The 110,525-nt window shown below is 33.3% G+C and overlaps 5 protein-coding genes across 11 annotated transcripts; all 5 read right to left on the reverse strand.

Moving 5' to 3' along the window:
- Window positions 1-15,848: 15,848 nt before the first annotated feature.
- Window positions 15,849-20,175, reverse strand: LOC6643475 (protein shuttle craft). 3 transcript variants are annotated; one of them, XM_002066462.4, is made up of 5 exons: window positions 20,115-20,175; window positions 19,475-20,014; window positions 16,882-19,403; window positions 16,466-16,820; window positions 15,849-16,410 (listed from the first exon to the last, which is right to left on the reverse strand). In XM_002066462.4, exons 2-5 carry the CDS (start codon window positions 19,808-19,810, stop codon window positions 16,309-16,311), a joined length of 3,315 nt encoding a protein of 1,104 aa, XP_002066498.2. In that variant the 5' UTR covers window positions 19,811-20,014; window positions 20,115-20,175; the 3' UTR covers window positions 15,849-16,308. The 3 variants fall into 3 exon arrangements, with proteins under 3 accessions (XP_002066498.2, XP_023032155.1, XP_023032154.1); XM_023176387.2 differs by having other exon boundaries at window positions 16,882-19,391; window positions 19,475-20,166; XM_023176386.2 differs by having other exon boundaries at window positions 19,475-20,166.
- A 150-nt stretch (window positions 20,176-20,325) lies between these two features.
- On the reverse strand, window positions 20,326-21,040 carry LOC6643574 (V-type proton ATPase 16 kDa proteolipid subunit). Its single transcript, XM_002066461.4, has one exon. It carries the CDS (start codon window positions 20,927-20,929, stop codon window positions 20,375-20,377), a length of 555 nt encoding a protein of 184 aa, XP_002066497.1. The 5' UTR covers window positions 20,930-21,040; the 3' UTR covers window positions 20,326-20,374.
- Window positions 21,041-21,321: 281 nt separating this feature from the next.
- LOC6643573 (zinc finger protein 250) lies at window positions 21,322-25,228 on the reverse strand. The gene is made up of 2 exons (XM_002066460.1): window positions 24,248-25,228; window positions 21,322-22,122 (listed from the first exon to the last, which is right to left on the reverse strand). The coding sequence occupies exons 1-2, from the start codon at window positions 25,226-25,228 to the stop codon at window positions 21,322-21,324; spliced, it is 1,782 nt and encodes a 593-aa protein (XP_002066496.1).
- A 16,576-nt stretch (window positions 25,229-41,804) lies between these two features.
- LOC111518793 (tenascin-like) lies at window positions 41,805-45,719 on the reverse strand. The gene is made up of 2 exons (XM_023176518.2): window positions 45,528-45,719; window positions 41,805-42,968 (listed from the first exon to the last, which is right to left on the reverse strand). Exons 1-2 carry the CDS (start codon window positions 45,702-45,704, stop codon window positions 41,820-41,822), a joined length of 1,326 nt encoding a protein of 441 aa, XP_023032286.2. The 5' UTR covers window positions 45,705-45,719; the 3' UTR covers window positions 41,805-41,819.
- A 9,343-nt stretch (window positions 45,720-55,062) lies between these two features.
- Window positions 55,063-106,258, reverse strand: LOC6643572 (anoctamin-8). 5 transcript variants are annotated; one of them, XM_002066459.4, is made up of 18 exons: window positions 105,939-106,258; window positions 71,787-72,039; window positions 70,092-70,462; window positions 69,730-70,022; window positions 69,508-69,663; window positions 62,352-62,487; window positions 62,147-62,277; window positions 61,807-62,079; window positions 60,396-60,725; window positions 59,953-60,312; window positions 59,790-59,884; window positions 59,387-59,518; window positions 57,910-58,201; window positions 56,856-56,954; window positions 55,974-56,415; window positions 55,765-55,910; window positions 55,548-55,704; window positions 55,063-55,463 (listed from the first exon to the last, which is right to left on the reverse strand). In XM_002066459.4, the coding sequence occupies exons 1-18, from the start codon at window positions 106,219-106,221 to the stop codon at window positions 55,399-55,401; spliced, it is 4,014 nt and encodes a 1,337-aa protein (XP_002066495.2). In that variant the 5' UTR covers window positions 106,222-106,258; the 3' UTR covers window positions 55,063-55,398. The 5 variants fall into 5 exon arrangements, with proteins under 5 accessions (XP_002066495.2, XP_023032184.1, XP_023032183.1 ...); XM_023176416.2 differs by lacking the exon at window positions 59,387-59,518; XM_023176415.2 differs by lacking the exon at window positions 56,856-56,954.
- Between the last annotated feature and the right edge of the window lie 4,267 nt (window positions 106,259-110,525).

The raw sequence follows: 110,525 nt of genomic DNA on the forward strand, positions 1-110,525 counted from the left end.
TCGCCAAGGGCGTGGGTGTATTTGGGACCTCTACCTTACACGCCATATAATTTGCTTTAAGTTATGCTCATTATGCGCCAATTATTTATGTCAAAATGCAGAAGAAAGAAGATGAAAAAAAAAATGAAAGCATCGGGCTCGGAAATTTCAACCAAATCTTGAATTGGGGCAAGCAAGGAATTAGGGGAATAAAACAACTTAATATTGAGGCAGGTCCTGCCTCAACGATGCTAAAAAGGTTGGCCCACATATCGGTTGAGTGAATTTCAACAATCTTTTGCTTGTGAATTTTGTATTAAGCCTTTAAAGCGTTAAAGAAACAAAAACCTTGAAAGGGCGTGTCAAAATATCTAGTAAGTTTTGTATTTTGATTGGTAAACTATTTTAACCAAACACTGAATAAACATTCAATTTAATTAAAATAAAATTCAAGCCGACTTGTGGAATTATCGTCTTTGCCAGTCTTGTTTTGCTTCATTTAGTTACAATTCCCAACTTGTTTTAGAGTTAAAATTCTTAAAAAAGCTATATAAACAACTTATGAATATTGACATAGAGCCGCCTTAAAATATTTCAAGGCATTCAGATAAAACTACATTGACTATAAAACTGAGTTTTTTTAGATGCACACCTCGTGCATATTTTGTAATAATTTGTGATTGAAACTTTCGAGATGAATAACTTAATACTGATAAGTCTTTTCAAGCATCCCACGATGTTTCCCTGTAGGGTTTATATAGTAAGCAAAAATGGATTTCAAATTACTAAGCAACCAAGTCATGTACTATCCAACCAATATACTTACATATATATATATATATATATATATATACATATATATACGCAACTTTGCATAAGTTTACTCCGAAATTATAATTAAACGCGACTTGAGCCGCCTCTAAAGTCAAGAGCTCAAAAGTTGAAATAGTTTTCTAATTAACTAGGGGCAACTATGCTCCATGGCGGCTGAGAAAAGACAACCCCCTGTTGGGTGAATGAGACCCAAAGGAAGTACGGAAGGAAATAAAGGATAGAGATAGATATAGATACAGAGGCAAAGAGAGAAAGAGATAGTGAGTGAGATGAAATAAAGAAGGTGGCAAGCGAGATAAACCGTAAAATCTCATGAATTAACTGCAGCAACTTTTGGCTCAACATACACACACACACACAACACTGGCACACTCACACACCGAAAACTATTTGAAAAGAAAAGACAATTGCAACAGTGTCTACAAATGATTTAGCTATGGCGGAAAGCGAAATGTCGCCGGCAAACAAACGTCTAGGGGGCGGCAAGTACGAGTGCGAGATGTGGAGACCGGAAATGCCGCACAAATGAGAAGTGGAAGGAAGTTGACAGGCAACTAAGTGGAGGAGGGCTGGGAGTGCAACCAGTTGACTGCAGGGCAACGTGCAACAACATATCCAGTACATGACAGGTCGGCTAGACGACGACGTCGACGACCAACACACAGCGGACGGATGCGAATGCGGATGCGGATGTGAATTCGGATGCGGGCTGTGAGTGTTGCAAGGAGGTTAAGAACGGGACCAACCACCCATCACTCGGCTGGCCTCCTCTAATTAGCTCCAGTAATGGCGTGTCAACTGTTAGCTGATGTCTGAGGGTTGCCCCCACTGTGAGGTGTTGCAGCATCAACTTGCAGGTTTCCCCTAGCCACCTAAGACAACAACTGGCACAACATCCAAGTGTATGTTGAGAATCCATGTTGAAACTAAACATTCTCCTTTAACTGCAATCGGAGTCAGTGCCTAGTCACATGGGACAAACTAGCTCGCCACGCTGCCTGAAACGAAAGACTCTTAACCCAATTTGGAGACATGACATCAGTTCAGGCAGACACAAGAGAGTGTTAAAGAAAAATGAACAATTTTTTTCCATACATTTTAGTATCATGAGAGACAAGTACTGTCAAATTTGTGATCAAGATAGGTAAACATCAGTGAGACATTTTTGGTTTATGTCACTGTAAATAAGTTCTTAATTTTCTTTAAATAATCTTCCTGGCATACTCAATTTCAAGACTTCAATGCTTTCATATATTAAAATATCACAAAATATAAAACAGCACTAGATGAAGTTGGAGAAAATGTCCAAAGTAGCCTGCCCTTCCTTTTTGTAGTTATCGCCGCGAGGCATGTTTTATGTTATCTTTTACTCTAGGGCTTGGAGTTTTAAAAAAGACTCGGACTGCAAATATTCTCTCTTCAATTTGTGTAATTATTAATTATTTCACATACGAAAAAGTGCCTGGCTCCCAGTCGTTCGAGCATCTTATCTTTTCCTGAGCCCAATATATAATTCGTCAAAATTGTTTTAGCCAACATTAATGTACTTAAAACTAACCCAGAACAAGTTACAGGAAGCAACACAAGTGGAAAGTAAAATTTAATTAAATTTCTGAATTATTTTAATAATTGTAAATTCATAAATAAAAAAATTTTAGTTGACTATTGAGTCAGAGAAATTTTAATCAAAAAATATACTTTCTCTTCAAATTTACTGATTTAAAAGTTACGTCCGTCTCGGATTTGTTTTTTTTTTTTTTGTCGAATCAAACAAATTAACAAACATCTGGAGTTGGCTTTTTGGGCTAACTCCAATCATTGGACATATACCACAGACTTTGTGTGTATTTATGTGACTTCTCCTTTTCAGAGGACACTTTGAATGAAAGGAGGACAAACTTACTAACACACACACACACATAAAATTTGTAAACAGAATGAAAGAAAACAAAAAAAAAAAGAACCAGTGTTTCCATCAATTCAGATGCTGAATTGTTGTTGTTGTTGTTGTTGTTGTTTGAGATGCTGCCAACCAACCGCAAAGTGTTTTCATTTTTGTTTTTTCTTGGCTTCTTTTTCTTCAGTTAGAAAATTTATTGGATGCAGCAAACTGATTTGATTAGAAACGCCCCTTCCAAGTCTTTAGTTAGTTGTAACGCCTACAACTGCCTCCTGCTGCTCTATCACCTCCATCTCCTCATCATTTTGCCTCACAACCCTCCCTGCTTCATCCTACTGTGTTTCTCCCCTTGATTCATCTTTCTACTTGGCTTTTGGGCATTTGTTCAGCCTTCGAGCTGAACGCTTTTGACGGCCGCCTGCCCAAAAGCAATCTCTTAATTTGTTTACAAGCTTTACTTTTGGCTTTCTTTTGCGCCGTTCATATCTTTCTCTATTCCCCTCACACTCTCTGTCACTCTCTGTGTTTTTCTTTTGCTTTCTCTCTGTACTGTACTAGTTTTTGCCGCACTTTTCGAAACCTCAAAAAATATGTAAAAAGCCAAAAAGAGTCGACGTCGACTCGTTTGCAACATTTGTAACCAGCAGAAACCAAAAGTGGCCGGGATGGTCGGAATGGTTGGGATGGTGGCGGCTGCTCTGATAGAGATCTTGCTTTTATTTGTTACTTAGCATATTTTCACCTTGAGGGCAAACAATCTCCCACTAGACACACCAATGCATACACACACACACACACACACACAGAAGAGTAATAAATATTTTTTTGTTGCTCTGGTTGTTGGTTGTCTCAGTATTAAAAAAACATTCTTTTTTTTCCTCTTTTCGAATAGATTTAGTTACTGGCTTTGCCTTGCTTATAGATACTCTACCCTGGAAATTTTATATAATCCAAAACAGACTTTGTGATTGTGATATGTTTTCAGTTTATGCGAATATTTATAACCATAAATGTATTAACCAATACATACAACTTAACACTATAACTTTATGCCAAAATCTGTAATTTATATCAAGCACAAGAGTATTACATTGAACGAAATCAATAGGAATGGAAATAAGCAAATTGCAATTCCTATTCCAAATTAAAATATAATAAACACTTAATCTTAAATCCATTGAGTTCTGAAGAATTAATGCATTAATAATTGCTAGAAATCGAAGTTACTTTATGGATATTACTAGAATGTAATCTCAATTCAAGAAATACCAATTTCAGCTCCCAGTCTTTGTTTATGCTGTTGGAGCGATTGTTTATTGATTTTCATTATTAAAGTTGGTAAAAGAACTAATTAAATAGAAAAATTTAAAGTAAAAGATGTGATGTTGTCTCACATTTCATCCACAAACGAGGCCCAAGGACAATTATTAAATTTTATGAACTATAGTCATATTCTTAGAATACATAGAGGAAATTCCGCCACATCTAACAATGTTACCAAAATCTGAGGAAATTACAGATAAAAGAACTTGGAATTTTAGAATTTTCGATCAACTTTTTTGTCTTTTTTTGGATGGTTTTTTTGGTATTTGGATTTGGTGCATTTCATAATATACAATATTAAAAATTCTATTCTTCCTTTATCAATTTTTCTTTTATCTTACCATTTCTTTTAAAAGTTTTACTAAACTGCACGGTTAGGTGCAATTGATTTTCTTTATTATTTTCCTCTCCAACTAGAGTATCATTCATTTCATCAGCATCGTGGAAAAGCTTTTTAATGCCTTTTCTTTGTCTGGCTCAAGTGGCGGTCGTTGGCTTATGCCCAGCATAATTTTTTTTCCTGTCTCGAATATATATATATATTTAAATATATATGTATATGTATATATATTTATGTGTATTTTTGAATTTAAATGATTGAATTGGCCGTGTGCCGAACACACAGAAGGAAGAGACAGTCAAATACAGAAAGACGGCAAAATATGAAAATTACCTTGAATATGGGAGAAAATGTCGGCCGGTATGCACAGTATCCGGCAATTCAGGAGGCTTTTTTTTATTTTGTTCAACGAGCATCTAGATAGAGGCAGCTGTCTCATGCCTACCATTTTCGCCATTCTTTCTCATTCAGTTATTCTCTTTCTCTCTGTGCTTTTGCTGTCTCTATTTTATTCTGTTTTGTGTTTACATAAAAGTGAAGTGAGGCAGATTGCGCTCGAGTGCGTTAATCAGCGACTCGTCGTCCTGGGAAGGGAGGGAAGAGTGTCGAGGGGTCAACGCGTTGGCTGAGGTGACTTATTTTTTTCCATCTCTCTCTAGCTCGGGCTCTTTCTTTTGGTCGTCCTTTTTTTTCAACTCCATGGATGGTCAGTGTAGCGGCAGCTGGAAGGGGAGTCCTGACAAAACAGATTATACTGATTTTATGCTGGAAAATCAAAAAATGAACGTGCGGCAATTTACATACTTAAGTTGCCCCAACACACCATACCAAAAACCCAAACCCACCAAGCCACGTGTTTCCATTGCTCCCCCTTGTCTATCTATCTTTGGGCGAGGATTTTCTTTTTCCTGGCTTTGTAGTGTTGTTGTTGCTTCTTGAAAATTTATTGGCCACATGTTTTGGTGCTACCTTCGTGAGTTGTACAATTTGCCTTTTGACAATATGTATTATGTGCTTTTTTTTCCACCGAGCTTTGGGATTACAAGGAATTTCCTAGAGATTCCATTTTAATTGAATTTTTTTGTTGTTTTTTTTTTTGTTTTTTTCTGTTGCGTTAGCTATTTTGCATATTTTGTGTGGTTGTAGTTGCTGTTGTTGTTGTTGATGTTGCTGCTGTCCCTCTTATGTCAGATAATTAAAATGGCCGTAGGAATTGAGCAGGAAAACAAAATTCCATTGCATACATTTTCGGGCAAATGCAAATTGTGTTTTTTGACTAATTGTTTTTCTCCCCTCGCCCTCTTCGTATTCATCTCCCACTCTATTTCTATATTTTTTTTAACATCAAGTTGATAATTTTCATAATAAGCAGCGCCAGACAGCAACAATAATTATATTAAAATCACGCTTTTGTGGCACGGGGATAGAATGGGAGGTAAGCGAGCAGTAGACATCGGGATTCGGTTAGAAAAATTGCAAACTTAAGAGTAGACCGAGAGAGAGAGAGAGAGAGAAAGGGAGACAGCGATTGAGAAAGTGGAGGAGACGGAGTAACATTAGAACACTTAAGCACTTAGCGGGGCTCAGAATTGCTCCCCCGTTACCTACAGTTTCCTTTTCTTACACTTTTTTGTCCCTCTCGCCTTCAATCCTGATGCTCATCGCAATTGCCACTGTAGTTAGTTTTATTCTCTTTTTCTGTTTTTTTGTAGAATTTTCTTGTTCATCTTTTAGTTAAATTCCAAGCACGTTCCAGAAGTGTAATTCGTGGAAATTTCCCCCACCAGTCCCAAGGAAGCAACCAAAAAACGCTTAAGTATAAATTCCATCAGTATTTTTTTTCTGGTCTATTCTTTTTGGTGTTTTTTTTTTTTCGTTTTTGTTTTTTGTAGAAATCGGTATTAATTTCTTTTGCAAAAGTTTTGAAATTGGATTTTAATTACTGATTATGTGGAGTACATTAATTGCTTAAAGCGAATTGCAAATATAATTGAAATATAGATAAAACAATGCTTACAAATCTGACATCCTACTTAGGTCTTTCAAACGAAAAGACTTTATTTTGGTTTTAGACTCTTAAATTTTAAATGAAAGTTTGTTTTTTTACGTCGTGCCGTATTTAAACCGATATGTGTATATATAGTTAAAAAGTGTCTCGTTCCGTTTTTAGTGTGAGCAACAGGAAATGTCACTAAGAAAGCGTGCTCTCATTTTTTTATTTTTGGAGATAATTATATATTTCTTTTATTTTATACAAAATCTTAATAGACATTAAGCCTGCCTTTTTGAAAGATTTTACAAAACATTGATATTGGGGAGATAAAAATGTTTCATTTCAATTTTATTGGCAAATTCAGAAATATGAGTTATGAAATGGTTAGGAAATTTCACCAAATATTCGACTTATTATGTGGATAAAGTATATTTCTATAGGTCTCAAATATAATACCTTCTTGATTCTCAATTATAATTCCGCTAATCATATGTGTAGAACTTTTAAAAGGATATTTTTGGAATGTAATATTTGATAACAAAGCACTTTTGAGCCAATGAAATCTCCATGATAATCAAATCTTAACCAGTTTGCTTAAGAATTTTCATATAATTTTATTTTTCTGGAACACCTTCTACAATGAGCTGATGCATATGACAGTGTGTATTCTGTATTGTGGAGTGTGTATGGAGTATGGAGTGGATGGGTGTGTCTATGTGGGTGCGGTGCGGTGTGGTGCTTTTGCAGTTTATTCTTGTTATTTTTATTGTAGCTCTGATTCGCGCTTTATTGCATTATAATTGAATCTTGAAGCGCACAACTAACGCAGGAAACGCTGGCTGACTGGCTCCTCTAGCTCCTGGCTTCTGAATACCCTGCCCACAGCTGTTGCACTTAATGCCAAGTGTTTAAAAAAAAAAAAAATATGAAGGGAAAAAACAAATAGAAAGCGACGAGTTATATTTACTTACTTCCACTGTTCGTTCAGCAGACCATCTCCACCACTCCCGATGCTCCCTCATTTTGCTCATTGCCAGGCAAAATGCAATAAAAATTGTTTTCCCATAGACGACGAAAACGGCAATGATGATGAAGATGATGATGACGATGGGGACAGCAGCAAAGCGGGCTAAGCAAATGTTGTTGGAAATGAGCTATAAAAACGGGAAATTGTATTTTACAGTAAATTTTTGCTACACACAAACTAGCTAGACAGGACTAAACCACCCGAATTTCACCCACCTATGTGTATGTAGTCAGAACCACCTCGAACCACCGCTTAAAACTCCTTCTACTTTCAGCACGTCAACGCTTTCCATGCTGCTGTCGCAGATAATCCATTGCTGAGTTGGCTTGTCTTGACTTGGCTTGACATTGGCTTTGGGTCGTCGTACCATACCCATAACCCATAGCCTCTATAGCCCATAGCCCATAGCCAGGCTGCGGCTCATTCCACCCACCAGCCTCAGACTCAGTCAGGGTTTTCCATCTACCGTGGCTTTATAAGCTGCCAATATTAAAATGATGACAAGTTTATGGCAAAAAGGCAACTGGGCGGGTGAGCAATGTAAAAACGGGAGAAAGCAGCGAAAATGCAATTCATGGCAAGCTGATGTCTCGTGGCTTTATTTGTAGTTATCCCTTCCCTCCACCATCCCAACTCACTCTTCCTCAAAAACTTCTTCTCATATATTTTTTCTCTCTCTTTCTCGCTCTGTCTTTGTCTATCTCTTTCCCTCTTAACCAAATTGATGCAATGAGAATTCTAAAAATTGTTGTCTCGTCAAAATGAAATGAAAATAACTTCATACATACATACATACACAAAATCCATCATATGGCGCTTTGTGTAGGAGTTTCAGTGAGTTATTAAATACAAATCATAATAGAATAAAATTAATTGAATATTGTGAAACATATTAATATAGAACAGTTTTCTAGAGTAGTGAAAAAACGTTACTTTAATCAAACAAAAAAAAAATGATTTTTAAATGATATCAGTTATATTTTATTCGGGACTGCAGTTTGAAATTCAAATAGTCAAATAATTTTTAAAATGAAAATTTATTATTTTCAAGCTTAAGTTCTTTCTCGAGTTTAATAATGACCCCTTTTCATTACATCAATTACTTTGAAAGCATTTTGAAACCTACTTTTAGAGGTATAGTTCCCTTCATTTCAGAATCTTAAATCCGTTTAATACTTACATAATAGTTAAAAAACTTATCATAAAAAAGTGCTTATTTTTGAGTTGTCTTTCTTAGAGGCTCGTATATTATAGCCAAATCTTAAGATTCAAAATGAATATAGAAAATTTGATTTTTAAATTATACTAATTAGAAGCTAATACTTATTTGGTAATCTTCTATTAGTTTTAACTGCGTCACAACTTTTAAAGGTTCAATAAAATGTTCAATAAATTGTTGTCAATCCCAAAATTTAAACATCGCATTTAAGTGGCCCTCAAAAATAAAAATATACCCTTTTAAAAATGATCTAAACTGATCTGTAAAAATCAAAGTTCATGTAATTTTTATGTCAATTTCGTAAATATAAAAGTTTGATAATTTTCTAAAAATTGGTTCACAAATGCTGTCGGTTGATACCCTTACAATAAGCTTACAAATAGAATCGAAACAATCATTTCACACCAAAAGCAATTTCTGTAAGCCAAAGGACACTTCTAAGTCGGCAAGTCAATTATATAGGAAAAATGTGGGGCACATAAAGTTTTTGACAATTTGTTAAGTTACCTTTTATTTTTAGAGTTTCTTGTTTTTTGGTTCATTGCCAACATCCATTAATGCAGCCCTGGTTGTTATTTTGTACGAAAAATAAAAAGAGCGAGAGAAAAAAAATAACATAAATAACTGCGCAGTGTTTGTGCCATTTTGGTTGCCACATTTGAATAAAATATGAATAAAACCGAAATGCATTTAGTTGGAGGTTCTGGGCGAGAAGGAACCCAGGTCCTAGAGACATAGACATAGACATAGATAGAAAAGGAAGCGTTGTACTCTTTCGTTCTCTTGGCACCTCTGCGCCTGCTCATCCTCCTCCTCATCCTGTCCATATTACAACCGCCGCTGAGTGGTGGTGGCTCAACCAGTTTGTCACCTTTTCGCTTTTCAAAAGGTCTTACCAAAAGGCCCGGGAACGTCGTCCTTTACGTCGTACTTCCCATGCCACTTCGTCCTCCTCTCTTTGTCCTAGCTTTGGTTCTCTTTTCGCATACAGATACGATAATATTTGCATTCAGTTGGGCCTGCTAGCCCATTCCTGTTGCAGTCTATTTCTTTTTTCGAGTCCCTCCCCTCTGCCTTCCCCCTGCCACCCTTTTCTTTTTTTATTTTGCTGTCAAAACGTCAGCAATGTCGTCTTCGTCTTTTCCCCTGACGTCTGGAGTTCGTTCCGGAGCTCAGTGTTCGCTTGGCTTAATTTTGGCTAGGGAAAAAGTGCATAAAAAATCTGCGGCGAATTTGCAATTTGAATTCGTCTATGGCGACCCTGTCTCCTGTGTCCCTTTTCCTGTTTAACTGTGTTTGTGTGTGTGTGTGTGTGTTGGTTTGTGTCGCCTTTATTGAGCCCAGGACATGGTTGTGCCGGCATCTTGGCAGCCAGTCAGGCGGCTATTTAGGAAGTAATTTTCGCGCTTTCATCGCAACGGTTTTCTTTACTCCTGTTTTTCTTTCCCTTCGCTTTTCTCTTCCCTTTTTCTTTTTTTTTGCTGTCTGTCTGCAGATCTTTTTGGGCACGTTATTTGTGTTTCTGCCGTTGCTGCTGCTGCTGCTCCTTTAATGCATTTTTAAAAAAGCCAAAAGCGCAAATTGAAAGCGCCTCGCCTGACATTTTTGCGGTTACTGGACCCCCCACCCTCTCTTTCGCTCACTGCCTGGTCACGTGCCCCAGCCAGGACACGCAGGCATAATTTGCACTCAGGCTTAATGAATATTTTAAGCAGTGAACTTATATATACATACATATGGGCATTACCTGCCACAACATATGTAATACATCTGCTCCCAGTACAAATGTCAAAAGTGTGCAACTAATGTTCTTTCCTCTTTCTTTTTTTCCCATACGCGCTACACGCTGGGTACATTTAGTTTTGGGCCAAAAGTTTAAGAACATTTTGGTTGAAGATTGACATAAGTTGAGTTGAAGTGAATTTTTTCATAAATTTGTAACCTAAAATCACAGCTCAGCCTTAAAGAAAAACTCTTTTACCAAACATTAAAAACCAAATGTTAAATATTTTCATTTTTGATATGAATCTAATAATATATTATTTATATTCAGCAATTCATTCATTGATTTCATCATAAAGGTTTTTATCCTTCATCATATTTAGCTCTTTTAAATACAAAACATTTTTAGGGTATCGAAAATTCAGCGTTTTCTTTTCCAAGGTTTGTCTTGGTTTTTCTCTTTCGCGTTGCTCCCAAAGTTCATAGGTGATATTGACCATTAGATACTGAAGTGATTCGCATGTTATGTGGCTTTCCTCTTGAGATAAAGCAAGATATATGAAAAATTAACATAAACCATGTACCTGAATGTTTCTTTAACCCATGTGAATTACTTAAAGAAACTAATCCTTAAAATTAATTTAGCATTCCTAAACTGTATCGAATATGTTGGTTGAATTTTAGGAAATTTTAGTATATAGTATACTGGTAGTTGTCAGATTTCCTTGAACATTTTTCCATCCATATTATTTGATTTTACCCTTTTAAATGTAAGTCATTAATCAAGAAATCTAATAAGACTAATTAGATTAAGACTTAAATTAAGCTATTGATCGTGATTTCTTAAAACGATGACGACGAGTTTTGCTAAAACTTCAAAAGGTCTTTAAAGTCAAATAAATAAAAACTCGGAATGTAAACCGAAAAAACTTCTAACTCTGACGCATTGGTTCTTCGAATGTACATCAAATATTTATATTTTATTTATAAAAAAATATTAGCCAGAAGGTCGGATATATGATATCGCCAACCTATCTTTATTAAATTTGACACAATCATTAATATTTTTATTTAACAGACAAACTCTAACGTTTATGAAAATCCCTTAGAAAATATTGAAAATAATCACTGTTTTGGTTCCCAAGGGAGCTTAATTTTAACAAAGACGTACAACGCTCAGTACCATAAGACACCAGACTCAGGACTGTTACGAATAACCCTAAGTAAAGATAGTGTTTCCAACCTATAACTACTCCGACCTAAGATCAAATGCGTATAAACAAGGAGTAAACTAAAGAAAGAGAACATATTAAAAGTAATAAAATATTATAAAAATATAATATTATTAATATTAAAACTAGGATAAGTAATAAATTATTATAAAAATATAATATTATTAATATTAAAACTAGGATAGGATAGCCAAAAGATATAGTGGTTCGATCCGGTGGAATCCAATATATACAATGCCATCAGCGGTCTTTTAGGGGTTAGCGTTGATACAAACAGACTTTATAAAGTCGTCTCGTCGTGCTGATCAAGAATATATATGTAAGCTTTGTATTATCGAAAGTGCTTCTGTATTCCTATGACTAACATAAGCTAAGGCCTTGGACTTCGTAACATAATGAAAGTTAAACTTATATAAACACTTTACATGTCTGCGATAGTTTGATATATTTTTTGGAGACGGCATTTAAGGAAGTAAATTATTTGAGAGGTGTGTTCTAGGGTAAGGTTTATTGAGAGACGGTAGCAATTTTGGAAAGATTTGGATTTTAATGTGAAAAAATTCAGGATTTTATTTTTAGAATTGTATATCAATTAGTATTTCTTGCTTTCACATCATGATTCTCTTAATATATCTAGTATTTTTATTTTCTACTAGTTTTAAAGTCCCAAAAAAAGAACAATTTGAGTGAAGTAAAATTCTTTCTAATTAAAAGTTAAACACCATAGCTAATAAGGTGCGCGAAATAAGTAAGTGGGACACTATATTACTATCTATACCAACTAGACCGATAAAGATATTAAAATAAAATAAATTTATCTTTAAACTTCTTAAATTTATAAATATATTTCAGCCCATTACAATGAAAAAAAGCTTCGGGCAAAACTAGAAAATAGCATATACATATAACTATATTTAGTCTGAGTACTATTAAGGATGTCGCCTCCTCTTAACACTGTATACATAAAAGCATGGAAAAAGATACGGTTCAGGCACATTCTATCTTTAATAATCTGTATTAAATTCTTGAAATCTACTTAATAATAAAAGTAGCTCTTAAGTCACCCCACATCCATGGATCCCTTTCCATAACCCATCACCATTTAAACATAATTAGAATTTGTGTAGATAAGAACTTTCCACTTTTGCAAATCGTTTTCATTTCAATTTAAATTACACATGCCAGTTGATATGCCGCCTCAGCCCCCTTGCCACATACTTAATATGCCGCCCCCTGCCCCTTTGCAGTTGCCACCAACTGACCCAAAATGAACTCCTTCCTATTTTGTTTTTTGTTTTTTTTTCGTGTTCATTTCATTTTGTTCTGTTTTTAGTCCAAGCCGCGACATAAGCGACGTTTTCCTGTGTAGCCCCTTCATGTGGAATAAAGAGTGGGAACCACAATTTAATCTCTGTGGAATTATGGTATACTCTGCCACCCCCCCTTCTAACCGACCTCGACGCGACTTCATTTGCGCCCCGTTCCCCATTCCGTGGCTAAGGGGGGGGCTCAGAACCAGCAGCTTCCTTACCCATTCCCTGTGTGTTTGTTTCTTAGAGCGTGCTCATTGCTCCCGCCTACATCTTGTTGTTTCTTTATTTCAGTTCTTCTCATTTTTTTCTGCTTGTTTTTTTTTTTTTTTGCTTCTTTGTATTTGTTAATAAACTCCCAAGCAGACTAAATTCAAATTACGCACACATCTTAAGAAGAAGCTGAAGATGCCATGATGAGGAGGCGGCGAGGTGGGGAATGGGAATGGCAGCCATTTCGCTTATAGGCGGCTCATTATGTCAGGTCTATATTCATATACATATACGACTCTTGGCTGTTCTGTTTCTCGACGGTTTTCTGTTCATTCTTGGCCATGATGCAGAGTATATGGCATAAGGGATGGCCGTATGCGTGAGTGCGTTCGAGATGGTTCATCTCCTCTCTCTCTCTCGCACTCTGCGTCCTAATCCAGTGCTGCTCCTTTTTGACTTTGGCTTGTCGTAACATTTCATCTTTATTTTGGCATTATTCCCTTGATGCCGCTTATTGTTTTTCGTGAAAATGGCAACGGCAATGGCAACAAATTAGAAGCGTGCCCATAGCCCAGAACGAAGGCTAGAAAGCATTACTAGAGACGGGGAGAGAGAGAGACGGTGCTCCTCAGCTTCCTGAGGCCCAATGTGACTCTACTTTAGAGTGCCGTCTTTGCCTATACTTTAATTAATCAAATGGACATGTGGAACCCTTAAGTTTTATATTCTGTTAAGAGTTTTAATTAACTTCGGTTTGTTAGGTTTCCGGTTAAACTCTAGGTTAAAAGGTATCTGCTTTTTGGCCTTTTTAAATACATACTTGATTCAAATAAGACGACAAAAACTACTACAAAGAACACACAACTGAAACTTGGAAACAGAGATCCGTCTTCTTATTTCGCAAATCGTTAATGAACCCAAATTAAAATCAATACATCAATACATAGTTTCTTGTTTTGTATGAATGGCCTCAACATATTTGATCACAATATTTTAAGCAATAAATTATATGAAATAAATTATTGTTCCATTACCTTTTCATTCACCTTTTTTGTTTCAATCCGTGAAAGGCCTTTTGGCTTAAGATTAGTATTCACATCTATTAGGAACATCCAGAAGGTATGCGCTTAAGAAGAAACACTTTTATATAAAGTCAATGTTTATTTTTCCAAAAATTATAGTCGAAATCTACGGAGAGAACCCAATTCTTAATGAATCCGGAAAGAAAGTCTCTCGGCTGTGGTTGTAGAAGACTTTATTTTATAATCTTTTATATCCATTTCAAACCATAATTATATGATGATAAAATTAAAAAAAAAAACCCTTTTCAAATTTCTTAATTTACTTATTTCAAAATGATGTACTATACCTCAACAAATAATCAACACATTTAATATAACCGTCTATATTTAAAAAAAAAGCTGTAAAAGCTTTTCAATCCATACAAAAAGCTGATTGCTCTGAAAGCTAAGTGGGTTTGCTTCTGGTCTAAAAATTCATAATAATTAACAATTCTATGCATGTTAATATCTAACAATTTATAATAAGAATATAAATAATAATTTATATAATTAATTTATATGTCGCACATCATGAATAATTTAATTTCCTCGTGGAAAAGTTAACAAAGCATGTTAAAAAAGGTAAAACTTAGGAAAGATTATTTCTTAGTTAATTTTTTTTTTGATTAAAAAATAAACTTTCTTAGTTTAATTTTTATTTATCAAAGACGTACATAAATCGTTTCAAAATATATTATCTTTATTAATAATAATAATTTTCAGAAATATATTCATTCCTAATACTTACGTCGAAAAATTGCTGGTGTTGCAAAACAAATTTCTTAGACTAATGTAAAACTTATCATTTTTCAATAGAAGAGTTAGTCTTAATAAATAAAGAAGAATTCAACCCGTAATTCCGTCAATAAATTTATGATAACCTTTATGGCATCTCTTAAATAACCATTTGGATTTTTTAAAGCATATTATACCCCGAATTTTTTATAATACATTTATTGTTAGTTCTACTATTAGGCCGCAAAATTTAAGTTAGCTCCCTATAGTGCCTAGATCCTGGGATCTTCACATAATAAAACTATTATTAAGTTAGTTTAAGAAGCTAAAAAGCTTTCTTCCATTATTCTTCTATGAAAACATGTCACCTTCACATAATAATCACTATACTAGTCACTAGTCCCAGATAAAAAGTACATGTCTAAAAACTGTCCCTTTACTTAAAACTTAGTAGTTGAAGCTAGTGCTTTAAACAAAATATGTATGTTATTGGAAAAAAAACATAGATTAAATTTAAATGATATATATAATACATAATTTTTGTGATTTGGGTTTAATTTTTTTGAAAGTCAAAATTGATGATTAATTTGTAATCAAATAAACAAAAGTCTTTAAATTTGTAAATCATAGTACAAATGAAAATTGTATGCATAGACAATTATGTTGGTCTATCTTTCCCAAAGTTATAGAAAGGAATGATTTAACCAAATTATTCCAAATCCCTACTATGTGAGCTCTGAAAGATGTAGACGAATTTAGATAGTTATTGGAAAACTATATTAAGTTGCTAGACTAGTTTCTCGACGTTTTGTAATATCAAAAAATTAAGCTCCACTTTTATAGCTCAATTAGTTAATGTTGTTTATGTCAACAAATTACCTCTTTTACACTGTATGGAAAATCTTAACAAACCTTTTAAATCAGGAACAACAAATATGATTTCTGCTTTACTTACTGCCCTTTTTTTTTGTTGGTTTTTCTTTATTTATATGCAAGGTAGTCAAAAAATGTCTCAACTTTACATAAATTCATCATACAACAAGATTGATTTTTAACAGCATTTCACATTTTCATAGGCTTTTCTTCAATTACACTCCCATTTGTGGAGTTGTTTTTCTTTCACTTCTTTTTTTTACTACATTTTTTCATTTGGTTTTCTCATTCAAGTTTCATTCATTGTTTAACATTCATTCATATCATCGTTATCATTAGCATCATCATCATCATCATCTATGGGTAGTGGGAAAATAATTGGGAATTAAGGATGGGGGAGCTCTGTGGAAAGGGATTTCAACTAGCCTTTACAATATACAAATGGAAAAGATAAAATAAAAGTAAGGTATAATAATTGGGGGTGAAATGAATTTATGTGCCTTTTTTGTTTCTGCTTGTTTGTTGATTTTGTGTCGTGTTCGGGATGCTACTTTTTCAGACTCCATGCATTGTTGCTAGGCACAGGAACACGACGTTGTCCAGACTCACGGTTCAGCACCTCCATAATGCTTGTGGCTGGAAGCCAGCACTAGAAAAACACTTGTTAGTTGAGAAAATATATTTGTGATTTGTTTGCAACTTACTCTGTCTTTGTGGGCAGTGGCCACAACATTGCGATTCGGCTCCTTGTCATAGGATACCGATTCAATGCCAAATATTTCGCATAGCTCGTGCACTAGCTGACGCTTCTCACGATTCATGGTGGGGAAGGAGTGACTTCTTGATCTCTGTTTGCTCTCCTTGGCCAATTTAACCAAATCGGTCAACGTTTCGTACACACTTTTTGTAAGCGCTGGATTACGTTTGGCAAAACCTCGCACAAATTCCGAGTATTTTGTAAGCGATTTCGGTTGAGTTTCCGGATTACGTCCAGACTGAAAAGCAATGGCCAAGCGGCGATTACGTTCAAGCAGACGACATTCATCATTGCAATCCAAACTAAAAAAGGTTGACAGAGAATATAGATTTAAATAGTTCAATTTTGATTATTTAAACTCACGTTTTATTGGTCTTGCTGGTCTTGGCTGGTGCAAGTATTTCGCTGAGTTCCATGTAATTGCCACGCGACATTTCGGCCATGGATGAGGCCAACTGAGCAGTGGCAATACGACTGTGCTCCCTGGCCAGCTCTTGGCAACTGCGATTTTGTTTGCGATTACCGCATTCACATTGCACTTCGACAAGCTCTTTGCATGGCGTCTCAGGGCAGGCATCTTCATGGCAAATGGCTGCACATTTATGGCCACATCCCGGACGGGGTTTGGGGCAACTCTGACGGCATTGCTCGCCAGCTGCTTGGCAAGGACCTTCGTGACACGGCTTGATGCATTTGTGACGACCGCACGGCAATGGCTTGCCACAGGCCAAGCCACAGCTGAAGCTAGCCTGGGAGCAGGGAATGGTTTTGCGTTGCTCATGCTGGCCATGACACCATTTTGTGGTGAACATCATGCAAGGCGGACAAGTGGCCGAATGGCAATTATGCTGCGGCGGATGCTCACAGGGATGAGTGCGCGAGCAAGGACGCTTGCACACGGGACGCTTAGTGCCACACGGCACTGGAGGATAGATAACCTCGGCACCGCATTCGCAATAGAGCTCCTCAAAACTGCTGCGATAGCACGGAGGACAATTGCCACGATGACAGGGCTGATCGCATTTATGCCGACCGCAGCTGAGAGTGCGGTTGCAGGGCAACGGACAGGCATGATCGATGTCTATGCAACATTCCGAGTTGCATTTATGTTTGCCACAGCTGCGTTTCTTGATGCAGCGTCGCTTGCAACGGGCATCATCGGCCCGGGTGGATAGCTGGCGGCATTTGATCATCTGATCCATGTGACCACAACGACATTTCACAGCCGTTTGCTTGGGGCAGGGCGGACATTGGCCCAAATGACACTTGGTGCCACATTGATGCGGATGTTGCGGTTTGCCGCAACGCAACGTTTTCGAGCAGATGCCTTCACAGGTGGGTACAGTGTCCAGGCAACTGGTGCGTTGACCCTTGGGTACAGGCATTTTGCCGCAAGGACAACTAGTGATTTGTTCGGGACTCAGCTTACAGGGACGGCATTGGCCCGCATGACACGAATCCCTGCATTTGTGATTCCCACAGAGCAGCGGTTTGCCACAACTCTCTTTGCATGAGTAGCTTAGCTTATCGCGATTCTCCTTGGTGCATTGAACGGTTCGCTCTTGTTTCCCGCAATGGCAATGCTGTTCCACTTGCTCCGCGCATGCCTCACATTTGCCTTCATGGCATTCCTTTTGACAACGATGTTCGCCACAATTCATCAGCTTGTCGCATATTTCATTGCATTTGATTTCAGTTTTCATCGAACACTGCATAATTTTGCTGGAACGGCCACAGCCACAGCTTCGTTCCACATTGGCCTGACACGGGGGACAGGGGCCGGGATGACACAACAAAGTGCAGGCATGTGGACAACCTTCAATGCGACAGCAAACCTCACCACAACTATGGGGCAGCTCATTACGGCTGATGGGAGGATTCTTTAGTTTGCCGCAAAAGCATAAATATTCCTGGGGCACCTCTTGCAGCACATTCTGACAGGCTGGACAACGCCAGCCATTATCTGCTTTGGAACTACTGGCCCAGGTGATGGTACACTTTAAATGTAACACATGATAGCAATTCTGACATGACCAGGTGGCATGATGCGATTTGATGGCCTCCACACAGACCAAACATTCTAAGCGACGTTGCTCAATGTCACGGATCAGTTTCTCTCGCTGTGACAGTTTTTCATTATCAGCTGCCCTTCGAGGGGAACTTTGTTGTTGCTGTTGCTGCTGGTGTTTCTCTGGTGATGGTTGATTACTCTCATTACTGGTATCCAACTCTTCGACTGCCCGTTGAAAACCATTTATACGATCACGATTACGATTCCAATCGTCGCGTCTTTTATTACTACGATGATTGTCATAACGTTGTTGCTTCTGTGGCTTTTTGCTACTACGATCATAGCGATCCTCACGCTCATCGCGATAATCTACACGACGCTGCTGACGTGAATTAATAGGACGCTCTCTATCCCGATCTCGATCTCCACGTTCCCTATCCCTCTCCCTATCCCTATCACGATCTCTATCGTTTGTAAGCGCCGGCGGCGGCTGCTGCGGCGGTAAGGCTGAACGTGATTTCTGGTTCAATGGTGAAGACGTTCCTTCTGTATTCTGTATGGCAGTTTCTGGCTGGCTGGCAGTGCTATTACCATTCATTGTTGCTCTTGATGTTGTAGTTGTTGCTGGAGCTGTCTCTTCCAGATTTAATTTGGCCATTTGTGGCACAAATTCGGGTGCTGATGCCTGCAGTTTGGAAGCACTAAAATCGAAGGGATTGTTGCCAAATGGAGTATAAAGCTCGGCAAATGTTTGATTAACATTGTTACTATAATTGTTGCCAAACGCGGCGGCATTGGATGCGGATGTTGACGATGATGAAGAGGCAATGCCATCGCCATTCTGATATGATGGATAAAATGGCTGTGGATGAAACTATTTCAAAATCAAAGACGCAAAAGATGAACAATCAGAAAAAAAGGCATCGTTTAGTTAATGTTACTCACTTGTCCAAAATTATTGGAAACAGCTATAGGAGGTGTCAGTCCAAAGGCTCCGCCACCGCCACCAATTGCATACGGAGGATATTGTATAGTGGCGGGAACAGTATTTGGAGTTCCGCCTCCACCTCCCAAATTATGTTGCATTATGAATTGATTAAAATTCACATAGTTGTTGTTGTTATTGTGATTGTGATGGGTACTGCCGCTTGACATTGAAGCTCCCTCATGGCCATAGCTATCAGTTAATAATGGTGATTCATTCGAACCACTACCAACTCCAGACGCTGCGGCGGCTCCTCCCCGAGCACCATTGGTGATTTGTTGCCAGTATTCAGCCATTGTTGGACCACCGCTGCTACTGGCCAGCAGCTGCTCTTGATGTGGTCGGCTCAGTCTTTACTTTCGTCTTTTTTTCTACCTTCTTTTTTCCTTGCGTTTCGCTCTTCTCTCTGCTTGTGCTTCTTCTTCCTCACCACCGATGCCCACGCTGGCGAAAAAAAGTGTTGGTGTTTGTTCCTCCCCCTGTTGTTGTGTGTGCTGTAGCTGCAAGCAGAATGTTTAAACAAATTGTTAGCTGGTTCAATTTCTAACCGCAGGTGAGTTTAAAATGTTTAAATTTCACAACTATTTGCAACAAAATTACATGAGATTTCTCAATTTGTTAAATTAATCGATAGCAATCCCGACCGATAGGCGGTGTTTTATCGGCTATCTGAGCAAATGTCGACTTATCATCGTTATCAGCGCTAACGGAGCAAAATTATCGGTTATCAATGGACATTTCCGATAGTTTTAGCTGTATAAACTCTGGCAACACTAAACATTTTGCCAGCCCTTGGCGCCAAACTTAAAGGTAATTTTAATATATATTTTATTCATGGTCTCTTATTGTGAAAATCTTTTTTAATCAATTTCCACGGTGTACATATAGATTCCCACAATGAGACCGTACAGACCCAGGACTTCACAGAAAATCAATATTAAAATCATGCCAATAAATAATCTTGGCTGCTGAGCCGTATTGCGTACTCCAATATCACCGACAACTCCAATTGCATATCCTGCTGCCAGTCCAGAAAAGCCCACCGAGAGACCAGCAGCCAAGTGTATATACCCTTTTGCCAACGAATATGTTTCGGCAGTGTCCAAACTTCCAGAGATCAGTATGGATACAACTAAGCCGTAAATGGCTATTATACCAGCCATCACAACGGGTATAATGGATTTCAGGATCAATTCCGGACGCATTACAGCAGTGGCTGCAATTCCAGTGCCAGCAACCGCAGTGCCATAAGCCGCTCCAAAGGCAGAAAAGACGATGGCCGCAGCAACACCCATGACGCCATAGAAAGGTCCGTATAAGGGAAAATATTCCAAATTTCGTATCTCCATTGTAGTATCCCATTTATTAAGAGGAGTAAGCAGATTTTCCAATTCCTCCGGATTCCAGTCCAACATGATGGATGTTTTTTTTTTGGGGGGTTTTTTGATTTTTGTTTTACTTTGTTAGCGTTTTAGTCAATCGAATTCAATTACTTGTTTATTTAATTTTTTATCACATACAGACGTCAAACTTATGACAAATAAAAACTAGTCAACTAGATTTGAGATAATACTTAAAACTTATATACTATTCATTCGAATCGAAAGATCATTTTGTGATTTCTTGTTTTCTTTTATGGTCTATATAAAAGTATAATAAATTTTAAATAAACTTGAGAAAAAGAAGACTATAAGTAGTTACTTTAAGATAGCAAAATGCAGTGGAAATAAAGTCATAAAATTGAGTTTTCAATTGAAAAATTTAAACTAAAATATGTATTTACAAATTGGATAGGATTTTGGTTGGCTCAAAATGTTCTCAAATTACTGAGCAGAGATTGCTGTGCCGGCGGAAAGGTCGCTGAAGGTGGTGGTCCAGGTATGGCGAATGTGGCCAGTGATAGGCTGGCAGGCACTTGACTTTGTCCTTGACTCGGACTCTTCCCAAGCATAGGATATGTGCCGCCTGGAGCACTATCCATTGGTCGATATTGACACTTTTTGGCATGGGTACGCATATTACTCGATTGTGTGAAGGCCTGATTGCAATTGGGATGCGGACAGACGTAGGGCTTGCAGCCGGTGTGATAGTTGAGATGCGTTTTCAGATGATGCTTTTTTGTAAAGGCTTTCGGGCAGAGTGGACAACTGAATGGCTTTATGCCCGAATGGAGACGATGATGCAGGGTCATGTTGCTGCGATCGGCAAAGGATTTGCCACAAACGGAACACTGATATGGTTTCTCGCCACTGTGGGTGCGCATGTGTTGCTTGAGGAGCATCTTCCGCGAGAATCTCTTGCCACATTCGGTGCATTTGTGTGGCTTGACTCCCGTGTGGATGCGCACATGCATATTGAAGGCGACACGTTGATTAAATGACTTGGGGCAATAAGGACATTCATATTCTTTGCGGTTTCTATGTATTTTCATATGACTACTCAGATAACCTTTGTCATTAAACGTTTTCCCACACTCAGGACACTCGGCTGCGAATTCCTTGGTCCCACGATGAACCGACAAATGATATTTATAATTTCGTAACTGGGAGAATCCTTTGCCGCAATCCGAACATTCATAGCGCGGTGATTTGTGAGTCTTTTCGTGGTTCTGCAAATCAAAAGAAAAAGAAACAGATATTAGCTTGAGTTTACTTTGCGTGTTGTAGGCCATTTTGTTGTTAGCCAACTTCAAGGTGTCTGTGTGTGTGTCTATCTGCACCCATGCGTAAAACCAGTTCTCGCTTCTGTTACGGTGGCCCACCATTTTTTCTTTTTTGTTATACTCTGATCATCTGGTTGAGATTTGCATGTGGAATCGTTGGCACGACAACGACCTAAGTCAAGTAAGACTCTCTCCCGCTCTCTTTCTCGCTCTCTTTCTCACTCTCGCTCTCGCACTTGGACTATACCTGGCTCGCTTTTTACCTGTCATTCTTTTTCTCTTTCCCTCAACGGTTTAACTGGTTAACTCCGCCTTTTAAATTGAAGTTAACACGCCCCCTTATCGCTCATTTCTGGATCAATCAGGTTGCTCGAAAAAAACAAGTTACAGGCAAGTTACAGAATATTGGATTTAAAATAGAATAAACACCTCAAATAATAAAATTCAAATTTTAAAAAAATATAAACACCTAAAAAATTAAAGAGGTTTTTCAAAGAACATATGTATATATAATATAAATAAAGAAATTTTTTTCTAAACCTTGGAAATTATCTTTGATTAAATATTGATAAAACTATTGAGGAAGTTTACTTTAAATTTAAGTAGAATTTGTCATGTTAAAACTTTGGATTTTTAATTTCCATTAGACATTATTAGAAGTAAAACTTCTTCTACTTCAACTCAAGTGATACAAATGAAATTTGTGATATTGAAAAATAATTTAATAACCCAATAATAATATAAAAATTTCAATAATTCGTTTCTATTAATCACTCTAAAACTTTTGTATTAAAATGTTTAAACTAAATTTTATTTCTTTTGTTTCAATTCGATTTAGCTAAAGAAATATTTAATTTTAAGAATTTTTAACATAAATTTTACAGTTTTTAAAATGTATTTAATACGAATTTAATTTAAATATACTGAACAAAATTCTTTTAAGTTTTGGAACGCCAAAAATAATTTTAAATAATGTATTAACAAAAACGTTTAAGTTTAATACATTGGAGACAATTTTAAAACTGCATCAGAAAAATTTGTCTTAAATGGATGTGGTTCATAAAATCAGGAATTAAGCTTCAAGATGTGACTTTTTTCGATTTAGAATAATCAAATAGATAACTACAAAAATTAAAGCCAAAAATGAATGATAAAAATTTAATTTTAAAGTCAATATTAACTGTTTTAATTTATCAACAAGCTATAGCTATACTTCATTTCAAGACTTCTCGATTTCAATTACAATCAAAAATATTAGAAATATTATTAGAATTTATTAAAATCTCAATTCTCACAATATTCAGCCTATTTTCTGTAGGAAACGTTTTTGAGACATTTGTAAAATATTAAATTTTCAAACATCAAAAGACCAAAGATTTGAAAACAAATGAATCCCAAAACAAAAACAGATATCGAAGACTTTTTTAATATTTCTTAAGAGAAGAGATCAGTCCTATTTTTTAACTTTATTTCATTGATCCCGAAATATTTATTATTATTCAATGATTACTATTTAGAAGGTTAAAATTTGACAATGCTTTAATTGCCAGGGCTTTTATCATTTCAGTTTTTAATTTTTGCGAAGATATTACAATACTCTAGTTGAGATCTTTCGAATAAAAATACTTCAAATCGTATTTTATTTGTATAAGAAATCAAATAGTTTACTATTCAACTATGGTGCCATTTTTTGTAAATTACTCGTATAATATATTTATATTATTATATGAGTTTAAAGTATTTAAACCTTGGATCTAATAAAAATATGTTCTGGAAGGTTCCTATATAAATACAAATTAATATTTGTGGCTAACTTATTTCAGTAATTATGCGATGAATGCATTTTGTTAGTATGAGGACTCGAAGTTTCAATAGATGTAGAGACCCCAAGGACTCCCCGCACTGAAACGGTCCATAATTCAAATACCTACTTTATATTTTTATAATTATGGTTCCTAATATTTGGTAATTCATATGATTCCTAATATTATTTTCCCCTTTTCCATTCTGTAGTATTTATTACTTAAATTTTTAAAGCATGCCCATGGAATTTTTCTATTCCTTGACTCACCTGTAGTGTCTCTGAGCAACCGAAAACTTTGTCACATATGCGACACTTGTAGCTGATCTCTTCTGAGGAGGCTGTGTTATTAGTTCCCATGCCGACGGCACTGACAACGGCTTGAGGCTTGGGTATGAGGGCAACAGATGCCGCATTTTGGCTAGTACTCAGACTTAGATTGGTCACTGTGGTCAGTGAGATATTTGTGCTGCTGGTGGTAAGATGATTGAGATGGAGATTGAGATTATCCTGCCGACCAGGACGTGTACTGTGTGTGCTGCTTGCCGATGAGGCTGCTGGCGATATCAATGGGGTCGAGTGTTTATAGGCAACGGATTGAAGTTGTTTGTAGTAATCCAAGCACTCCAGACAATCCGGCCTTGTGCAGGCTGTAGAAGATTTCGTACGAGGTGCATAAGATTGTGTCTGGGAACTGCCATTGATCACATAGGGAGCAAAATAACGTTTCTGTTGGTGTTGCTGCTGCTGCTGTTGCTGGTGTTGGGTTTGGGTCTGCTGATAGGGCGAAGTGGGTGGCGTATTTAGACCAGCTGCTGCTGCTGCCGCCGCATATGCCGGCAATAGATGCGGAAAGAATTGTGCATAGAATTTGGTAGCATTTGCCATGGCCAAAAAATCTGGTGAATAGGCATTTAAATATGGATTACTGGCCGGAGTTGAGACGGCAATTGGTGATGTTGTCGTTGGTTGTGCTGTAATTGGCTTTTGAGTTGCTGGTTGACTGCCCTTCGAGAGATCCAATATATCCGATGTGGTCTTTTTTTTAATCTCCTTCTCTTTGCCCAATATGCGACTTATGCTAAAGTCTGTAACTTGGCCAGGAGCTGCTGCAGCGGCAACAGCCACCGATGCTCCATTTGGCTGAATTGCCAGAGCCGTTGTTGTTGCAGTTGCTGTTGTCGTTGGTGTTGGTGGTGACAATGGTGACAAGTCATAAGTACGCTGCATTATGGCATGCTTGAAACCCATGTTTTTTGGTTTTGTTACGGATTCGTTCATAGACCACGTTAAAAATAATCTTAGCGATTTGCAACTGTCGCGCTACGCGTCGAAACTCGAAATGTTGTGACTTCCACAATGTTTGGGGACCACAACATCTTTTCGTTCAAGTCTCTCGTTGAATTTAATTGGTCAAGAAACTGGTTTCCCTTCTTCTCTCTCACTTTGTTTGCTGGATCAGTTTGGAGAAAATCTCTCTCTGTCTCTCTCCCTATCTTTCTCTTCTCTTCTGACTCTCTGCCAATTAAGCAGAGACAAACTGTAGCACCTCCAATTACGAGAGTTGCTATCTCTAGAACCATTTGGTAGTAGCATTTTACTAGTCACATCTATCATAAAGTTTATCTTTAGCAAAAGATCACTGGAGGAGTCTCTCTTTCTTGCTCTCTCTCTGGATCTCTGTGTGGATTCCTGGCCTAAACTGACTGGGATTTTTGTTGATCTCTGGCGTTGTGTGTGTGTTTTTTTTTGTAATTAATTGCGGTAATAAAATGTGCGCATCGTTAAATTTTTTGAAAATGTATTTCTTCTCTCGTTGTTGGTCTTATTGTTGGCATGTGTGAATCTTACGGTTATGTCCATACACCTGGAATGGATGTGGATAACTTTCATAAGCAAGTGTGGGAAGGACCAGCAACTTATATAATATTTATCAGATGGAATGCATGAAATGCCCCAAGGAGTTAGAACTGAAGAAGGAGCTACTGGTTTATGATTATAAGCAAAATAGGAATTTAAGATAAACAGGACAGGAATATAAAATTAAGAGTTTATTAAAAATTATCTATAAAATTTATGAAGGAGTTGAGTCGTCATTATCCAACTCAGAGAGATATTCTATTTAAGAATATAGATCCTTGGCGGAAGTCAAAGGGATGGGTGGATGGGTTAAAAAAAAAACTATTTTTTATCTCCTAAACTGTTACATTTGCAATGTCCCCTCAAGTGCCCGATTTTACTCCACAAAACAAAACATAGAGCATAAACATAAAATTACATAAATCACTAAATAAGAATATTTAATACTTTTTTTCATTGCAAAATCGCGTGGTTCTTTAAGCCGAAGCATTCAGAGTATATCCTTAGAAATATATATGTATATCTAAATTTAACAGATAAAATTTTAAATTTCCAGTCCAATAAAAAATTCTTTAGAAAGAACTTAACCCATTTTCTATTTTTCCAACAGCAGATCTTTCTTAAATTTTTTTTATAGAAAATAGAATATATAAAGATGAAGTTAGATTTATTAACTTTTTGTAAGAAAGTTACTAGTAAGTTGTATTAGTTTAAGTCCGAAATCTAACTTTGCGTAAACCTTTTAAAGGGTTTAAACTTAGTTCCTGCGACGAAACATATAATAGACCAACGTATAGCTCGACCATTTCCAGTCCCATTAACACCAAAACCGCTTGAGATTTTTGAAAAAAAGTGATTCTGAAACTAACTTCATCTGGGTAGATTTTATAAACCAAATTTGGTTGATATGGCCCCCGAAGTTGCTGACATTTTGGTGTTCATTATGTTGGATCTCAATTTCCAATTCAGGCAACTTCCTTCGAGATTCTTAACCTATTAATAAAAGTTACATTCCTCCTTCGACACTCCAAGTTCCAGTTGAATTGCCCTTGGGACCCCTATAACTTTCAATATATGTAGCATCAGTAGCGACCATAAAAATGTGCAAAACAAAATGCTCAACTTGATTTGTGATTGGTTGAAAATCTCATAAATTACAAACCGAAGAAGTTGCCGAGGATACCGGATCCACTTTGCCAAAATGGTGACACACAAAACTTCAGTAAAACTGGGGAAAAGGGAGACAAATGAAGTGGTGTAGCTTTACAGCTATAATACATGGATATGTCAGAGGATGAGTCAACCTTGAACAGAAGTCTCTGAAACTCTTTGAATGCCAATTACCGGCAGGTTCTTCTAATGTTTCTTATCCGCTTACAAAACGATCTTATCTCTAGGTTAAAACAGTGGCTAACTATCGGTTCAACCACTTTGCCTCTTGATTGATAAATAGTTTTGGGCTTGTCAACACGCGCACGATGCCTGGGTCCATGATCTGCATAAACGGGGTAAATTCATTATGATTAAATGAGGAGAGGAAAAACTTGTTCAACCTTAGTTCAGTTTCTTATTTTTCGTGGAATTCTGCGAGATCATTAACATATGCGAGAGCCAAAGACTTTCGACAAATAAACCAAAAGAAAAGCAAAACAAAAAAGATTATAATTATACCCACTAAATCATCGAGAAGCAGAGCGAGAGAGAGAGTAGACCCGACTCCTGCCTGCCCAAGTTGAACTCCGACTACAACTCCTTCATGACTAATGTTTATTAGCTGCTAATGGTTTGTTTTACAAAAGCTACGTGGTCAAGTCCGAGACGCGTATCCAAATAAAATCTTCCTCAAGCATACATACTAAAAAAAAAAAAAGAAAGAAAAAAAAAACTGTTTCACCCGTTGACATTTTGACAAATTTCCAGCTCCTCGTTTGGGGGCAGACGCAGCTTCAATGTAAGCTGATACCTATCTCTACAATGCGATGATGATGATGCTGCTGCTCCACCAAAAGATTCTCTCCCATTCCCTTCCTTCTTGGTTCACACTATTAATTTTCCGCTCGTTTTTCGCTCTTAGTTTTTGTAGTACCCTTCTTGGGGTGGTCGGTATTTATCTTATTTTGTCGGCATTTAAAATAAATACAAAACCAAAACCAAAGCCAAAGAAACAAACAAACAAACCTGTTCGTTCTTAGTCAACTTTGTTTCACTGTATATTGTGAACCTTTAATGTCATGTGTTATCGGTTAATGATCAGCCGTTGTCAAGTGATTTTCTGTCAGCGGGTGTTCATCTCTGCTCCTCCAACTCCACCATCTCATGTTTAAGGTTTAATTGCCTCAGGTTTTGGTCCAGCTTGTGGTCATTTGTTTTGGTTTTTTTTTGGGTGCGTGATTTGCTTAACTCTTTGTTATGTGTAGCTTGACAAATGTGTTGATGTGCCAAAAGGTTGAATTCTGTTTAAATTTTTGCATTAAAGATTAAGCGATCCTTATGCCTTGATCTGTATGCAAAAGCACGATGAAATGGCCTCTGAGATTAAGATTTCTTAATGAGCTTAGTCACAGCGTATTACAAAGTTGAAGCTTCTCTAAGTTTTACAAGTTAAGATGGTAGATTTACCTAACTTTAGAGAGCTATGAAATTTTTTACAGAAGTTAGTATCCATAAATTTGAGTTTGAATAAGTAATCTGACCGGATCTTAGAAAATTTTATTACATACACAATATTACATCGAATATAATAAGTATTATAAATAGTATCCATGGACGGATCTGTTTTGGGCATATCAAAACATCAATATGTCACTTTAAAGACTCAATAGAGAGAGAGAGAGAGAGACTCTGGGGAGGGTCTGGGACGGTCTGGTGAGGGTCTAGGGAAAGTCTGGTGAGATCCTTCAATAATATAAATAACAAAAACCTAGAGAAAATTTATGATACTCGTTATAGAAAGAAAATAATATTTACCTAAAATATTATTTGACCTTCAGCTATTAATTGTTCGTTTATTTACAAGTTTTCCTATTGCTTACAGAATATACATACATAAATATAAAAATTTAAAAAATATTATATTCATAAAATATATTCTATGAAGGATTTGTTAATCCTCGACAGTATTCCCTGATTCCGAAGCTTAAACTTTTAATATTATTATTTTACTAACTAAAAAAAATCACAATATAATATAAATAGTTTAAGGCCCAGAAGCTAAAGCTAATACTAGTGTTAGATTCAATGTATATAAGTAAAATTAAAGTATTTTAAAATTAAAGTAAAGAAATTATTAAAATTTAAACTTTTAAACTTAACAAAACACTGTAATTTCGTCAATTTCAAAAGTTATAAGAATAATAATTTTTAAAGACTTAAAGAAAAAAGGCGAACTCAAATTTTTTGAAAACCATTTCCATGTATTTACCATATGCCAATGGAAAACCCATCGATTCCATACGATGCAAAATTTTGAGTTTTAACAAAAAATATATACCAAATATATAAGTATTCAAATTACCAAAAAAGAAAAAAAACACCAAGGAAGACAACTAAAATTATAATGTAATGATAAAGAGTAAAATATAAAATAATTATAATAATTATATAATTCTTAGTCATTTTAAAATGATAACAGCTAACTATTTTATTCATTTTTTTGAAGAAGGCTTGTTAAAAAAAAATTGGTAGTTATGTATAATTTTTACAATTTTTGTGTTAGTTCCCACATATGTCAATATTTGTTTAATTTAAAACCAAATTATTAAAATGCTCCACAAGAACGACTCTTTTATTTGGCCAAAAAGTAGTTTTAACTAAGATCAATATGCTCTCTTTGAGAAAAACTAGTGTAATTAAACTTAGCGATGTATTTAGTTACATATTTTTCCAAGCCTTCTATTTTGTAATAATTTCAGGTGAATAAAAATACCAATGCAAATCATGATGAAGTCCACTAGCTAAACCATCAACTAAACTATCTCAGGTAAATCACTTTCGAAGCAATATCTTATCAGAAGAGATCTATGTGACTAGCTTTAAGAGATATTTAAATTGTTAGAGTGAAAACGTTTCACACCATAAAACATAATACTTACATTTTTACAAGAAAAAACGTATTTTCCTAACAATGAGCATGCAAATGCCTATCAAATCGCCCACACATCGCTGGAACAATTCAATCAGAGACAAAAAAAAACCCTATAAAAGAGACATTCAAAGTTTTGCCCGTTAAATAGGAGACTTTTGGAAAATGTCTATTTGGGAGGTGTTATACGAGAGTATGTTAGGTAAATGTATATATCTTCTATTGTCTATTGTATTGGATAATTTATGCGGCCCCTGTAAATAAGTTCGCCGAAAATGAGACAAAGACAAAGAGGCCAAAGACTTGAGCAAAAGGCGATATTCATAAATTATATATGTATATGCATTAATGTCGTCTATAGTTAAGTATATAAGCAACAATATAGTATATATACTATGGGCAAGGCGATGTTGTAGATCACAATCATTTCAATTAATTCGTATATAAAAATACAGAAATACATTTTAAAATGAGGCAAGACGGCACGGCGCGAGCTTTGCAAAATAAAACGCGTCCCGCTTGCTCACAAATATATCAAATTTCAATATAAATGAACCAGAGGCATAAATCAAGAGGCAGACCCCCCTCCTAGTCAGTTGTTGTTGATCATGATGATGATGATGATGCCCACGAAAGTGTAGAAATAAACACGACATTAACTGGCCCGATTCAACTTGGTTAGGGTCTTCTTGTTTTTGGTTGTATTTTTTTTTCTGTTTTAATGGATGCTAAAAACCAAATTTAATGGACTGACGAATTGCTGTCACACCAAATACAAAAAAAAAAACAAAAATTTGGTTTGCTTCGAACGTTTAGATCGGTCAACTTTCTTTGCTGTTACAAGATAGTGAGAGAGAGAGAGGGTGAAAGAGTGAGAGAGGGAGAGGGAGAGACAGATCGATGTGGGGTACTATATTTAATTTGCTGTTAATTATGTTAATGAAAACACATTTCAAATGCTAGAATTAAAATCAAATTTTTCAATTTAAATTCGATCGCATCGCATGGACCATTTTTATACGAAAAACACATTTCATTGGAATTGAAGTCCGTTAACGTGTGTGTGTGCAAGCGAGATGGATGCATTGATCTTTGATCTGGTATTTGGCTTATTGAGAAATTGTGTCTCAGGGTGATCGGCTGCGTGTGTTCGTTTGTTTTACGCAGAGGGGACTAATAAATCTACGAAAAATTTGGTTTTGTTGTCGCCAACGCCAACAAGATTTCAAAGTTAACATCATTTGTTGTTGTTGTTTTTGTGTGGTTGTTGGTGTTGTTTTTATCGTTGCTGTTGTTAATGTTAGTGTTTTTGTTGTTGTTCCTTTTGCTGTTCGCACCGTCTTAACTATTACTGTTGCTGCTGCTGCTGCTGTTGCTCCTGTTGCTTAGATTAGTTGCAGTTGCTTGTTGCAGTTTGTTAACAGTCGCTGCTGTTCTTTTTGCTCGTATGTTGGTAATTGCAATTGTTGAAGTCTCCATTGCTGTTATTGAAGCTGTTGCTGCTATTGCGCATACAGCATTTTTATTGCTGCTATGATTGCAATTCTTGTTGCAGTTTTTTAGAGCTGTTGCTCCTGATCCAACTGCTGTTGTTGTTGTTAGTTGAGATGCTGTTGCAGTTGTTGCTGTTACTGTTAAAAATGCCTTTTTGGTGTTCTTGTTGCTGCTGTTCCTTTGACGTTTTCGTTGCAGTATTTATAAAGTGGTTACACCTGCTGTGGTTGTTACTTTTGTTGCTGATGTTTGCCTTTATAGTTTGGTGTTGTCGTTGCTCCTGTTTTTAAGGTTTTGTCTCCAGTTTTTTACGGTTTTTTCCTCATGATGTTGCATTTGTGCTTTTTTATAAAGTTAATTGATAATGTGGTTGCTTTTGCTGCTGTTATCAAAGTTGACGTTTTGTTTTTAGTTTTAGGTTATTGGTTTTGCATTCATTACTTCATAATGCTTCTTAAGTTGTTATAAGCTTATATTTTCCATATTGCAGCAGCTTTTGTTATTACCAATGTTGCTGATTTTGCTCTCCCCTTGTAAATGTTGCTATTGGCTTTTTTCACCTTTTGCTACTGTACTTATTATTAGGTTTTGTTGCAGTAACCATTTTTTTTTATTATTATTACTGATGTTCTCCTTCTGCAATCTGTCCTTACCCGGCCAGTTACCATGAATGCATGATTTTTGGACAAAATGTAAATTGGAAGATTATGTTTCAATGTGAAAGTTAAGACTTAAATAAAAGATTCGCAAAGAAAATGGTGATTTTTAACAATTCGTTATATAAATTATTGGCTAAATTGTTATTTTTCAAACTTTCTTTTCGCCAATTTCTAGCCGATTTTAGTTAGTAATATATACATTAAATTGAAAGTTATTATATTTTAAAATAAGTTTTGATCCGATTTTTAAAAAAAATCTTAATCTCATAATTTTTACGCCATAACATTATTCTAACTTGAAAATAAATACAAAAATTAACGAGAAATTAAGGTCAGGTTATTGGAATTTTAAAACATTAATATAATTTTTGAAAATCCGTTAAAATTTGGCAAAGTTACAGATTCGCAAACTTAAAGGTTTTAAAGAATTTTTCGAATTTTATAAATTAAGTTTTGCTCAATACTGTATTAAATCCGTTTTTCGGTGATCAAAAATTATTTAAAAACGCTCTGAGTGTGCCTGCTATATTTTCTAATCCTGCTATGTGGAAAATCCGAAACTGGTTACCATGAAATTGCTGTTATAGTCATTTCTCTTACTCGTTTCACCTGTATTTGGTGCTTCACTTCCATGTCCTTGCTAATGTTTTCACAGTTTTTTTTAATGTTTCTGATCCTGTAACTGTTCTGCTGCTCCTTTTGATATGATTATTTTTGTTCCTGTAACTGTTGTTGCTTCTGTGATGGCAACAGCATCTCATAAATATGACTTTCCCTCATATTGTTTTAAGCAAAGTCAATTTCTTACAGTGTAAACGCATTAACTAAAGCTAATTTGAGACTGTGAGCCACACACAAAGCAAAGTGCTACCCAAAAAAGTAGAGAAGAGGAAAAAAAAACGAAATCTCAACCACTTTTGCGCTTTAATGGGCTTGCCACATTTAAATGCGGCACATTATTCTCATTAAGATCATGTAGTCACTGTCCGTCCGACTGGTCACCCCAACAGCTGTTTCAGTGCTGAATTTTAGCTTCCTGAGCAAAATCAATCAAAATTTTTAACGATGTGACAGGTTAACACGTTTCTCTCAGTTGGCATGGCCTGTTGTGTTTTATTGTCTTTTCTGGAGTGTCATTTGGTTTATTTTTTTTTTTTTGCTGTTAAGCTTTGATCACGTTTGATGCCGCCGCCACCGCCGATGAAGAGTGCGAAATTAGCATAATTTAATTATGAGTTCTTTTTGTTTTTTGTGGCAAACTATTTGGGTGGTTCAATCACGATAAAATGGATGGGCATTTCACGGCGATTTATGGATTTCGAAATGCCATACATCAGGAAGTCGTCAGCGTTGATTCCACGTAATGTGTGTGTCTGATTGTGAGTAAGAGATCTTACGTGATGTCAGCCTTTTAATTTTCACACAATTAACTAACATTATCCCCAAACCCAAGAATTATTTCATTCACAAAAATCTCTTTTACGATCATCACTAACCTCGGTGGTAGGTCTTCAACACTTTTATGGCCTTTTCCGTAAAGGATTTTCACTTTTTCTCAGCCTAAACATGCCTAACAGACTGCTAATCAACTACATAAATCTTTAAGAGTTTTTTGTCATAACTTTTCATTTAATAAACTCTTAACTCTCAACGATCGTCAACTTTAACAAAAGGCGACCAGTTAACTAATTATCTTAATGACAATTATTATATATATAAAAGAAAAAAAACTTAAACTACGCATTTATACTCCTGTAAGACATGACACAATGGCCAACACAATTATCACAAATGACCATAATTATTATCAACAAATAATAAAAGACAACTAAAAGGATCATAAAAACCTTTATCATTTTCTGGGGTAACATTGAAGATACATTTCAGTAGCCAGTTGCTGTCGGTTAAATGGAAAACTGAAGAAAATTTTAAATGCTAGCACAAACCAAAATTAACTAGAATTATCTTGGCAGGAGATGAAAAAAGATCATTTAGAAGGATGGTTGGAAAATCTTTACTAACTTACAAATATTTTAGAATGGAACAACCTTGGAATTTATGATAGATAAATGATTTCCGGCCTTAGAAGGCAATAAAATCAAATACTTTCTATTCCTACAAGTATATTAAAAAAGCAAATAAGTAGAATACCTATTAAATTAAGATTAGAAAGGTCCCTAAAAACTTCGATAAGTACCAAGGTATGAAAAAGTCTATCTCAGATTTCAAAGATTTTGTAGAATTTGACTTGAATCGTTTTGAGTCAAATAAGTAAAATTATAAACAATTTTAGAAATGGTATCGAAATATTTTGAATATAAAATTTTAAAAATATCAAAAACCTAGTAGAATAAGTGAGCAAGAGTTTTTGAAAAAGCAATTAGAGAAATCAAGAAAGTCGACTATATTCGAGACTTGGACTATTTCTCGAATATAAATTTCGCGTTCTTCTATTTAGACAAATATATTGCAAAAGTATTCAATATGACTGTTATTTAAATTAATTTCAGGTTATTGATTATCCCTGATAATCTTTGATAATCTTATATAGATGAATGCATATACAATCGGTGCATATACAGTCGGTGTCTTAACAAGTGGTCTATTTAACTATACATATAGCTAGAATTGTATCTGTCATACCAATTCTTTAACTAGTTGGGAATTACAGCTTAATGAAGAAGAAATGAACTGAAAAACTAAACACTTATTGATAGTTCATAATTTCATTTAAAGTAGTTCTAGTTAAAAACAAAGCTAATATTTTACCTATAATGAACACTTACAAAAATACACATTTTAAAGAAATATTAAAGAGTTCTGAACTCTTAATTAAATTAAGATTTGAAATTGATCAGTCTACCATTCCAAATTATATATTTATTAGAAATTGTGTTCACTGCTCATAACATATCTTAAACTTTTATGTAACGATGATTTTATTTTCATGGCACATTGATTTAAAATAGCGTCCTGTACTTACTTTCTAGCCTTTTGCTTTCAGTTGCAGTAGCCGCAAAAATTCCCTTGAACTAAAATGATTGACATGAGAATGCTGAAAGTTTACCTTAAAGCAATGACAGAAATGTTGTCAGTCTCCTCCAACTCCATGGCTCCTCAGGGGTCCATAACCCAACATAGCACCTGCTGTTGTCTACTATTCGGTTTTGTTTTTTCTCTCTTTTGTGGTTCATTACGACAAGAAAAAACAAAATCTCGACTTCTGTGTAAGACATTTTTTAATAAATATAATATAAAATGGGTGGCTGCAGCAACAACAGAAAAAAACAAAAAAAAAATCGTTTACAAGAAAAACAATTAAATAAAACAAAATAAAATAAAAGAAAAAAACAAAGCTACGCAGTTAAAGACCCTAAAAAATGTCAACTGTTTGCCGCTCGCCGCTTGGAAGTTGCTGTTGATGCTGCCCCACAGACAAATCTGTCTGCCACTAGGCTAAAACAGTGTGAGATGGTTAGGTAGTAGAGCAGAGGAACTGGTTGGGGAGATTGCGGACGGGGGACGATACAGACTCCAACTTAGCCTCACATTTTCTACTGTCAACTTGGCGGTCTGCTCAGTTGTCGGCTGTCATAAAACAATTAAGTTTAATTTTGTCACCGTGCCCAGGCCCCTAAGTAGGCACCCATCGACTCTATGGACTCTATGGCAATTAACGCATGTTTCATACACAAAGCTCTGCTCTTTCCCCACCCATCTCTTTCGCTGTTTTTTGTTTTAGGTAATTGTTCACCTGTTGCCGCCTCTTTTGCGGTAGCCGAGATTACCAACAGCACAAAAACTACGCCAACAAATTACATGCCATAGATGCTGCAACATTTACTTTTTATCAACAGTCCAACGAACTATTAAACGCTTTTAAAACCCACTTAAATCCATACTTAACGAGTCCTAGTAACTGCTTAAAGAGTCTCAGGCTTGCTTAAAATTATTTTTGGTAATTTTCTGAAATGATTGGCAACATTATATTTTTTTAGAGAATAATTTTCAAATGTTTCAAAACAAAACTGTATAATAAAATTGAACTAAAATGCAAGTTGAAATTTCCTTTACATGAGGGATTTACATGCCTGGAGGGATTTCCAAAGATTAAATTATTACATTTTTTATAAACTTCATATGAAGTCAGTATATACTGACTGGGTTTGGTTGTTTGGATTGGCGATGCTTTGTGAAAAAAGCTCTCAGTTTTTCTAAGACTTCTGGGGTTTTATCATTCTGGAAATTTTACTATTACGATTCTTCATGAAGAAACTTATTCTTAAACTTTACAAATTCACCCAATTAAATTTCTTCTCATATAGCTTTGAAGGCCACAATTATAAAAATTATTATTCTAATTATAGAAAAGACAAAAATTATCCTCCATTTATAAACCCAATGGATAACCGATGACAAAGAATAGTCCGTTAAGAGCTCTAAAACACCTGACACACCTCCGTTCGTCTATTCTTATATGATCCGAGTTTGGATATTTTGTGCTTAAAACTGTGGTTCGCTTTAATGACTTTAAAAAACTCTGTAAAACAATGATCTAGGCTAACCTGACAAATATCTGTCGAGCACATCTAAGAAATTTCTATCTACCTCTATGACTATTTTAATTTTTGGTATGAATAAATGATTTAGTTGTAATCAAAAACTTCTGGTAACCACCAGCAACCATATGAAGTTGATGTGAATGAAATTCGTTTCCTTTCCCCGAAACAGATTACATTTTTCCAAACTTTAAAAAGCATAGATTTGTTCATTAATAAAATCAACAAGTAATTGAGATAGATAAAAAATGCAAATAAGAGTTTAAAGAAAAGCTTGGCCTTATAGCTAAAAGTTTTATCTCTGCTTAGGTTTAGTACGAATGCTGTAATTAACGTAATTAGTAAATAAAGAATGAAAAAAGAGCCAGTGTCATCTTATTGTCTCCTGCTGTACATTTTGTTTTCGTTTTTGTTATTTACACAGGAAACCCGATATCCTGGTTTTTGATTTACTCCAACACATATTGTTGGTTGATAAAGGAATTATGATAATTGTCATAGAGTTTTGTATAATATTTATTATATACCTAGTGAAATTCAAAACTTTAAACAGACTTTTTTGAAATACTCAACTCAAGAAGCAGAGTCGATAGGTCGATACCTTAGCCTACATAGAAGCCACTTATAAACTTTTAGAAATGTCTCAATAAGTAAGTTTTAGTAAGTAAGTAGTAAGTCAGAAGAGTTTTAAAAACGATTACAAGTACTACAAAATACGAAAATATTAAAACAAAAAAAAATAGTACGGCAAACACTAAACACTAAAAGAAAATGTAACATGCCTCTTTTGATTGATCCAAGAATGAGCGTATCACCTTTCACCAGAGCTAATGAATAGAGATTCCAAAACAAAGGCGTTTTATAATTAACAGAATGAGAGTGTTTAATAAAACGACATTCTTGATGCATTCTTGCACTCTCTAAATGAAGACTTTCACATTAGTCTATTCATTAAATACCGAAAATGTTTAACACCACAAAGAAAGTCGCCACACACACTCAAAATTCACTTTTCCTTAGACAACTGTTTGAGTATCGGCTGTCATTTTGAGCACTTTAGTTCCGGCTACTCAAGCAGCAAAAAATGTATTAAATAACTAAATCAAATAACAGAATCGTAAAAGAAAAATAATAAAAGAACAACAATGGTGAAATCGAAATGGAGTGTTAATTAAGAAAATACGTCACAAATTTTTTGGGATGCCACAATGGCCCAGCTTTGTGTACAAACAGACCATGGCTATGTTTCTGTATTTCGAGCTGGATATACCCCCAACCTCAACTCCAATCCACAAACCACAAACGGTAGCCTCTGCTCGATCAAATGAAATATTGCTACACAATATCTACAGGTAAATTTAATACCCTTATAGGGTGAGCATCTTTTCTTTAGTTAATAAGTTATGCAAAAAATTTGCACGAAATAAAATAACAGAAATTTTAGGTACATATTATAGTATATGAATAGCTTTTTGACATCCTCATATTTTGTATATCTTCTTTAGCATGTTTTTTACTTTTATTATACTCTGAGAAAAAAGTATCAATAGCAATCAATTCCTTTGAATGTGAGCACTTCATATACGATTTTTTAATCTTTTAAAACAAAAAAATGTCCTTATTATCTGTGGACTGTATCCCTCATAAGCAAACTGGGCTAACTCATTTATCATTGAGAAGCTATTTTCCTACTTTCTAGACAAATCATAAATCATTATGAGAATTTCAACTAAATTAATATGTTTTTCTTAATATTGCTCAAATTTTGACAATTGACAAGCACTTACAATTAACGACAAAAACTACATAAATTTGAATGATATACCTATTCAAAATCATATTCAAATAATATCACAGCGATTTATCATAATCGTTTAGCTACCATTATAAATGGGAACTCTAGACACTTTGAGATAGTATAGGTAAAGAGAAAAAAGTCTACGATTAAGAAGGGTTTGATTTAAGCTTTTAATCTTTTATAAATTGTTTGTGGATTTGAAAGACAGAAACCAATACAATTTTGGAACCAAAAACTAATTTGTTCATTGATTTTGTACTTTTCACTTTACCTGAAAGGATCAACGAATTATAGACTATTTGCATCTGCTTTACTGACTTTGACTATCTTCCACACCTATTTGGAAAAAATGTAATAATTCTGTTATATCGTTCTAATACATATTCGAATTAAATGTAAAGTAAATTTCACTTCCAATAAGATTTTAAGGGTTTTTTTGTTAGCTAAACGAAAAATTTTTGGTAAGAGTATCAAAAAATTACAACAATAACAAAATATACCTAGTGAGCATCATCTGTGGGTCTTTTGTTTTATTGGGTCGCTAATGAAAATGGAATACAAAACGGTAAGTTCAGTGAAGTGGCTGGCTGTAAAACATAAATAAATAAATTTCAGACTCGTGACATTTGTAAAATGTTTTAGCAATGCAATAAACCCAATTTCACAGCTATAATTGAAAGCTAATTGTCCAACTCTTCAAGTTCCGCTGTGAAGTGTGGTGACATCCCCAGGACAGAAAGAAGCAAACTTGTTTGGTTCCACACCATTTTTTCTTGGTTTTGTTTGGTTTTTTCTTTTTTTTTTTTGTCTGTTCCGCATTTTTGCGCAGGCGCCCGCTGCGGTAACTGATTGATGGCGAAAATGTAACCGTCACTAGTTACAGACAACAACCAGATCCAGCTGAGTTCTCTAGAAGGGGGCGATGGAGTGCAGTGCAGTGGAGTGGAGTGGTGGCAGTCGGTTTAGACTCTCCGGATGTGAAGCCGTAAGGATGTTGACGTTTAACTGTGTCGCTAATTGGGCAACGTTTTACTCTTTTTTGTTTTTGTTTTTGTTTTGTTGACAAATGACAATCGGACACTGAGATATTGTCGTGTGGTTTAGCTGGCACTTTGATATCTCGCAAATCTAAGGAACTGACAGCCCGAGGTATTCGTGACAGAAGTCAACTTCCTATTGTTTAGTGCTAGCAAAGTTTTAATGGTATTTGGGTCACATTAAACAGCACAAATCAATGTCTAACGTTATTAAATTCATTGCAAATCTAATACCTTTTCATTAAAATTCTTATGGACTTCTCATTTCATTGTAAATGATGAAAAAGAAAGGAAACTTACCACTTCCGATTTTCATAAAAGAATGCACTCAAAGAAGTTTTATAAATTGTTCAAAATTTTTTTACATGAAATTAATTAGAGTTTTTATTCACTAGTATAATAAGGGATTAAAAGAACCTTTCGCTTCTCATATTCTCTTATTAATTTGAACATTAAATTAAGTATTAGTTTTTGTTAAAGTTTGCCTGAAACTCCTTTTTTAAAAGCCAAATTGAATGAGCCAAAGAGGGGAAGACATCGGTCTTGTTTATCTAAAGTTAAATAGTTAAATAGATAACAATATGCGTTTTTATTTCGTACTTTTAATATAAGCATTTTTGTGTTATACTATATAAGGAATATTGGTAGATGACATCAGCATCAGCTGATCTTAGTCGATAAGTCTGAATGCTTTATGGTATACTGACCTATCATTGTTATGCCTTATCCAAAAGTACGAACACACATACTCAAACTCTATGATCTCTGAGAAAACGTCTTAAAGGTTAATGTTTTTGGACCCCAAGTTTTTTTTTTTTTAAGTCGAAAGTTAATGACATAAATCAATTTCAATTGCTTCTAAAACTGAAAACTACTTTGAATAGAAACAAAATGGAACTTGTTTGGCTAACGAAACGAAAATTAAACAAACAAACAAACGAAAAAATAAACCGACAAAAGAATGCTTTAAGTGTGTAATTAAAGTAAATTTAATTAAACGGGCATCAAGTCAACTTATTGTTAGTTGTAGAATCTGAGCTCATCTAGCGACAATTTATGACACAGATTCGTATAACCAAAACGTGGCTTAGACCTGTATGTCTCTTGGCCCTAACCCCCCGCCTACCCTGCGGCACTCTAGCCACTTCTCAATCATTCATTCAGTTTAGACTTCAAATGGCACGCTGAAAATTGTCAACAATTTTGATGAAAATAATTGGCCAACTGTGGGCGATGGGCTAAAAGCGTTCCAATTAAGGATGGTGGGGCGACAAAATGCGTACGTGTTCATAAATATTGTCAATTAGCAGATCTGCACCCATCGATGAGCGAAACCAGAGAAATATAGAGACAGAGCGAGAGAGAAGAAGAGCTAATTGCAAGGAGCTGCTACATTGTTTCTGGATCACAAGACTGGAAACAAGTTACGCAATGAAATCATCATCATCATGATGACAATCATCATCATCATCATCTTCAATGGGGGGGAGATTGAGTTACATTTACGATCTGTCGCTGATCATCGGCGGCAGTTTGATTGATCAAACAGTGACAATATGGCACTTACGGGTGCAATCAAAAGAAGTCTCTTCTCCTCTCATATCTTCCCCCTCTTTATGGTTCACCTCAATGATCCTCAAGCCTGATCATTATTTTATAAAGCGTGCGGACTGCATAGCAAAGCGTTGCCATTGCCCAGATGCCGCTTGATTAGCTCCTCTTTTATCTATATAGACGTGCAAGTATTTTTTCAAAAGCAATTTTCAGCTCCTTTGGGTGTCGTTTTGGTGAATCTTTCAGTTAATTAAATTAATTAAATGTTACGATTGAGGATTTAAATGATGTCATGAAGGTAAACACTTAAATTTATTGCCAAAGAAGTGCATAAACTTTGCGCGCATCGAAGTTTAGTGAAAGTTAACTTGACGAGGAAATACTTCAACAACTTATACAAGATTATTTTAATAGCAAAAAAAAACTAATTTCAGTATCGAAATATACAATTTCGAGTTAGTTTTATATTGTTGTTATTATATTGCCTGCCAAATTTTCTTAACCACATTAATTGTAAGCAATAATCTAAATTAAATAAAATTGAAGAAGGTTAAAAAAATATACAAACATTTATTAAACCATAAAATAAAGTACAAAAGTCCTTACAGCAATTTATTTATTTAATAATCAATATTAAATATTTTATACTGATCAAATATCTCATTTTTTTTATGATATTTGCCCAAATACTTACAAAGAGCTTGTAGATTTCTAACCTTGATTAATTTAGAGAGGCAAATTCTTGTTTATATATTGTTATTGTATTCATTTAAATAAATTACATACAAATATCATACAAATTATAAATTATCTACAAGCAAAGGCTCACCGTGTCTTTCAATCAATCTGCGTTTGTTATAAAAATAAAAGGCTAATCCAGCAAAAATTATGGCACCAATAGTAATAATAATGCCTGCAATAATTGGCCAATAGGATTTAGGACCTAATTTTTTGACATTACCTTGCGATTCCAATTTTTCGCTTTGTTCTTCTACCACTGATGCTCTAACTTTGCAAATATATTGCAATTCCTCGATACTATCATCCTCATCGCCATCTTTGCATGATATTGGGCCATTCTCCTGATAACAATGACAATTTGTGAGATTTAGGCAGCGTGTCTTTTGATTATCTTTTAAACAAATGTCAAAACACTTGGAATTTGGAATGGAACCCATTTCATCGTATTCAGTCCAGCACTGACAATTTCTAGTGCAATTGGTGAGTGGAATTGAGGTCAGTGGAATATTTGTTGGCGTCGTAGAGATTGAACGGCGTTGCAGCATTGTAGACCTGGGCCAGTCAGTGGTTGGAATAGTTACCATTTCAGTAGAAAGTGCTTCAGTAGTTGAGGAAACTAAATGCAACGGCTTACAAGTTTCTGTTCCATTGATTTTTTCATAGCCAGGATTACATTCACAGTGACCTGGTGCTATACATTTGGCATTCTCCGGACAATTATTGCTGCAATCTGGTTCACAGGTCTGTTCATTCATAATATAGCCTAAATTGCATTTACAAGTATCTGGTTGCTGGCAAAATGCATTTTCCGCACATTTCTGATGGCATATAGGTTGGCAACCATCTTTAGTTTCTTGTTTAGAATATCCCTCAACGCATTCACATTTCTCGGGCGCCACACACTCGGCGTGCTCTTCACATTTAATTTCACAGATTGGATGGCATATATCGGCAAGGCTTGAATCATTTCTGGCAAAGCCCATTTTACATTCACAGACTTCTGGCTTGGAGCAGAAACTATTCTTGCCACAATTTCGGCAAGTCGGTTGACAGTCATTGCCGCCATAACCAATTGTGCAAAGACATCTACCGGGAGAAAGGCATAAGCCATTTCCATTGCAATTGTTCGAACAAATTGGGCGACAGTCATTCACAGGGCCTTCATATCCATCACAACAATAATATTCATGTTCGGTTCGATATCTTGTCTAAAAAAAATTAGGATAAATAATTAAAATTAATAAAAGTACTAACATCTTTATATTAATCATCGATTGTTGGTACTTTAATTTCGGATTAAAGTATTAAAGTAACTATCACAGTAGTGAAATAATGTGTTTTAATGGAGCTTGTCTATTGAGCTAATACTTTAATTTCGGATTTAATTATTAAGGAAAATATAAAGTATTAAAATAATGTGTTCTGATGGAGCTTGCCTATTGAGTAAGCTTTAATTTTTGATTTTAATATTAAGGAAAATATCAGAGTATTAAAATAATGTGTTTTGATGGAGCTTGCCTATTGAGTTAATACTTTAATTTTGATTTTAATATTAAGGAAAATATAAAGTATTAAAATAATGTGTTCTGATGGAGCTTGCCTATTAAGTAAGCTTTCATTTTTGATTTTAATATTAAGGAAAATATCAGAGTATTGAAATAATGTGCTCTGATGGAGCTTGTCTCTTACTCAATAAGCTTTAATTTTTGATTTTAATATTAAGGAAAATATAAAGTATTAAAATAATGTGTTCTGATGGAGCTTGCCTATTGAGTAAGCTTTAATTTTTGATTTTAATATTAAGGAAAATATCAGAGTATTAAAATAATGTGTTATGGTGGAGCTTGCCTATTGAGTAAGCTTTAATTTTTGATTTTAATATTAAGGAAAATATCAGAGTATTAAAATAATGTGTTCTGATGGAGCTTGCAGATTGTGTTTTCATCACTTTAATTATGAATTATAATATAAAGGATAATATAACTCATTAAAGTATTTAAAGTGGGTCTCGTCGTTTTAGTTTGGACACGTTTTAAAACAAAAAAAAAAAGAAACAGTTGTTGCCTTGAGAGAGCTCAACAAATGAATGAGAAAATTGTCGAGTGGGGCCGTCTTTTATACCCGTAAAAAGCAAAGCCTGCTATGCCCTGTTGGAGACGAAAATGCTACTTTGTTTTGGTGGTGAGTAACTTTGTCTAATATCGATAGCAAAAGTATCGATTAAAAGAAAGATTATCGTTCATACCCTAAAATTTCATCGGATAGTAAAGTCCAAATTTAAAACCAGAGGGCCGGGGCTAACTTCGACCGAGTCAAAGTTTGTATACCCTTGCAATTTTTTTGGTAACTCTTTCCTTACATATAGCCATCAAAGTAAAAAAACCCTTTACCTACAAAGGCTAATGTTTGCGAAAGAACAGCATACAATCTGAGATATTGATCAAAGTCACTGTTTTCCACCGATTGTTGCTATGGGAGCTATATGATATTGTAACCCGATCTTTATCAAATTCGGCACAGTCATTAACAGATATATTAAACTAACAAATATTTAACTTGAAAGCAAACGCGTCAAAAGTAACGAAGTTATTGACAAAAGTCACTGTTTTCGAGCGATTATTCCTATGGGAGCTATATGATATAGTCACCCGATCTTGATCAAATTTGGCACAGTCGTTTATAGGTGTAATAAACTGACCAATATTAAACTTCATGATCATAGCTCAGAAAATAACGAAGTTATTGAGAAAAGTCACTGTTCGTGATTTTGCGGTTTGTATGGGAGCTATATGATATAGCTCCGATCCGGCTGAATCCGAGATATACAACCCCTGCAGTATATACAAGCCTACGTGCAAAATTTCAGATCTGTAGCTCTAACGGTGTAGGAGGAGTTTGCGTTGATCCAGACAGACGAACGGACGGACGGACGGACATGGCTATTTGAACTCGTCTCGTCGTGCTGATCAAGAATATATATACTTTATATGGTCAGAGATGCTTCCTTCTATGCGTTGCACACTTCTGACCAAAATTAATATACCCTTTTTGCAAGGGTATAAAAACAGAAAGCATTAAATGTATAACTAATTAACGATCTATTTTTCTTTTGTATTATAATATAAAATAATATTAATAAATGGGGCTTTAAATGCCAATCAATAAATTAATAATTGTTTTGCCATTGCGAAGTTTCAACATTTGTTCACTTAAATGTGTTTGTAATTTACATAAATCGTATTTTGACTTCGATAAGTTTTTCTGAAATTTTCCGTGATTTGGATAAATCAAGTCGAGTAAAGTCAAATAATTTCACTAACAACATACATATGTAATTCCCAACAAACAATTCTTTACAAAAAAGCTCATTTGAACAATTGACATTTCATAGACTTCAAAACTAATATTGAGATTAGTCATTCCATGATATGGTCGTAAAATAAATGAGTTAAGTTTCAGGTTCTTCCCTTTAAAACAGAAAATGGCTAAGTTTTTCGCATTTTATGTAATGGTTTATCGTTTTTGAGTGACTTATTTATGACGATACTAACTTGAACTCTTAAATTATCTTTACTTCAAGTCCAACGCATAAACCATTGTAGGTTCTTGAACTTGAGTAGCAAAAGTCACTCAAAAAGTTGCCGCACGATAAAGAATTTCAACTGCGTGGCACATATCTAGTAATATTACGTACATAGTATACATTTGTAGCATAGCTTTTACAATCATTCCTTACATGGACATGGAGTAAGCCACAAAATAATTACCTCTGTTACAAGACGATATCCATGCACTGAATGATGTTCAAAAGGCATACGTCTCATTTGCATTCGCGGATACGGAACCAATTTCATTCGACTACATGTGTGTATAGCATATGCATATTTACTTATATTATTAATAATTATTAATATAAAGCACAAATTAATAAGTTGAATGTTCATTGCGACCAATAACTGTGTCCGCACTATTTTTCCTTGTCGAAATGTGTCAATTCTTAATGACGCGTCGTTCAGCACTAAACTCAGCTCAGTTTTCGTTTAGAGATAAGAGGATAAACGAGACAGGCAACAGCATTAGTCACAATCTAAATATGCATATAAAATATTTATTTGTATGTAAGTATAAAGAGAGCAGAAAATATCATACTCTTCATCAATCAAAAGTCTATTGAAATATTAAACTGACATCGAAACAAAGTTATCTGGCAGACATTAATATTATAACAAAATATTGTATGTTTTATTTATTAATTTTTTTTCCTTTTCACTTTATTTAGAGCAACAAAAGACACATTTAATACTACATCTCAAACGAGTCAATTATTTATAAGCAAAAAAGTATTAAATTTGACATTGATCCTGGTTAACCGCAATACAAAAATACTAATATATTATATCAATTATTTATAAGCAAAAAAGAATTAAATTTGACATTGATCCTGGTTAACCGCAATACGAAAATACTAATATAACTCGATTTCATTTTTTTAATGACGTTGTGTTTCATTGAAAAAATGAAATCGAAATAATCATTCTGATTACTAATGATTAATTATTAAAATTTAATTACAATTATGAAAATTTGTTTAACATTTAAACCAAAAGAAACTATTACTGGATTTTACAAAAAGCTCAGTTTTTATATATTTTATAAAAACTATCCATACTTAAATCTAAAATGCTTAATAATAGTTTGCATAGTTTAGTGAAAAATTTAAATTTCATACGTTGCCGCTTAAATAATTTTTTTCCTATTCGAATTTTTAAAAACAGATTTTTAAATAATTTAACAACATTTGACGACATTAAATAAATAATAAATCCATTTATAGGTTTTTTGCTAAAAATCTAAATACACTAAAACTGGTATGTCCATTAACTACATAGTAATGTTTTAAACGAACTATGCAAAAATAACTTAAATAATATTAATGCTCATAGAAACAAATATATGCATATTTGTTTATATTGTGTGAAAAAAAGCAAATAAATGAAAAATAATAAATCCATTTATATGACAAAATATAATTAAATTTCTATTATAATAAATAGGTTAAACACCATAAAAATCATCAACTCTTTTAATTACTGTTGAATTTCTGAAATATTTTTTAAGCTCTCTCATACGAAGTGAAATTTTTCCGAGTGTATTATGCACATTCAGAGTTGCAATCGATACATGAAATTTTTAATGCTCAAACTTAATTTCTTCTCCTAAAAAAACATTTGAAACTCTTAATTGCTTCTCCTATAAAAACATTTGAAATTCATTTGTTGGGAGATAAAAAAATTGCCAGTACACTACCAACAAGCACAAAATATTTGCAATCATTTATACATACATATATGTATATACATATTTTTTATTTAAATTCTTGATCGGTATGACAAAGTGAGCTATTTTCGTCTGATTAATCTGTTCAACTTATTACAATTGCAATAATGGGCTCCATTTATATATATTCTCTGGCTAAACATAAGAGAACTCATTATGGATCTCTGAATTGAAAGTTCTCGTAATGAAAATACATTTCTATACATATACATACATTTTTATTCTCTCTAAAGTTGTTGTATTTAATTTTTCTCAGAACTATGCGTCAGACTACTATATCGCGAGTACAAAGTACACAAATATGCAGTAAATACTTTAAGTATTGTATTAATCTCCAAGTAAGAACTAAACCAACAAATCAATATAATTTGTTTGCCTAATCATTAAAAATAGTAAGTGCCAGCACAAGGAATACATAAGATAATGAATCTCTAAAAGAACACCCAATAAGTTCAACTAATTGATTGTAATTTAATTATCTTGGCATTCAATTGTAAAGCACTTTATATGTGATTTTTCTTTGAAACTAGAATTCCCAGTTTGTTTAATTAAGTTGGTATCATTTGCATTCCTTTTTGTTTAACTCGTTCTCGAATTAGAGCACAGCTTCCGTTTAACTCAGATCGAATTGGGACTATTTTTACCTAAGTACAATTCATTTGAAATTCAATTAAACTGAAATGAAACGTGGATAAGTATGACCTTCTCTCGAAATAAGTGCAACGTCAAGATCATTTTGGTCGTTCACTCAGTTTGGCTTGGCTTGGTGGTCGGTAATAAACCACTTTTCGACTACTGGATGAGCATGAGTAAAGATTTTATGAGATCGTAACCAAAAAATTTATAAGCGTACATACAGACAATTGGCTACGTGTATGTATGGGTAAAAGCCGCTAGAAACGGCAACTTGTATCGGTGCCGAAACGATACAGAAACAAAAGAGAACGGTCAACCGGGGGAACTAATTAAATGTAATTAATTTTCACATGCCTCAAAATTAAATGCATTTAAATCAAAGAAACACGAGGATTGTGAGCTTTTTTTAATAGCCACTCGACACTGTTAAAAGCGATTTAAAAAGTTTCATTAAGATAAACCCAACAGTAACAGCAACAGCAACAAAATACAAAAAAAAAAACCAACATCTTTGCACACACAACGACAACAACAAAGAAATGTTATAGCAATTTAAATTTTAATTTAAGCTCAGTGGCTATGACGACAGGTGAATAAACCATGGGTCAGTCAGTCAGTCAGTGGCAATCTGACTAAACTGCAAACCAACAACAAAATCCAAAAAAAGGGTCAAAACGATTCGAGAATGAACGAAGTCTCTATACACTAGGCAAATGGCTGATTTTATTTAAGAGAGGGATTTATCAAATTTCTAAGAGTCCTTATCAGTCATAGGTTCTGTAAAATTTTCCATAAAAGTTTCTGCAGTATAACAGAACACAGCGAGTAGCGGAATCTCTTAAATATACATATGTTTGACATAATACTAATATTAAATAATGATAATGGAGTCAATCTTTATTTTTTTCATGATTAGGTGATTGTTTTTAATCCATATGTGACCATATGAGCCTCTTTTTTATGAGTACTACATCGATCTTCATCTATTGTTTACATCTTTCAATTCTACAAAACATTACGATATATTTTTTACACAATTCAATTTAAAATTAATTTAAATTTTCTTGTTTTCCCGAATATGACCTCGAGCCTGCTCATTGGCAATGATTTTAAATTAAATGTTATATTTGTAATTATTTTAAGTTATAAAAAAATACATTTTTTTTACTTCAACTAAGTGTTATAACTAATCTTAAAATTGATGATTTTTAAAATAAATCTTAAAACTAATAATGTCTAAGATAGTTTATCCTAAAAATTGAACTCATGCTGGATTGAAATCAATTTAGCTAGTTCCTTCTTGCTATATGTACCATAAGATTAGGACTATTGACATTATTTTTGTAAATTTTTTATTAAAATATTAAAAATTAATTAATTTTTATAATATACCATTCTTCATTTTCTCTAATCTATCCATTTAAATTGATTTTTTTTCCGAATGTGAAGTAAATCAACTAAGTAAGTAATTAATTGAAAAAAAATACATTCAAAATATTTTTAAATTTCTTCATTAAAATTCGAATTTCTTTAGATATATTTCTTGAAACCAAACTACTTTCAAGTACTATTCGAATTGTATTTTATTTCGATCGTTACGGTTTCAAATACAACTTAAATTTAGAATTTTCGGAAATTTTTTTGAAATTTTGTTTTTTAAAAAGTGTTATAATTTCTTTCAAATTAAATGTTGCAGTTGAAAAACGGTCTTTCATGGGTGTTGATATTGAAAAATGTAGAAAATTTTATACAATTTTTATTTAGCTCTGTTAAAAGAAAATTTTATACAATTTTTATTTAGCTCTGTTAAAATTGAAACTTGTAAAGATAGATCACCAATCAATTCAATAGTCTCAAAACTTGTTGAAACTTAGCCAAGTGTTCCAAATGAAATGAAATATACCCTTTCTTTTGAGGGTATAAAATAACACCATCAAAATCACATACATTTGTATATGTGTATGTACGTATATAAAGTCTTGGGGGCCATTTACCGTTGCGCCCTCAAGGCGTGGCTGCCGTTTTTTTTTTTCTGTTTTGTATTTGTTTATTTTTTTTTTATTTAAAGTTTTTTGAGGGCATCTTCTCTTTTATTAATGGCCTGACCGCCCATTTGAGGCGAACAAATTGTTGCTACTGGATGGCAGAGATGATGCCAACAGACCATCAACTTCAACTCCCTTTTTTCGTACGTTTTCTCGCTCGCTCGTTCGCTCGTTCACCAAAGAAACACAAAAATTTCAATGGAAAAAATGGCGTTTAACTGTAACTCAAACAATATGTATGTGAAACATTTTCGGGTCAGGTGCAAGATTTCACCAACGCCCCACAGTTTTTACCATTTTATCTTACGGTAATATCTCTCATAAAGCCTTGTCTCTGTTGGCCCCTTGGTCCAAGAGTCTGTGTCATCAGCAGCATCATCATCATCATCATCATCATCATCGTGCTCGTCGGCCTTTCATGAGTTTGATCTCTAGTCATCGCAAGTTTTGTTTTATTTTTTTTGAAGCTCGTTATGGTTTCCTACATGGGTCTGGGTACATTTATACACCTTTTTTTAGTTGTTTGGCGTTTTTTTTTTTTTTGCTTTTTTATTTGGTATTACTTTTTCGTTTGTCTTTTGGCGCAGATTTATGTTTGGAGTGGTTTTTTGATTGGTGGTGCGTTTGCTTAAAGTATTTCTTCTCCTTCTTGTTGCTTTTTATTACCTGACATACATCTGTGTGTATGTGTATGTATTTCTTTTTGGGTCGTTGTGTTCGTCGTTGTTGTCGTTATTGCAATTTCCGGTTAAAAATGTGGCCAAACAAAGCATTTTTTATTCATTTTGTCTTTTTGTTTCTTTTTTTTTTGTGGCCACAGCCATTTTGTGATTTAAGAAAGATGAAAACGAAAATATGGTAAAACGGTTGCCCTTTTTGGGTTAACTTTTGTCTAACTTGTTCTACCAATTAAAGGTTTCTTATTTCGAACCTCAAAAGGATACAAAAAGTTAAACTTTATATAATAAAAACATTGCCGTGTTTTTGTTTTTATTCCGATACACGTTGATAATACAGTACAACAATTTGTTCTATGTTTCATGGAGTTTTTCTGCTCTTTTTGACTAATTTGTGTTTGAAAGAAATATTCCAGCAAAATGTTAAAATGAAACACAGGTTGAAATTCTCAAAACAAGTTAAGGAAGAAAACTCTTTAAAATCTCTGCCACTTTGTATTCAATATAATGGTAAACAATATGGTTATTCAATATAAATTAGTGCTGTAAAATTGCAACAAAGTCCAAAAATTTTTGAGAATAATTAAGAGTTTTAATACTTTTAGCTATTGTGAATAATAATATAGGAATATCTTTCCTCTATCCAACCCATGTGTTTATTCAAAATACTTAAAATAGTACACAAACAGAAGTAAACTGCCTCCAATTGATTTTTAGTTCAAACTATTATTATAATACAGTATTGAATGAACTTTTCCACTTAAAAATTCAACTATTTATTAAATACTGTTACAAAGTAAAACATCACCAAGTTAACAGAATACAGACAATACTAAATCAATAAATAGGAAGGGATCCATAAATGTTTATAAAACTTATAAACTTTTTAAACTTTACTTACATAAAATAAAGTGAATTCAAATTGATTTCAACAAAAATTCTTGAAAAACTAGATATTACCTCCAGTTTTGAATAATCCGATTTAAGCTCTACCCAATTCAAAACACATCCTTTGCAAGGATTTTATATTTAGAACACAGTTATGTTAATTAATTATGACAGCAATAAAATGATAAAAGAAGGATCGATGCTGAATCACGAGCCAACTACCAGCAGTAAGCACACTTTGATGATGATGAATGAAACAATATAAAAGCGTTGAATCATAGATCATAGTTTTTTACTTATTTATTGTGGTTATAAATGAAAATAAAAGACAATTTATTAATATTTAGAAAAACAAATAAATTGAATTGAATGCAGAAATTGTTGATAAATAAAATTGCAAACATATAAAGTTTTTAAACTTTTAATTAATTAAAAAGTCATTGAATCCCTGTCACAATTTGACTGAACTCTAGGCAACTGTCAGTAACTCCGATTATTATTTAAGCACAGGCAGATAGTCCTATAAAACATATGCCACTCAAATCACTTCAGATCTACGATGCAATCGTGCTCTGTGGCTTTACTTTTCCTTTATTTGTGGTTGCAAGTTGTTGGCTAAAAGGTATGTGGGCAGGTGGCTAGAGGGGGTTTGGAGCTAAAAAGTTGAACCTTAAAACGCGCGTTAATTAGCCGTACGTGCGGAGTGCGTTTTGTCAACGACTGAGACAGAGGACTGAGGGGCTCCAGTAAAGATCGCGCCATGTTATCAACGAACCGAAATCAGTACAGCTCACACTCCACCTGCCGCAATGACATGTGTTGGCAGTTTGATGACGATGAGCTCCACGAGATCGAGTGAGGCCCAAGTGTGGAAGGTTGACCCGTGTGTGTCCATTCGTTAAGCTTAGCTATAAAACAAAATGAAAAATGTTGTTGCAAAAAAGAAAAAAAAAAAAAAAAACAATAAAAATAACAACAACAAAATACAACAAGTCGACTGAAACAAGTCAAGTATATTACGAGTACTTGGGAATCATGTTGATAATGATGCCCTCCCATTAGATTTAAACGTAATGATTAAACCGCAGTGCAGCAGTATCAACAATTCTGGAAAAGTTCCAGCACAATCATTATCCTTGACCCTTGCTGTGATGCAGTGGTGTGCTGCAACTACACAATGTGTCATTTTAATTAGGCGACTGGACTTGGAGATGTACTAGATAGTATTTATACTAGACACATATGTTCATAAGTATGTATGTAAATAGTTGCAACGACAATTAAAATAAATTCATACCTGTGAAAGCCAAGGAATTTTACTAAGTAATGGGGAGACTCCCGCAGCCATTTGTTGAGTACATAAATCATCTTAGGAGAGCTCACCTATTTCTTATTAGATGACAATTTATAAATGAAAATTTATGCAAATTAACTTCAAATGTGTGAAGTAGCGTGTTTTTCCGCAAAACCTAAATCGCTTGTTTTAAATAAAAACAAATTTCGTTTTAAATCATTTTCTAATATATTTATATGGATAAAAATATAAAATAATTTAAAAACTAGCAACTAAGAATCACACATTTAATATATTTTGCAAAATAGTCGTCTAAAAGAATTGCAACTGTTTGATTTCGGATTATTTTTTTCTTTTGGTGCAAAAAAAATCACAGAATAATGTCTTGTGTGTTTTTTACTGGCTCAATTGATTCAATTTATATATTGATATCAAAAAACATGTGGTAGGGCAGTTAATGAAAAATTCCTAATCGACCTTTATTTTATGGTTTATAACTGGAAAATGCACTACTGCTCGAAAGTTTTTAAAGTTAATCAAGACTAAAGACTATTCCATGATTTACAACTAGAACGTACTCAACCGTCTCATAAAACAACGCAAGGAGACTGCCAGAATATGAAGGTTAACGAAAATAAGCCTTTTTTAAGTTTAATAAAAATTTTAAATCTTTTTAATGAGAACATTTTATCTTGCAACAATGAGTGTTTTAATATTGCACTCTTTTGTTTGAGAATTAGAAATTGGTAAAGAAATTACAGAATAATGTATAAATTTCTAATTTCCTTAAATTAACTAAAATTAAATGTGAATAAATATAAAAATTTTCAAAGTCTATCAAAACCATGTCGAATGTATTGGCATGATATCTTAAAAATAGGCCTTGTAGCGAAAGATAAACAGTGTTTCTCAAAAAGCCAAGATAAAGATGTTATATTTAGAAAGGCAACGCGCAAATACCAGCCTACCATCCGCTAATAATAATTTACTCTTCGGTTTAGGTCAAGTTCAATTTTTAGCAAAAATCAGTTATCATTATATTTTGTGTTCAACTACCTTTAGCTTAGTTTTTTCTTTAATTTATAAAGTTCGAGAAGAAAAGACAAGAATACCAAACCTTAACATTTTATGGAGCCGGACTACAAGTACGATTTGCTCAGATATCTACTGGTAGGAAAAGAAACTCTATGCGTTCACAACAACAGATAGTCTTATACGTATAAGAATCAATTTAAAAATCGAACAAGCCTAAAAGTATGCACTTCAATAGGAGAAAACGCACATTGCACCTTGAACTTAATACCCTTCTTTTTCAAAAACAAGTTTGACATTTTGTACATTAAATTTAAAGTTGTACGTATAAAATGTTTGATACTCAGTTGTGCAAGAAAAAATTAGCTTAAAAAAACATTTACAAACCATTTAGAAACACCTTAAATCCATTATCACTGATTCCTTTAAAGTGACTCCCAATGAAATAAAATATTTTGTAAATTTGTTGTTAATTTTTTTGATTTTGTAACACAAGAGCACATATTTAATTATATTTTTTTCGTTTGTATAATTCTCATTTATGCTTAAATTCTACATCATATGTACAAATATCATTCGTTTGAGTTTCGTCTGTTTAAATGTGTATGTATGTGTGTGTAGTATGTAGTATGTGTAATAACTTCTAAAGATTTTTTGACAAAGCATTGAAACTGAAGAGATTTCCATTGAAAAATAGACATATTTTCACATATAGTTTCATATATAGTAATATAGCTAAAAGCGAGTGCGGCGGTTGTTTTTATTTTCCTTGTATATATTCGATATATTTTGTATACTTGTATATATATATATATCTATATATATATATATATATATATATATTTATGTATATGGAAGGAACAATGGACGACATTATCTCACAGTATTTGTGTCGTTGTGTCGTGTGTATTTTGTGTTTATGTAAGTGAATTGGCAACATAAATGCAACAAACATAACATTACGAGGTGTGACTAACAAATAATGCAACTAAATTTCCAAAGTACTTTTATATAATAACATTCTGTCTTTAATTGATATTATTATTTAAAGAAATACTTTATTCAATGATCACCATACTCTCATGCTGAACACCTTTTCGGTCGTCTAAACTTTCTTGTTTTGATACACCTTAATTAGTCATTTTTTGATAGCCACACCTCATATAAAGTTTTTTTTTATATTTTGTGTTTGAATTATCTTCGTTTTTTCATTTTTATTTGCTGGGCTTAACAAATTTCTCTCAGCTAAATATGCTAAATAACATTGACTACCAAAAAACATTAACTCTTTGCTAAATGCTAAAACAAAATTCGTGTCACAATTTTCTTCGATATTTTGTAAATTTATGCTTGATTTTCTTTTCTTTTTTTTTCTTTTTTTTTTTTTTTTGTGTGTGTGTATGAAAAAGTTTCTGGATGCTTTCAAAAAACTTGACAAATATTCACAAATATATATATTTTTTTTGGTATTTAATTTGGTAAACACTAGTTAATTATTTTAAATAATTTCTTTGTCTTCCACTTGATTAATTGGTTTTAGTTAATTTAGTTGCTTCCAACTCTCTGGACAAGACACACGTTCAGCAAATTCCTCAATTGTTTTTTCTTGTTTTTTTTCCATAATTTTATCATTTAAAACTTTGCTAGATGGAATGAATGTAAAGAAATGGTGCATAGAAAACTATTTACAAAGTGTGCGAGAGATTAGTTTAGTTCATAGTTAAGGTATTTAATTATCCGAATGCTGATGCGGATGTGAATGATGATGATGTTGCTGCTGATGCTGCTGTTGATGTTGCTGCTGATGTTGTTGCTGCTGTTGCTGCTGATGCTGCTGATGTTGCTGCTGATGTTGTTGCTGCTGATGTTGATATTGATGTTGCTGGTGAGTTCCATATGAAGAACTTGCTTGGGAACTACTTGCTGTACTTGATTTCAGCGCAGGTTTGATATCATCAATTTGTATTAATTGCTCGATGGGTATTAAAGATAATTCACCTCCCACTGGCTGAGGCATGGGTAACTTGGCCAGTGCCTAAAAAAACAAAATTAAAATTAATTCTTCTCGTTCCTAATATTTCTCTAAACTTTTTACCTTGGCATGCTCAACGGCAATTGTGGCCGCCTTTTCAGCCTCACGTTGCCTACGTTCTTTGAGTTTAAGGGAAAATATGGCCACTGATCTGGCACTCTTGACCAATTTTTGCTTGAGACGTGATTTTTTGGCAGCCAATTCTGCAGCTGTAAAGAATTATGGAAAGACAATTAATTAAGGGCACTCAATTAACCATTTCTATGGCTCACCTTTGGCTTCATCGTCTGTATTGCCAGTCGATGTAGAGGCTGCCTGATCCAGCAATTTTTGTGCCTGCTCTTGTTGCTTTTCTTTCTCTTTCTCCCGTTCTTTCTCTCTCTCCCTTTCTTTCTCTCTTTCCTTTTCCCTTTCCTTCTCTTCTTTGGCCAGCTGTTTTTGCTGCTGTTTTTGTGATGAAGTCGATGATGAGTTGGATAATGCTCCAACACTTGGTCTGGACTGTGAATTACTAATGCCGCTGCTTGTTGCAGGTCCAGGACCACTGGGACTAAACACACTTCCACCACCGCCTGATGAAGACGAAGATGATGCCACAATTTGTTGCTGTTGCTGCGAAGCTGGTGGGGTGGGCAAACCAGATTTAAGTGCCACATTACTCCATGAAGGCGCCGGTTTCAAGACATCTGAGTTGTCTGCACTGCTTCCAAGTTCCTTTAAATATTTTACATTTATCATTAGATTATACATTCCCCTAAAACCCAAGAACAAATTAACAAATTTACATCTATATCTACACACACACATTGAAAGCTTGTGGTAATTGAAGAGAGGGAGGAGTCCATGCTAGTTATTACTATATATAATTAGGTGAGTGTTTCAAGAAGCCAGCGTGTTTTGTTTTTGTAAAAGCTTCTGCCATGCCGAATCAATATTATTGTTTTTTTTTTTTTTTTGTTTACTCCCAATTCAATGAAAATTTACCAACTCAAATCAATTCAGTTTATGTAACTTGAACGCCCTGCAACATCTTTACTTCAACATCAAACACATCGATTAACTAATATACATTTATATAGGTAGGTGTTAATATATAGGGTGAGTATATAGAATATAGTATGTTTGATCTGTTATCTTTTAATAACTCTCACTACCTTTGCAATACAATCTATGCTTCTATGTAGATTCGTATTGTCGTTGACTTTCAAACGTGACATCCATTCGGGTGCGTGGAGTTTAATGTGTAGTTTGTCCTTTAAACAGGAAGGGGATTAGAGTGAAATTAAGGTTGTCTTTTTCTTGTAGAGTGTTTTGGGTAGTTTTCATATATATAAATAATAATATTCATCATCGACACCTAATCCTATATTTTAAGTAGTTTTCTAACTCAGAACTATGCTTTTTGAAAGAAACCAGGCGCCAAACACAAAAGAAATATAAGAATCTTTATGATACAAAAAAGAAATTATGTTGTAATAAAAAAGAAAAATAATAATTTTTCCTAAAAAATAGAAATAAACTCGGTATAGTTAGGGATGGTAAAATTAAAAAAACGGACAAAAATATATTGAAACTTTGATAGATTGTTTTTTTTTTCCATCTAAGAGGATATTTTTTTGTGTACTAAAAACTCAGCTGTATTACAACTTAAACTAAAAAACCGAAACGAAGACGTAAATAAATACAATTTAAATTTGATTGTTAATGCACACTAAAAAAAAAATATAAAAAACTAAACAAAATCGCATCCTTATTAAAATTAACAGAACGATTAAATTTTTTAGCCATAAACAAAAAATTATCATAGTCAAGTATTTGTTTCCCTGATAATTTATATTCTGTATATTCAAACTTGTTAGTAGTTTTGTAATATCCTTAACCCAAGCTGCAATAGCTAAACTTTGTGACTTAAGTAAGTATTGTTTAAAGTTAGTAGAGGTAGTTAGTGTAAAAGAACTAAACTGTGGTTTAGTAGTATTGGAAAGATATTGACAAGTATCGAGGGTTTCCAGGTTTTAAGCAAGTCTACACATTAAGACAGAAATATAGGTACAGTGAGCATCTACAGAGAGACAGCTAAAAGATGGTCGACTAAAGATTATCTTGTTGGTTATAAACTTAAAAGGGATATATACACAAGTAATCCTTGATTTTTAAGAAAACGGGAAAGGGAAAGGGTAATTCTATTGCCTGGTCAATAAGCCTTACGGTCATATGCAAATGAGTAGCACCCTCCGCTGATATTTTGCGTGTCTTGTAGGGTGGAATATCGGCAATTTTCTGTTGCTGTTGCTGCTGCCCGCCTGATGCTGTCGATGTTGATGACAATTGCCGCATGGTTGCTCTCTGTGGACTGCTGCTCGCACTGCTGCCTGTATGATCGGCAGAATCACTCGATTTCTTGCGGAATGGCGGTATCTCCTGTATAAGCATCGATTGCATTCGTGCTGCATAGCTGGCGCCCATCGGCGAATTCAATGCAAATGTGCTGGCAGAAGCTCTGTGTGCCACAAGCCAAAGAAAAAATTGATGGAGGAATCGAATAAAATTAGAAAGAAGAGAAGAGAGATAAAAGCTTTTGTTAGTATAAAATATTTGTAAAATAGTCTTCATTATAAACAACATTTTACTGCTGCTGGTAATGTCAAAGTTTTGCCAATTGTAGAAAGATTTCAATGCAAATTTTGAGTAGGGTTTTGAAACAAAGCACGAAAACACACACAGCTCGAATACAAACATAGAACGCTAGGGAAAGCACATCTATCTGGCCTCAGAAAAACTTTGAAATTGCAATTAAGTTAACATTTTGTTCAAAAAGGTTTAAAATAAGCGGAATTTAAAATTCTATAACCAGTAAAAAATTCGAAGTTCGAAAAGAAAAAAGTTGTAGACGTCGAAATAAAAAAGAGTATTATTAATTAAAAAAAACCGAACTGCCTAAAAAATTTGTCGAAACAAGGTAATGCCATCTTCGAAGATATTAAAGTAGATTCAAAGATATTAATAAAGATTTAGCAATATTTGAGAATTTCCTAAGCCTTAACCTTGAAGTCAATTTTCTTGTTCTTCATTCTGTTATAATTCACAACTAGTTGTAGCTCTGCGATAATTGGGTTTTTAGAATGTTAAAATCTTGTTGGATCTTAAAAAAGGCACAGTTATTTTGAGACTGCTTTGAATTGAAAACAAATATTGTAAATAATTTAGTAATTTAACTGTAGTTCTCTATGCTGTTTTGGGTCCCTTTATCTTTCTAAAAGAAAAGGAAAAGTGGTTTTAAGTTTAAATAAATTAAATATTTAGTCAATTTTGTTGAAATGTAACATTACTACAAGGATTCCCTCTAAAAGACCCTTGTATTCTTAACTGACAAAGAACTTACTTGTAGTATTTTTCATATAAATATAATTTATAAAATTTATCAATTCGACATTTCTTACACCTTTATCATGAAATCATTGTTTAATTGCATTGTTTATCTATATCTATATCTATATCTATAAAAAAAAAACTGAGCCTCCCGTCTTGTAAAAAAGTATAAAAAGTAAACCTAATGGGTAAAGTTTCATCACAAAATGTAAACATAAACATTTTTGCAATTTCAAAGTTGCAGTCAGATGTTGCGAGCCCAAAACAGATTCATTCACATTCATTTTGAAACATAAATCCTTTATCCTTGAATTACCCGCTTTGGAAATGCTGCTGAATTCTTTGGCTTTGTATGGGTAGAGCGCTTAAATTACGCACAGAATATCCAAGATATGGTGGAATCTCCGGTATTAAGGTTTGCGATACTTTTCTACAACTCTTACAGGGTCTTTGTGAATTATAAAAATTTAATAAAAAACAATTGGCATATACACAATACACATAAACTAAAAAATATTTAAAAATTTAAAAAAAATTGTTATATTATACTCGTATATGTTAGTAGATTCAAAATGTGTTTTTAGCTGTGTGCGTGTTAGGAAAATTTCTGTTATATGAAAGGGAAAAAGGGTAATTTTCTGGCCTTAGCGTGTGCAAAAATACTTAAGAATTAAAGAGAGTAAAATTAAATTTTCTTGAATATTTCAAATTACACTAACCCGCCATTACTATCCTGACCATGGAGACTGGTCAAAGAGGCACCGCCATGTGGAGGAGTAGACTCATGCAGAGGCCTAATTAAAATGGTGCTCGTCTAGAGAAAACAAAAGAGTCATTTCACTTATCGCAATTAAACTATTATTTTGGATTACGAATTCCTACTTGTGAGGGTGGCGAATCTGGTGAGGAATCACGATTCTCATAGATATTCACATCCGCCTCAATGCTCCGTCCAAATTCGTGGCCATAGAGTAACAAATCCTCAGCCACCTGACTCTCCATGGACTGATCATGTGTGGTATTAGCACCACTTTCCATTTGCTGCATCATGCCGCTTGCTCCATCCTGTTCCGGCTGCGTGGATGTGGTCGATTGCGGTGTGGGCGGTGTGGGACGTGGCGAGGTGCCCTTACATTGCATTTCCCGTCGACAATGCTCGGCGCGTGCAATTTCCGCTGCCAGCCAAGAGGGTAATTCTGGTAACAACCAGGTCAAAGCCTGACGCAGACCCAACATGATGTGCTGCAAAATGCGATAACCAAAACAAAATTAGTTTATATTATTCTTAGTTAATTACCAAACCAGTAGCTACTTTTTGACCTTACCTCCAATGTGACAATCAAAATAATCGTTTGAGCTGTGGTTAAGCCCGGCCACAATCTCGACACCTGACCGGAAAGACCAATTAGGGCACAATTAACTATTACAGCTGCCAGGGACAGAATGCTTAAAGCATTTTGCCAAGTTCCAATATTGGCAACACGTTGGCCAAAGGGCCGCTGATGCACATGGGCCAATTTAAAGGCATCCGATCGTATTTCCATAAGATTATTAATCAGAGCACAAATTCCAGCCAAGGGGAATGCGGCTGAGAAGAGAACTACATAGCCCATTTGAACCAGCATCTCTAAATGATCCGAAAAAGTTCCATCATACTGGAAAAAAGAAAGTGACGATCAAATTAAACTACGACGATTTTTATATTAAACTATTTTGTTAAAATATGTGATATTTAAACTGTCTTTTTGGGACAAAATTTTCACTTGCATTAGTATAGTCAACTTTTGATTATCCCCTTATTGTAAATACGGATGCAATTTTGATTTGAAAGATGAAAAATTTAACAAGAAAAACTCGAGCTTGCAAATAACGGTTGAGTTTTTATTCATCACGGTTTTATCCTAATCTACATCTAAAACAAAATCTATGTAATTAAAAAAAAATTTGTTAAATTGTTGAATACCAACACAAAAAATTGTTAAAAGTTTATGCTTTATTTAAACGTTTACATTTTAATCATTTACATTTTAATGTAAATTCGAAAAATATAAAAATAGATTAATTGAATTAAAAGTAGTTTAATTTGAGCTATTAAAAATTCGAAAAAGTTACAAATTTAAAGCGAAAACTGTTTAAAATTGGAATTTGATTACCAAATTAGAGGTAAAATTTTTATTTTCAACATTTACTAATGTATAGAAAGAGGCGTAATATCTAAAATTGGCTAAAAATTTTACTGGCAGATTTTAGGCAAAGACATTTCAAAAAACTACAATGACCATATTATAACAAACATGCGAAAGCCGAATTTGCTTGAGAACTCTGACTCTGTGCCCACCCTGGACTTAGAGTAATCACAATAAATAACTAATGACAATAGTCTGATGTTATTTTAGGTATTTTTCTAATATTTGACAGAAGATTCAGAAAAATTTGTTGTTCTAGAATTATTCAAAGTTAATTTATAATAAAATATTTTGCAGGCTACCTAAATAGCCACTTCTGGCTAAATTATATTGGTTTTAGATCTAGTTCTACAATAACAGGGCCAGATTTAGGGTAACCGGGACCTCAACGAATAAAATTACTTCGCGGTAAAGGGTATAAAAATAATAGATTTTAAACTCTTCTCCCTGCTGCTTCCATCCACTTCTCAAAAGTTAGTATTTTTGTTTTCATAGACTTGATAAAGTCAAGTCATAGTCGATATATGTCCTATTTCCATTAAATTCTTACCTTATACAGCGAACTTTCAATTTCAGCCTGTCCAATATTTCGTTTACTTGCTGCTCCCTGCTGTTGTGGAGCAGCTGCTGCTTCGGCCTTTAACTGCTCCTCGGCGGTGGCCAATTCCTCGGCCAGACTGCGGGTTACATTCTGTGTGGGACTCAATGCACCCCACATATTGAAACTTAACTTGGCTAACTTCCATTGCTCAACAAAATACGGAATGGCCGATTCCCGTAAATTACCAATGATTTGTCGTGAAATAAGTAGACCAGCCAGTTGCTACAATAAAAAATATTTAAAAATATATATTATATCGGCTAATGCTCTAAGAATTAAGTCTTTAAACCTCTTTGAGCTTCTCCTCATCCCGCAGATAGAAGGCAATGTAGAAGAGTGAGAGAAAAGAATTGACAAATTGAAATAGAGCCACTTTGGCAATCAAATGATTCTCATATTTCGATTGCAGACGATAATTTTCTGTGAATTAAATAAATAGAGACAAATATGTAAATAAATTTTATCACATCGAATACCAAATGCAAATAACAAACCTCTGTCATTTAACCAAACTGCCAGCTTAAAGTAGGCCTCGTCCATTAATGTAATCGCCCCAGCTAAAAGTACTTTGGGTATGACACTCAAACAGCATAAGACACTCTCCTCGGGTAATTTGGAATCCCACCAGTCCTGTAGATGATTATAAATAAAATGGCAATCAGCTGAAGTTTATGTTTCAATTCAATTGTTTTTGATAAAACATTCAATACATTTCATCATCAACATCATTATCATCATCATTAGCAAGCATTAATATTAATCAACAATTTACATGGTTAATTGCCATGCAATTATTTTTCATTTGCTCCATTAAGTATATCAATTTTTGGGGAATTGTTAAACGTTGTTAATTTGATTACATCGAAACGATATTTCCGTCCTGTTCTGCCTTTTATTGAACAATATATATATGTATGTACGTAGGTAAATGCACAATGGCAAACATTTAAAGTGGCCCTTTATTTGCATGTCTATTGTTCAAATATAAATCAAAAGAGTTGGCCCATTGCATTGTTCCATTTTCTTTTTTACACGTCACGCCACGCATCTGCACTTAATTAACAACTTGTTGGGCCAAGGTGAAAACACACTTATTATTGTTGGCCAATTGCATAATTTCCCACAACATGACATTAGGAACACTTTTGCCCTTAATACAAAGTGGTACAAAGATGGTTTACGTTTCATAATTAGTTTCATAGAAGAGCAACATTTTAAAGCTTCTCAACATTTACAGAAGGATTGTGTTTAGGTTTTAAAACCAACTAGTTAGCTAATATTTTAATGAGTTTAAATGAGTAATGCGTGATGAAAAAACTAAAAATTTTAGACCTCTAAAAAATAAAAAATATTAGTATCAGTATAGTATATACTGAAACGTAATTCTTAATATTATAAGTATAAGTTATTTAAATTCATACAGGTTGCGAATTTGTGCCCCAAATAAAAACTTCCTCATGAGAGTATTAAATTACTGATAATAATGGAATTTTTTTTGAACCTTCAATTAGTTTAACTAATGATGACTTTTAAATATAAAACTTTTTAAATCAAAATCCGAGTGCTTAGAAGAGGAAGTGGCATGTTACCGGATCCCAGTTTCAATTTGAGAATGAAGAGAAGAAGGAGAAGGAGTTTCACTCCACTCCGAGTCATCGGTAGAAGTATAATAAAGTAATCTATATTAGTTGTAAGCAGTCTCATTATTTCATTTTATAATAAACTATTTAAAACACTGACAATTTCGTAGAACTATTAACATCCGGCACTTCTTGCTCCCACGAAAAGCCCTTTAAGGCTTCGTTCCCCTTCAATCCATGAAAAAAGTAGCCAATCAGAAGTATTAACAATGTTATCCAAAAACTTGTATATGTCTTTCTATATTCCTACTAGTACCTATTACTGACAACCTTTTTGTACATTATTGTTTTAAAAAATGAATAGAGTTGTTAAGCTATTACTCAAAAAAATCTATAATCTATGAGTTTAAATAAATATGTACATTGAAATGCTTGGCATAAGTAGGTTATTGCAATTATTCTTGAGTCTAATTAAAAGTCTCGGCATACCGAAAAGTATTTATTAAGAAGAAAATTAAATTATATGTAATCAATTGAAATTGAATCAGTTTCCAAAGTTCTTATAAACTACTTTTAGGATTTTAAAGATACACTTAACTAACCAAATAGAAGAGTTTTTTAATGCATGAAGGAGGGCTAATTTTGAAACTCAGTCACATCTTCAGAGTGGCTGATCCAATTTTTATAATTTTTATGACTCTAAAAAAACATTGTCTTTATAAAGTTTTTACCAATAGACGATCCAAGCGCTTGGCTTAGTTTTTACCGCTTTTCTCTCGATCTTTCACACAAAATGTCCTAATTTTAGCCAAAGTTGATGTATGTATATAACTAGCACTAGTTTCTAGAAAAGTTATTAAAACAAATTCTAATTCTACGGACTTAAAGCTTGTTTTTCTCTTTCATTTAAATCACAAAACTTGGACAGTTTTTATTCTTCGTTTCTAATGGTCAACATTTTACCACCGCAAGCTAAGTCATTAATATTTTTAAGCTTTAAAATATATGAGCTTGAAATACATATATAACTTCGAAGCAAATTGCTTTTTTCATATTTTACGATTCGGTAATATGAGAAATAATAGTCCATTATAAATCCAAGCTAATGTGAAAGAAGCCATAGCGCAAAACTCTACAATTTGCATTTACTTTTAGTGGCAACTTGTGGAAAAACTTATGGTCATGCATTCTAAATATCAAATTATCCCATTCACCAGCTATCCCTTAAGACCTATATCTCTACATTTTAATCCATTTAAATTTTACACAGAGAGAGTGAAAGAAACCTTTAACTAACCACAAAAGTTGTAGTAATTTTGTACCCTCAACCAAAGCGCCTCAATTCACTTAAATGCCACTTTTAACCGCACTCACACACAGGTTATTTCATAGACCTTTTACAACACTGGCTAACGTTGGCTGCTCTTGACAAATGCCACCATAAACACACACACACGAAAACTAACACATATACACCCGTATTTTTATATCCTTTACTCTGAATTTATCTCGCTTTCTCTTTCAGACGAGCTACGCTTCATTACGACAGCATTTAAGCGCTCGGCTGAGCAGTAAAAAACCCAAAAAGCCATTGTCCAGGTTCCAGGTTCCAGACAAGCACGCATTAAAACTACATGAGCAGCAGCACATATCCCGGCAAACAAGGACACAACAACAACACCAACAACAACAACACCATGTCAATTGTCAGGTTGACTTGTGGGCAAAGTACTCCCACTTACCTACATACATACATACTTTGTTTGTATATGTACATGTATGCTCTTTGTGGTAGTCGAGCTGCTTAACACTTTTGATGGCTTGCAATAATGAAATTGCTGTGCAAAATACATATATTGTAAAAATGATTTCCACTTTGGTAATTAAATTAACTTTTTTTCTGGTTTTGAAAAATGAGTGAGTTGTCGTTGTAATTAAAGCCTATTAGAATATTGAAAAGCAATTTGATATGCTATTTGTTAAAAAGATGTTGCCTACTTATAAGGGTACTTAAACTTTGTTGACAGGCGTATTAAATTAATAATTATCCGAAGAATTTTAACATGACTAATTCAACTTTCAAATAAAATATTAGCAGGTTGTCGCTCTGAAAACTACATTATTTTTTTATCAGCACAGTACCACAACTTCAGTGCTACTCGAACTCGAAATCGTATCCTTTATCTGCACATACTGAGCAACAACAATTATTATGTTTATTAACGATTATTCAAATACGCCTATTAGAGCACGTTCTCGCTAATGGCGTACTACGAAATTTTATATTCCATGAATAAACTTTCACCCTGAACAAATGAACTCCTAGCCCACGCTATTATATTTTTAAATACTTATTATTTGTAGATACTTCATATTTATATTTTGTTTTGTACCCTTTCAAAAATGGTAAATGAACTCTATGTTCCTCTAATTTGTAAACAACGAACGAAATAAAAAAGAAGTCTTTCCCTAGGATAATTTTTAACGATGAATCCAAAATTCAACCACTTTATTCAAAATTCAATCACCCAAAGAAAAATCACACAGTTTAGTCGCATTTGTTGTGATAGCATCTCAAAAACTTATAATCTAATTATAATTGGCAGCATTTTTTCGCAAAATCAAATGTTTATTATTCCATATCTGCGATAATAATTATTCTGTTTGCATATTTTCTGATTTGCAATTAAAATTATCCCATAATTAATATTGCTTAAAAATGGCTTTTATGCAATTACAATTAACAGGCAATTTAATTTTGAATACAAAACTATACTCAATCAAAATGTTTAATTACTTATCATAGTATATATCCAAAATGTATATTTTGTTGCGTTAATTAAAAAGTAATTAAATTAGCAATTAGTCGTTGAAATTTTCATTAAAAAGAACAAAATATTCCAAAATAAATCTTTGTGAGGCACAATGTCTGGGAATAATATTTATTAATGGTTAAACTTAACTTCCTTTATGGCTCTTCGATTAACCAAATGCTACTAAATATATGATATCTATGCTGGATCAATAAACATAAGCCGGTTAAGACTATCATAGGACTTTTCCTGCCTTATCCCTACTACCATAGAAAATTAATCCCAAAGGTCTCACTCAATTTTTCTCCCTCTTGCTTGCTCGCTCTCTTTTTTGTTCTTCTTTCACAGTTATCAACTGAAGGTCATGGCTATGCTTCTGGGTGATAAAAAGGCAATTTCATTATAGTCTGACTTGCGCCCCTTCCGGCGAACAGTCATTAATTGCTTCCATTGTCTCCATTTGCCCAAATGATTGCTATGCCACTTGCGATGACATTATCTAAGCCTTGGTCCTCTACTCCCTCACTTCAATTATGCGAGAAATTTGCCAATGTCAACGATAAAGCAGTTTGGCCTCTTCTGTTGTTTGTCCATTTTGTTTCCCATTGTCCATTCTCTTTTCGTTCTATATGTATATCTAAAGATAGACACTTGCAGTGCAGTTCATGGAAATTTTGTTTTGCTTGCCCAAGAGCTGCTTTCTTTTTTCTCCTTTTTTTTCTTCTTTTGTTTGTTAACTGAGCATTTCAATTATTTTAAGGCTATGTGAAAATTGAAGAAACGTCGTATGAAAAATGTTTTGACCCCTGAAGGCATTACTAAAATGTTTCTCCTACCAAAACAGCCAACCCAATGGCCCACCAAATGTGGCCTGTATGCAGATTGTGGTTAAAGTTTTAATTGAAAATCGCTAGCTGAGCGGTTTTTCCATATGAAGTATAAACAATGTTTCGATAGCTGAACAAACAATGAAAATGTTTATCTAACATATAAGAGTGATATAACCAATCTGCTGCATCGACTGATAAATACCTTAATACTAAGAGCAAAGTCCAAATCCTTTCTAAATTATTGATATTTAAAAGATAGTTTCAAATAAGTCAACTGTATTCCACTCAGGAAAACAGAGATAAATCATGTCAATCAGACTTTTCATTTGTTCATTTGTTGTTGAACATTGTATTTTATAAACCAATATTCAAAAAATCGGTGTTTCTTGTGATTATACCAAAATTATAATTTCTTATTTGTCCGAATTTTGAGTCTAAAGACTAGTTGAATAATAGAAAAATATGTCTGATTTATGATTACTTGAAATTATAATTATAATGAGTAAGCAACTGGTCATACCAACTTCTCTAATGTTTGGAAACCAACAAAAGTTATTTGTTTACAGAAATTCATTGCTCAAACCGATTTTAACTAACAGGAGTTAGTTCTAAATAAATTATAAAGTTAACAGTCAGAGAATGTTAATAAATGAAACCAAATTGATAGCATAGTTTAACAGTTTAGTCATCAATAGTGATATATTTCAATATATTTCTGTTAAATTACTTTAATATTTGAAGTGGTCTTTATCATGCATAGCCATCAACTTTTAAACACATTCCATTATTGAAGCTCATTGGCTCTTTGGTTATGTTGCCCCGATGTAATCTAATATTCATTTAGTAAATTTTATTAACCAAAAAAAAACAAATAAAATAAAAGAAAGTATCGTTAAGTATTAGTGGGACGAGATCAGATTGATTTCCAATATGTACTAAATTTATGACGGCGGAGGATACCTAAACCAAATGATGTCTCTGAAATGATTAAGGGTCGCTCCCCTTTTTCGCTTCAATTTCCTTTGTCATAGAAATTAAAGATTTCTGATAAAATTGTAAACAATCTGCCGGGGTTATCCTTCCTACCTAATATTGATTAAAAGGTCGATCTCAAGGTTTTTATAGAATACAAAATCATTAAAGATTTTTTACTTAAAATATAAAATTTTTGCATTTTGCATAAGTGAGATTTGGTGTCAGTTTAATTTGGACTTGTATCAACTAATTTTAGTTTGCGTAAGTATCTACTTAGTCTCAGACACAACACCAATTACAGTGAACAATGAAAGTATCTCTACGTATGTATGCTAATTATAATAATAAAAATTTTTGTAAAAAGTAAATGAATAAAAACCTTGTGCAAATTATACATGCATTGAGCAATTCCTTTATCTGGTATATTATGGTGATCCAGCCAATCCTGCAAAAAAAAAAAAGAAACAAACAGAGAAAAACAACAAACAAACATAATAAACACAAAAATAAAACAAAAAATTTGATAGAAAGAAGGAAAGAAAGAAGAAAACAATTCAATGAGGCGTGATGAGTGATAAATTTTTACGTAAATGTTTGTTTGTATACTTATACATGTACATATATGTGTGTATATATATATATTTTGCAATAAAAATAATAGTAGATACAACAACAATATAGACAAAATGACATTTTGTTTCACATAAGAAGTTAATGCAACAGCAAAACAAAACGGAAACCGGAAATGTCGGTGTGAGTTTATGTGTGTGTGGGTTCGAGATATACATAGAATGTGTGCGTGTGCTCGTAAAAGCGTGAATGAAAGAGACTAACACCCTTTTCTCCACCTCCATCCTATATTGAGGGTTAAGCAAATTGATAAACAGACAACGCCCCCCTAACCAAGCAACCCAATCACACTCGCATGCCCACCAAAACACCAACAAATGCCGGGAGTCCTTGACGTGAAAACAATATTAATTATACGCACTGTGTGACACTCGTGCAAAATTGCTTAAGCAGCCACAACACAGACGTGAATGAGGCAACTCATGCGGGAGAGGGAGGTGAAGATGGAGATGGATAATATAAGCGCTGCTTCACTCGACTAAATGGCCATATCAAGTTGTGGCCTTGTAATAAAAATAAAGCTTTATGGATTTGTCATCAAGTAAATATTTGCCATATGATTTTAATATGAAGTTTAAGTGAATGTAAAAATAAATATGATTGTGCACATTCAAGTGTGGAAATTCAATAACTATTATTGACAGAAGCATTAAGCATAAAGCATTGAAACTGTTTCAATTATTAAAGCATGTTTTAATAAAATTCTTTTGTTATAATTGTTTTGTGCAAATAAATTAATCTCTTTTATTATTTCTGAAGATAAGCCAAAAAAGTTTTCCATTTATTCAAATACTAATATATATGTATGTATATATGACTCACCTGAAAACGTAGCATAAGAAACATCACAGCAAAAACCAGACACAGGCACAGGCCAATTATGGGAAAGCTAACTAAATAGCGAAAAGCACGACGTTGCCAAGCTGGAGCCTCTTTGGGTTCCAAACGGCCCGTCACATTGTTCTCCTCCAGGGGACCCTAAAAGTATTGTGATAACATAAGAACAAAGTTGTATAGTCAAAGTTCAAATCATCTTTATCTTACCTTATAGAGCGGCCTTGGGGGTTCGAGTAATTCGGGTGGCGTTGAAAGCGTTCCCCAACGGAAGGCCAATTCCACAGAGTAACGCTTCCAGGCCTCCAAATATAGCGAAGCCCATGCCACATTGAATAATGAGAATAATACATGGCCCATATCCTGGGCAGTTTGTCCTTTGCCCCATAATATGCAATAAAGTATGGTGCCAAAAACAGCTGGCACACCCAAAGCACACGTATAATGTCCCAGCCAGGCAAAATAAAGAGCCACCTTGACCCCAAAATAGGCAGCAATATCATCTAAACCAAAAAAAAAATAACATTCACTATAGTAAACAATGAATAAAAATGATTTCTCGATGGACTTACCCAAAGGTTGTGGAGCAAAAATCTGTTTAACCCAATGCGTTTGCAATTGGGTCAACGAACGGGACTCGTGCAGGGGAAAAACCTGTGTGATCAATCCAGACTCTTGCCAGGCGGCAACAATACTCTGACCCTCTGCCACAGCAGCCCGACCATGAAGGGCATCAATGTCACTGCAACCAGCACGTAAACCCTGCAGAACTTGCAACACCAACCATTGCCGTTCCTGTGAGGTGAATAGAGCCGTGCTGCCGACATCACCACGTAACTGTTGAAAACAATGACTCTCTCGTGTGGTAAACTCTCGCAGAGCGCCACCCAAATCTGGACGCAAACGTTTCGGTAAGCGGGCTTCCTCGGCGGCCTTAAAGAGGCTGAGAAAAACCAAAAATGCAAAAAAGAAATGCAAATTTTCTAAATCATTTTATATGATAAAAAGCAAACTTTTGGCGGCCTGTCCGAAATTTTCCTCACCCTATGTCTATTCTTTTGTAAAACTAATTAAAACAGTCTTCCACTTTTTGTTGGTGTACAATTTTCAGAAAACTTTTGAAGCCCTTGGACTTTCCAAAGCCCCATTTAAATTAGAAAACATTTACGACATTAAGAATGACAATCATTTATCAAGAATTCTCTATTTTGGTATGAACCTTCATATAAAATGGTTTGCATGAAATGTTAGAATTTAGATATCACTCAAAATTATTAATAAATTATGTACTTTTCATAACTATGCTATTGTTATATCGTTTAAGTTGACAATCTAACTAGGACTGATCTCATCTAGGACTGTAAAATGGGAACGATGCCACATTAAATTTGCAACAAGTACTTAAGGAATTTGCTTGTTTAAACGCAAAACAAAAAAAAAAAAGAATTTCAAATTGTTTTGTAATTGTTAAATTACTACTTATACAAAATGTTATAAATTTGCTAAAAACATCAGCATTTTGCACACTATAGAAGAGAAAGTATCCTCGATTTCCCAATCCTAGATCCCCATATGGTCTTCATGACTTAAGTAAAAATTCAAATTATTATTTTTAATTTTAGATCGGTATTAACTTGTTTTTCCCGAACATTTCTCTGTATTTGACATGTTACAAATCAGAACTTGGCACATGTCAAAGATGAATCTGGAAATTTTAAATGGGAAAAACATGGCCCCTGGAGTCGGCAATAGACTGAAAAAGACTTTATTATTGCCAAAAAGTCTAGAACTTTTGATTGATAAAGTTGATAACTTCTACAAAATTATATACTCAAGGCGTCCTTTTTAATGTTTGACTTTCTATAACCTCATATATCTAAAAGATTATGCTCCAACAGAAGGACGAATTTATGTTTGATGAGTTGCGGAAAACTTTACTCTAACTTTGATAATATTAAAGCATAAATAATTATAATGGACAATGTTTTATTACCATGAAATACATATATATATCTCTATATAAATAATTTTTATGGCACTTGAGTTAAGATTGCATTTATGTGCATTTAGATTATAAATAAACTTAACGGCAAAGTTTATGGTTCATGGTTAATGTTCATATCAAGTTCAAAGGTCACAACTTTAACAAATTGACTCGTTTCAGTTATTATAATGATAAAAACAAAACGAACTACAATCAAAGTGCAATAAAAAAGTCAACTTTTTTTTATTTACTTCATAACCACAACATAAAGAGGCGAACTTACACATTCACTGGGGCGCTCACATAGAAGGCATTCCGTCGTGTACTCTCGTGTGCCTTGACCTGTACCAGAAGACCCAAACCGGCCGGCGGCTGCGACCTTATTCTGGCCAGTAACCAACGCAATGCCTCATCTGGCGCATCCTCTGGAAACTCAATGACCACATCGCATTGTGTGGGTATTTTGTTCAACCAAAGACGACGCGGCGTCATCAAATGACCAGCGTAGGGCACTTTGCGGCGTAGTTGGCGGGAAGCTAAAAACAAAAAGAAAAGTAAAGGAGTAAAGGAGAATTAGAGTAAAGTAAAAATCCAAAATGAAATAGAAAGAGAAATAAAATGTTTAGGTGAAAATCTCGAGATGCAATTTGAAGTCCATTTTCACATTTCTTTTTGTAATGTTTTCTCTTTTTTCCTTTCTACTTGTGTGCAATTGCATATTTATAGTCTGCCACTGACAACAGAGAAACCCAAAATAGAACACAGAATGGACAGGATGGCAGGAAGAAAAAGCTAACTAACAAAAAAAAAAACTATGAATGCTCTGGCGCCAGCGGAAACTACCATATTTGTTTTATTTTTTTTTTTTCGGTATTGCCAGTGTAAGAAAAACAAACAACGAAATGTGGGAACTCAAGCATCTGATTGAGATACAAAAAGAGTAAAACGGATATCAAACAAATATGAATACCCAGACAGATTAAAGGGAGGATAACAAAAGCTATAAAGAAATTTCATTTGTAAAGTTTATGAAATATTCGTACCCAAGATTTCAAAATCTAAAATGTATCCCTGTTTACTACTTTAATTAAACATCATTGTTACCAAATTAGTATAAATAGTTCTGGAGCAGAAATAATAATTCTTGGCATAAATATAATATAAAGTTTTTTTGACATAGTTGGAAAATGAACTTTTCAAGTCTTAAGTCTATCAATTAAAACGAAAAAACCCAATTTTGTCATGAAATTCACACAAAAATTCGTTGAAACCATAAATTGTTAATATTTTCAAAAACAAGCTTCTCGAAAAGTTTTAAATTCAGTTTATAATTTTACCAAACTTATTATACATATATTTAAAGAAACCTCGAAGCCCAAAAATTTCATTAATTTTGGCTTTAGTTTCCAAAAGTGATAGACAATTTGTATATCAATCTAATTTTTTGAGCCTCTAGAAGAGGTTTACAAAAGAAGTCCAAATGGGTTGACGTAATTCTATTTATAATTTAATTTTTATTTTCGTAATTATGTGCAATTCTTCTCTATAGAATTTGTAGCCCCTGCAGTTGCTATACTTTCAAATCTAAGCAGAATATATGTGGGACTTGGTTCCGATTCCGTAGAAATAAGTAGTCCCGTTTAGATTGATATTTTGTTATATGGTAATAGGTTTTATTTTAGATAATAATTAGGTTTTAGTAACTATAAAAATGATTGAATTGAATGGTAATTGTTTCGTCTTTAGATTTTTAATGAGAGCGTCGTTTGTCATTCGTCTTTACGTCGTCTTTTATACTTCTTTAATACATGTCTTCCCGTCGTTGGCTCGTCTTAAAAAGTTGTTCTTCCTCGTCGTCTCGTAGCAGCATTGCCACATCGTCTTTCTGTGGGTCGCTTGCCACCTCGTCTCATATGGATTGCTTGCCACACCGCCGTTTAACAGCTATTGTGAGGTGGTCTGGCCCCAACCCCACATATGTATCTATATTATTTGAACTTTTCAAAACCAAGATAACTTAAATAGATTAATGGTCATATTAAGTAAGTACTCCTTAAATAATTTTAAAAATTCTAAGTACAATTACCAAACATTTAAAAAGACAACATTTCTTTTGACAAGTAGATAATTTTACATGGAATTCATGTAAATTCATGTGAATTCCTTGTAAATACTGTAACCTTTATGTTTAATGTACTTAAGATTTTTTTTTCATTTTGCAAGCAGTTTCATCACTTTTAATTATTAATAAATTTACTTATTCATAACGACTTTGCATACATCGCTTAACAATTTATAAGGACAAACTTGTTACGAGTATGCAAGCTTCTTCATACTGAAAAAAAAGAAAATAACCTTGATAATTTTCATCGGTTTTGAATAAACGTAAGATGGGAGAGCACAAAAAGCACCTTTGCCATAGATTACATAACACAGGACAAAGGCATAATGAAATGGACTACAAAACGGCCAACTAAACCAAACAAGTAAATACCACCACAACATGGCAGAAATGTAAATAAACCAACCGCAGAAATTTCCCACAACTTTTAATTAGAAGAGGTGGCAACCGGTGCAAAGGACAACTGCAATAATAAAACAAGCAGCCAAAAAAAAAAAAAAAAAAAACAACACCAGATATACACAAAAATACAACCAAAAAACAGCCAAGTAAGTTATGCCATGATGGAATACAATGACTGTTGTTTGTTCTTTTTATCCTTGCGATAGGCGACCGGCCCCCACCGGAAATTGTGGCAAAAACGGCAGCACCGATAAAAGACCCTCCAACCCGACTCCACCCCAAAAAAAAAAAACCAAAAAAAGAAAAATCACTAAAATTGACTAATGACAGTGCAGAGAGCAGAAAGAGGCTGGGTCGCACACTTTGTATATATGTATGTACCTGTACTTTGTCAGCTGAAAAGATTGTCGTGGTGGTTATTAATTATGAATGGTAAAGAAACTGCAACTGGCAGACTACTGATAGAAGCTCGTTTTTGCTCCTTCAAGGACCCAACGACAAGAAGTCATTTACAGAAACTTTTGCCTTTCATTAAGATAATGATAATTGCAAAATTACGAAATGACCTTTAACGCTTTGCCATTTGCCCATTTTAATCATTAAAACTAAACTATTTTTTTTAATTGTGATGCACAAGGTTTTTTTTATAAAACATTTTGTAAGACATTTCAAGTTTGGATTTGGCAATACATTTCTAAAAATTTAATAAAAATATGAGAATCTAAAATAGCACTAGGAAAAGTTTTTTATTTTTTAATCGTAGCTTTTCTTTTAAATTTAAGATTTTGACTTTCAAATGAATAATAATTTAGATTGTGGGAATGTATAAAAAATAAGCATAGAATCAACCCACTTACACTTACCTACTTTATTTAAGTGGGGAATGGGAATGATATCATCAATATCTTGCAAAATGGTAACAAAGCAATCAACAAAAAGTTATACTTAGCCCGTAAGTACTTTATAGTGAGGAATGACATGATACTGAAAAGTAAGGGACGATGAAATCAAGAAATGAAAATAACCAGTTTGCGCATTTAGGGCTGCGAAATCGAGAAAAATTGTGAAAATTTTACGAATACAGAAATTTTGTCATTTAATGAAGCGAAACTAAACCTTTTACTATCTAAAACTAAGACTCCGCTATCTAACAAATTAACATTTGAAATTATATAACGAATTCAACCGCGGCATTTAGTTAGCTAGCTTTATTTAGTGTCTGTCAACATGAGGCAACTATTCATTTTCGGTATTCTTGCAATAATTTTGGTATATAATGTAAGTAAATTTACAACTTTCCGGGAATATTCAGTTTTAGGACACTTTATCTGTAAATCCAGGATGCCGTCATTTTTAAACTAACCAATTTTGTCTGTCTGAGCTATAATGAATCCTGGTTCACGATACACAATTGTCGCTTAAAGGTTATTGGACGTGGAAAAATTGCTGCATATTTCAATGGAACTTTTCGATATCCGGCTAATGTTATATCGCTTAATGTTGAAGTCTACAAAAAGGCAAATGGTTATAAGCCTTGGATTCTGAAGTCTAAGATTGATGTCTGTCGCTACTTTAGGAAACGCTACGATCCATTATTAATTCTAATTGGAAATCTGTTTTTAGATTTTACAAATTTCAATCACACATGCCCATATATTGTGAGTTTCTTGCATTTTATGTGCAAATATAATTTATATATTATTATTTTTAAAGGGCCCAGCAATTATTGATGGCTTTTATCTAAGATCTCAATTGTTAACACTTCCTCTTCCGACTGGTGATTATATGTTGGCCATGGCTTGGTATTTTGATAAAAAACTGCAATTTCATACAAACATGAGTTTCACCTTCGTTGAGAATATAATCGATCAGTAACTCGAAATTACGGGACGAAATTTCTAGACATCTCGTAGAAAGTTAAAAATGTATATAAAATTTTTTATGTTGGTGGAAGCGAACAACAGAGTTTTTCATGTTTTAAAGGGTTTTAAATGCTTACAGTTTTAAACTAAATTGAGTTACGTTCCAAATGCTTATACAGGCAAGCATATAATGTTCAAAATATACCTGTTATTTTTTAATTTCATAAATGGTGAATTATTTTTATTATCAATAAAGAAACTACTTTAGAGCATTGCCCATTAAAATAACCGATTGTAAAACAGATGCCTTGCTTTGATTTTCATTCGGTGATTTGGATTATCAATGAATCGCTGACAAAAAAAAAAAAACAGTTCACCCCATTTCACATTATAAAAAACCAGAGGGCCGGGGCTAACTTCGACCGCGTCAAAGTTTGTATACCCTTGCAACTTTTATGGTAACTCTTTCCTTACCTTAGCCATCAAAGTGAAAAAACGTTGAAGCTAAAAATGCTAATGTTTGCGAAAGAACGGCCTACAATCTTCGCATTGGAAAAAACTAAGATATTGATCAAAATCACTGTTTTCCACCGATCGTTCCTATGGGAGCTTTATGATATAGTTACCCGATCTTTATCAAATTCGGCACAGTCATTAAGAGATATATTAACTAACAAATGTTTAATTTGAGCAATCGCGTTAAAAGTAACGAATTTATTGACAAAAGTCACTGTTTTCAAAAGATCGTTCCTATGGGAGCTTTATGATATAGTCATTCGATCTTGATCAAATTTGGCATATTCGTTTATATGTATAATAAACTCACCAATATTAAGTTTTATAACAATAGCTCAGAAAATAACGAAGGTATTAAGAAAAGTCACTGTTCGTGACTTTGCCATTTGTATGGGAGGTATATGATAAGTGATCCGATCCGGCTGAATCCGAGATATACAACGCTGCAGTATATACAAGCCTACATGCAAAATTTCAGCTCTGTAGCTTTAACAGTCTAGGAGGAGTTTGCGTTGATCCAGACGGACGGACGGACGGACTATTTGAACTCGCCTCGTCGTGCTGATCAAGAATATATATAGTTTATATGGTCGGAGATGCGTAGCACACTTCTGAACAAAATTAATATACCCTTTTTGCAAGGGTATAAAAATGTGATGTGTAATTTTGGTAAATAACTCGTTACTCAATTTCTACAGTTTAAGCCATAAAATGTCTATAAAAATGATATTTAATGAGCTAGAAATATATCTATTCAAATTTTAGATCATTTATTATCTATTTTATCGATGATGATAAAATTTGATCTAAAAAATTTGCTTAAACAATTAATAATAATGCCTAAAAGTATGCAAACTGGGCTTGTTTTTGTTACTTTAATGCCACTTGGGATCAAAAATTGATCCAAAACCAAAAAGAACTTAAACGTATTTTAAATTCTACGAAACTTTCAAAACCATAAAATTTTAATTGTACTTTGTGCCTAAATAATCGAATTTTCACCAATAGTGCAGCCCTAAATACACATTTACACGCGCCAGATATGTATAAATTATAACGAATGTCTAAATACTCTATATTGCATGTATTATAGTAATAAATAAATTACTACTAACCTAAACATTTGTTTGATATCATATTAAAATTTAAAGAATACAGAAATTTAGTCATTTAATGAAGCGAAACTAAACCATATAAAAATAAGACTCATAACTAACATATTATCAGATCAAATTATGAAACGAATTCAACCGCGTCATTATCTTCTCTACATAATTAAACTGAATAGTTTTTGTACATTTTATTTTGTGTCTGTCGACATGAAGCAACTATTTATTTTCGGTATTCTTGCAATAATTTTGGTATATAATGTAAGTAAATTTACAACTTTTAGCTAATGTTCAATTGGAAGACCATTTATTTATTAATCCAGGATGCCGTAATTTTTAAACTAACGAATTTTGTTTGTCTGAGCTATAATGAGTCCTGGTTCACGATACACAATTGTCGCTTAAAAGTCATTGGACGTGGAAAAATTGCTGCATATTTCAATGGAACTTTTCGATATCCGGCTAATGTTATATCGCTCAATGTTGAATTCTACAAAAGGGCAAATGGTTATAAGCCTTGGATTCTGAAGTCTAAAATTGATGTCTGTCGGTATCTTAGGAAACGCTACGATCCAATGTTAATTATAATTGGAAATCTGTTTTTAGATTTTTCAAATTTCAATCATACATGCCCATATATTGTGAGTTTCTTGCATTTTTTGTATAAGTATACATAATTTATATATTATTATTTTTAAAGGGCCCAGCAATTATTGATGGCTTTTATCTAAGACCTCAATTGTTAACACTTCCCTTTCCCACTGGTGATTACATGTTGGCCATGGCTTGGTATTTTGATCAAAAATTGCAATTTCATACAAACATGAGTTTTACCTTCGTTGAGAATATAATCGATCAGTAAATTGAAATTATAAGACCAGACTTCAAGACATCTTATAGAAAGATAAAAATTTTTAAAATCTATTTAATTTGGTGGAAGCAAACAACAGATTTTTTTTCATATTTTGTAAGGTTTCAAATGCTTACAGGTTTTAAACTATATTGCTACATTCCAAATGATTATACAGGCAATACTTGTTATTTTTTATTTCATAAATGATGAATTATTTTTATTATCAATAAAGAAACTACTTTAGAGCATTGCCCATTAAAATAACCGATTGTAAAACAGATGCCTTGCTTTGATTTTCATTCGGTGATTTGTATTATTATAAAAAAAAATTGGATGTGTAATTTTTTGAATAACTCGTTACTCAATTTTTATAGTTTAAGCCATAAAATGTCTATAAAAATGATATTTAATGAGCTAGAAATATATCTATTCAAATTTTAGATCATTTATTATCTATTTTATGGATGATCATTAAATTTGCTCTAAAAAATTTGTTCAAACAATTAACAATAATGCCTAAAAGTATGCAAACTGGGCTTGTTTTTGTTACTTTAATGCCACTTGGGATCAAAAATTGATCCAAAACCAAAAAGAACTTAAACGTATTTTAAATTCTACGAAACTTTCAAAACCATAACATTTTAATTGTACTTTGTGCCTAAATCATCGAATTTTCACCAATCGTGCAGCCCTAAATACACATTTACACGCGCCAGATTTGTATAAATTATAACGAATGTGTAAATACTATATATTGTATAAAAAAATTACTACTAACCTAAACATTTGTTTGATATCACATGAAAATTTGAAGAATAAAGAAATTTTGTCGTTTAATGAAGCGAAACTAAAACCTTTTACCATCTAAAAATAAGACTCATATAACTAACATATTGTCAGATCAAATTATGAAACGAATTCAACCGCGACATTATCTTCTCTACATAATCAAACTGAAATGGTTTTTGTACACTTTATTTTGTGTCTGTCAATATGAAACAACTATTTATTTTCGGTATTTTTGCAATAATTTTGGTATATAATGTAAGTAAATTTACAACTTTCCGGGAATATTCAATTTTAAGACACTTTATCTGTAAATCCAGGATGCCGTCATTTTTAAACTAACGAATTTTGTCTGTCTGAGCTATAATGAGTCCTGGTTCACGATACACAATTGTCGCTTAAAAGTCATTGGACGTGGAAAAATTGCTGCATATTTCAATGGAACTATTCGATATCCGGCTAATGTTGTATCGCTTAATGTTGAAGTCTACAAAAAGGCAAATGGTTATAAGCCTTGGATTTTGAAGTCTAAGATTGATGTCTGTCGCTATTTTAGAAAACGCTACGATCCATTATTAATTATAATTGGAAATCTGTTTTTAGATTTTACAAACTTAAATCACACATGCCCCTATATTGTGAGTTCCTTGCATTTTATGTATAAGTATAATATAATTTTTTTTTATTTTTAAAGGGCTCTATAATTGTTGATGGCTTTTATCTAAGACCTCAATTGTTAACACTTCCCCTTCCGACCGGTGATTACATGTTGGCCATGGCTTGGTATTTTGATAAAAAATTGCAATTTCATACAAACATGAGTTTCACCTACGTTGAGAATATAATCGATCAGTAACTCGAAATTACGGGACGAAACTTCAAAACATCCCGTAGAAAGTTAAAAATTTATAAAATCTTTTTAAGTTGGTGGAAGCAAACAGCAGATTTCTTCATGTTTTAAAGGGTTTTAAATGCTTACAGTTTTAAACTAAATTGTGTTACGTTCAAAATGCTTATACAGGCAAGCATATAATGTTCAGAGTATACCTGTTATTTTTTAATTTCATAAATGGTGAATTATTATTATTATCAATAAAGAAACTACTTTAGAGCATTGCCCATTAAAATAGCCAATTGCGAAACAGATGCCTTGCTTTGATTTTCAGAAGAATACAGAAATTTTGTCATTTAATGAAGCGAAACTAAACCATCTAAAAATAAGACACATATAACTAACATATTATCAGATCAAATTATGAAACGAATTCATCCGCGACATTGTCTTCTCTACATAATCAAACTGAAATTGTTTTTGTACATTTTATTTTGTGTCTGTCAACATGAAGCAACTATTTATTTTCGGTATTCTTGCAATAATTTTGGTATATAATGTAAGTAAATTTACAACTTTTAGCTAATGTTCAATTGGAAGACCATTTATTTATTAATCCAGGATGCCGTAATTTTTAAACTAACGAATTATGTCTGTCTGAGCTATAATGAGTCCTGGTTCACGATACACAATTGTCGCTTAAAAGTCATAGGACGTGGAAAAATTGCTGCATATTTCAATGGAACTGTTCGATATCCGGCTAATGTTATATCGCTCAATGTTGAATTCTTCAAAAAGGCAAATGGTTATAAGCCTTGGATTCTGAAGTCTAAAATTGATGTCTGTCGGTATCTCAGAAAACGCTACGATCCATTATCAATTATAATTGGAAATTTGTTTTTAGATTTTACAAATTTCAATCACACATGCCCTTATATTGTGAGTTCCTTGCATTTTATGTATAAGTATAATTTATATATTATTATTTTTAAAGGGCCCAGCAATTATTGATGGCTTTTATCTAAGACCTCAATTGTTAACACTTCCCCTTCCGACCGGTGATTACATGTTGGCCATGGCTTGGTATTTTGATAAAAAACTGCAATTTCATACAAACATGAGTTTTACCTTCGTTGAGAATATAATCGATCAGTAAATTGAAATTATAAGACCAGACTTCAAGACATCTTATAGAAAGATAAAAATTTTTAAAATCTATTTAATTTGGTGGAAGCAAACAACAGATTTTTTTTCATATTTTGTAAGGTTTCAAATGCTTACAGGTTTTAAACTATATTGCTACATTCCAAATGATTATACAGGCAATACTTGTTATTTTTTATTTCATAAATGATGAATTATTTTTATTATCAATAAAGAAACTACTTTAGAGCATTGCCCATTAAAATAACCGATTGTAAAACAGATGCCTTGCTTTGATTTTCATTCGGTGATTTGTATTATTATAAAAAAAAATTGGATGTGTAATTTTTTGAATAACTCGTTACTCAATTTTTATAGTTTAAGCCATAAAATGTCTATAAAAATGATATTTAATGAGCTAGAAATATATCTATTCAAATTTTAGATCATTTATTATCTATTTTATGGATGATCATTAAATTTGCTCTAAAAAATTTGTTCAAACAATTAACAATAATGCCTAAAAGTATGCAAACTGGGCTTGTTTTTGTTACTTTAATGCCACTTGGGATCAAAAATTGATCCAAAACCAAAAAGAACTTAAACGTATTTTAAATTCTACGAAACTTTCAAAACCATAACATTTTAATTGTACTTTGTGCCTAAATCATCGAATTTTCACCAATCGTGCAGCCCTAAATACACATTTACACGCGCCAGATTTGTATAAATTATAACGAATGTGTAAATACTATATATTGTATAAAAAAATTACTACTAACCTAAACATTTGTTTGATATCACATGAAAATTTGAAGAATAAAGAAATTTTGTCATTTAATGAAGCGAAACTAAACCATCTAAAAATAAGACTCATAATACTAACATATTATCAGATCAAATTATGAAACGAATTCAACCGCGACTTTATCTTCTCTACATAATCAAACTGAAATGGTTTTTGGACATTTTATTTTGTGTCTGTCAACATGAAGCAACTATTTATTTTCGGTATTCTTGCAATAATTTTGGTATATAATGTAAGTAAACTTACAACTTTTAGCTAATGTTCAATTGTAAGACCATTTATTTATTAATCCAGGATGCCGTCATTTTTAAATTAACGAATTTTGTCTGTCTGAGCTATAATGAGACCTGGTTTACGATACACACTTGCCGATTAAAGGTCATTGGACGTGGAAAAATTGCTGCATATTTTAATGGAACTTTTTACTATCCGGCCAATGCCATAACGCTTGATGTTCAAGTCTACAAAAAGGCAAATGGCTATAAGCCCTGGATTATAAAGTCTAAAATTGATGTCTGTCGCTATCTTAAAAAACGCTATGATCCAATCTTAACAGTGATTGCAAGTTTGTTTTTGGATTTTTCTAACTTCAATCATACATGCCCATACTTTGTGAGTGATTTAGATATTAACCAATTGCTTATATTTTAAATATTAATGTTTCCAAAGGGCTCAGCACTTATTGAAGGCTTTTATCTGAGACCAAAATTGTTAACACTTGCTCTTCCGACTGGTGATTATATGTTGGCCATGGCTTGGTATTTGGATAAAAAAGTGCAATTTCATACAAACATGAGTTTCACCTACGCTGAGGATCTAATCGATCAGTAAATCGAAATGATCAGAATTACAAGTCCAAATTCAAGATATCTTTGAGAATCTTTAAACCCTTATGCATCGGTGAAAGTCAAGGTGGAGGCTACCAAACGAAATAATGATATACTTTCGCAATTTTTAGACAAATTTCTTTTTCTGCACTCGAAGTATTTGTGTTCTAATAAATTTTCATATAGAAACTGTTCTATATTTGGAATTAAAAGAGAACGCCTTCCTTACATGAAGGATCTAACCGAGGATGGAGATTACCGACATCCCAAAAAACGTCGCTGCGCGTTGATATCAATGAATATCAGTGAATTGTTGAAGTCGAAATAAAAACTAAATATAAAAACCCTTTTTAAAAATTAAACAGACTTATTATTCACGTCAAACTGACTTGTCATTTTTAAAGAAAAATCTGATATATACATTCAGAATATAGGTAAGGTAAGGTAAGGTTACCTATCTGGATAAATTTAAAACTAATTATAAAATCGAACTAAATTTAAATACACCTAAATGCAAATTGTATTTAATAGAGCACATCGAAATATCAGCTTTAATAATTTTAATAAGCCTTGACCATTTATGATCAAACAAATTGTATTTAATTGACCTTTTTACCATTATAAAAGTTAATTTTACCCTCTAAAATGATTGCCCATCGGGCGGCAATATTCTGTAACAACTTACCATAGTTCTTTATACCCCTAATTTTTTGTATCTCCCATTTATTCCGTTTTCTATAGTTTTTGGCTCTAGGGCACTAAATTATTTATTGCCTTGATCCCTCATTAGCATATGCGTGGCAGCTATAAAGTGTCCTCTATTCCATTTCCACAGACTTGTTGCCATTGTTTAATCCATTTGGTTGTGAGACAAAAGTATGCCTCTAAGCTATGCACTGCGCGTTTCGAGGCAAATTCCCTTCTTGGGGTGACAAAATTCATGCTTTTGTTACACTTTTTATGAGCAAAACATAAAGAAGCACGAGAAATAAAAACAGGCTACTTCAAATTTGCTCCATGAGTGTGTGTGCAGCATATTAAAATGGCAATCACACACATTCTGTGTGTGTTTGGCTGTGTGTCTATTGGTTATCCTCTTGGGTGCACGATTTGCATTTGCTTTTCGGTTACAAATTCACAGTTCATTTGCCAGGCAACGCGGCAAATTGAACAATAGCAACAACAGAGCCCGCCCATTTGGAGTGGGCGTTTGTGATATGGTTGCTCTGATTTGGTTTCATTTTATTTATGGAATTAATTATCCAGTTGCGTATTATGTGATTTACATGTGGGTGGCACTTTTGTGGTTTGTTATCTCATCTCTCATCCCGCCTAATGGGTATTTTGCCATATATATAGAGATACATTTGGAATATCTCTACATAAATTTAAACCACTTTGTCGCATTTGCCATGTTGCCTAATTATGTGTTCTCTCCCATTTTCCCATCAAATATTTTAATCCGTCTAAATCGGTCACAAGACAAGCTTATTAATAATAAGAAAAGGCAACTTCAAGTTAGGTCATTAAAAATCTTTTTGCTATTTTTGTTGAGTGCTAGGCTTAGGTTGGACTTATATTTGATTAATTACTGATTGCAATATAAATCGAAAAATCTTAATTAAAAATGTATTTAAAATTAAAAATAGCATCGCAGAGAGATTAGTAAAATATTTGCGCGATGTTGGTAAGAAATTTAACAAAAAATTTTGGTCAATCGGAAAATTGGGCATATTCTATCCCTACCTACTAGAAATCTGATATCCATTAAATATTTAAAACCATTTTAGAAACATATTAATAGAGATAATTAGAGACCTTTTTTAGCTTTTCAGTATTGAAAATAGGTTATACAACTATATTTGGAAAAATGACCATCCTTTCTTGCTGCAGCTTTTGAATGTACAAGTTATAAAGAGGGATGTAAATCATAAGTTGCAATGTTTTTGAAGGCTCAGACATCATAATAACCAATTTCTGTGTATTGCATCAGTTATCAATGATAAATTATCATATTTTACAAACTCATTCATAAGTTGAGATATTAGATGAACTTAAGGTTTACTTTGTTTTATCCATATAAATCGAGTGCTTACTTTTTAATGCTCATTAGTAAATGAAATAGTGGTATTTAAAATTAAAATTTGACGATGTTCATGATGTTTTTGAGACATATTTCACCCTGCAAAGATCTTCCAAAGAATATGTTGGCTTACAGAAAATTCATAATACATATATTCACAATCGTTGCTTTTCATATTAAATAAAAATTGTAAAAAATTAGCTGCCTAATAAAAAAAAATTCCCATTTTTATTGGTGAAAGTGTAGTCATTCCCATTTCTACAGAAATATACGTAGACTGATGCCAAGTTACCTCTATAGCCCTGGGAGTCCATCTGGTTCACTTTGAGAAAGCTGATGTAAACATTCTCGTTGATTATATTGAATCACTTCACTTAAAAGAAGTGCGGATAAACACTTAATAAGAAAAACATCCTTTTGCATAAGGCCACTTCCTCTTTAGCCTACGAGAAATCATCATGAGTATTTACCTAAGGTCAGGAAACGTTATTGACTCAACAACTTTTGAGTTAAAGTCTCAACCCTTTGGAAAGGATACCTTCTTCATATACAGTATATCTGTTGAAGTATATAATAACTAGATTCAATTGTATATTTTCTAGGTCAAATTCGAAATGAGGTAACTGAAGCATTGTTGTTGGGCATTTTCTAGTCATAGAATTGTTCATTTCACTTAACTGGCAAACCAATCCTACCCGAACGAATCCAATCAATCGAACTCGGATCGTAAAACATAATTGGATGCCGAAAGTAGCAGTAGCAGCAATTGTATTAAGCTTAACTGGGACCTGTGTACATATTGCATCAACAAAACTACAAAACCCAATTCATTATACAGTCGGAACATGGCTAAGTTAACACTGCCTTCCGTCGCCGACCTTGTGGGTGTGTGTGTGTGTATACGGCCCGTAGCCCTTCCACGGAAAGTGCGAAGCTAATGCTTTCGGCTGTTAAATCAGCAGCAGCAACATCACCAACAGCCACATCTCGCCCTAAGTGTCCCGGAAACTGTGTCTTGAATAATTAATGAAATCGAAGTCTTTTGCGGAAAGCGCATTGAAGCAAAGCGAGACACATCGTTGACGGGTAAGTAAATTGTTGCATAAGCAGGGCAATGTTGCCACCATTTGCTCTCTCTCTCTCTCTCTCTCTCACTCTCTCTCTCTCTCCATTTGACATTACTCTTACTCGCTCGAATTTAATCAGTCACCAGCAACTACTAACTTAAGCTTCATGTAATTGCTAGAGCTTAGACTCGACAGCATTCTCCAGTTCAGTTAAAACAGTTTATGTTTTAATTAGTCTCAGCTGATGCTGATGGTAATGCTACTGCTTCTAATGTTGATGGCGAGAAAGAAACTCATTATCTCCCTCCAATGTGCACACACTAATTGAAATCAAATGATGTCATTTTAATGATGACTCCATCATCTAATCAGCCAGAACACTTTGCAATTTACCACGGCGGAAAGCTTTCATTTGGATGTCAAACCATAATTGAAATCTTTCAGTCTATCAGGCAATTTCATGTAAAAGCAATAAATTTAGAATTTATTCAATATCTAAAATTATTTCTTAAAATTGTTCAAATGGCAAACTTAAAAATAGCAATGATATTAAGACCTTAATTAAACTTTAGAACTTTACTGCCAGTCTGGGTACGTATTGGCTCATTTTGGATCACCTGGCAGAAATTGGGCAGAAGCATTAGAAAAACCAACCACACCCATACAACTACTACTCTTTTTTGTTACAAAATAAGTATTCCCTTGCAAATGTGACGTTTGTAGTGTATAAAAAGCAAAGTCTTTGAAGAGCGATTAATTAAAATCTTGCATATAACGTCATAGCTCATATTAGTTAATATTGTTTGAAGAAGATTAAATGCTAATCTGCTGGACTGTTAGTAGCTGATACCTACTGATATATTTTTTTTCCTTAGGTTCATTAATAATACTCTGTCTAACATAGACACAAAAAAAATCTGTGTTTTGCTTTTAACTTAAATCTTCTGTTAATTTGATATAAATATTTATAAGTATGTTGCCTTACAAATATATAGAATTTAATTTTGATTGCTCCCAAGGAAGTTATGGGTCTGATTACAATGATTTCGAGAAAGAAAAAACTATTGCGCTTCTAGTCTAAAGTAATTAACTTTAATGACATTCTTGGACCCTGGAAAGTCCTGAAGAGATCTGAGATAAAACGACAATTTTGCATTAAAATACATTGAATATCTCTTAATTTTTTTTGAGGGATCAACATGAAATTGATGTCAAACAACTTCTAAAATGCAAGCCTAAAAACGTTGTCAAGAACAACTCGATATGAAGGACTCTTTTGGTTGTTTTATTTTTGAGTATTTCTTATACTAAACTCATGGCTAGAAGAAGGCTTGTCAACAAATTTCAAATTGATTCACTGAAAGATTTGATATGCAATATTTTTCTCGAGTTAAAAGAATTTAAGGTATTAAACAATAAAAATTCGTTCTCTCCTTGAAGTGAAAGTTGTTTTGTGTATGCTTCCTTTATTTACTCTAATCATTTAAATCAACTCAAAGAGAATGAAGTTGATGATAAAATGTTATTGTAAATTCCCCATATGAATAGAACAAAGTCCTTATGTCACTCAAAGATGTACTTTTCTTTGACTTATTTTACACTTAACAAGAGCGTCACAGTTGAAAAGTCTTGAGGGTTCTGGCAGCTGACAAACTTTCGCACTGTGACTCCGTCAGTGCTCATTAACCTTTTCGAAAAATAAGGAAGGCAGCAGCAGGCAGTTAAGACGATTTATTTCTTTGACAAAATTTTTGCTTAATATCAAAGTTTTAAAGAAATTTAAGAATAACTTTTCATAGATATTTTATACATGGTTCATCATTTTATGATTTTCAATTTGCTCGTTTCGTTTCAATTATATATGCAGATCCAATCAATGAACGAAAGACTCGCCATGGTCATCGTCGACATTTGCCTCGCCTGCTCTTCCATTTTGACATTTTGAGTGGTTTTAGCTGTCAGTTACCAGAAGGAAAATAGAAAAAAAAAAGACAAAAACGATTGAATAAAAAAAAGCATAGCTATGAAAATTCCATTCAATAGAACCAACGAGATGGGTAAAGAAGAGACGTGCCTGGGATTTCTGAGCTGGCAAATATTATGGCCAAATGTCAGATAACAATGAACAGTCAGATGAGTTGATGTTGAGCATCATTAGATGGCCCTGAAATAGATGCCCCAAACGATGTAACACTCTTTAGAAAAAGAGAAATATCAGTATGTATATGAAATTGTCGTACTCTTAAGCAATTTCCAAGTAATTACTCTTAAGTTTTATGTTGTATGTCAATAAGCTGCTTTTCCTCATGTGTCCTCATGCTCAAATGCAATTAATTTATCGCTGACCGAGCACTATCCTTGACATCCTCCTTTTGCAGTTAAAGTAAAAGCAAAAATTAAGTGGTTGAAGATTCCACTGGGCTGATGCCATTCCTCACATTAATCACCAACAGAGAAAATGTAAGCCAATGATGGGAAATGAAAAGAAGTGAGCTGAAACATGGTCCTGAGGTATGGAGAGCTGAAGTGCATCAATAAAAATGTGCCACAAATGCTATTAGAGGACATAACGACGACGACGACAACGAGGACAACGAAACCCACAGCCGACATGTGAAGTATAATGGTTGCCTCTTGACCAGTTTAGTTGAATACAATGACAAAAAATAACAAAAATTAATATAACCAACCTTTTATGTACCTATATTCTTTTATATATATATATTTAATACTTTGTACTTAATGCTTAAGTTTATTTTATGCGTCATGACATTGTATGGATTACGCTATATACGAATTAAAAGCTTTAATTAACAAATACATACAAATACAATTAAATATATATTTATAAATTCTTTTAGCAATAATAAAGTTTTGACAAATTTATTAAATGAGTACAAACCTGTTAAAGCCTAAACGACACTGTCTTTGAATATTAAATATCTTGGTAAAATAGATTCATTCACTTTTTCTTTTAATATCTTTGGCATTACTTATACATATCGAGCTATCGACTTCTATGCGAGATTAAAATGTCGACTCTTCTTAAGTCGTCTACTGCATTGCCTGTTGATCAGAGGTTTTGGTGCCAGGGTTTTTAAATATTGCTCAATATGATTGACTGAGTCTTTCAATCTCTAACACTATTCAGTTCCCCTTTAGGTCTCTCGGGCAAAATCCCTAATAAACTACATCAATTAACTTTTCAGGATCGCTTAAGTTGAATTCCCTAAATCCAAATGGACTTAAGGATCAATATTAATGATATCAGTTTAGTTGGCAAACTTAGTTGATAAGCTAGACCAATTTCTTCTTACTTTCAATATGGGTCTATCAATCTGACATAAGATTAAAGCTTTTAATATGTGAGACTGAAATATGGGAATTGTTGGCAAAATTTGTAGAGAATAATTGAACAATTCTTCTACCAAAATATATTCTCAAAAAGGATAAACCCAGCAGATTGAGCTTAAATCAATGTCGAATCTAGGTGTGAAATAACGAAATTGTTGGATAAAGAAATCAAAGCAGTTTAATGGGGAAAATATCGTATTTAAGGAGGAAAATATTTCCTTCCTATATGCCTGATGATCTGCCACTGGCTAAAATAAACTATATAGTACGTATGTAGGTGCCGGTAGTCTCTCAATACCTTTTTTAGTCTTGTACTGTGACATCAGAAAACAAATGAAGAAAGAAATCACCAATTAAAAAATTCAGCGTGTAGCTCTCAGAAAAATTAAACTAAACGACTTCCACATATACAATACTTTTATCTACATTTTCCTTAAACAAAAATTAAAAAAAAAAAATTACATAACTATGATAATTTCTTCCCACAACTAATCTATTATTAAATACTTTTCGCATTATTTTTAGACGACGGCAAATATTTTTGCCTTAAATATGTATATATATTCTAATGGATTCAATTTTCACCTTGACCCCAACCAAAAATTAAGCGATAAAAAGGCGAATGGAAAATGCTTAGACATAATTACAAATTATGTGCGCAAATTAAATAATAAATCTTGCTTATATTTATAATGAAAATCCACTTAGTGCAAGGACAAAAAGCACCCAGGCATAGTCGCGATAACAACAAGCGAACCAACAGACAGTCAGACAGGCAGAAAGACTGTCAGACAGACAGACAAACAGGCTATCGCACAGATAGGACCCAAGCCAAGGACATGCTGTTACAGTAGATACACACACACACATACACACAGAAGGAAGGAGAATTTTATCTACCTATATGTGTATGTGTTTATGTCGAACATTATTTAGTTGCCAGCTTTGGCATGTTAATATAACTTAACACGAAATACCAACATTCTGTCAAGGCCTGAATATGTCGAGCCCTCTTCAAAACATTTTAATGGCCCCAAAATGTTGGCTTTAATAATTTCAATTTGCCTGAAAATTCAATTATGCCCTAAAAATGTTTTCAATGCATGTAAAATTGTTGGCACTGTCAAAATTTGCGGTTTGCCCACACACACACACATACATACAAGTCTGTTTCAGGTACTAGAAGTAAAATGTCAAGCATTTGGTTTATGTCACACTAAAGAGACAAACAACACAACTAACAAGGCATAACTGACAGACACACAGACAGACAGGCAGGCAGACTGAGCCGTGAATGCGTGTGGAGCATATCATAACTGTCGATTGCCACTATAACGATGACAAAGTCCAATGTTCTGTGAAGGGCGCTGTGTGATTTTGAAGTCAAGAGATCCATCAATTGACATTGAAATGTACTCAAATTAACATGCGAATGGACGAGGGAAATGTTTGACATTTTGATTGCAATGATGTTCTTGTTGAATAATTTCAATTGCCATCAATTGAAAGTAAAGCACTTTTCGTACGGCTATATGTCTCGAAAGCCCAAAATTGTAGGCAATAACTTATTTTGATTGAAGGGTAAAGCACTTTAAAAAATTAACAATTTCTCTGCTCAGTTACTTATTTCTTGTTACTTATCTCAAGTAAGTATTTAAGAACGTAATGCTATACTAATTTAAATATGTCAAAAATGATTTCTAAAAGAAAATCTTTCATGACATTCAGTCAAAATGAACCGAATGAAATATCCTAAATGTATTCTTATATTTCATGAAGTCATTTTAAAATTAATTTATGCTTCCTACTTTATACTATAAGAATCTTGATTAATTGTCTAACCAGTTATTAGGCATATGTACATAGATTACAGTGTTCCTTTACTCATATTGTGTTGTTCGACAATCAGTTTATGAGACGAGAAAGGACAAAACAATAACACACAAAAAAAAAAACTATGATTGATGGCAGCTTTTAACGACCATAGGCGAAAAAACCACAAGACACGAGACAACCAACTCAGATTTGGTCTCATTAATGGCAGACCTCAACGCCCACACACAAACACGCACACATGAGCAGGATATACGCCCACTAAACTGGAGGAGAGTCATCATCATCATCATCATCATCATCTCTGTCATCATCTACTCAGACATCATGATATTCGGACTTAACGTTTCTCACTATTCTCTTCCTTTGCTTAATGATGATAAACTGCGTCTAGTTGGTAGACCAAAACTACTGCACAAGTTTCACTAAACACAAAAAGCACGCACATGCATTTAACTAAATCTACAAATAAACATACATGTTAGTATGTACATATATAATTGATTTGCTGACGCTTGGACACGTGTTAAATAGCAAAGCAAATATATGTACATACTAACATATATAGAAAAAGAAACCAAACCAGTCCAGTCAACAGTCCAACACGAAAACACACAACAAAGCTTTTAAAGAAAGTCGGAACTAAACTAAAAAAAAAAATTGAATAAATAATATAAAAATAGTTTTTTGTGCTTGTCGAATATTATAATTTCAAACTGGAAAAGGTTTGTTTTATGTAGATCTAAACGGGAGCCTAGTTAAGTCTTGTTAGCCTTAGGGAATTGAACAATGCAGCAAATGCTTTCCTCTTTTCGTATTCAAGCACTGAGTAGCAAGCTGCTTATTTTAGTCTCTTACTTTCTTTACTATCTTAAAGTGCCTTTGGCCTTTGGGAAATACAAATTATAATTCAATAATCAAATACAATTTTCCAAAAACTTTTATTTATTTTGGACGCACTTTGACATGGCCAATAGCTTCAATAGGGTTACGTTTAAACAAGTTTGACAAAAATGATACGCTACCCAAAATACCGACAGTGAAACAATATTCTCTAGCATGAACTGTTTACAAGATACTCCATACTAATAGTTTAAAGGCTAAACAATCAGTTCATCTGAAACTTAGTTATAAGTTTTGGGTTAAAAAAACGGAGAAACCGTCTTATTTAACAATTGAAAAATGTATTTTTTTCTTTATAAAAACAAAAACTGGCAAAACAAGAGCTAAGATCACTTAAACAACTTTTTGTTAAATTATTTTTCAACCATTTAAAATCTACCTAATTCATTTTAGGTTCCTTATTTAAAAGCATATTATATGAAATTATTGAATAAACTACATAGCTTTATAGGTGTTTAACAATTTTTTTTTTGGTTCGAAGTATATTTAATTATTGAATCTTTGTACTAAGCTTAATAAAATTTAATTCGTATACAAGGCCATGGTGAAGTTTAACATTTAAATCATTTAATTTATTATGGTTACAACTGTACAATTTAATTTAAAAACAAATATTACTAAATTATTTATTAAAGTCTTTTTCACTTTATACAAGCAGATAAAAACTTATTAAATTGCTAATTTCAAGTTTCTAGTAGAAAATCATCAAATGCAAATAAAAACATGAAATAAAGTTCAACTCTTTAAAAGTTAGAAGATAAAAACAAACGAACTTTTTGTGCGATTAATCCACTTGGAATGTAAAAAAGATTAATTTCTTTTCAAGAAACTAAAAAAGTTTTTTGGTCAAACTAAGTTTTATGGGTTTTTAATTGAATTTCGATGACTGCAGATTATTTATCTTATAGGAACTCTCCTTGACAAACACACTAAAAGTTCTATTGCAAAGCTGAAACTCTGCCTCAAAATAAATAAAAATGAATTGAAGAAAAAATGCAACAAGCTTTGCTTTTTATTATACACCGTATGTAAATTAAAACCCAAACTTTAAATTACATTGGAAAACATTTTAAGTAAAATTTGATTTTCATTGCAAAGAATGTACAACTTAGTGCAAGCAGAAGAATATATGTATACACATATATAGACCTATGAGATCGCATTAATGGGGGGAAAAAATATAAAATATATAAAACGCGTAAATTCAATTGAATTAATGGCAAGCCAATGGCAAGCAAAAGTAGCTGGCAGATGGGGCGTATGATTGATGTCAAAACATTTCGCCAAGAAGACCATGCATCCAAGCTCACGATATATGATGTCTTAGTGGGTGGGGGAGGGGGATGTAAGGGCTAATGTCTTATTTATAGCAAGTTCAAGCGTAACAAAATACATATAAGAGGAATTTTTAAAATCATAGCATACTTTTTTGTGCAGCCGTTGATTGAAATTTCTAGCACATAAATGTGCCATTATATACGTATCTATATATATAAATTTCTATATAAATATCTATTCCGTCAACATTCAGCAAGCACTTGGTCTCATTGATTTTTCCCTTACTTTTTTTTCGTCACTATGGCCAAAAGTGCACTTGTGGCAAGAGTTTTTCTTACTTTTTTTTTGCTTCCTTTTTGGCAACTCTTTGGCCTGTTGCCAAGCCCAAGAATATCCTGGCAAATACATATATATAAACCATATAAATACAGACAAAAAGTAGGAAGGTTGGTTTCAGATTGCATTTCGTTTTCGCTTCTTTTGCCGTTCCGTTTCGTTTTTGTTTTTTTTTTTTTTTGGGCTCGCTATCAAACTTGAGGCAATGTGGAGGGCGGGCAACCTTTTGCAACATTTGACGCGAGGCGGGCGAAACGAGGAGTTACTTTCTATTCTTTTATTTTATAGCCAAGACTTATACGGGGTCAAGTCTGGCTATCTATATGGCTGAGTATATAAACGTACATACCTACATGCATATGGAACTACAATGTTATGCGCAAAAGATTGTTAGATTGGCTCCCAACAAAACGAAAAAAAAAAACTGTTGTGACTTTGTGCTTGTGAAAAGCGAATCAAAGGGGCGGACATGCAGACAAATACATATTGTAAAAGGAAATCATGTTAAACATGGATGCAGATAGATTGTAAAGATAGTTCCATGGAATGTCATACATGTTTGTAGGGTAATGAACTTATAAATTACAAAGACTGCGCATGCAAATTGTTTGTTGCTTTTGTCATAAAGAGTTTTGTTCAAAGTAAGCAGTGCTTATTCAATTTGATATGATTGAAATATTCCAAGACTAGTTATCATAATATTGTGTATACGCAAAGTGTCCTTTTTAATACGATTCATAAAGAAAACAAATACACAAGTAAAAAAATTGTAAATTTGCACTGTGATTAAATATTAAACAACTTAAAAATACATAAATCATAAATTTTAATCGATGATTTCAATTGCTAAGAAAAACACCTTTGAGATTTCAAGCATCAAAAATAATTTGTAAATCAAGAAAACGAAGTCACTTAACGTGCATATGTCGTATTTTGCACTTTTAATGAACTGGTGAACCACAAAAGTCCATGTTTCCATTTGCTACAAATCCCAATTGATTTATTTGTTAAACTAAGTAAATTACATGCTTGAATTCCCCTTTCAATTTCATTTGGCTTTTACTATACATACTATAGATAGTAAAAGCTAATCAATAAGAAATTAAAATACAAACTGTTTAAGCATTCAGGAAACGTAAACCGAACACAACAAGAGCAACGAGCAAAAACCAGCAAGCGATGACAGAAGCCATTCGTATTAGTAGCCAATCAAAGGTATAAGCCAATCAAATACAAATACAGCCACAGATGCAGATACAAAAATTTAGCGAAAAAAAATACGTTCGAACATTGCAGCTTTTGCGGAAATTAAGCTGCGCTCAATGTCAGCACACAGATGGTAAGGACGATGATGATGATAATGATGATGATGGTTGTGATGTGATGGGAGACGTCCTTTTTAGTACCAGGCACTAGTTTTGAGTCAACTGTCAATCAACATTTAGGCAAGCACCTTTTTGGGGCTTGAATTCTCCTAACAATATTGCAACCACTGTAAGTGAAACTTTGTATGTAGAGACAGATTGGTAAACCGCCTTGAGCAAGTGATTCTGTTGACGGGTTGTAAGTAGTACCTAAATGCGCTCTCTCTCTCTCTGTAAACCACTTTGTCCTTCAACCTTGCAACATGTGAAATGTTGCAACACATTTGCATATCATGATTTTCTAGATTTTATGTGTGTGTGTGTGGTAACTAAACAAAAGAAAGGTCTCTACATTGAGTTTTGTTTGAAAACTTTCACAATCTCACCGTTCAGTAGTATGTATGTATATAAGGTAAATAGAAAGAAGCATCAAAGATTTATAAAAAGACAACAAAAGCTATAGCTGAGCCTATCGTATAAGTTTTGATAAAAAATAGAAATCAAGAATATTTTAGCCTTTTCTCCGCATTTCAGATATAGAGTAGATTACCGATATTCATTTCAAAATGTTAATGGAAGTAATGCCGTATCAATAATGATAACTTTTAGATCTAGATGATTACACATTGTTTTAGATTTTCATGTTATTTTAAGAAACAGAGAGAGTTTTATTTCTTCTGCTATAAATATTCAACTACAAATCCTTAATATACATACCTATTGTTAAAATATTAATCTAAATAAAAACGCCGCAAGGCCTATCGTCTAGGATATTTATCTGAACTAGAGCCAAATTAAAGCAACTCAACCATGCTGGGACTCATGAAGAAGGCTTTTGATCATGTTTTAAATTTTAAAATAACTTCTTGGAGGTCTATGGAAATGTTATCGTACTCAAACACACCCTCCAGTTAAATTTGCCTTAAATTCTAACTACTACATAATAATTTACTGTGCAGAGATCATAAAACTATTAACAAATCACACAAGCAGCTGGCCAAAAACAGAATGCCTTTCATGCAACAAAAAAGAGTCCATATAAGAGGATAATCTAAAAATATTTGATGGTTGAGCTCGTTAAAATGAAAAAGCTGTATCGTAAAGGTGTTGCAGATTTTGGGCATTTGGTATACATTACGTATACGTAATAACTTTCCATTAATGAAATTTCTTACAAAATGTCTTACCAAATATCATACAGATACATACAACGACCCTTGCATCTTTGTGCCGTAGGAGGACTTCGGAATGCATCCGGAGTCATCTCAAGCATTTAAGAAAATGTCAGAAAATTGTAGGACAATGCAGAGGAGGCAGTTTTCTAAAGATCAATGCACGACTATGAAACTTTATACTAGGCGAAGTATTTTCGAAATTTGTTTGGCAATTCAAGAAGGCAATCAACAACTTTGTCGTAATACTTAATACTTCTAAGAGCGATGGGGGCAGGAATGTATCAGGTAGAACCGAATTATTTTTTAATCTCAGCTTTTCCAACGTTTATTTTATCGAAGAACTAATTTTGTGCAATTTATAATTTATATAATTTATTTTATTATTAATATTCATATTAACAGCTTGGCTATAATCCCTGTTAAAGAAGCTGGTGTTCAATAGCAGCTGTTTATCTTCATAAGCAACAAACTTTTACCATATATTAACTGCTTATTTTATACAGTAGGGAAGGTCAAAGAGTAACTCAACGAATAAATAATCAAGCTCAGACTTTTCTTTGCGCAGTGGACAGAAAATATATTCCAATATGTATATGGAATCACAGCATACTCAAATAAAGGCTAGATACTGTTTGTTGTTTAGCTATTGATTAATAAAGTAGTCTAGAAATTACATCAAACACATTAATTAGTTATATTTTTAAATGTACTCATTAAGAAAATAATTTAGCCAATTATTTTCTTGTAACTTTCTTGTCAAAACTTCCTTGCTTTCCTTTAATGTTTAATATACATACTTCACATATCAAAGGGAATGGCACGCTAAAATCAACCCAACTCTGCAATTCACTTTCACTACCTTCACGGCCATTTAACTAACATAAACGTGTAGATTTCATCTACGAACATTGGTGGCAAATTTGTCTACTCAGTGTTAGTGTAGACACGCGTGTTTGTTCCACCATTCATCTAGGTTGCAGGTTTTTTGGGTAAATTTACATATTTGTAATACCAACTTGGTAGGAGGAAGGAACAAAGCGGATTTGTGCTGTCATTTGTTTATTTCAACCATTTTCTGTATTTCAGTGTTTGTGTCTATGCATAAATTTTGCTTTGTACATTTGGCACAAGACCTGATTAATTTACTTTCACTACTATCTTTATTCAAAGAAAACTTTTGGCAAACATTCGCCAACCAGCTAGAAAATTGATGCTATAAATAACTTTCAGGCGGCCCAAAAAGAAAGTGCAAGTCAGCCTAAATAGCTTTTCATTCATGGCCACTATAATAATAACAATGCATAAAATCGAATATGAAAAAGTGAAGAAGCGACTTCAATATCTCTTTTACTTTAGGACCCAAGTCAATCTCAGACCAACTAACCAAAAAAAACAAGGAAAAGGATAATCATTCTCTATAAAAACCGCTAACAAAATTCTTACTACCGCAAACATTTATCAATTCATTTGACAGTTTTGCATAATTTTATTATATGTATACAAAAAGAGAGCGAAATAAAGCGATTTCCGTATAAATTTATATATTCATATACTTCTCAACCTTTTTTATCTGTCAATGAAAAAAAAACCTTTAAAATTGTGGAGAATCAACAAAAAAAGAACCTTTCCAAACTAGTTGCCTAACAAAGCTTTAAATATGAAAAAAAAAAAAAAACTGGCAAACTTGTGTAAATTTTATATTTGTTTGCATAAAAGTATATACAGTAAATGCAATTAAATTAGAATCCCTTTAATACAGTTGCAAACGTCAAAATAGTATCATTTAATTACTGAAAATCTTTCTTGAATATAATTTTTTGCCAAAAATTATGATGATATTTTGTATTTCTTAAATTCCCAAATGTGTAATACAAATATCGCACCGATTTGATTATCTGAACTTTTATTTTTAAAGGCTTTTCATGAAAATGTCCGTTGGTTATATCTTACCTTTACAACTTGGAAAACTTTTCAACTTTTAAAGAATTTTTCTATTTTGAGGGTCTACTGTTTATGTAAATATGTTAGTGTGTCTGTATCTGTGTGGGTGTATGCATGTCTATCTGCGTCGTTGAGCCAAAAAGCGTTTTAGACAAAGGCATTAATATAAAGCAGAGGGAACAAAAAAGAAATTGCGGCTATATAAACATTCTTTGCTTGGCTTTTACTACACACACAGACACACCCACAAAAATATATCTCTATATTATATAACTGCGTGTGTATGTGGGATACTTTGCGAAGGCAAAGCCAAGTGAAATATGTTGCTACTCAAGATCAATGTGCGCGCCGGGAGAAGATGCTTTTGAATTTTGTAAATAAAAACGCTGCAGGCAAATTGGCCTAGTGGGGGAAAGGAGGGAGGTCGGGGAGGCCAAGATGAAAGTGAAAATATACCACGTGCATAAAAAGTTAGTTATTAAAAAACCAAAATGAAACTGTTTGCTCAAGTTAGCATAAACCTGGAAAATCCAAGTTATGAAACTGACTTTATCTGACATTTCATGTCCCTGTTAAGGACAGTGGTAGATAATTTTGATCAGATATTTCCCTATTAAGCGGATACTTGATACTACGTTGTTAATTTCAGTAAATGGTAAGCTTGAATCGACGTTTTTTATATTAATGAAAACAACAAAAGAGGCAAACAAAATGTCAAAGGACCTAATCATGACTAAGACAAAGTTTTCCCATATAAGGTTTAAAGCCTTTGAGTTATACAACTTTTTGTGTTCTAAACTTTCTGTCCCGAGTCTCAATAATATCACATCTTTTACTTCAAATAACAAAGGCCGACATTTTTTCAGTCATGAAAATGTGTTTTAAGTTCAATGGGTCTCCTATAGTAATTGAGGGTTCCTAATCACGGTCCTGTACTTAGTTTTTGTCCATCACGTCAGGATTTGGAAAAAAATGCATTGAAATTATTCAAAACGACCTCATTCTCACTATTTTATTACATAATATAAACATAATAATATACTAAAAACGTTATTACTTTAACTTATTAATATATTAGATATGATTTAAAAGATATTTACAGAATATCAAAGAGTTATTTCTTTGTTTTTTTCCTATACATGATGTTCTAAAATCTGTTAAAAATGTTGAAAAAATTGTTTTTAACTTTCTATAGTAGTAGAAGATCCCCTGAGTTCACAAAATCTCAAGTTAACGTCATCAAAGTTCAAACAAATATAAAAAATTATTTTAAAAATAAATTGTATAATCTCCACAGAGACCTCCGATTATGCAAATAAAATCTGTTGAAATGAATGTAATGAAATAAAAAACAAATTTAAACATATGTACAGCAATTTAGTAGGGATCCACTTAGCTACCGACTAGGTTCAAGTGCTTAATTTAGGTATATTGAAAACGACTCTCATATTACTGTCATTATACCCTTCAGAAGCCATTCAAACGAAACCCAAAACATTTCAACTATGTATTTATAAAAAAAAAGTAATCTTTGCGTGAGTCTGAATAATATGATTAAGAAGATGGTAAAATATTACTTCCATTTTTGAAAAACTCAATCTCCTAAGAAAAACTGTTCATTTATGTAAAAATAATTGTCTTACCAAGAAAAAATATAATTTTCCATTAATATTTAAACATTTGAACGACACATGAATTCCTGTTGTCCCGAAGCTGAGATGAACGAATGAAATCAAAACTTTGCTATTATGCTTCTGACATTTTTTAGCAAAAGTCACAGATGAAACACAAAAAGGCACTGTGCAATATCTATTGAAATGCTCTCATCCAGCAGCAACATCAATTCCACAAAAGGGGTTAACTGTCAGAATCACAACTGCCCCTTCATAGCTCCACGAAATGGCAATTGGGAATGCCAATGGCAGTATGTCAGTCTCTGTGTGTGTGTGTGTGTGTATAGCCAATTGATAGACAAGTCAGCTCCCCCCAAAACAGAACAGAAGCCCACGCAAATAAAAACTCGACAACAAAACACAATCATCAGAAAGGCAAACAAGCAAAGACAGAGAGACTCAGAGAGAGAGACAAAAGACTTCGTTTTGATTACTAAAAACCAGACGTTAAGGCGGCAAAGTTAAACCTCCAGAGGGTAGCTTAAAGAATTCTCACCAATCAGAATAATAAATTAAAAATAAACTCGCAAAGTCAAAAGACAAAAAAATCGATAACCTAAAAACCAAGTCAACTTCTAATTTTCAAACTCACGCGATACAAAACCGACTACTACAACGAGTATTAGGCTCAATGCACAGGCTTTAAGGCAAAGTCGTCAGTAAAGTTTAAAAGTCATGTCTACGGCATTCTAAAAACACGTAAATCCATACACTTACTTCCTTGTGATGTCCATCTGATGCAGCAGCAACAGCCCACAAGTTGCTTAACGAGGTCATGTGAAGAGGACGATGAGAGGAGGAGTTTCCAAAACGGGAGCATGAAAATAAACTAAAACTAGAATTACCACAACATGCTCGGCAAATTTGTTGTGCAATTTTCACGGAAAAATTGCGTGGCAAAATACTAACGAAGCGGAAGGTAAGTGGCCAACAACCAGAATATCAAATGGAATTTTATTGGAGAATTTCGAACGGAAGTTAAAAAGAATTTGTATGGCCAAAATGGCATAAAGGGATTTCACTAAAGATGCTCTAAGCCCATAAGCTGTTTTGTGAATACAATACAAATGGATGAAATTGTGTAAGCCGATTTGCAGAGATAACATCTTCTCTATGTGTGTATAAGCTAAAAAAAAAAAAAAAAGGAAAGCCAAATTTTATCGGTCATTTGCTGATACGTATATATTTTTGATTTCTTGGCGTAGAAATTTTCATATCCATGCCATGCAAGATCAAAATAAAAAGTCTAAGATTTCAAATGTCTTTCTTGAATGTCAATGAAATTGATTCTGCTTTGATTATTTATAACACAGAAAACCCCATATACAGAGAGTCGAATACTGTTTTGCTTAAAAAGATATTGTATCTCGACCTATTTGAAGCCTTTTTACGACTTCTAAACATATTTAGGCATCATTCAAAAAGCTATACAATATTTTCAAACCTTTTTACAAAAAAAGAAATATGCATTAATATTATTAATATGATTAATATGAAAATTTAAGTATTTGATATAAGCTTTTAGAAGGTAAGTTAGTTTAGTAAATTCTAATTGTCCGAGTTGGTTAGAAAAATGATCTAACTACTAAATATTTTAAAATTTTTAAGAAAAATGAAGTAAGTAAGTCGTCTCGCCGACTTAGGTATACCATACACCAGTAAAGCAAACATTTCAACTTTATTAAACAAATGCATTTGCACATGCTTTTTACAAGCATATCTTTGTATCTCGCTCACTTAATCATACGAGCACCCTAGCGCCCCCACCAGCCAACGGCCAACTCCGGTCTTATGGAAAAACGTTTATATGCATAACTCGACTGTTATGCATATGTCCGATTTTGATCAAATTTGGTATTTTGCTAGATATTAGTATTATATTTACGTGTGCCAAATTTGGTTGCATAAGGTAAAAAAATACGGGAGATAATCAAGTTTTTGAAATTACGGGGGCGGAAAAGGGCGTGGCAAAGTTTTCATACATACAAAATGTGTGCATTTACTAAGCGAATATACATACCAAATATGGTGTCTCTAGCTGGAATAGTTTTTGAGATAAACGCTTTTTTTAAATTGCGGGGCGGAAAGGGGCGTGGCAAAAATTTGAAATAAACTTGATCACTCTACACACTACACGAGTCTACATACCAAATTTGGTGGCTCTAGCTCTTACAGTCTCCGAGATCTAGGTGTTCATACGGACAGACTGACGGACAGACGGACGGACGCACGGACAGACGGACATGGCTAGATCGACTCGGTTGTTGATCCTGATCAAGAATATATATACTTTGTGGGGTCGGATATGCTTCCTTCTGCCTGTTACATACATTTTGGCGACTTTAATATACCATTTCACCCTATGGGTGTATGGTAAAAATGTGGTGATGTGTATGGTGTATAGGTTTCAGAGTCTTTGACTATTTTGTTTTTTTTTTTTTTGCATAATTATCTAAACTGAAAACTACAACTTTTGTTCTTTATATTGATTGAATTGAATTGAGTTTTGAATTTAATTAAATATTTGTATGTTCTACTGAGATTTATAACGGTAACACAGTTCCGAATTTGTTGTTTTTAGAATAGATTAGTGAATTATAACGTAATGTTAAGGTCACTAAAGTTCCTTTGGGTGTGTTTGTCAGTCAGTCACGTCGGGGTCACCAAGATAGGAATATAAGCCAATAAAAAATACAATGGAGTTAAAACAAAAAGATTCATAACTTTAAGTTAGTTCTAAAACTATTAAAAAATTGAAAACAATAGATAATTTGTTGTGTGTAAAAAAATAATATCACTAGCTACTTAACTGACTTTATTTTCCTTGTATTTTTTCTGGAATAGATATAGTAATCTATCAAAACAGCTGAGAACATTCTAGTTATTAAAAACTTTCCAAATTACATACTTTATTAATCTGCCTAGTTTCTGCAAATTCTCCGAACTGCTTGTCGATGTCAGAAAGTAACATCTCAATTTCATCGCAAATAATGTAGAAAACAAAATTTTTAAAAATTTCGGTATTTTTTTAAGTTTTTTTATTTTTTTTTCGTAAATAATTGTATTAAAGATTTAAATGCAGATTTAATCCTCTTTCAAGAAATCACTCTAACTTGAATTTAAAGAAATGAACTTCAAAGATACTCCAAGAAGTAAGTATGATCCTAGAAATCAGAGCTTTATAATATTAATATTTCCTGTGAACATTTTATCGTTTATTGGCATTTTGTGTCTCGTCTAAAAAGATGTCTTGACTATTAATACAAAAAAATTAAAATTTAAAATTAATTTTCAAGAGATATTATTTTTAAATATCGAATAAAACTTCGACTTTTTGAATTGAATATGTGTTATTAAATATTAAATTAAATATCCAACATATTCATTCCACTATCTTTAATCTACTTCCAATTTGATTTATTTAATGAAAATTTAACTTAATATTTTACCACAAATTTGGTTCAAACTGGTGTTAATGCAAAGACCAACAACAACAACAACTTACCAAAGAAAAAACATGTTTTCTAAACTAAGTAAACTTGAACTTATTTATAATTTATGTTTGCGGAAAACTTTCATAAATTTATATTCCATGTTTCAATTGCAAAAACAACTTATTTGCTGCAACTCTTGGCTTTAAGTTTCCAAGAACTTTTATCAAGTAGAAACCAAAAACGCCTCGAAGACATAAATTTTACTTTGTATGATAGAGAAAACCATATAAAATCTAAATGTATACTCCAATACATTATTGAATTGTCACATGTCAACTGTCTCTGTCTCTCTATAAACATTTTTCTTCTTGGCTCTCACTTGTCGAGGTGAAAGACAACACAACACTCAACCTTGACCCATAAAAGTTAATGATATTAATTAACTCCACCCGTATGATAGGCACATCTTAGCACGAACCTTAGTAGCAACCACTTAAAGGGTAAGTCAATCCATTTGCAAAAGGAAAAGAAGCAAATCATATTGATTAAAGGAAGGAGGCAAACCCAAGGGTGGCATGGCATCCATTAAAGACGTAAATCAAGTAAGAATGCATTTTCTATACGTAGGCGAGCAAATGCACATAAATAATTCAAAATGCTCCCTCCACACCCAGACAATGAGGCAAAAAAGGACAAAAGGAGGACAAAAGCAAACTTAGTTTTATTTGTCCAACATTGACAGCATTGACAACAACAAGGATCACCGTGCACAGAGAAACTATATCAATCTGAAAGCCATTTTGGAGGTAATTTGATATTCACTGCGTGCAAAACTTGCACAAGGACTTTGTACAAAAAAAAAATTGATGTAAACTCAAAGTAAAAGAAAAAGAAACTTGTTTTGCAACACTTAATCAGGCAATTGATAGACAATATTGGTTGGGGTTAAAAAAAAAAAATTAATAACCCAAGTCAATAAAAACAATTTTTTTTCATTCGTTACCAATTTGACAAAGTTCTAACCCAATTCTCGTTCATGAATTTTTCATCAGTCAATTTTCTACGGTTTGAACAGCTCTAATAATTCAATATTCCCAACTAAACCAAAGCTTTAAAATATTCATAAAACACAATAATAACTTTTACAATACAAAAGTTAAGAAAACTTCAATGACTGAGTAGAACTTAAAATCAGCAATAAATTAATGACACATAAAACGCAGCTTGAATGGATTTACACTAAAATTAAGTAAATAATTGATTGATTAAGTAGATAATCGATTGAGTGAAATCGTACGTTGTGGGGGGAAAAGTCGTACATTTTGGAGAGAAAATCGTTCTAGGATATTATAATTTGTGCAAAATCAGAGATACAGTACAGTACAATACAGATACAGTATTCATTTTTTGGTCAAATTTTCTCAAGGATCCACAATTGTGAGTACGGAGGGGTCTGGGCACCCTCTGAAATATCAATATTTTGAATAATGTTTAGCTATTTTCATCTCATGATACCCCCAGCAAAAAAAAATTACGAAATACTTGCCCCAAAATTACAGAATTTTTTAAAGTAAAAAGCTATTGCCTCCAAGTTGGTTCTTTTGGTATCTGCCAAAAAATATTTATAGGCATAGATTGGCTATTTTTTGTTCATTAATAAAATTAAGGATCGAATATGGTTGGTTCAAAAATTAAAATCAAGCTTAGTCAGTGCAAATACTAATCGGCTTACCATATCGAATTTCAGTGGCTCTAGCTTTAACATATAAACTAAATTTCAATGAAAAAAACCCCATATTTTCACCTATGAAAAGTATAGTTCACTATGTTCTATCTCATATATATAGTCGATCGATCTAAGCAAGCTAAATACACTGTGATAGTGGAAAAAGAAGACATGACCAAAATCGAAGATTTTTTTTAGCCTATTCCACGTCCTACGAAATATCACAATGCTGTTTTATGAAAGTTTTTTGAAAAGGTGACCTTTTTCTTTGTGCTCCTACTTCTAAGATATCACATTTTTCAGCCTAGCCACAAGTCCTGGAAAGATATTAAGCACCTATTTATAATTATTTGGTAGCTTCTGCCCTAAATGTAAAAGGAAATCAAACCTTGACCAAATTTATGAGCTAAAGTAACAAGTTTCTTTCACCAAGTCAAGTGGTATGAGTCAGATATGAAAGCTATTTAATATAAAATAACCTGGAAAAATAAGCAAAAATTAAGAAATTTAAAGTGTTTGGAAGCTATTATCAAAAAGTATCAAAAGTGGAGGTTATTCTAGTAGAATTTTCCTAAGAAACAAATATTTACTCGTTTTTCAGGAAATATGGAAAAAAAACCAATCAATTTAAAAACTTTTCTAGTATGAGTATTTCTCTGAATTCACATAAAACAATCAAAATTTTGCAAAGTTAAATCAAGGAAACACGACCAAAACATTGTATCACGTTCCATGTTCCCACACTTTTCTTATTTTCGCATTTGGCATGTCAAAAGGCATGACATTTGGTCGACATGTCCACGGGTAGGTAAATACATTGTTGGTTGGTGGTATATCCCAGCAATTGCCGCTCAAATATTCATGCGCCTCACCACACACACACACCCACACACATACACACACACCAATAATACATGTAGAAGATATAGGCAAATAGATATGGGAATAGTATATATAGTATTTGTTTTCTTTTGGGTCTTTAACTATTTTTCGTCTTTTGTCACTCACCATTCTCGATAGTCTCCTTGGCACAGGATATTATTTTGCCTTTGCGTCGTCGCAAATTCGATTCGAAATTGTTGTCATCGGTGAAATCATCGTCCCTAGCAGCCCCAATCTCCCGCCCTCCTCCACCTCCTCCATTATCCTCGCCGGCTGTTGTTGTGGTAGTGGTAGTCGTAGTAGCAGTTGACTCTGGCACATCCTCCGATGACTGTCGTTCCGAAAAGACGCCATCGCCGGCAACTCCTCCGCCGCCGCCATGTATTAAGCTTTCAAAACTTTGGCTCATACTGTGCCAAAATCTTTTATTTGTATTATTTTTATTTTATTTTTTTTTCTGTTGCTGCTGCTGCTGTTTTCGTGTTTTCGTCTGTTTGAGTATTTTAATTTGTTTTTTGCCCTGACGCGTCCACTTTTGTTATTACTTTTTTTTATCCAGCCGGCTGTCTGGGTGTGACTGTATGTGTGTTTATGTTTGTTAATATGATAAATGGGTTTTGAAATATTTTTTGAAGCTTATTGGTTTTTAATTTGTTCACATAAAATGTTGTCGCGTTCGCGTGTTCTATTAATTATTTAAGGTAAAATTCATTAATCATTTTTCTCTGTTAAAGTTGGGTAAATTGATGACGCTAAATAATAATGTATGACAAACACATTGTAATATCAATATCAGATCTTCAGAAGGTAAAATTAGGGGGCAAGATGATATTTTATAACTTCAATTTCGTTTTTAAGAACCGATTACCAATTTTTTTCTATTGTAGTTTTTTTGAAAATATTCCTGTTTTTATTTTTAATTCAATTAAGCTCAGAAAGTAATAATGTCAGTACTAGCAGAATAAATAAACAATTGAGTCAGTCAGTGATTAACTGAGTGAGAAATTAACTTGATCACTCATTGAGAACTATGTCAGTGAACTCGTAATTCAAAATGAGTCGTTTGGCCCAACTCTGTTCTCTCGAGGCGACATTGTGTAAAAGTACTGACTACTGCATACCTAAGAGAACCCAGTCAAAACAATTTTTTGATCATTTAATAAATTAAAATATGAAAATTCCTAATTTCCAAAAAAAATCAAACAAATTGTCAGTTTTCTTAAAGTTATTTTTATTAATAATAAGCATCCATCGCAAACTATGATATATTCTACTCAAAATTGATGGAAAAGTCAATTTGCAACATTTATTTTTATTAGTGCGCAAATTATTTAGCTTTTACGTTACTCAAATCACTTTAATTTCTGATATTACCATCATATATTATTTCATTTAACATTGCCGACTAAATGAAAAAGCTTTTGATATAAACTCTGGCAAGGATTTTCAATTATAAGTTTTTAGACAGTAATTGGCATATCGTCTATATTCTTTCATTCTATGTGTTCTTTCTTTCATTCTATGTATGAACTATATATGTATTAGAGCATTGCATTAATACATTCAAAAGCCAAAACAAATCTGACAGCTCAATTTACTAGTTTAAAGGCGTACAAAGAACAAAGTTTTTGGTTTTTAAAGAACGTACAAAGTTACGTCTCAAAATTTGTGGATTAATAGCTTCACTCACAGAACTATATCATATACGTCTTCATTTGACTAACTAACTATTTTTTATGGAGAACTTGTGTTATTCACTATCAAGCAGTGGATACAATTTTAGAGTTATTTGCTTTAGAAATGAATTCATGCAATGTTTTTGAGTGTGTGAACTATATCTATGCGGGTGGTTAATATCAATATAAATGTATAATCGTGTTCACATATCGACTAATCGACTTATTTAACTAACGCAATATCGCCAAACAAATTCTGCCACTTCTTGGTAATACAATTATGCTAACAGCCTTCGTTTGAAAGTCTATTATGGGCTCCGGCTTGCTTAGAACTCCTTAATTTTTATGATATCAAACAGCCCATTAACTAAACAAACCTAAAGCACAGTACACTATTCATTTGTACAAGGCAAAACTCCATACACATATACATACATACATATAGCATAATTTTGTTTATTAAAATTTATTAAGCCATAAGAATTTATTGGATAGTGAGAAGAAAAAGGGCAGAAATATTGAAATGTGTCCTCATCCCCCAAAGCATAGTAACAAAAATTTATGCAAATAAAAAAAAAGAAAACGAAAGAAATGCTTCAAATGCGAGTTCCCAAAACTCGACACGCAAGGTATAGAAAGAAAAAAAAAGGAACAAAAAATTAAAGAAAAGTGTAGAACTATGACTGAACGAAATGCCAATGCTCAGCGGACCCAAAATGTAGTTTTAATTCGAAAATTCTCTATATTCTTTTTTTCTCTTTGTGTTTGTTGTTGTTTTTGCTATCAGTTATTGTTTTTTTTTTTTTGGGTCGCCGGCTGACTACTGTTAAAGTGGGTGGATTGTTAAGGGGGTAGGTTTGGTTTTTTCAACTATGTAAGTTCTTTTCTTTTCATTTCATTTTCTTCTTGGTTTTTTTTTCTTTCTTGTTCTGTTATTGTCTGCTTTATACACTACAATAACAACAACAACAATGAATAATTTTTCACATGTCTGAAAATTGTTTGCGTATTTCATAATCGTTTCTTGCATTTAGGTTAAAACTCGAGTTAAGCAAACAATCTACACACAAAGCTCAAGCTAAGGCGATAGATTGTTAAGTAGTTTTTAATAGCATACTTTTTTGGGCACACACGCGTATTTGAAATTATTTAATTAAATTCCATTTATTTTGGTTTTTTTATCTTATGCATTTTACATATATATGAATTTATATATATATATATATATTTGAAAAGGGCAAATAACAATGTTTTTGTCTGAGCTTCTCTTTATTCTGGCTAACCTACTAAGCGTCGCGTCGGAAAATGCGTTTACACGTTGCGAAATGCCGTCAGAGACTGAAATGTGAGAGACATTACAAACGCTTCAAACAGGCAACGAGAGAGAGAGCCAAAAGCAAAGGAAACTCACCACACACACACACCCGCAAAGAGAGAGTTTGCCATTCGCATTTATTGATTTTGTAGCGCAAACACAGCAAATGCAAAGGCAAAAGTTGTTTGCTGCCCTTTGTTTTTATACACGTCCTTCGTAAGGGCGGTCGCAGGGCGAGGCTACACACTAAAAAGCCGGCACAAGACACACACACATACACACACCAGTAGTACAGACGGAGAGAACGAACAGCAGAAGGAAGAGAAAGTAAAGAAAGAAGCAAGGATGAACCCCCTAGGGGATAAACATATGATTTTGTTTTGACAAATGTAAATGCTTATGCAGTGCAAATTGAAAGACCATAATACATAAAATACACTTCTTCGTCTGACCTTTCAGTTGCTTCCTCCCCCTTTTTGGGATTCAATTTTAGCCAGATTTTCGCAAAGAAAACTATGTTTTTCTTAATACAATTTAAAAAAAAATTAAATAAATATTAAATATTTCTCAAATTCTCAATTCTTTAATTTGAGAATAAATTAATTTATCTATCATCCAAACTTCGACTGTCTTAAAAACCACAAAATTTCGTTTTTCCTTTTATGTACCACTTTGATTATCTCGTATCAGCAGTTTCGAAGCATTGAAAACTAATTGACAAACAAAATGAAATGTCATCCGAAAGAACAAAAAATTTTATCTTCATATGAATGAATCCAATGCGAAAGATTTTAATCATTGCCCAAGAAGAAAAAAAATAATGATCAAATACAATAAATATTAAAAAACCATTACACAAGAGTATACAAATATATAGAATAAGGAAATAACAGACCATTAAAACCTTATTCTATTAATTAAAAAGAGAAACAAAAAAAAAACAAACTAGACACCCTCAAGTTTCATAAAGACAAACATTATTTTTCAAAAGTATTTCTAGAATCGATCCTTTGTATAAATAAGAGATAATAATAAATTTTTTAAAGTAAATATATTAGCTAGTTGTTGCCTTGCAACTTCAGGAAAAATGAATTCGATATATTAGCTAATACCATCAATTCCAGTATCAATTTGGATTCTACTCGTTGATATATGCAGAGGTTCTCGATTGATCGGGTTTTCCATTCCAACGAAGTTTTTTCAAGAAACCAGCAATTTCTTACAAAATATTTAGGTTTTCAATTTATTTTCGAATTATCGAGACTCGATTGTGAATACAAATAGTTTTAAGAGATCAAGAAAACTGAAAAAATGATTTTTTTGCAATGTTATACATCCCCCCTCGCTGTATCATTATAATCAAAATCAGAATTTAAAAAAAAGATTCGAAATTGAATTTAAAAGTTAATAAATTTATGCCAAAAAAGGTCTAAGCTTTAATTGCTTAAAGAGTTACGACGTCTAGTTAGAATTTTCAAAAAATCGATTTGATATTTTGAATGTATAGGATTTTAAGAGTATGCTGTTAAATTTTCATAACGATATTTAAAGTATTTTAGCTTATGGATTTTAAACGAGCGTGGCCTACCACTGTGTGTGTAAGTACATTTAAAGCTTTAACCGCGTTTTTCTCAAGTGTTTTCGGAATCGGTGACCACCCAAATTCGAAAACTACTGAACAGATTGGGCTGAAATGTTTACAGAAGCTTTTTGGATATATAT

This window comes from Drosophila willistoni, assembly GCF_018902025.1.
Source record: "Drosophila willistoni isolate 14030-0811.24 chromosome 2R unlocalized genomic scaffold, UCI_dwil_1.1 Seg200, whole genome shotgun sequence".
Classification (NCBI taxonomy): domain Eukaryota; kingdom Metazoa; phylum Arthropoda; class Insecta; order Diptera; family Drosophilidae; genus Drosophila; species Drosophila willistoni.

Bases quoted from the DNA above. Each gene is read 5' to 3' on its own strand.
- LOC6643475 (XM_002066462.4), bottom strand. From the start codon at position 19,810: ATGGCTGAATACTGGCAACAAATCACCAATGGTGCTCGGGGAGGAGCC. The intron at 19,404-19,474 runs GTGAGTAACATT...ATTTTGAAATAG, and splicing joins TTTCCAATAATTTTGGACAA to TTTCATCCACAGCCATTTTA. The intron at 16,821-16,881 runs GTGAGTTTAAAT...AACCTTTTTTAG, and splicing joins ACCAGCAAGACCAATAAAAC to TTTGGATTGCAATGATGAAT.
- LOC6643572 (XM_002066459.4), bottom strand. From the start codon at position 106,221: ATGAGCCAAAGTTTTGAAAGCTTAATACATGGCGGCGGCGGAGGAGTT. The intron at 70,023-70,091 runs GTAAGTCCATCG...TTTTTGGTTTAG, and splicing joins TTTTGCTCCACAACCTTTGG to ATGATATTGCTGCCTATTTT. The intron at 55,464-55,547 runs ATCAATATCAAC...ATCAGCAGCAAC, and splicing joins ATATGGAACTCACCAGCAAC to ATCAACAGCAGCATCAGCAG.
- LOC6643574 (XM_002066461.4), bottom strand. From the start codon at position 20,929: ATGTTGGACTGGAATCCGGAGGAATTGGAAAATCTGCTTACTCCTCTT.
- LOC6643573 (XM_002066460.1), bottom strand. From the start codon at position 25,228: ATGGGTTTCAAGCATGCCATAATGCAGCGTACTTATGACTTGTCACCA. The intron at 22,123-24,247 runs GTGAGTCAAGGA...TTTGATTTGCAG, and splicing joins GTTGCTCAGAGACACTACAG to AACCACGAAAAGACTCACAA.
- LOC111518793 (XM_023176518.2), bottom strand. From the start codon at position 45,704: ATGAACATTCAACTTATTAATTTGTGCTTTATATTAATAATTATTAAT. The intron at 42,969-45,527 runs GTAATTATTTTG...AATTTTTTTTAG, and splicing joins GATATCGTCTTGTAACAGAG to ACAAGATATCGAACCGAACA.